The sequence below is a fragment of the Chelon labrosus genome, assembly GCF_963514085.1.
Source record: "Chelon labrosus genome assembly, chromosome: 22".
Classification (NCBI taxonomy): domain Eukaryota; kingdom Metazoa; phylum Chordata; class Actinopteri; order Mugiliformes; family Mugilidae; genus Chelon; species Chelon labrosus.
In genome coordinates this window covers 5299422-5419486 of record NC_140355.1, presented here as the reverse complement: position 1 = coordinate 5419486, position 120065 = coordinate 5299422, and the positions used below count along the sequence as shown (strand labels likewise).

At 41.6% G+C, this 120065-nt stretch overlaps 5 protein-coding genes across 5 annotated transcripts; 1 reads left to right on the top strand and 4 right to left on the bottom strand.

The window, feature by feature from the left end:
* Positions 1-5588: 5588 nt before the first annotated feature.
* LOC311507325 (transmembrane protein 230-like) lies at positions 5589-15765 on the bottom strand. The gene is made up of 4 exons (XM_084571627.1): positions 15530-15765; positions 12461-12575; positions 11546-11668; positions 5589-6652 (listed from the first exon to the last, which is right to left on the bottom strand). Exons 2-4 carry the CDS (start codon positions 12560-12562, stop codon positions 6512-6514), a joined length of 366 nt encoding a protein of 121 aa, XP_084427753.1. The 5' UTR covers positions 12563-12575; positions 15530-15765; the 3' UTR covers positions 5589-6511.
* A 21253-nt stretch (positions 15766-37018) lies between these two features.
* On the top strand, positions 37019-43972 carry adra1ab (adrenoceptor alpha 1Ab). The gene is made up of 2 exons (XM_084572290.1): positions 37019-37943; positions 42909-43972. The coding sequence occupies exons 1-2, from the start codon at positions 37043-37045 to the stop codon at positions 43382-43384; spliced, it is 1377 nt and encodes a 458-aa protein (XP_084428416.1). The 5' UTR covers positions 37019-37042; the 3' UTR covers positions 43385-43972.
* A 12399-nt stretch (positions 43973-56371) lies between these two features.
* dpysl2b (dihydropyrimidinase like 2b) lies at positions 56372-84081 on the bottom strand. Its single transcript, XM_084571849.1, has 14 exons — positions 83847-84081; positions 75089-75177; positions 72353-72537; positions 70354-70518; positions 69508-69569; positions 67024-67104; positions 66613-66681; positions 65493-65613; positions 65186-65342; positions 64921-65062; positions 64135-64305; positions 61670-61849; positions 61176-61344; positions 56372-60005 (listed from the first exon to the last, which is right to left on the bottom strand). The coding sequence occupies exons 1-14, from the start codon at positions 83886-83888 to the stop codon at positions 59914-59916; spliced, it is 1725 nt and encodes a 574-aa protein (XP_084427975.1). The 5' UTR covers positions 83889-84081; the 3' UTR covers positions 56372-59913.
* A 10365-nt stretch (positions 84082-94446) lies between these two features.
* Positions 94447-106940, bottom strand: bnip3lb (BCL2 interacting protein 3 like b). Its single transcript, XM_084572177.1, has 6 exons — positions 106632-106940; positions 102934-103165; positions 100377-100455; positions 99895-99998; positions 98991-99140; positions 94447-96949 (listed from the first exon to the last, which is right to left on the bottom strand). The coding sequence occupies exons 1-6, from the start codon at positions 106687-106689 to the stop codon at positions 96901-96903; spliced, it is 672 nt and encodes a 223-aa protein (XP_084428303.1). The 5' UTR covers positions 106690-106940; the 3' UTR covers positions 94447-96900.
* A 550-nt stretch (positions 106941-107490) lies between these two features.
* ppp2r2ab (protein phosphatase 2, regulatory subunit B, alpha b) lies at positions 107491-119786 on the bottom strand. The gene is made up of 10 exons (XM_084571848.1): positions 119488-119786; positions 117471-117539; positions 113667-113764; positions 113180-113345; positions 112708-112820; positions 112142-112319; positions 111511-111675; positions 111199-111368; positions 109513-109604; positions 107491-109167 (listed from the first exon to the last, which is right to left on the bottom strand). The coding sequence occupies exons 1-10, from the start codon at positions 119492-119494 to the stop codon at positions 108888-108890; spliced, it is 1338 nt and encodes a 445-aa protein (XP_084427974.1). The 5' UTR covers positions 119495-119786; the 3' UTR covers positions 107491-108887.
* Positions 119787-120065: the final 279 nt, after the last annotated feature.

The window sequence follows — 120065 nt, the reverse complement described above, 5'->3', positions numbered from 1 at the left end:
CATGTAACAGGTTATGTCAGGCGGGTGCCCTTTAGGGAGGTCTTGAAAACTTAACACGCTGCCACTGCTGGAGTTTAAAGTTTGTCAGCCCTTGTGGGGGCCCTTCTGGCCTGGGGCCCCAAGCAGTTGCCTGCCTTGCCTGTTGACAAGCTGCGCCCCTGAGTGCGTAGCTTGAAGCCTGGCAAGAAGAATCCAGCTCCGTTGCAAGGTAAGATTAAAGTCGCAGCTGTGACAGCAAACAGTTCAAAGCCATTGTAGACACATGCTTCTACAATAGGCATCAGTCACGTACAATTTGTTGTTCTGTTAGACAGTTTTTCATTGTGTGACATGCAGTCAACCTGAAAGGTCAATGTTACATCTAAATGCTGTCACGACATGGTTAAGAGTATGGAGCAGTGCTAGCAGCTGTTGGCTACTTGTGTACAGCGAGGCTTTCAGCTGATTGCTCATAGCACCAGGCTCACAATGACATGATCTGGAGCCGTTGGGAACTGATTACGCCCTGGCAATGATCTCACTGTGCCAATCAAACTGTTTGGGGGTGATGGACAGCAGCAGCGACATTGTCATACGTGTCATTTGAGCACTGTGGAGTTGAATTTGTTTCCGACAAAATGGCTCTGATTGGTTGTGGGACTGTTTAATTACTTGCAGAGGTATTTCTCTCTTTGAATCAGTTGAAACATGCCCCAAAATGAATTCCAATCAACGTGTTTCCGGACTCACATTCTGAAAAGAATTGAGTCTACAGCTATGTCAGGTTAAACATATATAGTACTTCACACAGTTGAGGCTGGTGGGAGTAGTTTTGAAAGGATCTCCAAACAATACAGTTCAATTCAGTTCAGCAGTTGTTGACATATCTCACTAAAAGCCCAATACGTCAACCAGAAAAGTTGGATAGAAAACAAACTGACAATGTCAAGCTTCTTGACTTGGATCAGGCCAGTGAAAGGCATGGACTTCCTACGCTGACAACCTGGCTTGTGACTTGAAACACTGAGTAAAAGGTCACAGGGTTTTATCTGTCTAAAATGTCATAGCCATAAGAAATACAACAATAAATAGTGACATGCAAGCCTCACAGTCTGATGTGTTTCAACATTACGCCTTCGCACTGAAACAGCTTGGTGTCAGCCAGACAAAATGCTATCCACACAGCTTCTTAAGGAAAATAAAATCTACATTTCAGTATCCTGAAAGACTTGGACTGGTCTGAATGTTACTTTTCAATAGTTGATTCACACATTTGAACTTGCTTCTTAACAACCTTGACCCTGAATCTATTAAAGGGCTGATATATGTTCACTTATGACATGTTCACTTCAAGAGCCAAGTTCTCTGTTGCCAGTGTCATCACGGAACACTTTGAGTCTTCTCTTGACATGAGCATTTTCTGTAGTTATTTTAGACCTGGCTTTTTGAGCTCTGTTACCTGACATACTTTGAAATGTCATATCAGAGTGCTGTTTGCCAGTCACCTCTCACAGCTGAAAAACGGGTCTCATTGGCATTCAACCTGCTCTTACTCACCTCCACGGCTGTAATTGTTATTTTGATTAAGTTACTTCCGACCTTGTGCTCTTCTCCACAAGGTGCTTTCATTATTTTGTCTGACCCCCCTGTAAGACGACAATTTCATTTTGTCATGGCTTCCACGTGAGTTAGACAATCCCATTTTTAAATTCAGACACGCACTTTCCATCGTAATGGGAAGCCTCTATATGGCTCGGTTTGATGTGCACTTGAACGCAAGCCTTTTTTAAAAGAGCAGGTTTTTGTAGTTGTCTGCGCTGAATGCTTCCCTTGCTGCCGTGTGTACTTAGTTGACGATGGCAGAGCCCTCACACCCGACTCAAATAACAAGATGTATCATCTGTTTCGTCTGCCTGCTGCTCCGCGCTGCCAAACGCACCTTTCCCCAAAGCTCGTGCAACGTGACTGGCTGCTGCTGAGCTGATTCAAAGCGTAGCCGTTGTGAGGAAAAGGGGAGATTTTGTGAGATAGCTTTTAATCTAAGGCCTTCGGGAGATTCACTGCGAGTCAAAAGACTAAACTCTGAATGATAACCAGAATCATGGGTGTTAAAGTCAAGTTAAGGTCTTTTTTTTTTTTTTTTTTTTTATTCTGTCAAGTCTAAAGATCAGACCGGATTCATGACTCTGAGGCTGATGCGTTAAGTCCGAGTCATTTGACTCCTGGCCCCAAACTCGGCTGAGCAGAAACAGCTGAAACTCAATATCAAGGTGGTGTATTCCATCTCAACTAGTGTCCATTGTATTCTGATATTAAAGGCCCCTAAAACTGGTTTTCTCAGAAAGTTTTTTTTTCATTTACAAATGAAGCCCTCCTACATGAGCACGCTGTCTTCTGCCAAAATCATAAAAATGTTTGTTTCACACTCAAAGTGGGCGGGGCTTAGGGAAAAGGTGACATGGCATACTTCCATGCACCAATCAGGATTTAAGCAACATTTGAATGAGAAAGAATGCGTACAGATGCCTTTTAACTGTCCATCAGCTTTACAAAGACATACTTTAATCCAAACCAAATTTCAGTGGCTTTAAAGGGGCAATAAAAGTTCTTCCTTTTGTGTAATTTAATCATGAAAATCATGACTTGTTTTTCGACTTAGATGATTCATCATAGTGATTACTGTGTTTCCTTTATTTATTTTTTGTCAAAGTTACATTATAGTCGTCATAAATCAACACCACCACAGGCTTTTAAAATAGATGAGCAGTGTTTCGCTGGTAGTAATTTGTATCAACACCAGTATGCTTAAGCTTAAAGATGTGAAAGTGTTTACGTCCTCTGTAGAATCCAGGTGGCACCTAAACACTCATTTAGTTTCCATTCAGTTCCCTCTGAGGGTGTGAACTATATGGAAAATATTATATTACGGGAAACTGCACCCATCTGCCGCCTCAGCAGACTCAATCAAACCAGTGATAGAATTTCAAATCATTAAATGAAGCTTATCTGGGAAAGTTAGGAGACAATTTCTCCTCTAATCGGCGCAGTGGAGATAGACAGTCTGTAAGAATTCTGAAAAGCACCAAAAAGGTGAGATTTTATATTGAGGCTCCGACTCTATACATATTTCACAGCTGGTTTGGGAAACTTACGTTTCCATATTTGAAATGTCTACTTTTAAATGCAGTGGGAAATGAAACAGCTCACAGCCTGTTCCTCTTTAAACCATCTGAATGGAAGATTGTTTTTCTTTTTTCAAACAATAATTTGATGGATTTCAATGAAATTTGTGAAGCTTTTATTTATTTATTTTAATATTCCATTATTTGGACATCTCCTCGTTTCCTTGTCGTTCTGAAGTGTCCAAAGTCCTAAATGATGTGTCATAAAGTCTGTCACACCCATTAAACCCATGGCCACTGTAGGAAAAGCAGCGCACACAGGCCGTAAATAATAAAAGCAGACCTAGTTTGCATTGCTTGAGCTTGTCCTGAGAAAAAGCCTGCTCCTGGGTTCAGTTTCACATTGCGCATTATGATGAAACCACCCCCCATAGAAACTTCATTACCGGCGTTTAAATGCATGACACAGTTCAGAGGATTCAGGCGTAATTTCGCACTCACACAGTTAAGAGTTCTGAGCGTTAATTTCTCATCCCTTTAAAGCTGCTGGAAGTCAGACACACTTCCAGAAGAATCATTAACATCTTTCTCTCTCTCTCTCGTATCTTACCTGTAGCTCGGTTGGTGACAGCCGCTGGTATTTCCTCCTAAAAACACATTTTCCTTCGCGTGTATCCTTTAGTCCAAAGTTGTGCGTCTGTTTGTGCGGGCTCTGACAAAGTCCTTGTTCCTTTGAGGAGCTGCAAACTACCTGAAATATGACCGCTATTTTTTTTTTTAAAAGCCCACCGGCAACAGGTGTTCATTTCACGTACAGGTGACGGTGAGGCATCGACGCACTCTGCTGCGCCCTGGATGAGTCCGTCCTCCCCCTCCTCCTCCCTCCATCCGCTCCTGCTTCCTTGTTGTGTTCAAAAGAGTCGGACCACTTCAAAATAAGCCTGCACACCGCAGCCCCCTGAGCTCTTTGGTGTTTAAGCAAATGACTGCGTTTGTTTGTGCAGGCAGAGGATGAAACGTGGATTTGATTTTTAGATTTTTAAGGTCTTAATCCCCCTGATGGTCTCCAGTTTAGCGGTAACCACAAGAGGGTGTCCTTTACCTGATGATGGCGGCAAACAGGGAGAGGACTTCCACCTGTTGTATCTATGTGTTTATTACGACGTTTCACTGTCATTATGTGTAAAAAATAATGTTTTGGAGCACATACATATATGTCACCCCTCCATTAAGTGGTAACAGAAACAAATAATAAAAAAAAAAGTCCCTGTTTTTTTCATTGCTTCGTGGTGCAGCCATCAAGCCCAGGCATTTTTCTCCAAACAGGCAAACCCTCACTCTGTTTGCGAGAATATTGCCATAATACTTATGATACAGAATGGATTTCTTCCTCTCAGAACAATAAATAAAAATTTATATGTGGTTTATTTAATTCATTCTCGAGAAGGGAGAAGAAGAACAAGAAAGTTCTGGATCTATTTATTGTCTGTTTTGTGTGTTTCTGTCATGTCACTGAGTTTTGGACATTTCTTCTGTTGAGGTTCTTATTGTCTTATTTTGAAAGTTTCATCTTCTGTTGTTGTGTGTACTGCTAAAAAAAAAAAAAATCAAAGGAACAATTTATAAAAAATAAAAAACATCATGCCGGATGTCTATAATGATGGATGTTACGAATGAAAGGATGCTGCCACGTTTGATGGAAATGAAAATGATCAACCTACACTGAACTGAAAGCGAAAAAACGATGCGGCGGGCTGGTTCATGTCGCTGAAATTTCATTGCAGCAGCTCAGAATGTTACTCAGTTGTTTGCATGGCCCCCACATGCTTGCATGCATGCCCGACATGCATGCAAGCAGATGGTGAGGCCGAGGCATTGTCGTGCACCAGGAGGAACCCAGGACCCCCCAGCTTATAGGGTCTGACAATGGCTCCAAGGATTTCATGCTGATACCCAATGGAAGTGAGGGTGCCTCTAGCCTGTAGAGGCCTACGCATCTTTCCATGGATGTGCCCCCCCCCCCCCCCCCCAGACCACCAATGACCCACCACTAAACCAGTCATGCTGAACGATGTTACAGGCAGCATACCACTCTCTACGGCTTCTCCAGACCCTTTTACATCTGCCTCTCTACATCAGCGCTCACGGTGCTGATATTTTGGGTGGTACACGCTTCTAGTGCATCTGTTAATATCATTAACACCAAAGCAGCTGGAACTGATTAACAACCCCCTCTGCTACTTAACTGACCAGATCAATACACCAGATGTTTAACTGACTGGATGCTGTACTTTTTTATTCTTATATATAATTCTTGTTTGTCCTCTGTCAGTTCACCTGTTTTTCCACTGAGGCTTAACTGGTGTTCCTTGTATTCTCTTGTGTTTTCCCTTCCCTTGTGCTTTTGATCGTTTTGGTTTGTGGATGTATTTGGATTACTTTGTTGGACTCTGTTTTGGGATTATCCTGACTCATCTGTGCAGCGCCTTTTGTTGTAAATTAGTCTCTCTAAACAGATTTTTAGTACTTCATCCAGCGTAGTCTCCCTGTGTGTGTCCTTGATTAGGTCCTTCCCCTTCCATTGTTACCACTACCTCCAAACTTTTCTTCTTTGAGTGTTTATGTGTCACAAATCAGATTTTATGGTTTGATTCACAATTTATTTCCATAACCATTACAAACACATCCCAGAGGACGTAATCCAACTGTAACCAACCATCACAGAGGAACTTCAAAGTCTACTTCAGATTTCTAGTTGTATTTATTTTTCCATCAAGCAAGTGCATGTAAAAATACATCCTTTTTAAATATTCGAAACCAAATGAATATATATAAAGATCAATACTTTAAACCAGAAAGAATACATTCCAAAATATACTGTACATCATTCTTGATAGTACTGCAAATACAATCCTTAAAGTGATATTTAACCTCCTGTTTTCTACCATATAGTCAACAGTTCCATGTTTATAATATAGATTTCTTTAAGATACACTAGAAAAGTGCTGTGCAGATAGCACAAAGATTCTCAGTCATGAACTCTACAAGTAAGGCAACTGTAACAACTGATCCATTGTCAGGTCATAAATGTGTGGAGAGGTGGATAACAGCAAACTGTTGCTGTACTGTTGCAGGCAAGTAGCTGCTTTCTTTATTCATTAAGTGTTGGTTCCTCTGTAAATAAAACTTCATGTAAAAAGTCTCTAAGGACTGTTAGGTTTCTGTTTGGAGGGTAATACAGCTCAGAGCTAACAAAAAGCAAGATACAGTTATAAAAACCCTCCTGCACGGTGCTCACCTAAACAAACCTCCGCGGCAGAACCCTACCTACATTCAGAAAGCAAACAGCAGGCGATATTCTCAGGATACACAGTGCGGCTAGAAGGGTCTGAGACAGAGTGCCATTTGTCTCAGTCGTCAAAATCTGGGATGTCATCGTAGGAATAACCCCGGTAACCCTTGGCGGCGTAGTAGGCGATTCTCAAATGGTAAAATCCAGGAAGGAACACGAGCACCCCTATGATGATGACAGGAATGGTGCGGTCTGGATGCTGGAAATGCAACAAAGAAGAAGAGAAGATGAGTGATGAGTGGTTACAAGAGTACATTTACTAGCCACGAGCTTGGTTAAGCACTGATCTGCTTTACGTGTATCACCCCACTGTGCTCACTATTATGCCCTTTAACTGTGTGATAAACATCATTTACTTGAATACAGTAGATTGAATAACGACATGCTCCAGGAAGTATCCCAGTGCTGTACATTATGCACTAATGTACTCATCATGCTTTAACATACTTATCTCCACACTGCCTGCCAGCGCAGTATAAACTCTCACTAAATGAGAAGGGTGTTCAGGAGGCGTGCAGATGTGATGACTTCATTCATCCGTCTGCGATCTGGTTTCATGTCCCTTGTGGGGCAGCAAAGCACCAGGAGGCATTGGCAGCTTCCAGACTGAGGTGTTTAACTTCACCACCAGATGGCAACAGAGTCACTGTAGAGCTCTCACCGTTTCTGCCACACAGTCCGTGGCTATCATCTTGTTGCAGGAATAAGGAGTTAATAATTGTATTTGTCTGTGTGTTGGAGGAGGAGTCTCCTCAGCTGTCAGTGAGATGGCTCTGTTGTCATGACAGCGGCCTTGCACTTATTAGGTCACAAGACGACAACTGAACTGTCACCATGAGAACTGAGCAAATTCCATGCACAAGAAGTTGAAAAAAATAAAATCCTCCAGAAGGAGTAATGCAAATAAAATGACCTAGTGTTAAGCTTTTTTTCCAAGATCAACAATGAAGTATGAATTAACATTCATTTCCAATGTCTTCCCATTCACCAGTTTGAGCAGACTGACCCTTTATTGTTCAGGCTAAAAGCTAAAACTGATTAATCTCAGAATTAGTTGCTACTTTTGAGGGGTTAAATTGTCTGCATTTCTTTTTATTTTTTTAACTGCAGTGATTGACTGTGTGAAAAATCATTAAAGTCCTTGGCATGGCTCCAGTTCACAAGATGTTGTCTACCACACAGAAACAAAAAGTAACAAACCAGATTTCTTTGACGCAAAACATGTCTGCTTTCAGTTCCTCCATTATCTGTTGCTTGAGCCTCATATAATCTCCTGGTATTAGATATGCTATTTTAACTTGTGTGGGCTAATTGGCACGTATAGCAGACGGCTCAAATACTGATGCTGCCTTCATGTCAGATCCGATTTTATGCAAGTATAATCATCAGACTGGGGGGGGGGGGGGGTGCATTCACATGAACCTCCTACTGATAATTAAAAATATATAATATGTGCAGGCTTGGTTATCACCCACATGGTGTCATGAAGAAAGCAGAATCGAAAACAAGGGTTCCTTATACCTGAGAAGTCCAAGCCACAGTACCGCTTAAAAGTATTTGCACTCCTCAGAATTCTACATTTGTACATAAAAATTACTCAAGTAGACAAAGAGAAACCAATCAAACAAATTAAACAGAAATGTTATGCTTTGGTATTTGTTTTTTCAGAAAAATTACCCAATGTTACATCTGTGAAGTGCGAAAGTATGTTTACCTCTAGGATTACAAGTTAATTTGTGGAAGTGGAAGTGTATCATGGGAAGAACAAAGGAGCTTTCTGAAGACCTCAGAAAAAGAGTTGTTGTTAATCACCGGGTTGGAAAAGGGTACAGTACCATCTCTAAGAGTTTGGAATCCACCAATCCACAGTCAGACAGACTGTAAACAAATGAAGGAGATTGAAGACCACTGTTGCCCTCCACAGGAGTGATTGACCAACAAAGAGCAAGATGAATAATAGTCCGAGAGGTCACAAAGGAACCTAGGGTAACTTCTAAGCAACTAAAGGTCTCTATCACATTGGTTAATGTTAATGAATTTACCATCAGGAGAACACTGAACAACCATGGTGTGATGGTAGAGTGCCAAGGACAAAGCCTCTGCTCTCCGGAAAGAACATTTCTGCCTGTCTGCGGTTTGTTAAACATCATGTGGACAAGCCAGAAGACAATTGGGAAAATGTGACAGAAGAGACCAAAGTACAATTGTTTGGTTTAAATGAGAAGCTCATGTTTGGAGATGAAACAACACATGTATTACAGCATCAGAAACTCATCCCGGCTATGAAACAAGAGGGTGGTAATGTTCTTGTTTGGTCCTGTTATGCTGCTTCTGGGCCAGGACGGCTTGCCATCATTGATGGACCAATGCATTTTTGGTAGTGAATTCTAAATGAAAATGTCAAGACATTTGTCCGTGAGCAGAATTTCAAGATAAACTGGGTCCTGCAGTAAGAACAATGCCAAGAACACAAGTCGTTCCACAAAAGAATGGATAAAGACGAACAAAATGAATGTTGTGGAATGACCAAGTCATAGACCTGACCTTAATCCAATAGAAATGTTGTGAAATGACCTGAAGCAAACAGTTCATGTGAGGAAACCCATCAACAACTCAGAACTGAAGTGGTTCTGTACAGAGGAATGGGCTAAAATTCCTTCAAGCTGCTGTAGACAATTTATCAGAAGTCACATTAAATGTTTAGTTGCTGTTCTTGCTGCACAAGTGGGTCACATCAGATATTGAAAACAAGGGTTCACTTACTTTCGCACATCAAAGATATGTACAAAAGATACATTTTCATGAAAAAACAAATACAAATGCATAATACTTCTGTTTCATTTGTTTAACTGGGTTCTCTTTGTCTAGTTTCAGGACTTTTGTTCAATTGAAGTTTTGAATCATTGTTATGCAGAAATGTAGAAAATTTTGTGGGGTGCAAATACTTTTAGGGCCCTGACTGTATATAATATCGAAATCATTAGTTATATTCAAACACACACCGACACACTGTGGCCAGGAAAAGCAAGAACTTAACAGAAAGCTGGCAGGACAATAAAATGTCTAGAGGGCTTTTCAATTACAGCTATTTAAAGACAACATTAATTATGGTGTGGGTGTTTTAATTGCTGCTTGAGTTGAAATTTTAGATTGTGTTGGCTCTTTAAATGAGACTCAAACGTAGGCTAGGTTTAAACAGCAAAACCTTATTAGCGCAGATGAACGTGTTGTCATAGCAACAAGCACCAAAAGGTGGCGCTGAAAGTCTGGAAAGATTCAAGTTTATGTATTCTCTGATCAGATCGTCATTCTCTGATCCTGATTTAATCAGATCAGAAAGTTGCAGATTTTAATCCAGGGTTAGGGCTATAGTTATGTACTGCATATGTTCAGGCAACATTTACCACTGATCATTCACTGGAACTCACATTATTTATAGAACAGGACTAAAATCCTGTAACTCAGGTATTATACTGGCACTAGTGTCAAAATAAATTACCATACAACTTAAGACCAAGTAGCATCTGTATACTGGAACAATAAAAACATTGTATATCTTTTACTGCATTTGTAAACACAATCCCCCATGATTAAAACATTAAGGAATTATTTAATAAAGTGTTCTTGTAAATGGTAAATGGTAATGGTAAATGGCCTTACTTTTATAAAGCGCTTTTCTGCCTATTGGTACTCAAAGCGCTTTACAGTCACAGACACATCTACCCATTCGCTCACACAAGCACTCACACCTTCACACACCAGTGCCATGCACTGTGAGCAACTGGGAGTTCAGTGTCTTGCTCAAGGACACTTCGGCATGTGGCACATTCCGGGAATCGGAATTGTAGATTATACATTTGATATTAATTTGGAGATATTCAATTATTCACCTTTTTGTGAAAAGTGCTCAAATCAATACCATTCTCATGTCTGTTAGCAACTATGAAGCTGTAGCATGCTAGCTTAGCTTAGTTTAGCCCAAAGGCTGGAAATGTGGGAAACAGTCTGGCTACTTAGCAGCTGTCTTGGTTACTCTCACATGCAGCTATCTTGGCTAACATCTCACCTAAGAAGAACAAGAAGCACACTTACTGTTTCCAAAACTGTTTGCACCTGCTCCTGAAACTGTCAAGATCCTCGACTGTTTGCTTTCGTCAGTGCAACATTACGATTGGCTTGATATGTTCCCCAGTTCAAGAACATAGTTAACTTAGCGGCAAAATATTTGTAATACACCTGTCACATGTACTGTTACTGTATTGTTTTGTATAGATTTCTAACGAGAATTCTTTAAGTGCTTTGTTTCTCCCTTATAACATCTCATGTCTTGCTCTCTCCAGATTTTAAAAAGTAGAATTAGTGTGGCACATGATGTGATCTTGTGTTTTTTCATTTTAATCCACTTTAGTTTTTGAGTTGACGAAGCTAAATAGATACAACATGTTTATAAGTGTGTTTCAGAGATGCAGACAGGCAGATTTTCTTACCACTGGACACAGCCAGGCTTGCTGCTCAGTACACCCTATTTGCAGGCTTTATGCTAAGGTGAACAAACCAGTGACTGGCTGCAACTTCACATTTTGAGTACAGATATGAGAATTGTATCGATCTTCTTCTGTAAGTATTGACAAGCAAGGAAACAAGCATGCTTCCAAAACTGGAGTAAACTGATGTAAAGTCCAGATACATTAGAGATTCTGGCCTTCGGGTGTTGGCATTGAAGTTCAAGACACAAAAAAACAAAACATCGATTTAAAGGTCTTGTAGTTCATAGACAGGAGCAATATAAACTGAAATATATCCTCCAAACGTGAATTAGACTCAGAACAGGTAGGAGGAAGGCAGCTTAGACAACCACTGTCAGAAATACATTTCAGGAGGCTTATATTCCTGAAACAAGCCCAGCAGGATATTTACTGCCTCACTAAAAAAAAAAAAACAGTACTGAGGAAAAAAACAGCATGCTTAACTGTGGGGACAGAACAAGACATACTATTCAAGTCTATAGTCTGCTGTCCAACTTCCATCTGATAAAATAAAAAATTTTGTTTTTATTTTAACAGATCTGATCACATTAGCTGACCAAACTCACCTCCACCTTTATCGTTCCTGACAGAAGAAGGGCCCCAAAGATTATGAGTAAGGACCCAGTGAGAAACAGGAATACTGCCAGTGCAATCGCCTTGTACGGGACCTTTGGTGGACTTTTCTTGAACTGTAAACAGATGTACATAGGATATTTAGTTATCTGGGACTATTAGTATGTCAAAAAAATTATAGTACCTTAACTTTAGTTCTCCTTTAGGATTGTGCTATCACAGTACACATAAATAATACTGTACATTACATACATACATTGATATTTAATTTCACTTGATGTAAAAAGAAATTTCAAAATGAGTTAAAGAAACACAGTCTGACTGGATCTCATGCCTGCTCTGGAACCGTGCAGTGCAAAACTTTTTCCTAAATTCATTTCTCATCTACCATCGGCGATAAGAGGGTGAAAGTATCCGCTAACAGATGGTGCGGTCCCCACAGAGTACTAATCTCAACATCATGGAGTGAGGCTGGGATTACATGAAAAGAGAGAAGACACCGAGGCAGCATAAATCCACAAAAGAACCGTGGCAACTTCTCCAAGACGCTTTGAACAAACCATCTGCCAAGTACCTTGAGAAACTGTGCTCAAGTGCAGCAAGGAGAACTGATGCCGTTTTAAAATGCAAAGGGTGGTCCCATTATCTCAGTCTGATTTAATTATATTCTGTTTACAGTCAGTGCTTGAAGTGGATTGACAAGTAAATACTATCCATGGCATTATTTTGTAAAGAAATCCTCATTTTGCTTTTAACTGCTAACACTTTTACTCAGCACTGTATGACTGCTGCAGCAGCTCCCGGGGAATAATTTCTCGCCATGCATGTCAGATTAATTGCCTGCGGTAGAAAAAGTTTTCCCAATCACCAGCTTGTGAACAATTCATAGAGGAGCACAAGTCTCTCACCTGCAAGTCTATGTAACCGTCATCATCAGCTGCCAGCCGTGAATATTTGACCTTGTTGCTGGATATTCCAGCAGCCAACATATTGCTTCTAGCTGCCTTCATTATGGCATAGGAGCTGTTAGGGAAGAGAGGTGCAGAGAGGTAATCAGCTTCATAGTTAGCCTTGAATTGTCAAATGCACTCTTTATCAATACACAGTATATGGTGCTTTGCACTCAACCCCTCAAGCCCAAGGCTATCTCTTGACATTTCTATGTTGGAAAACATTTCCAAATTTAGTAATAGCTGCAAAACTGTCAACCTCGGGCTCTATGGATAAAACAAACACACAAAAAAACAAACACTTTTTTTGAAGTACAAGTCTCCTTATAAATGTCATGATGTCACAGTGAAATATGAATGATTTGAATTTATATTCTGCCCAATGAAAACTGTGAATCAGACAGTCAACTGCAACCTTATGATACCATCTGAAAAAGTGGTTACATTTGCATGCACACTAGTACTCCACTAATTATCAGAATAATAGCCCATTCAGAAAAAAAAAAAAGCCTCATGTAACCACCTCAATCAGATTGCGAATGGTGGTGAAAACCTTTGCTGATATGTTCAGTAGAAAAATATTACATTTTTACGTAAAAAAAAAACAACACTTCGAACGTCAAAAAAGTTATATTCTTATTGACAGCTTGTTTTATTTAGTGTCCATGTAAACAGTTGGTTAGTTGGTTATTTATTCTTTTTAAACCCCGTTTTTTTTTTTTTTTTATAAGAGCCATTCTACTTTTAGCTTCTTTACTGGTATTTACTTTGCACAAAGCAGAAAGGTCTACGTCAAGCATATACTGTAGGCCTACACTAGATTATTGGACTGATTTGGAAGTTTATTGTACTTAATATAGCTACACAGTGTAGAACCAGAAAAGCCTAAAAAAAATATTCAGGACATCCCGAGTTGGAATCTCTCATCGGAGAATTTGGCATTGAATGAACCTGCTGCAAAACTTCTCAACTGCAACTATACCAAATTTGATACAATCGATATGAAGCACAAAATCCATTTTATCCATATTAGTCGTTGTAGCAGTTGTCGTGGCAACCTTCCAAACAATGGCACACACTGGTCCTGATACAGGGCTATCTGTTTTTGATTAATCCAATAAAACAGATAAAGGAACAAATGAAGGAATATGATGACACAATATGATGACACCTCGATGTAAAAGGCGCATAAAAATCACAGCAGGTTTTCTCATTGATTTCTCAAGTGTCCACAATGGCCCAATGCATACAGTGACATTAAAACATCTCTTGCTCTGCACAACTCTATTGTGACTGACAAATCACTTTCAAACAATACATGTTGCCATGCAACCTTGCTATGGAGAAAAGAGTTATTAAAAAGCAACAGCACATCTTTAAAAAGACGGCCCGAGTAATTAGACGAGAGGTTACTGAGCAAAACACACACATCCCCTCTTTTCATTTCCACTGCGTCACTTCTGCTTGAGCATATAAACAGGGAACAGACCATTTCAGACCACGTCTGACTCAACTTTCCAGTTAGCATTCATTTAGGGCAAGGTCACTGAATTGGTTCAGTTTGAAGTGTTCGTTAGTGAACAGAGATGTCTGCAAAAAGGTTTGGAGAACCTTTCATTTTTCCAATTTTCTACAAAACCTGCTCGATACAGAGACTGAGTGAATTATTTGATTAAATATATGCCTTTCTCTCTACTCCAGAGACCAATCATTTCAAATGATGTCTCTGTTGAGAGAGATTTATATCAACCTCCAGCTCCTACTGTGTCTTTTTCTAATTCAATTCAAGCAAGTTAGTGTCAATAACAGCTATTTACTCATAAATTGCTACTACTACTGCTTCACTGAATGCAGCATCCGCAGACAGGAGAAAGGAACAAGAAAAATTCCATAATACCAATCTTCCCTGGAGGGACTCAGAGGAGTGTGACTTCACGTGTGATCTGATCTTCCTCGAGGCCTGAGTTTTGTTTGTGGAGGAGATTTTGGATCGGTGCATCCCTGCACTCGAGTCCCCACCCCCACCTCATGGGGAGACTAAATCCATGAATAAAAATTGTTGTTCCTGCCTTCACAGAGTATGGAGGAGCTTTAGGAAACATGCTATTATTTGGATGACAGCTGTCGCATCCACAGACGCCTCTGTGATGAGCAAAGCTCTAGGTTTATTCTAGGTTGTGGATACTGTGGATTTAGATGAACTGTTAATAGGACCATTCAAGGCCGTTACTAAATTATCTGAAGACAACACGCAGCTTTGCATTACTGATAAACATACAAAGTGTTTATTACTATTTACCTAGATTGGTTTACAGAGAAGCTTTTGCATAAACACTTTTTAAGAACTCAGAAGGTTGTTTTAATGACTCACGGGCTGATTGATTGATACATTGTTACATTTAATATCTTGATAATAATTTGACAGTTTTAAATGATCAATACAGTGAGCTGGGAATACTACATAAATACAAAGTGATTAAGGGGTTTATTTGAAAATGCATCTTGAAGATAGAAGAATGAAGGGAGGAATCATTTCTAAAATATAACTTAATCATACATAAGAGAAATGAAGTATCTTTCTAAAGGGAGATGGGGTCCTGTTGGAGTAGTAAAATCAGTATTTCTATAATCTTGTCTTCCCTGTTTGCCTAAAAGCCCTTACTTGTCCATTATTCATTAAGATGAGGACTTGTGTATCATGCCCTGAAATTAAAGTTAAGACATAAATTCACAATCCTTTACTTATCTATACAATCTAAAATCACTGCAACATGTGGCCCTTGACTGACAGCAACATTACACTATTGAGAACGGCCCACTGATGCTAGCAAACAAGTAAAATGCAAAAGTTAGCTGCTAAGTGAGGAGCTAAGTTTGGTTGTTCAAGCCAACGCAGTAACTTACGCTACCTAATTAGCTGGAGCACTAGCATCCCGTAAGCTATGCTATCAAAAGCTAGCAACTGTAAACTGACACACGGGAATACATTTATGTAAAACTCGTGTCTTCTCCTCCTCCCTCTCTTACCTTTCGTGGATGTATAATGACAACCATAAATGTCGCTATGAGGCTCAGACTGCTCCCCAGCGGTGCCACATAGGATACTCGGGACAAAAAAATCAACAACAGTAAGAAATAACGATGCCACATCTGCTGCAACTGTTTTCATTAAAGACTACGTCAACTTCCTTGTTTTTCCGTCACAGCGCATGCGCACATATATCCCGTCCTGTTTCGGTCCCGTTAAGTTTTCCGCCCACGTGCAGTCTGATAATAGACGGCAGATAATAAAAAAGGATAGAGATATTTAACTTAGGTAAAAATAACAATTTCAGCAAAATTCATGTACACGACCAAAATGGCTTGTTTAGCTGTTATTTTAGCTTTTATTTTGTATTGCTCATATTATTCATATCGGATTGTTATTGTTCATATTCTATATCACACTCTATACACTGTAAGTTCATGTTTTACCCAGTCAAAGAGTGTTTTAATGAATTTATTTTGTTTAGTATCCTAATATTTAACTGAACTTTTCTGGAATACAATTACAATTTTGCACAAAACATCCAAAACTATCAGGGTAGCAGAGGAAATGGCTATATACTACAACTAATAATAATAATATTTATTTCTATAGTACTTATAGTACAAATTAGCATTACGAAGTGAACTAAAAAAATTAGTTTTAGAAACAGGCACATTAAACAAAGATAAGAAAAACAATAAAACTTAACAGAATACAATTAAAATCTCAATTAAAACCAGGAAAGGCTCGCAAATAAAAGTATGTTTTAAGGAGATAATTAAAGGCAATCAGATACTCAGCTAACCTGATTTCCTCAGGCAGGTCATTCCATAGCTGTGGGGCCCTAACTGCAAAGTTGAAACACCTTGTCTCCTTTTGTTTTCATCCGGGCCATGGGAACGACCTCTGCTCGAGGATCTCAAGGAATGACCTGACATGTATGGTGCTAAAAGGTCAGCTATACAGCCAGGGGCACAAAACCAATTGGGATACAGTGGAGAACTGCTAAAACCTGGTTCCTGGTTCTTATTGAAGTTGTGAAATTGATTTATTGTTAAAAGACTGTTGCAATAATCCAGATGCGATTAAAACTACTGACTTAAATCCTAGGTCCAACGGGACACCAAATGTTTTTCACAAAAGGAGTGATATTGCTGCAGAGGGAACCAGTTAAGGTTAAAACTTGCTTTGTCAACTGATGTCGTCCAGTCACAAGAATTTCAGTTTTATTTGAATTAATCTGCAGGAGGTTGTTCCTCATCCAGTTTTCACTATTTCTCAAAGCACAGGGTTCCCACATCTGACATGTTAACGGGCAGGTAGGGCTCAGTATCGTGGAATAAGACACCATGCCTTCAAATTATGTCTACAAGACGAAGCATATACAAAGAAAATAAGATCCTAGAACTGACCCTTGAGGCACCCTCATATTACATACAGATGATTTAAAATTATTCACAGAAACATAAAACCTCCTATCTGACAACTATGAGGAAAACCAGTCTCAGGGTTGATGTGATATTCTTGTCCCATATCTCAGCCTGTTTAATACAATACATAATCCTGTGTATTGAAGATCCAGGAGTACCAGGACTGAACGCACGCCATTGTCAGCAGCCATTAAAAGACCATTTGCAACCCTAAGCAGGGAAGGCTCCGTGCTGTGGACCTGTCTGAAACCAGATTGAAAGCCTTTAAATACAATATTAGCTTCCAGCACAGACAAGAGCTTTTTTGCAATCAAAGCCAACTTAGAAATTGATCTCTAATTTTGAGGTTGTGAGGGATCCAGTCCCGTTTTTTTTGTTGTTGTTTTTTTTAGCCATGGGTGCACACACAAGCAATTTTGAAAGGATCAGGGATGCAGCCACCAGACAGATAACAGTTAGAAATGGATACTAAGAAGGACCCAACAGAATTCAACTTTATATAAAGTCGGAGGTATCACATCAAGGATTGGTGGTCACTCTCATGTTTAACAGTAGTAATGGGGTAAACCTTATTATGAGTTTGTATGATTTTGAGATTTGAGATCTCTCCGTAAGCAGGGGTTGACAGACCTTTGTACTGATTTCACTTTATCAATAAAATACGATCTGCATCACTTTCAGCTGGGGCACCTGGAGCAGTAGGATTTACCAGCACATCGACTGTTTTAAATAAAACATGTGGGTTATGTTGGTGGGCTGAGATTAGAACGGAGAAATAATTCGATCTCCTGTCCAATAAAAAACATTTTATTGTATTGTGAAAGTGTGTCCTTCAAAAATAAAACAGACTGGATTTCTTCCATCTGCACTCTGCTTTCCTACTTTCCCTTTTGTCATTTTAAATGTAAATAGCATGGTTAAATCACCAGATTTAAATTGTCTGATATTTCTTTGAAATACATTTTATGCTCCCATAGATTACCTTGGCAACGTTTCTTCTCCTTGTTTTTTTTTTTTTTTTTGTTTGTTTTTTTTACTGCTATTCAGGATTGTGTTCATTCATGTCAAAATACTCACAGACCTCAACATTTTCAACAAAACACAAATTCCTCGCTATTCACAAGACACTATTCACAAGCCAATAATTGAGTATGAGTGTGTGCATTTTTGTTGTTAAGCTTTATGGACCCCCCAAGTATCAAAGGATAGACATCTCCATCTAGCACTTAAAATTTCAGCAATGCTGTCTTGAGAAAAACACATCATCCTAGGAGATTCTCCGTGCTTTATTTCTCACATTTCTTCTATTTGAAGTTCGTGCCACGGTAAACTCATTTCCCATACTCCTCTCTGTAATCATAACTTATTAGATGGCTCTGCAACTGTTTGGTTAACAGCAAAGTAAATGTCACTATACAGTCAGAGAACAGATTATTCAGTTTCAGCTGAATACAAACTTATTTTCCCATCATGACTATAATTAGTGTTATATATAGTGTAGATGTAGATGTAGAAATAGATATGAGGAAGTAACAACTTCTCTTCAAACCCACCAACTCTTGGTTAATTTTAAGCTTTGTAATGTAATGTTTAAAACTTTAAACTGCATGAAACCTCCATAAGCATCATTTATCTGTGTGTGAACACATTAATTGTAATGTAATTGTAATTGTATAATTGTCAGCGCAGAGTTCATCAATCAAAAGTTTTGTTTGGCACAGACATTTAGACACAAGAGACCGAAATAAACATTTATTGATCTGATCTATCTGATTCATTTATTCATATGTGAACGCATTAGGTAGTTCACTGTGTGAGCTCAGTGGGTGCATCATGAGGCCGTCTCCGGTGTAAAGGTTCCACTGTCAACAACACATTTCCATAAGGTGACAGTCAACAGTTATAATTGTCAGCGCAGAGTCCATTAGTCAGTTTTGTTTAGCACAGACATTTAGACATGAGAGGCAGAAATAAACATTTATTGATCTGATTTGGAAAAATAAAATAAAAAATGCAGTATGCCCCAGCCGAATGATATTGACTGATGATAAATATCACTAATGATTGCTTCGCTGCAAAACTAATCCCAAGAGCCCATGCAGACTATCAATAGCATCAGCTGCCTTGCTCCAGGCGGCATTTCTCCTATCAGTGGGAGTCCAAATCAGATAGCGCAGGATGGGAAGAGAGTTCACACTGTTTGGGATTTCCTGATACAATTACATATAATTTGTCTCTCAAAGACAAGCCATTAAGCTCCAGCACAGAACACAGAGAGTTGCAGGTACAGCGTCTTATCCCCAGTGATTTGGTGTGTAGCCTACTTATTTCATTATATGATAATATTTAGTTTAAATAACAAGAGTCTACAGACACGCTGCTCTGAGGCTTTATGCAAGCACAGAGATACCACAGAGATGCAGATAGCTAGCGTCCAAATATGAACCTATCAGTGGTGCAAACAGGTCTCTGCCAAGCTTTGTGCAAAAGTGAAAGCTGACCTGCTGATAGTGACGGCTGATGAAGTCAGTTGGATACATCCCATAGCGGCCATGGGTGTTTGCGCAGCATTTTATGGAAATACCTGTAATATTTGCTGCGATATTTCACTTTAAAAAAGTGAAATTGCACCTGCATGTTTTGCTAGAGAGAAAATGAGAGGATCAGCAAAAAGCTAGTGGATGTATTTCTTGTGGAATTAGTTTCGACATCCTACATTAGCCACTTCAGATAATCACTAAAACAATTAAGTGACTATCACAACCTAATACATAATAGTACGTTTACCAGTTCAGAGAAGAAATCAGAATACATTTGTTTTTTAGTCCGTCTGTACTTGAGCAAGTACTTTTTTTTATAACAAAAGGCAATATGCCAGGACCTTCGCTGGGATCTTACTGTGCTCAAATATGAACTTTATATCACCATAAATAAGAAAAGACTGACTACCCTACTTGAATCTAGAAGAACTACACACAGTACTTGGCGTGTCAAGTGAAAAACTGCTGGAAGAAGTTTTATATCATTACCCACATCGAAGGCATTGCTAAAAGAGTGAAACACTACACACTCCAAATATCAGCTACAACATTCCTTTCTTTCTTTATTAAATCAAAAGGTACACCCGACTCCAGCACAACCAGTGCTAGGAACAAACTAAAATCTGTAGGAATACTTTTACACTTTCATCCTCTGCTCACTTATGGTTAGTTACATCAGTGTTTTAAGTCACAGACTTTATTTAATAGGCAAACTGGTCCATTTAATAAAAGAGATATAATCTAGTGAATAAAAAGCTCTACTAAAGTATTCAGGGAACATGCACTGAACCATCTATCAAAGACCTTGTGGCACTTTAATAACACAAAAAGCTGTTTCAGTCTTCTGGACATCAGAAAGTGCTGAAAAGTTGCCGCTTGAAAAGGAATATCTGAATTGTTGCCAAGGTGAGTCTGCTACCATGGAAAATATTACAAGGCTTGCACTGTCCTATTCTTTATATTCACAGTTTGTTAGCTTCTGCTTCAATGTTCATGAAGAAAAACTCTTGAGATGCACGCAGTTGCTTACCCGCTGAGGCAGGCAGAGCTGGCAGGACATCCTGTTCACATCGGCAAGCCCATAATGTACCTGCTGCTCATACAATTATTTTCTCCATTTTGTACAAGGCCTTCAGTGAGTCATGCATGAATGCATCTTAGTAGACTATTAGAAACCCCTCTCAATAAAACATAATATATTTATAGCTTCCCAAGTTTAAATGTCTTTAAAACCGCTAGCTATCTGTAGAAAAATCAGAAACCGAGCCTGTATTGGGACTACAGGTGTAAACATTGTGAACAATAATTAAACATGGAATGAACCAAAGACTTTAAACTTTTCTGTCTTAAACTTTCTTAACATTTTTTTTTTTGTTCCTGTTAATCCAGTGACCTTAGTAGACTGTTTTAAATCTTGTAACTGATCATGAATTTACTGTTCTCAGTTTTTAACAATGTCATCATATCTGCCCTTCTCTTTTAACTTACCACACACATACACTACATTCCGGAAGTATTGCAGAAGTATTGGAACATGTGACTGACAGATGTGTTTTGTTGCCCACAATAGCGGGGAATGTCTATGCTCAGTTTAAAATGTAGGTTTTGCCTGTGCAAACTGCTTTTATGGTTAGAGATGTAACCAACATGAAAACCGGAGAGCTGTCTATGGGTGAAAAACAAGCAATTGTGAAGCTTTTGCACCAACATTGATCATAGCCAGTCCAGCCATTTGTCCTGAAGAAGACAGAAACTACTGGTGTACTGAGTAACCGACGTTGGATGGGTAGACCAAGGAAAACAGCAGCAGTTGATGACAGAAACATTGTGAGAGCTGTAAAGAAAGACCCTAAAACAACAGTTATTGATATCAAGCAACAGCCTCTAGAGGGCAGGAGTGAAGGTATCACAAGCTACTGTTCGCGGAGGCAAGTGTCAGAAATTCTGCAACAAAGTTTTATGGACTGATAAGACAAAGATTTACCTTTACCAATGTGATGGAAAGGTTCGAATTTGGAGAAAGAGAGGATCTGCTCACAATCCCAACTTACAAGCTCATCTGTGAAACACAGTGGATGTGGTCATGGCTCGGGCTTGCATGGCTTCATCAGGGACGAGCTCATTAATCTTCACTGATGAAGTAACACATGATGGCAGAAGCAAAATTAACTCAGAAGTCTACAGAAACGTTTTGTCCGCCAAACTGATTGGGAGCTCCTTCATCATGCAGCGAGATAATGACCCAAAACACACTGCCAAAACCACAACGGGGTTCATCAAAGGCAAGAAGCTGATCAAGTCAATCTGCAGACTTATCGAACCCTAAACCCTAGAGCATGCATTTTATCTATTATGCTGAAGAGGAGGCAGAAAACAAACCCAAAAATAACCCTCCCAAAACAAACAACATTTGAAAGAGGCTACGGCAACAGTCTGGAAAAGCATCACAAAAGAAGAATGCAAGAATATTTCCCTCTAAAGTAAAGTAAATTAAGCTTGGTAAATTGGTCTTCTTGGTAAATTAAGTCAAGTAAATTATGTTGACAATCTTGTGACTAGGGGTCACTTTTAAAGTAAACTAATATGTGGTAAAGGCGAGCTGACGTCGACTAGTCCATGACGTCGCACATAAAAACACACTAGAGAGTAATGCTTTGCAACAAAGAATATGAATACATATTGTAGCGTTTCATACAAAAGAAGCTACAGAGGATTTTCTGTAAGGTAAATGAAGCTTGAACACAGGCTACTGTCGGCCGTAGACCACCATAAACACCAACACCATAAACACCGTCAGTCTGACACTTCTAATATGCGGCTCTTGCTCGGCAAAGTCTCAGCTCTACCATAACTCTCATGTGGTGCATTAACTGACATCAAGGACAAAAAACACACTCTACAACAACAATGTCAACAAATTGAACACAACAGATGTGCTTATCAGTACTCTGTGCTGCAGATATGTTTAGCCTGTATAAATCGTCACCATCAATATTGTTTAACAGTACTTCACAGCGTGTTGTAAGATAGGATAATGTAGCCGGGATTAACAAAAATGTGGTATATCTCCGAAGCCTTTTCTGTGTATAGCAGCTAAAGGTCTAATAACTTTAGACATTGAAATTCACCAATAAATGATGTGCAGCCTCCTTCTTTCTGTTACCGCAGGACGTTTAGTTAAGTTGTTAATTGACTGCTGTCGAGAGGATTTGGACCGTTCCTCTGCTAGTATTAGTGGATGCCTTTTCAGATGAGTGTGTAATGCTGTAGTACATTTGTTGTATTTCAGGACTGACTTATTCTGCATGTCATGGAAGTATGAGCTTCATCTTTAGTGAAGTATTTCCACACAATTGATGAACCGCTGCTAGTTTGCTGCGATGACCCACTAGGCTCATCACTTGTCTTCTCAGTGGCGTCCATGTTGTTATTGTCACTTGCCAAGCGTGTGGATGTTACTTAGACCTGTACCACCCTCCTAGACCAGACCAGGCACCACCATCCCATAGCAATGACACAAGGTGTTGACCTGGCCTCCAAATTCTCTAGATCCCAAACTGATCAGGTATCTGTAGGATGATCCACAGAGGTCCCTCCTCTCAACCCATAGGACCCAAAGGCCCCCACTAACAACATTCTGTTGCCAGACACCACAGGACACCCTCAGAAGGCCCATGTCCGTTTTCTGATGAGTCGCAACTGTTTTGGAGGCACAAAGGAGACCTACACAATATTTGGAAGGTGGTCATAATGTTATGCCTGAACGGTGTATACTCCTTCCCCTAGTAGTGGAGCTAAAGTGGAATTTTTTGCCATCTGTTTCCCTTTAATATCTTATATATATAAAAAAAAAAAAAACTGTTTACATGAATCAAGGGAATATATATTCACTGAAAATGAATCGAGAAATAATCACAGATGTCGAACTCAAGAACTCAGGTCCTTAATCGTGATAAAAACCCAGAGCTACACTTCCAACAAATCAAGTCGCAAAATGAATATATTTTCCCCGGGGAAAGAGATTTACTTGATGGTGACACGCAGAAATTGAAAGAGACAGTAAACAGTTTTCTTATTCAAATATATGTAACAGTGTTTGCAGCAGTCCAGACCTCATTCTTCTGCTTGGTCAGGTCCTTGCCATTAATTGTACGCCTTGGGCAATCTTTGTGTTTCATTTCCATTATATTCCTCTTCCTTCAACTGTTGATGTAGCCATTGTAGTTTTTTCTTTTTTCTTTTTTTGCCAACCTCAAAGGCTTTAAAAGTTAATCAAACAAAAGTGCTCATTTCAAATTCCATTTGCCCATCTGGAAATGCATCCCAGGATTAATTGGGCTCACTATATCTTTACCTCCAACAGGTCCCCTGGCATTGTAGGCATCCACCAGCATCTCTGCAGAGCCTTACATAGCACAGGAAATCAAATTAGGATTGACATCACCTCTTTGAAACGCCTACCTTTCTGTGTCTACACACAGAGAAGGGAAACAGTGTGTCTCACATTTGATGGATGTAAGTGCACTGCCAGTTTTTTTTTTTTTTTTTTTGTTAAATGAACTGTTGTCTAAAAAGGCTTCCTTTCTCAGCTTTCAGAGCTCAGGCTTCTACTGCATGTGTGCCAGCGGTTCAGGGCACTAAGCATGCTGCTGCTGGGAAAATGAAATGAAATGAAAAAGCAGGGGATGTTTCAGGAATAGCATTTTCAAAACTGCATATAATAATTTTCAAAACTATATATATTAATTTAAAGCCTGATTCTGCTACCAATTACTGGAGATGTTAACTTTGGTCTCCACCAACTCCTCAGGAAAACATCTGGCTTTTTTTCAGATGCCAGCTGTTCTACTTTCACCTAACCTAATTTCTAACTTTGTGTCTTTATTGTTTGGATCTGGGAGGTTAGAGTACTATAAGTCTATCAGACCCTTTTTCAGGTTTTGACTAAGACAGACTCTTTGAAGGATAAGAAGTTTATAGAAAAAGCTCAACCGTCACGCAGAGAGTTTATAAGTAGACCAAATATCTACTAAATTCTATAGTCACTATATATTTTAAACAGTCATTTACGTCATTTGTTTAATCAGTAAGGGAGTAACGCAACAAAAAGGAGCAGCTACAGTGACTTGTTAGATGAAGAGCTGCGGGAGACAACAGGCTGCACACCTCTAAAACCAGCTGTTATCACTGTCGTTCTGCCAATCACAGACTCATCCTTTGTGCAGCGTGAAATCAGATCACACAGCGATGGTAAAATGCCAATTACTGTCTGTCTGACTTATTTATTTATTCAAACAACTACAGTCTGTTTTGCTTAGCCCAGAATTCTCTGTTATTTCAAACACATTTGCTACTGCCACCACTAACTACAGGTGCTTCCAAATCAATGAGCGCTGAAGCCTTTGAGACTGCCACTTGGAATATTACAGGTATTTCGAAACGTGACAATTTTAGAAAGCGGTATCCCAGCAGACTTTTAGATTTAAAAACTGTGTTCATCATAATAAAACCACTACATGCATTTTTGCTGCAAGCTACTGCTACAGTTCTCTCACAATGTTTGGTGACACAACTGGCAATATTATTTGAGTGAATAAAGCGCTATGTTTATCTTCCCCACCTATTAATTTCCACCCGACACCCGGCTTTGATGCCAGAAACTAGACTGAACTCTGTGTTTAGAATACAAAAGCATTTTGCTTACAGAAAGTCTGATTGGTGATTGAACATCGCATTGACTCACGGTGATAAAATGTTGTGAGGGTGAACATACTTTAGCTTCTGTGTTTCCAAAATGCTCTGAGAAGTAAACATCATCCAGTTTCTCACATCTTGATTTCCAATTTCCTTTAAATTTCCACAAACTGCCAGGTTGGGAGCAGCCATTATTGCTTAGCTAAGTATATTAAAAGTTTAAGGAGAGCTGTGAATAGTTGCCGAACGCCATGTCTCTTTTTCTCATTAGAGAAATCATCCAGGATGGTGGTGTTCAGCCGGGCTGCATTTAAGCGGTAAACTGGATGAACAATTAGGTTCACTAATCTCACGAGGGCAAGCCTTTACCTCCCTATGAATAATTTAGCATTTAACCAACTGACGCTGATAACAACGAGGCATATTTCTCTCTGCCAAAGCGCAAGCTGGAGCCGCTTGTGTTTGCACTCGCCTGGCAGTGAGAAGGGAGAGGAGTTTTTTTTTTTTTCTTTCCCCAAAATGCAATCAGTTTAATGTCTGAAGTCGGCGAATGGGAGAGAACATCAGTTATGAGAGGATGCCGTGAGCGCTGCGGCGCAGTAATGGCTCTCTGAGAGGCCCAAGGCGAGGAACACGACCTTTAAAGTTAACCACTTCATTTATTTATCCCAGAATTTCTATTTCGAAAGGTAGCACAAGTTAAGCAATAAACCCCAGATAGGAGCTGAATATCGCAAACAAGATCCTTCCTGTCCCTGGGATAGATGAGCTGAAAGTGAATTATTTGTTGTTTTTTTTTAGATGACAGGGCAGCAAAGTCATACCCTTACATAAGCACCAGTGTTCGTTACCTCTTCCAAGCAGAAAATCACAGGTTAGCAAGTCGACTCACCTTCAACGACTACACAGATCAAGAAGAGGGGGAGTAGGAAATAGGAAACCGGTTGAAGTCTAAAGTGCATTTTGAGTGCTTGAGTCATTCTCTAAACTTTGTGAAAGGCTGTCAAGCTGTCTTTTGATGGTGGCAACACAAGGTTTTTCGGCGCAACTCTTCATAGACAACACCTGACAGAACTCCATGACCGATGCAAAACAAGCAGCCGGGTTCAGAAGAGGAGTTAAAGACAAACTTTTCTTCCAAGGAAACAGCTTTAGGCTTGTCATTGTTTACACCTCCTAGACGTTCGCACGGGGCAACTTGACAAGTTGAAGAATTGTGTCCTGACACCAGGGGTGCATTTCGTTTTATATTTAGTGGCATACAGTTTTGTTGCTAGACAATATTTCTTAAATGGAGACTGCAGATGTCATTTTTTTTTTTGTCATTTTAGAATGCTTGTCAGGTTTTTGTGCTGTGACGCAGCACAGGTTGTGAAATTCAGTCACAACTCTTCCCCAGTGTGCCAGGATTTAGATTTTATATCCTGTCTTTAGCAGGGTGTTACATGAGATTGTTTCAGGTTTCTTTGTGCACTAAGGTTAAACAGTCAGTCGTCTTCACAAGAGAAAATAAAATGACACAAAACATGGACTATACGCTACAATTAAACCTTCCAGATTTGTCAGTCCAGATGTTACTTCAGTTTTGTTAAGAGGTGTTGATTTAATTTTGTGAAGATAGTTTCTTAGTGTTATTGAGTTGTACTGAGTTATACTGAGAGGTTATGGTGATATAATGTCTGCTGCTTTTTTAAGGGCGTACAGTAAGGATTTACAGTGATTTTTTTTATTTTCCTGCAGACGATCAATAAAAGTTCATCTTGTCTTCTCTTTTCACAGATGGCTGTTTCTGTATCTAATCAGTCGAAGCCGTATTTTCTGCTGCCAGTTAGCGGAGACGTTAAAGCTGCATTAACTGAGCTACGGCCATAAGGGGAGGCTCCTGAGAAATACATCCAGCTCTCTAGCTTCCAGCTGTTCTACTTTCAACACACTTAATTACTAACCTTGTCTCTTTATTGTTTGGATCTGGGAAGGTGCAATACCATGTGGGATCATATATTGTTTCCCCATCAGAAACAGCTTTCTGCTGTCGAACCAAGCTCTACATGTGCTGTGAGACTAAAACCATGTATTAAAGCTGAAGACCGTTCTAGCTTCATTCATTCATCTTCTGAAACCGCTTATTCCTGTTAAGGGTCGCGGGGTCTGCTGGAGCCTATCCCAGCTGTCATCGGGCGAGAGGCGGGGGTACACCCTGGACAGGTCGCCAGTCTATCGCAGGGCTAACACAGAGAGACAGACAACCATTCACACTCACATGCACACCTACACCTACAATTAACCTAACAAGCATGTCTTTGGACGGTGGGAGGAAGGAAAATGTTAATGACTGAGTGAAACCTCAGGACGCTTTACAGAAGCCAGAGCCTGAAATGATCAATAAAAGTTCATCTTATCTTTTCTTATCTTAGGGGCACTCAGATTGCTATTGCTGGGAAAAAAACAAGCCATGGACCTTTCAGTAAAACCATTTTCAAAATGACATATAATCATTTAAAGACTTATTTTTGGCTACCAGTTACCAGCGATGTTAAAGCTGAATTACCTGAGTCATGGCCACTAGGGTATTACTCTGTTGTAGTCTCCACCAACTCCTGTAGAATACATCTGGCTCTCCATGCTGTTCTACTTTACTTTTACCTAAGTGCTAACTGCGTCTCTCTGTTGTATGCAACAGGGAAGGCAGAGTGCACTGTGATATCTTTATTTTTTTTTTTAGCTTTCTGTTGTTAAACCAAACAGTACGTGTGCCATGTTTTTGACTAAGTGAAGTACAAGCAGAAATCTTCAAGACTGACTTGAATCTCAAGGACACTTCACAGAGCCAAGAGCCTGAAATCCCCCGAAGCAAGGCAGCAATGGAGGCAAGGAAAAACTCCCTTTAAACAGGAAGAAGCAGCAGAACCCAATTAATATGGGGGCACCCTCATCTGCTTAAGGCCAGCCGAGCAAAGACATATCAAAAACCAGACCCACCCTGTTCACCTCCAGTCTCCACAGGGTCTAGGTCAAGCTTATCAGCGTCCACTCCTCATCCCATGCAGAGCTCCAGCTTTTTTCTCTCACCAGGGGAGCTTCCTACACAGCCTTACATTCTACCGCTCAAAAAGCTATGACATCTCTATTGGGCCTAATCGCCAAAGACTTTCACATTTTTCTATTGTAGAAAGATAAAGACTCCAGCAGCTGTTGTAGTAAATGGAACAAGTTTATCAGACCGACACATTTCAGCTCGTATCCTCCATCGGGGTCATGGGCCTGACTACAAGCGCTGCTGGAGTCTTGACCTTTCTACAACTTCTTTTCCCCTTCATTCAGCTTGGTGGCAGGTGAAGTCACGCCAGATACACAGCTTTTTCTACATTTTCCTATTGTGCACATTATTAAATAAAAGCTTTATTGAGAAAAAAAGTCTCTCCTGATTGAAATTCATGTCAATACAATTCGTTTCACCTAGCAAAATACAATGTTATTTATTTGATGTTCTAAAGGATTATTAAAGGCTCTGCTTTGTTGAATCTAGTTTAGAACAATGTCTGGTGTGTAATCAATGACCCTCTTTCTTTAAAAAATACCTGCACGCTGGCAGACAAAGGAGATGAGGCGCTTTAGATGCAAAAAGGCAACCATGTGTGTATACACAGCGTTTGTCTTTGCATTCATTCTGGCACATTTTTTTGAACTTATTATAAATTTATTACAAAATACAAAAATAACTGCAAATGTAGTTGGCATCTTTTTTTGTAAAAGAAGTGGCAAATTCAGAATCTACCAACTTTTCCTTGCCATTCTCTGTGCCCGTGGGACCTGTCAAGCGGGATGGATCTCAATACGCGGCAGTTTCTGTCCACGCTGCTCAGAGTCTGGATTAAAGTTTACTGACTGCAGCCAACACACACATTTGTTCACTTTCAAAATAACATCACAGTGGAGATGAGCTCAACACTTTGCGCTGCAACTGCAACAACAAATTCTTCGTTGTTCATTTGAACTGAAAAATATTTTTAGGCTTCAACTAGTTTGGCTTTTAAAAATATCTTCTGTGAGAGTAAGTCACACCCAATCTAAATGACAAAACACTTTCAGCCCCTCGAAATCAGGAGAAGAATTTAAGAAGGCCAGTTAAGGACAATGTAATAATAGTCTCAAATTAGTGCTGAATGTTGCAACATACACCCACCGACCAGAAAGATCCATAGGCTGGATCAATAGACCCAGTGGCAGAAGACTTATAAGACATCTCTGTCAGCTGAAGATGAATGCATCCCAGCATTTGAGACAGAAGTGCGGAGGGTAAAAAATCTCAAAGTGAACACGGCTGACCATGCCCTCAGTGGCATCTGAGACACCTGTGGTCAAGTTTCTGAGCCACTGGAGAAGCCATAAATAACTCAACCTGAAACAATAACCAGAGAGAAGAAATAGCCTATTTGTCATCCTTGAGATATTATTGATCTACTGGACCCCTCCCTCCCCTGTTTTGGGTTCGCTCCAATACTTTTCATGTCCCTGTGCAAACAGAAAAAGAGGCAATCACCACCATGACAGAGGCGGCCTCTTCAATCCCTGGAGTGCCACATGTCCCTCATCACCTGACTGGTTCCAAAACACTGTTTCAGGTCGGTATCACCACATCATGTGGGCATCTCACGGATAGGGCAACAGGATAGAATAAAATGAAGAAGTGATGACATTATACTGTATATTCAAAAGGTAGAAGGTCAACTGCACCGAGTCATCACAATGACCAGACCAGGGACCCCCATCCCATAGCAATGACACTCCTTGATAGCAGCAGCCGTCCTCAGCAGGATGCAGCCTGACACAGGTACACACACAAAAACGCTTTAGGAACAACTCAAAGAAAACATGAAGAACAGCACAAGGTGTTGACCTGGCCTCCAAATTCACTAGATCCCAAACTGATCAAGGCACAAGGGAGACCTACACAATAATAGGAAGGTGGTCATAATGTTATGCCTGATTTGTGTATATCATACATTACAGTGTACAATGTTTGTCCCTGAGTAAGAACAGGTATTGTAAACTGCAACTTGATAAGTCATATTTCTTTTGAACTGTTTGGAGGCGTCCTTACTCTCATGCTTGAATCAATGCTTTGCTGCATAACCCAGCTGTAGTGGAGCCTCAACTCACAAACCAATGACCTGATGTTTTCCTTCAAGATTCGCTGTCAGAGAAAAGAATTCAAGTTTCCCTCAGTAACAGCAACAAAGCATCCCCACATCATTACACTGCTGCCACCATGCTTGACCTTAAGTATAAAGATTGTTAGTGTGTCTCTTCTGTGTGTCTTCTCTCTGAAGGTCATCCAGGTATGTTGTAGTAAAACTCCTCAGGCTTGGATGCCATTTTCACCCAGAGTCTCTTGGATACTGGAGTGTTACATACTAAAATATTGCAATGCAGGAAGCCCATAGATCCTTAGATATTTTCTTTGGATATTTTGAAACTTGGATGAGGAACTTAGGAAAGTCTGCCCCGTCACTGCTCTTCCAAGTCTTCTTCATTTGTAAATAATGTCTCTCGCTGCGCAACAGTCCTCCAGTCCCTTTTAAACTGACGTCCTCTGGAATGTGTTTTTATTTCTTCGTAGTCTGCTACCTGCAGAGAGGTTGTGGGCAGTCTAAAACCTCTCAAATTGTATATTTTTCTGGGATGATTTGATTTAAAGTGACTGAAACCAGTTGTCAGTGCAGTTTGGTTTCTTTTTTGGGGGGGTTAAGGGTTTGGGTTTTTCTCACTGTTCATTCGGTTTATTCGGTGTCTACAATAGTGCTTTAAAACTAGTAGTTTGTGTTTACCCAGGTTGCCTTTGTTTCCAGTTAAGTTTAGTATGAAAGGTGTAAAATGACAATAAATGCGTGACCTGGTGCATTAATACTTCCCTTAATAGTTTTTTGGACAATGGTTCTATGACACAAAGGAGTAATGCATATTAAACTGAGGCTACATGTGCATCACATATTAGTGGGATGAGTCAAGAAGACCAAGGACAAACAAAAATTGATAAATTAATTAAGCTCCTTTTCAGTGCTTTTAAAACTGGCTCCCTTCCATGTCATTTAAAAACATCTGGTAAATTTAATTAACGTGGACTGTTATGGTGCAGAAGAGCAGGAATGCCTCTCTGCACTCATGTGAACACCCCAGTGATTAAAGGTGTGGGCTGCCTGGGCAGGGGGGCGGGGCCTGGGAGGATCAGACGGGGTCCACTGTGACTTTTATTTTTCACCAGAGAGAGGAGGCTGGAGGACAGCAGGAGGAAGGGAAGCACTTGACTTTGCTCTCTGCGCCTGTCTGTGGCGAACGCAACAACGAGTGACTGCTTTCAGAGGAAAGTGCCTGAATTCTTCCCTTGAAAAATAAACAAACTGGCTGCAGTGAAGAAGGTAAGACTTCTTTTTTTTCCCTCTCCTCTTTCCATCCTACAGTTTATTTCAATGGCTGAGTGACTTAGATTTTTTTTTTATATAAAGGATCATCATGATTATTTCTGGTTACTTTTAATCAGGTGAAGGATGCCGTGTTTGCTGGTATTTAATAAGCCACTGATGAGCATATTCAGAAAATTGCTTTCTTTTCACCAGCAATTTATTTATGCTAATGTCTTCAAATTCAGTGTTTATCTCTTGCAAATTCAAACATGACAAGAGCAAAGAACCACACTTAACATTTATAATAAACAAAAATCAACAGGTCATTCCCCTTTTGCAGCTTCATTTAGATCTATATTCAGAACAGGTATTAATCCACAAAATGCAGATGCAGAAGTGAATATAAATACTTAATGAACAGAACAGGAAATGATGAATGGTTTCAGATATAGGAGGCTGCAAAGGCTTCTGGTTTGATCTTAGGAAAATGAAACATCCTCTGGCATACATCTACTACTAAAAATAATAAACCCTGACAACACCACCTCTTCAGGTGGATGAAAGCAGAGGGAAAATACTGTCCTCTCCGAAAGGCGCAGTGTGTCTAATGTTTAAGGTTGATGGAACAAAATGAATAATGTCGCACACGGGTTGAATCATGAACTTGGAGAAATTACTCTCCCCCCCCCCCCCCAAGAGAATAAGCAGCATTTCAGAAAATGGACTGCAAATGCACAGTAATTCATCACAGGAGTGCTCTCCTCCTGAGACCCGACACAAACTCTTATATTGCAGTGTTTGGAGAAACAAATGATGTATGAACTCCACAATCAGAGGGCTGCACTGGCAGCAGAGGAGAATTTCATCTGTTTGATGTGATATCCTGACCTGAAGGAAACATTTCAAATGCAATATTGGAGTAATATCTGGAATGTTTCAGTCAGAATAGTAGTTTTAGCAATTTGAAGATTTTCTGCTTTTCACGGCTGCTGGTCTGACGAGATGAGCAAATTGAAGATGTAATCATGGACCCTGGGAACTGAGGATGTCCATTTGTCATCCTACTGATCAATAGATTCAACAGATAATCAAGGTTGAGGGCAGCTTAAAGCATGCAAGAGACAGTAATAAATCAGTAAAAGGTAGCATGTGAAGGGGATTGTCCAACACAATGCATAGATGTGTCCACATGTTGCAGTGTGATTGCAAACACAGATGCTTTAATTTGTGCTGCATCGACAAAACAGACTCAGGATGGTCCTACAGTAGGTTAATACCGTCAGTGTCACCCTTGTGATAATGCTGCCCCGTGCCATGAGCTGCTGTTCTGATTGAATATGGCCACAGTCAGGCTACATTAAGCCAGTTAATACGATCGCTAATATTTCCTCTCCTAAAACAAAAGCCCTAATTATGATTCCAATCCTTGGTTTAATTGGCTGACTTTGTTTCTGCTCTGTAATGGCCACTCAGCCAGAGGAGGAAAGTTTCTTCAAGGGCAAAGCACCGTCTTTCCGTAAGATCCACTAATGCAATAACCCAAGCGGGCCACCCCTGGATTTCAGATGTAAATTGGAGTGTAATGATGTTCACTGATAGCTTTTAATCAAATCTTACCTGCAGAGAATGACAGATAAATGCAGTCTCAGTCTCCGTTGGGCTGGCTGATGGTCAACTGAAGGAAAATGTCCTCAAGGCTGCAGCTATTGACGCCTATCGTTATCTATTCATCTCTGCCTTTGCAGTTTATAAACTGTCAGAAAGTAGCCAAAGACATTCAGTTTGCCGTCATATAAATCAGAGACAATTGGCAAGTCCGCACATTTGAGAGGATTAGCTGAGCAAATATTTGGCATTTTGCTTAATTAATTACTCATTACTAAATTGATTCTGTGTCCTCCCTGATAGATTGATCCTCTCTTTCCTATAGCATACAGACAAAATCAATGATTTATGATGTTTTCTTTACTCTACATTCTGGACTTGGTCACATTATCTCGCTGGAATTTAGTAAAACAAAAGCAGTTCCACATCATTTGCATTCTGCTGATAATCGTCCTGTTCTGGAACGAGAAAAATATGAATAAAAGATGCCAAAATTCGCAGGATGGGGCTGGAAATGGTGGGATGGCAGTCAATGCTGGAACGGACTGAAAAGGTCAATTCACACATCTTACACCGCTTCATCATTTTGTCACCGCTCTGCTTTCACCTTGCCACCCAATTCATATTAATACATGCACGAATGAAATATGACGGGGAAAGACATGTAAAAGACTCCTGACTTCAGGAGATTAAGCTGTGTATCGAGCCTCTGGCAGATGTCAACAAGAAAATCTAAAGTGCGTTACATATGTGTCAGGCACGGCCACACAGCTTCAGGACAAAAATGTGTTACCTGTGCTCTGGTTTTTAACTCCAGTCTTTAAAACCAGATAGCAAGACTAAGCCCTGCTCCTCCCAGTGAACCATGAGACCAATCTATCTATGCATCCGTCTATCTACCAGATAGATAGATGTTTGATTGTGTAGCCTCTAATTATGTAAGTTAACATCTTGTTCTTCATCAGTTCTACACCAAACTGCAGTTTTTAGGATTTGCAAAATTATTGGTTACACTGACAACTATCAGGTGTACTTCATGGGACAAACGTTTTTATGTGTCCAACTACTGGCATGGTGTCCATTGCAAAAGGTGGGAATTTCCTTCTCTAGTGCATGGTGTTGAGACAAGCAGCACTGCAATGCAGAATATAGGGATATTTGTCTTTAAAACCCTGCAGAGCCCTCACCCTTCTGCAGGACTGCGTGACCTTAATTTAGATTAAACATGAACGGTAAACAGAAGAGATCCTGCCAATCCCTGTTGAAGTGTAAACAAATGACGCAAAAGAATTTAAAGAAAGACGCATTTTGTCATAAAGATAGTAAAGTGGCGTTTAGTTTTCGTTGCTTGCCTCAGCCAGACTCCATTTGCATCGGATTATAAATCTGGTAACGCGCCATTTGGATTTCATTAAGGGGCGTGATTCAGAACTGATTCAGAGAAAAAAATACCTCTGCACTCAGAGAAATCAATGGCGCCCGGATGATGTGTATGACTACGTCTCTCTCTATATATAAATATTGCGTAATACACGGCCAAACGATTTGATTAGCCTGGCAGATATCTGTTGGGCATGATGAATTCCAAATGGGGCAAATGGAGAGGAATTTGGGCTGGCTTCCAGGTTACACTTCAGCTCATTTGCCTGGAACAAAGGAAAAAGAATTCAAAGATTTATTTGTCAATGTAGATCCATCAAGCTCTGGGTAGAGATTAGTGATGGTATCACATATATGACTTTTGTCTTTTTAATTACGTATTTTCACAGTTTAAGTTTTACGACAAACTTTCCCGGCAATCATAAGTGCAATTCATGGCACGGCTCACCCTTTGTTGGCCTTCTGATTGGCCTGCAGACCACTAACTAGAGAGCACCCACTCCTTGTCAAGGCATCTAATAATAGAGTCTAGATTTAATGCTGAGATGACTCAGCAGACACTGGCAGTTATTTCCTCCACTGTATCCACACTTGACAGTACATTTCTCACAATTTTGAGGAATTTTTTTCACCAGTTCAAGAGTGGGAGCATTCTGTGGGTCAAAGGGTCAATTCAAACTGGATCAAAAAGTTATTTATCTCTAAGTGACTACTCTACATTTCAAATCCCATGTTGTCCACTGCCGTCTCTTGCATAGCCTTAAGACATACAGCAGCATCCTGAGTAACCTAGGGATGCTGTGAGGCATCGTGTATTTCAGTAATCTTGTTTTACCACGACTGCCTCAGGTCATTGTAGATACACTTCTGTTTGGCACTTGCTAGAATAGTCCTCAAACACTGGTGTAGGGAGAAAAAAAACCTGGGTAATCTCCTTTTGCAGGCACTCCACCACACTGAGAAAATCTTATTACAACTGAAAACATATTGCAAATAGCACTGCGTTTAGTTACTCTGCTGAAATAATCATATCCATTCAACGCCTGTCTCATTTCAATTCCCCCTCCGGAGTCTCACAAGGAAGTCCCAGCATCGAGTGTTTATTTGGGTGAATATCATTCATCCTCGCAGCGGGATGTACAGCAAGCGAAAGCCTTTGATCCTACATGAACATGTGAGTAGCAGGACTCTGCTCTGCTTTATCGTGGCAGCTTTTCCGTTCTTTTTATGCCTTGTCGTCTCTTATCTCACTCTGTGATATCACGGATCTCAAACACGTACGCTGAGAGTGGTACTGAGTGGGACTATCAGCATCTGAAGCCTTCAGCGGGGTAATATAGTACCCTCCTCAAGGTTCAATTCTTGGCCTGTCATGCGGGAGATGAGTTAAAGCCAGGTCTTCAGACACAAGACCTTAAAGGAAGCCATGCGAAGCTCCACCTGACCGTCTCCTGAATTTATCTCTGCCTATATTTATCTATGTCCTCTCTGCATGGATGGCTGGATTTCTCATAATCCCACGAATTATTTTCTGTTTGCCCCCGAGGATCATTATTTCCGCTGCGGTGTCCCTGTGTTTACCTCTGTTGTTTTTCATTATATCTTCTTCTCTATTATAGTCCTCACCTGACTTACCGCCCAAGAACTGTCTGCATGAAAACACATTCTTTCTTTAACCAATCTGCCTGGTTGAATTAAAGGTTAAACGAAAATCAGATACCAATAATGGCATATTTTTTGGTTGCCCGCACAGTCAAAAAGACAGACAGTATTTATTGTTTGGAGGAAAATGCAAATGCCCCTTAGTTCAGTCTAGCATAGCCTCTGTTTTGTAATGAAGGCGACTGTGTCCCCTGAGAATAGAGTGCTAAGTGATATTTTTACCCTTTAATCATAACAGGGTGATGTGTAATGGGCTGTTTTAGCAATTTACATTTAATGTGTTCTGTCTCATGTGTTCCATTTTGATTGGTTCCTAGTCTTCCAAAGAAAGAGCAGCACTTAAGGAGCATGAGCCTGTGTTTATTAAAGCCCAGGATTATGAATGTATCGTTAAAAATGTTTCATCTCTTTTCTTATTTTAACAGGTTTCACCGTGGCTCAACGTGACACCCCAAATCCGTCAGCGACTGCCACTCCAAACATATAACACGTGTGTCCTTTTTTGTGAGGCTTTTCCAGACTGAATATGAGAAACTCTGGCAGTGTAACTCTTTCAAAGTATGACAATCTGCCAAGGAGCCCCGGGCCACGTGATCACTGGAGTGTTGGCAAGAAACCCTGCATCTACAACAATCAACTGGAAGGGCAGTTCATGCTGCAGGAAAAGCTTTTATCTTGTGCAAGGGGAGGAGCAGAATAAGGCAGAGGGGCTGAGCAGCTGTTGTTACTGAGGAACAGATGTGACATGAGTGTCATCAATTTGCGAGACTCTTAACAACTTAATACACCAACAGATTACAATGGTTCCAGCTGAGAACATGAGTGCTTTTTCTGCAGCAGAGCGCTGTCCCAACTGCAGCTCCTCCGCCTACCCAGAGGTAAATGTACCCAAGGCGGTGGTTTTGGGGATAGTTCTGGTGGTGTTTGTGGTGTTTGGGGTCCTCGGCAACATTTTGGTCATCCTGTCGGTGCTGTTCCACCACCACTGGCGCTCTGTGACGCATTACTTTATAGCCAACTTGGCAGCAGCAGACCTGCTGCTCAGCTCTGCTGTCCTGCCCTTCTCTGCCACCTCGGAGGCTCTGGGCAGGTGGGTGTTTGGCCGGTCCTTCTGCAGTGTCTGGGCTGCCCTGGATGTACTCTGCTGCACTGCCTCCATCCTCAGCCTGTGTGTGATCTCTATTGACCGTTACTTGGCTGTCAGCTACCCTCTGCGATACCCCGCCATAGCTACCGGGAGGCGAGGCCTGACTGCGGTGGCTGCTCTCTGGGGACTCTCAGCAGCTATATCTGTGGGCCCCCTGTTCGGATGGAAGGAGCCCGACCCAGAAGACGAGACGGTGTGCCAAATTACAGAGGAGCCTGGCTACGCCTTGTTCTCAGCATTAGGATCATTTTATATTCCGCTGGCCATCATACTGGCCATGTACTGCCGTGTTTATACTGTGGCGAAGAGAGAGACCAAATCCCACAGGGAGGGTAGAAAGGGAGAAGGGGTAGAGATGAGGATACACAGAGGGAACGCTTCTCAGATTGGGAAACAAGAGGATGACGAGAGGACCGCAACGCACAAGCGCTCCTCTTTCCCCATGACGAGGCTGCTGAAGTTCTCAAGAGAAGAGAAGGCAGCCAAGACTCTCGGCATTGTTGTCGGGTGCTTCATCCTGTGCTGGCTCCCTTTCTTCCTGGTCTTACCCATCGGTAGGTACCTCCTAACTTATTCTGCACAGGAATGGACAAAGCCCAGTTTGTGTCTCTGGTGTCCTTTTTTTTTTTTTAGTTTCAAATCACAAAGCTAAGCGTGGGTTTTCTGAAAGATAAAGCCCATTTTTCAAGGTAGTTTGACAACACATAGAGGTAATCTGAATGTTTTTCCAAAGACTTTCATATCTATACAGTTCAAAAAAAAATATCCTGCCTGAAGCCTGATAAAAAAGGAGACTGCATTATGAATAACAGATGTTAGCCAATATGATGTATCAATAAAATGACATTGTATTATTTAGTACCTATCCATTTTCACAAACTAATGTCACTGGTTCCAGTGATTTGTGGCATTTCCTCTAGTTTTACCTCTAGTTGACGCATAAGTCTTTGCTTTTATGCTGCTCTTCAGTGTCAGCTTCCAGTCCTGATGGTCCTCTCAGGGTTGGAGCTTCTGTCTTGTTTTGGATCACGCAGACTAATCTCGCGTGAAGGAGGTCCAAACAAATCCCTGAAACCACTCTTGCGATATTTCTAACAAGAGGATTCAGGAAATGGCATGTGTTTAAAAAAATCAACCAGGGATTTTATGAATGGAATCCAAATTAAGATCAATTTGAATCAGAAAATCATTTTTTTAAACCCAGACCTACACAGTATGTAACATTTCTACATCAAAACCAATGCTGGATTGTGCGCTTCCATTATCCCACATTGACAGCAATGTTCAAACTGAGAGAAATCTGCAATTTTATTTAATCTAAGGTTTAATTTTAGTCACCTGTCACTGAAGTCATAACCCCTTAACCTCCTTTAGCTACTATCCTAGAGAAACTAGTTCACACGATAGCATAATGACTTAACTCTGATGCTACCAACTGAACACCAAGCACACTACCCATCTGGTAGCCACGGGCTCACAAATCCATTTGAAGGTAGCGTAAATAACCTCAGATAGATTTTCATCAGTAACATCGCAAAACAAGTAAATATATCAATATCATCTTTGGCTTATGAAGACTTTTAGGATATGATTTTACATTGTGCAGTGTCTATGTACTTTTTTGCACAAGCAGACTGAGTAAAATGATCAAAATGTGGTGAAAAATCCCTACAGTCATAAACTCAGACTTGCAATGATTCATCTGCTGTTGACATTTTCTAAAAACAATGATTGTTCCGAGTCTAAAAGGGGATTTAAATTATTCAGAAATGATGTGAAGCCATAATACATCAAACTCTCTAATAGTGGCCTACTCTGACAATCATAACATAAAATGTTAATTCAATTTTTAACAGAGGTGAAATTGAGAAAATATGAGGTAATTATTCTTCGGCTGGGTTGACATGAGCTGCAGCTGACACTATGAGGAGGCTGGGGGAAAAGACGAATGCCCAGGAAGCCAGATATTCTCAGCTACTTCTAATGAATTCCACCTACATTTTGTCAGACACTGTCATAGATGATGGTAACTGTGGCGTTATCGCAGATGTACAAGAGGACAGAAACCAACCATTGAGGCCTAATCTAAAATCTTAATTGCTTCTGAAATAACTCCCGTGGCTGGACTGAGGGAAGTGATTGTTGGAGTGGACCGGGGTGTCTTTAGGAGTAATAGACTGTCAGCAGTTACCTCTCAGGTCACAGATGGTGAGATTGATGCTGATACATGTGTTTGATCACACAAACAGGGAAAGGTGGAAACAGGGGATGAGTAATAATATGAGTCAGAAGACACACATCATCTGGACACATAATATACAGTACGTGTTATCTTTTTCTTTTTTTAGCGGCTCAGTAACAGGGTATAATCCAAATGCAAACAAAATCTCTGTTGTGTTAAGGATTGAGGCCACTGTCTCTCCTAAACTGAATAACAGGTCTGTTAACACATGGATTAACACAATACAATCACTACATCTAGGTCATTATAGCTTAACAAAACTATGTCAACTCAAGGTTCTTCCAGAGGTTTCATCGGTATCATTCAGTCTTCATCAGGAGGTGGAGCTTCTTCACTTGGAGTCTGATCTTTTGAAGAAGCTTAAGAGCAATTAAGATATATTACTGACATCAAGAGTAAACTTTATGGTTATGATACTGTCAGTGTTTATTCGCATTAAAACTGAAACATTTAGTCGACAGACCTTTTTGACTTTTTGATTAAATTAATGATGAGTTAATTCCATTTAGCTGCTTTAGTTTCAGGTCCTGGCGTTGTACCGTATATGTTGGCTCATTGTAATGAGACACTTGAGTAATAAGCAATTGAAAAATACTTGTGAGGGTACTGACAAGTCAAAATGTCGGGGAATAACATGAAGCGAAGGCATCTTAACTGTCACAATGTTCTGTTACACAGAGTCTAAACTATAAGTTGGAAAAAACGATGGTCCCTGCTGTTTAATAAATCATGATGGACATTCTTTTTAATTTTTTTTATACTATTTTCCGACATTATAGACTACGTAAGTAATTAAGGCCTTGATCAGTTTGAGAAGTGGGGTGGGTACCCTCACAGTCTGCTAGCTAACAACCTGAGCATTCCCCGCTCGCCACAACTCCACTGACCTGCCACCTCTTTGCCAATTTTTGAATTAGCTTTATACCCTTAGATTACTAAGAAACAATTCACAGCTTTTAAAAAAGGTACACGATGAAGCATTGTCGTATGGTCTAGAACAACTCTAGCAGCTCTGTGATGTTATTAGGTTTAGCTTGTTAGCATGCATAACATTCGCTAATGCTAAAGAGACAGTACGGCTGAGGCTTATGGGAACATCATCAGTTTGGCAGCTGTGACTCGGTCCCTGGTCCACGGACCACATGCCGAAGTGTCCTCTGAGTTAGTGGTGTGTGAATGTGTGTTCACCTGGGTGAATGAATGGATAACTGAGTCATTGTGACTGTAAAGCTCTTTGAGAACAACTAGTTAGAAAAGACATGGAAAAAGTTGAAGCAAATCTTCTTGAGGAGGTCCAAAGTTTGTAGCAAATCACTAAGCAACAGATAAATATATTTCACTCTCTTGGTGGCATGTTAGTGCAGAACGTTGTGCAAATCCAGTCAGTCAGATATTTTCCTGTAAACCTGAAGTGGTGAACTAACAAACAGACCGGTCGAGTGGCAGACAGGTATGCTGACCGACCAACCTCTCCCTCATGGAGCCATGCTGCAGTGACTAAAAATAATGAGGCCTTAATATGAAGGTATTGTCGCCCAAAAGCTGCCGAGGCTTGGGCCATTTGGATTGTGTAATGCTGCCTGATGGCATGTTTTGCTCCGTGAACACAACATCAAGCACGCCCTTCCCTGCCATGCTTCAACTCTACTGTCTGAGTTTCTCTGAAGAGATATCAAAAAATTCAATTATGAGCAACCAAATAGAACAAATAAAACGCCACACTGGGGCAGAATGGACTTCTGCTAGGAGATGAAATGGAATGAACCAGACTATTGCTCCCTCCAATGAAAGCTATTATAGATAACAAGCATGAGGCTTAATGGGCTGTGATGCCAGGGGGCAACTTCACTCACCCTGTAGCCTCACAAGGCAGCCAGTCATTGCAGAATACTTATGCATTTCAATTGAGACAGACCTTCGCAGCTCACAGAACTCATTCAAGCTTTGAGGCATTAATAGTTTTAAGATTTCCAGACTGAGGGTTTGAAAAACCACTGATGTTTTTGTATATATATTTTCAACTTTCCTGCTCTTCAGACTGTTTTGTGCTGAAACCATTTTCTGTCACCTGCCTTTCACTGGAGCTACAACCAGGCCGCAATAGCGACACATCTACACGTTAGAATAGCCCATGCAGAATGTTTCTGAGCTGATAAAATGATGTGACTGCAGCTCATCGGCACCACAAAAAGTTGATTTGAAGCATTATTATTTTTTAAATCGACTGAGAAGAAAATCAGATATCTGTTGTTTTTTAACAGCTTTTGTTTGGTAAGATAAGAAGGCAGCTGTTTTTGGTTGTGTACTGTTTGATTGCTTGCTCACCTCACCTACTCCACGGATTTCATTATCATTTTATATTGTCCTTTTTTATAGTTAATTGTAGCTAACAGCAACTGATTATTTCATCATCATTAGTAATTTTTCCCCGGCTTCTGTGTTTTGTTACAAAGCGGTTTGTGCAGCCAGCCATGCACACACAATATAATTAAGCAATATATTCGGATGGCAGCCAAAACGTTTTTAATTTCTTTTTAATCACAGACTTTTCCTAAATGGTCTCTAGGTTTTTCTCATCAACATATTGTGCATTAATAATCATGTTTAGAAGACAGGAACACATGAACTTAAACCAGTCCTGCAAAATATGAGTGTTTCTCACTAATAGCTGATTAAGACAACAATATTACAGTATACTGTTTACATGCAGGTTTGCAGGTTTCCTCTGTGCATTCGTTGTCACATCACTGCACTTCTTTGTGCAGCGTTTCTTCCAAGAGACTTTGCGAAATAGACTTAAACTGGAGGCAAGAAAATGTGCTACTCCTCCAACTTGGGACCCACTCGTAAATCATTGCTTCACGGTGCTCCTTCAACAGCATCGCTTATCTGGGAAGACGTCCAAAATAATCTGGAAACCTGGCTGCAGGGATTTGCTCCCATTTAGCCACAAGCCATCTCTAATGTTTATGCTGGGTGAATGAATACTATGACCTGGCAACCAGTGGACCAACATTTTTTTTTTTACATAAAATGTGGAATTAGGTTCTTAACAAACCTTTATTTAAGCATTGGAGCATCAATTCACAATATAGTGGCGTCAATGTTTCCCTAAAGTGGAAGTCAGGCCCATAAACCACGAAAAACAGCCATACACCAAAAGTATGTGCACAGGAGGGCTACTGCCTAATATAATGTGTAACAAATGTATTTAAAAAAGTGCTTTATTGGTGTAAGTTTCTATTCATGTTTTGATTTGTTTCTTTGTCTTTTCTAGGGTCCATCTTCCCATCCTGTAAGCCCTCTGAGACCATCTTTAAGATAACTTTCTGGCTGGGTTACCTCAACAGCTGCATTAACCCGATTATCTACCCGTGCTTCAGCAGGGAGTTCAAGAAAGCCTTCCACAACGTGCTGCGCGGTCGCTGCCTGAGAACTGGGGCGCCGACCGCCAAACCCCAAGGACACATCGCTGCCCGTTCCTCCAGTCAAGCCTCCACTTGCAATACACCTGTTCCGTCAGTCCAACACTGTGACGCGGTTTCTTCGTGGGCTTGCTGCAGGGTGCTGTCGACCTCGTCGTCGTCTGTCAGCGGTTCAAACCAGGCTGAGGTCGCGCAGGTTCAGAGTAAGAGTCTGCTGAAGGCGTGGTGCTTCTCGGCCAGTCGAACTCCGGTACCACAGAACCCCTCCAGTCAAGGATCAGCCAAGGTTTTACGTCTTTCTCTTGGAATAACAGGGGAGGCAGTCTGACTGACATTTTAATTCAGTTCCGGACATCCAATTTCTTACTTTAGTCCACATATGTTCAACTTTTACGTGTATATTTATATTCCTCAGAGGCATCAAAATGGCACGTCCAGTTAATAATGACTTATGTCCAGAGCAGGCAGAAGATATCTCTGTTGCCTCGAGGCTTTGTACCAGTCTGAATGCCTGGAGTGTCAAATGAAATGTGATTTGGAAAATAAATAAATAATTCTTGTTTATGCTCAACAGCAAATAGAGCTCCACTTGAACAGGGCGCTGAATGTCGAAAAGTTCAAGAGGCACTGCTCAGTGGCCAGCACACAAAAAAATGCAAACCTCTATGGTCAAAACCTGCAAGCCTTTTAGTATGGACTCTACAGCAGAAAGGAGAACCTTGAGAACGTGCCGGACAATGTCAGTCTTAAGGAAATGACATTGTTAAAGAACTCAGAAGACATGATTTCTTTATTCATTAGTGATATTTCTGCGGATTGCACAAACCCCCGTCAGGCTGAGATACTCAGAGGTCCTGGGAATAATTAGCATTCACCGGCTGCTCTGAGAAAAGTGAAAGCTGGTGTGGGAGTGTGTCTATTACATGTGTGACTTATGTTTTAAATGGACTGAACACTTGCAAACATCTGTCGCAGAGAGAAGAGGTCGGAAATGGAAGTGGTTCCCATTTGGGTATGGTGTTTAGAGCACTAAGAGGAAAAGATTACCGTTTACAAGTTTCAGATTGGCTGAACGAAGGATTTTTCTATTAAAGTCTAGCTTTCGGTTTTGTCAGTGTACTAAGTGTTGAAACATCTTTATTTGTTTTCCACCATAGCTTGTGATGTTGCTACTTAAATGGTGTCTGATTTTTTTCAGTCCTAATGTGACATGCCCATGCGAGCACTGAAAAAAATTTCAGGTTATTTAAATATGATGCATGAGTAGTCCAAGCAGCAACCGTCTGCTTTGTTTGTTCATCTGTGAGTGGATTTCTGGGCACAACAGGGGCAGAAGGAAATGAAGCAAACCTGCATACAGCCCTGACAAATGATCTGCTTATAATGCTTTTATGCCTGACATGAGCAAATGATTATCTGCATACACATCCAGTCAACATCATCCCATTTAGAGCTCTATATCTGGCCGCGTGAGTTGACCATGCAGCTCTGTTTTGGTCTCCACCAACTACAAAACAGTTCAGATTCTTATTTTCTTACACTTTAAAAGCAATTTGAAATCTAAGTGGCAGTTAATCTAACTGATCTTTATTAAGGTCACTGTTAGAACAAGAAAGTGTGTCAGCTGTCTGTTTTGTAATTTTGTATAATTTTACCGTCATGAATCTGGTAGCCTCCTACATTTTTCTGTCTGCACTGAAACATGGAACATTGTCTTAATGCGTCAAGCAGTTGGTGCCTAGGAAAGCCATTGCTATCTAAAATGAAGCTAAACTAATTGTTAAGTTACGAAGTTCCCGAAAACCCAAAAACATTGCATCTAACGGATTAACTACAAAGTAACTCTTAACACCTGACAAGTGCACTGCAGTCATGATTGAGTTCCACAACTCCGTAGAAGTGTAAGGTTATCTCTATTAGTATCTAACATTCATTGAGCGTGTAAAGATGAACAAACCATCTGTGACATCACCCATGAAGAGTTTCCTGAAGAGTGGTGTTGAAGCTCAGCGGGGCGGCTCCAGTTGTTGCCATATTGGCAGCGCATGACTCCGCCTATCTCCTAGCTGATTCTAAAAATGGGGAGCAAGATTGGAGTGGAGCTGGTAGTTGACGCTTAGGCAGACAGCTAGCAATCTGTAACGGCACCCACCTGTCACTCAAAGCAGCCATGCTGTTAGTTATGCTTAACTTTTTTGGTAAAGTTTATATCATGAGACTGTTTGCTGTAAAGTTAGGCATGTTAACAGGGAGGTTTATGGGGATTTACTCGCTTTTGTAGCCAGCCTCAGTGGGGTTATTTGGCGACACTGTGTGCTGGCTTCATTTTTCAGAAACAGAGGTTGATCTTGATAATATTATACTGTATTCAAATTTAAGACTGGGCATCAGTTTCCATTTGTCCGCCTTATGACTAAAGGGGGAGTAGACACAGTATGACTTTTTTAGTGATGCAAAGGAGGCAGAAAAAAAAATAAAAATGAAAGGTCTCGCCATGAAATGGATATTCACTTCGATCACTGCTGCAAGCTACAGAAATATATGACATGTGCCAACAGGATCCTCTCATCGATACTGCAGGGAGAATTAATTTCTCTGCAGTCACAACCACAACTAAAAGCTTTGCAAAGGGTAGTTTTCATTGCAGGCTGGTTGTATTTGATTCCATTATATTCTCTGGATAAACACAGTGTGCCCACACGCTCTGTGTCTTTACTGAAATTTAGTTTTATTTAGATAATTAGCAACACAAAGCCCACCCTATCCCTCATATTGAGGAACAAACACGGAGTCCAGTGTCAAGATAATGTAAGTGTATCATTAAAAAACGTGTCATGAACATTGATTTACAGCTTTAAAACACATGTTCCGGGCGTCTTATCTTTTCCAAAAAAGTCGTCACAGGATTCTTTTTGCCATTAATCCTTTGCTCCATCCGAGTTGTTTTCCTTTGCCGTGCTCGGATTAAAAGCATTTTTCTACCCTACAGACAGACGGAGAATGCTTATCTCCAAAAGCAGGATGTAGAAAGAATTTCTTGAAGACAAATGATTTGTCATTTTACAGTCACCTCAGGTTTCGGGCACAATAAGATGAGGATCCTTCATCTTGCATTGCTGCTCAGGATTTGTACTTTAATGTCTCTGTTTAAGCTCAAGTAAACTCTGTAAGCTCCCCACACTTTAAGTTATTACAGCCGTTAAAACTGTCTCAGATAACTAATAAAGATGCAGCTCTCAATTTTGGGAATTAAGCAGCCTTACGCAGCGTTACACTGTGTTAGGCAGCAAGTAGCAAAAAGAGATGTGCTGTCCTTTCATTAGAGACGCACCATTGAATGCAAATATGTATATACAATACATGCAATGCATTGGTAAATACAGTTTCATTCCACGTATCACATTTTCCTTATTGCTTTGAATCTCCATGACAGTGTTACTCTGCAGATGCTGCGTTATGTGAAAAAGAAGAACAGAAACCTTGACAGCTAATGATTTATAACAGCACATCAGTCCAAGTTCACCGCTTGCGGAGAGAAAGTCATCAAACCAATGCTTGCTTTCTGGGAGTGTGCTCATCTATGACCAAATGAATTTGTATCCATCCACCTGTGTGTGTGTATATATACCAGTATTTGTGTTCAGCGTGTGTTGTTGTTTTTTTGTTTGTTTTTTTAAGTGTACGTGAAGAGCAGTCAAGCGGTGTTCTACCATCAGTTTGAATTTTATTTATGGAAATAAATGCATCAGACTCCTGTTAAACATGCATCTCTCGTTTTCAAAAAGCAGCTCACGATTTGAAGAGTGTTGCAGCAGCTGTCATATTAAGGCAAACATTATTGTGATAAATAGAACCGGGCCCCATAACTGGAAAGACAGACTTTGACCTAATCAGTTGACTTGGCAAAGTGAAGTTTCATTACAAAGGGTGATCATGATTAATAATGTTGAGCAGTGAAGTAAAGCAGATGACTGTGTCGGGGAGTCAAAGAGGCCTCATTATTTGCTGTTTGTTTCATGTGTCAGGAAGACTTGCCTGAAACTTCTTCTGAAAGTCTTCTCTTGCTGAGGTGGGATGACTGAGCATTAATTAGAATCTGTAATGTCACCATCAGAAGCGTCCTCACTGAACTGATTGCTTGTGAGAGCTACTGTATAGAAGTATTTTTGCAAGTACGCTAGTTCCAACCACTTAAAGCTGAACCCCTCTCATATCCAAAATGTGTTCATGTGTAACGTCATAATGCAGCTGTCTGCCCCGACGCCATAAGGGTTGCTTTTATAGTTGCCAAATTTCCCCGCTGTGTTGTTCACTTGAATCATTTTCTGTCTCACTGAACGTGAAGATGATACGTTGCAACGCTGGAGGTGATGAATTGTGCCTGCAGGCAGAAATTCAATTGGACAAAGTTGTTTTATTTTATGGCTTCCCAAATTATCTGTCCCGTGTACCTGTTATGTTTGGGGCAAAAGATAAATGTTTTCGTCCCGTGGAGCAGATTTTAATATTTACTTTGGGCTGGATGGATTAGACAGCAGCTGCATGACAAAAACCAATGAGAATGACTGCAACTTCATTTGCTGTGCTATAAACACTGTGTTATCCTTCCATCTTATGGAGTTTAGGAAGGCATTTTCTGCCAGGAAAGTTAATGGAGAAAAAGAGAGAGAGAGAAAGTCTCTCTGAACTACAGCACTTCTCGTGCTTAATAAAAATGTGTTTTTATTAAGTGTACATACCCTAGCTGGACATTAATTTTCAGTTTCATTCTGGATTAGACAGTCAAGAAAAAAATCTTTGTGGGAGTAACAGGCTAAAGCTCTTCTTTCATCATTTTTGGACCCAGGGAATACCCAGCTCTCAAAGACTGTATTTACATGAACAGTATTTCTTAAACCCAAACCCCACATTATTCTGATCTGATATCATGCATGTGTTTACAAGCCACAATATAACATTTTGGGTATGCCTAAAGTGTTTCTGGAGGCTCGAATCTGATGATAATGTGACGGATGTAGAAGTTTTTTCCCAACATCAACCCACATCAATTTCAATTTTGTTCATCTTCTCAGACACTTGTTTGAACAACTTTTTTGTTTTGACGCCCAGAGAGGAACAATCGGATCAGGCGTTTACAACGTTATGAAGACACTCTCAAAGATTTACACCACCCCTCTCAATTAATTTGAAAAAATCTGCAGGTGGGGGAAGTTGGTCTGACTTCCAGACTATTAGCGTCCATATAAACGTAAAAAACAGATCATAAATGTTTTAAGCGATGTTGGTGTGGTTTATCACATCTATGTTTTTATGCTGTATGTGTGGAAATAAATGTGTATTGTTTGTCACCACCATATGGTTTTATATTCTATTTTTTTTATATAGTTTGATTGCGGTATGAGGAATCCCTTTATTGTTGTGAAGCTCTTGTGCTCTTGCTTGACTATTTAACTGAGCTTTGCGCTTAAAAAGAAAACAAGCTGCCGTGCGTGGACATTTTAAAAGTCCAGCCAGGACATGTCACCCAAATAAAGACAAATTAAGAGTTTCTTGATTTGGAGAGATTTGTTTTCTTTGTCTCTAGTTTTCTGGGACCAAAGAGCATTTAGAATTCAGATACAGAGCACGCAGCTATATTCTCTCTTGATGTTAATATTTGAAGCAGCATGAATCAATATTTTTAATGAATCCAAGTGAGAGACACTTTTAATGATGAGCCCACAGTAATAATCACCAGCTTACTTTCATCAGGTAGTCACAAACACGACTCCTCATGTGAATATTTATTTTGTCTCTGTGCGTCCATTTGTTGCAGTTTCTATGTGAAACACAACCTGATCATGTGGTGAAGTTGTGTCCTTCAAATGGGGGGCACCGCGTTCACAAGAAGAGTCCATATGAACAGACCTCTCTTGTGGTATTCACAACCTCAAAACTTGAAATTTTAGATAAGGTCAGGTTTACAAATTGTGATGTATTTGCTGACGATTTAAGACACAACAGACATGAATGGTAAGTTAATATATAGCAGTTAACTTTTTTATAAGTTGTATGAGTAAAATACTAATATTTCAAATTACCTCATGTTTTTGTTCCATTTTGTTCCCCTCCAACCCTTTTCATCCCATCCACTTTGACCCTTTTTATCCCATGCCCCCTGGCCCTTTTTTATCCCGTCCCTCGACTCTTTCCATCCCACGCCAATCGACCATTTCCATCCCATGCCCCTCGACCCTTTTCATCCCATGCCCCTCAACCCTTGTCATCCCATCCCCTTGACCCTTTTTTTATCCCATCCCTTGACTCCTTTCATCCCATGCCCCTTGACCCTTTTCATCCCATCCCCCTTGACCCTTCCCTTCACATCCCCTCCAACACTTTTCATCCCATCCACCTCAACCCTTTCCATCCCACCCCCTTCAACCCTTCTCATCCATCCCCCTCAACCCTTCCCACCATCCATTTCCCACACGTCCTGTCTACCAGTAAGCTATTTTGTTGTGAATTGGTAAATAAATTATGTCTTTTTAATGAATTGTCACACTGCAAAATCCACTGCTAATCAATACAATAGCTCAGACAGACTGCCGTGATACGACCTGATCTGAAGGATATTTCAGATGGATTAAGGGGGTAGTGTAAACCTTTGATAATCACCATAAGTGAGTTCGAATTATTGATACCTAACAACCACGTACAAGCAACATCAGGGGACTTTACAGGTTTTTGGGAGGGACAGAAAAATGGAGGTTGTAAAATAATGAGCTGTTCAAACAGCTGTTTGAAAAGTTGAACAAAGCCAAACTGATGGGTGTAACACTGTTGAACATGTGGGTCTGCCATCTTCTTCTACTGAATAAATTCCGCAATGTTGATACAGTTGGGGAAAAATGATGTTCCACGATGGGCAGAACCACTTTGTAAAGGTCAAAAATGGGACATGTAAACACATACACTGATCAGACATAACATTATGACCACCACTCTAGCAAAGGAATCTTGTTAGAGGGGGCCTTTGGGTCCTATGGGTTGAGGGGAGGGGCCTCTGTGGATCATCCCACAGATACTTGATCAGTTTGGGATCTAGTGAATTTAGAGTCCAGGTCAACACCTTGTGCTGTTCTTCATGTTTTTTGAGTTGTTCCTAAACCATTGCTGTGTGTGTGTCTGTGTCAGGCTGCATCCTGCTGGGGATGGCTGCTGCCATCAAGGAGTGTCATTGCTATGGGATGGGGGTGCGTGGGATGGTCTAGGTGGGTGGTACATGTCTAAATAACATCCACATGAATGCCAGGTCCAAAAGTTTCCCAGCAGAACAATGTACTGTCACAAGATGGTCAATGTTATTCACCTCACCTGTCAGTGGTCATAACGGTATGCCTGATCGTGTATATTTTAACAGATAATTTATGTAGTGTTCATGTAAACTGTTAAGTTGGAATTTAAACAAAATAATTTCATTAGGCCTGAAGATGTATTGTCTGTGTAAATGTTGTCATTGCTCCTGTCAGCAACAGTCATCAGGGATAGATGACTCTTGTCACAAATGTTCCCCAAAATACTTCTTTGGATTGTTTATCACTTCGCAGTCTCCAATGGTAGCCATATAATTACTAAAACCTATCACATAAGAGAATATATTTAGCAGAGACAGTATTTTAAGATAGAATCACTAGTACAGTACAATCGCATTATTTTACTAAACTGCAACAGGTTGCTATCAGTTTTGTGTTAAAAAAAAGTTAATGCTTGGTTTAGTAAGAAAAGTTGGTGTAGCACCAAAACAAAATGTAAATTAAATGGAAATGCGCTTTCCATTCAGCTGATTGTCTGTAAATCTGGTTCAAATTAGTGCTGCATTTGGATGAAAACCTGGCATGGTAGCATGTCCATAATTCACACAAGTTGCCACAGGGCCAGTAACAACTGCTGGCAAGGCTTATACATAATTTACTTAAGATACTCTGACATCACAGGCTCAGGTGAAAGCCCACAGTGCACCCACTTACAGAGTCTGACTTCAAGTGTTGCCATACATTTTCCTCAAGCAGACCTCCTTTTAGGCCTGTGCACACAGCCTGATTGACATCTTTGTCTTTCTTATTGGTGGCCTCGCATTATTCAAAGCACGGGTCTAGAAGCAGTAGTGACAAAGAACACCTGAGTGGGAGGCGGCAGTCCTTTAAAATCAGTGAAGAAAAACACATCCTGCGGCTATTCCACCAACAGTGACGCGTGCTCTGCCTCTGTAGGCATGGAGCCAGAGCCGAACGGTGACTGTGAAGGAATGCAAGTGTTTTCAGAGCAAAATAAAGCACACAATAAAAGCAATGTAATATAACTGAAATATCTGAATGACTCCACACATCCACTGCATGAATTATTCAGATAATTCCTATCACAGTTTCAGTGCTGGCATTTGGAACTAATGTGTTTGTGGACTTGAAATAGCTGATTTGAATGTTGGCTGACATGAATGAAAATTAATTAGAAAATACTTAAAGCCTCTAGATATACAAAGGAGCTTATTATGTGTAGGATGCACTGATGAACACTGTTTAATAGCAGGCTCTTCTTGCGGAACATTAAAGTCTTAAGTTTTCAGGCGCTCTCATTCGTGCCTTAAATGTTACATGATATTATTTCACAAGAGCTGAGCATTACATTTTGTTATGAAGCAAAGGGATCGTTCTGAAATAAAAGCTTGTCGGGGTAAAAATGACGCTGTGGCCGCAGTTTGCCTTCAGGCAGCAGGCAAGCGCAAGCCGTGTTATGTTTCTGAAAGCCACTGCGAGCTTGAAAAGGTCAGTGCACTCGTCCAAAGGTCAGTACACTTGTCCGGTCAGCGGTCCCATCCCGGGACAGCTCTTAATAAAACGGCAAGCTACAGTACTCAAGTGGGTTCGTGTGGAATGTTTGTGTCAACCTTAACACTGTGGGAGTAATTATCACTGAATGTGGACCTTTTTCATTTCTATGAAAAAAAGAAAAAGAAAGAAAACACATCACCAAAACTGATGTGGATGTTAATTAAAGTTTTTTGAGGGTCCATGTAAAAACAATTTTGGGAATTCAGCCACGGAGGTCAAATGTAGAAGAAAAGGTTGGCGACTCAAGTGAAGGAAACACATGAGGAGGTAGGTAGCATGTTGCAGTAATAAAGTTTGTTAGTCAGGAAGTCAGGAAGAAAAAGCACTGCAGTCTCAGGGTGGCAAATCTAAACAATACTCAGACAAAAGTAATGCAACATAGAAACAAAAGAATAAACCCAAAAAAACGGTATAAAACCCAAAACACAACGAATAAGAAGACACTGGGAGAATAACAGGAAGACCAGAGGCAAAAAACTTGAGGCGTTGAAACACATCTGGGAAACATGCTGGAACAAACTGACAAAGGACGAGGGCAGAGACGGAGCTATACATACCTGAAGAAGTGATTGGGAATCGAGACCCAGGTGAAGATGCTGACAGCGGAGCAAACGATCACAGAGGAGGGAACACACAAAGGGAAGCAAAAACTAACAGAAAGACACAGGCAGAGGGAACTTTACTAAATAATACAGGAAGCAAGCGAAACGCAAACAGAAGAAATCATCGCAGCAATACAGGAGGAACGTACAATGAAATGAAAACTGGAATGAAAACTGACTAAATGTCCAAAACTGTAACTCATAATATAATGTAATATGCCAGAAAAGTCCAAACTAGAAAAACAAAGAAAATCCAAAGCTGGGAACACTGACAGCAACCGCCATGTTTATTGATTCATTTGGTAGTTTTTTGTTTTGTTGGTTTTTTTTTTCTATTAAAATGTAACTTTAAGGAATGTTTTCAGTGTCACAATCTATTTAGGGAGAGATCATTTGGAAGTAAGGTGCAAACTTTTCTTCAGTAACCAGAGCTTGTGAGAATAAATGATTTATAACACAGAGCCGAGTCCCAGATGTGTAATAGAGTTACTGATGGAGTGGGCTGATGGAGACTTCTGCCGAGACACCCTAGACAACCAGGACGAGGTGGACGTGGGTAGAAGGGCTGCATGACGGACGGTCTAAAAGGGAGAGTGAATGCTGGGGACCGACTGGCTTTGAGAATGCAGTTGAACGGACCATTGCACAGGAACACCGACGGCGGTGAAATTGAGAACTGAAGTCATTTTGCAAAGGAAAGCGACCAAAAACAATTAGGGCAGTGAAGGAACGGAGGAGAAATAGAGACCAAAAGGAGAGAAAACATCTGACTTATTGAACCTCATTTATTTTCCTGACGAGATGGGTTTGGTACTTCAAAGGAGTTTGAAGTCAAATAAGTTAAAACTTTCTTTCCAGTGTTGCAGAAAAGGAAAAACATAGAGAAAAGTTCAAAGAAATAAACACACTTGAAATGTGTGTGGAAGAACTTGTTTTACTTGTATTTAAAATCCGAGGAATTTTCTCGTGATCCTTTGGAGGGACCTGACTCTCAGCCTGGGAGCCACTGGACTATTGACCTGTTTAAAAACTTGTCGCTAGCCGGATGATTAAGACACAATTTATCAGTGTCATAATCCAAAAACCTTCTACTTTTAATACTTCAGAGCATTTTGCTACTTCTGCACTTTTCAGCCTTTTTCTTTCTAACCGTCCTTTGAGCCATGTAAAGGATTTCCACCTCCACTGACTCTTTCATCCCACTGATAAAGCCTATGAGTCAAAGACTCTGTAGCGATGATCATTAATCTAGACTGACAATAGCGATATAAAGGAACAAAATATGCTTTTAAATTTTTTCATCCTTTATATGTGATAAAAAAAAAAAATCATACTTGAACCACAGAGTTTGGATTAAACATCACTTTAACCCTGGCTTTATTGCAGCTGACTGCTTTAACCTCATCTCCCACATGTATTAGCACTTCCTCATAATCCGCTATTTTTGCATATGAAATTAATTTAGCGGGGAAGTTCTAAGGGGAGCTCAAGCCGGAGCTAGCTGTCAGGGGTGTTTCTGTGTAAAGTTTGCATATTCTCCCCCTGATCTGTGTTGCTCCAACTATTACAATTCAAAGACAAGAGGCTTAGGCGAAGGGGAGGTTGTCCGCTGTGTGAGTGTTTGCTGTCTGTGTGTGTTTGCTCTGTGATATATCCAATGTGTTGGATGGATGGATGAGTGAAAACCCTCTGGGATGACTGTCAAATAATTTAGAAGCAGGTCCCAACTTTCCAAGCAGTGGTCACTAGAGGGCTCTGTATGATATCACTGTGCTGCAGGACACATTTATTATCTGCTGTGTGCCACAATCTTTTAGAGCTCAATGTGAAAATCTGTGTACGTGTGGCTGGTGCACACATGGGACACATCATCATCATCGTATCATTCCGGGGACTGGAAATGAAGTGGCTCTTTCCTCGTGAAAATTCAGGTTAACTAAGGCCTGTAAACACTTTTCAAATGAAAGCAAGGATTAGACCCGAGGTGGAAATCCTTGCAGAACATGTTCATTTAAATCTCAAACACTTCATTCAGTTTGTATATTTCTGGCATCTCTCCTCGTGCTTTTTCTTTTCATGTGCCTCTGAGGAGGGCACATGAAAGGGCTTCTGAAGTAAAAGAACGCTTTTATGCTCAAAATGTTTAATGTTAATGCATTACAGTGCAGGAAACGTTGGCTTTCCACTTTAAAGCGTTGGAGAACAGTTCCGGACACATTTTATTGTATTGCTGATTTCTACCGAATCCGGTGTGCATTTTATCATTAGGCAGCTGGTGCACTAAAAGTGAGTGATGTATAATAGGAGCAGTGGAAACAGTTTTCATTCAAGTGAAAAAAGGAAATCCCACAGTACTGTGAGACACAGGGAGCGAAGAGTGGTGGGTGAACGAGATGGCAGCACTGCCACCTAGTGCACAAATAGCTATCGCATTCCTTCTTAAGGAGACCTACTGCAGACACTGACAGATTTGTTCATGTGACTGTTGAAGAAGACATGCACTGGGCATAAAGTGGAGTGCTCCCTGGTGCTACCACAGGACTAATTCTCAGAATTCTCATTAACAAACTATTTAGACTTCCCAGATCACCTAACCTGACCACGGATCAGAAATGCACCATGAACACAGAAAAGCCTCAGATGGTCAGCCAAGTTAAAGACAGGACTTTCTCACTCAAAGACAGCAGAGGACAGAAATGACCTCCTCAACTGAAACTTTCAGTTCAGACCAAAGAATCGTTCAATCTGTGACACTGCAGCCCTGCTTCTGACCGTCTTCAGCAGCCTCTTGGAGGTTTGAACCGTGTTGCTGAACTGTCAGTTCAGCTGGCTATGTTCTAAACCTCCTCTCTGACTCAACCAGTGGCCAGATGTGCCTAGTCCTCATTCTTGACACGTCCGCTTTCCTCCAGAGAAGGGATTTACGGCTTTTAGGAGGGAGCCGTATCTTGTGGTAACTTATTTTATCTGGGAATTAATCACTGGGAGAAATGACTGGGTAAGATTAGGATCCGAATCATTTAAACTTATCTTCACAATATATTCTTGTGGTGGGCTATCTGACTTTTTAATCTGAAATATGGATAGATAGATAGAGACATTATCTAACAGCCTGTACTGTTTACTATGTTCACTATACTGTATAGTCCTACAAAGAGATACTACGGCGATGCAGGTTCTCTGCATTTTGTATTTACATAATCAGCAGCAGGTTGGGAATTGCTGCCTCCCTACACCATTCACCTTAACACAACGGTTCCATCTTAAATGCTTAGCAATAGCACAAATCAAATAAGGTAGTGATCACAAATCACAGCTGTAGTTTCTGTTTCTGCTCACGATTAAACAAGCCGCATGATAATAAAATGCAGCTAGCCAATCCTGGCTGTTTACGAGTTTGTTCAGACCTACCTGGCTCTGCAGCTAGAACACAAACACACTAACAGACACACGCTGCACAAGAAAGGACAGAGCCGCCTCTGTTTCCTGCGGGGGCTGGGGTCCCTCAACATCTGTTGGGAGCAGCTGGAGAGGTTCTACCAGACTGTCACAGCCAGCGTCTTCTTCTGTAATGTGATGTGCCGGGGACGCTGTGTAAAGAGGAGGGGCGCCTTGAGGCTGGACAAGCTGGTGACGAGGGCTGGCTCTGTAGTGGGGGCAGAGGTGGAGCCCGGGACGCCTGTGGCAGACGAGAGGACTCTGGACAAACTCATATCACTAGTGACTAAGGTGCAGAAGAGGCAGAGGAGTGTGTTTTTGTCTTTCTACTTGATTCTAGTGGATACTGAATTTCCCTCAATAAAGTATCTATCTATCTATCTATCTATCTATCTATCTATCTAGCTATGTAGCTATGTAGCTGTCTATCTCAGCTCAGAAGGACAAGGAGGTTTTCAGCCCCAAACTCAGTGAGGTTTCAGTGCAAGCATGTCTAGAGTTTGGTCTGTTTCAATGAGGATTCAGCTCACGCCGTCAAAGGTTCACTCACTCATTTGTGCTGTCAAACATCATTAAACTCTGCAAATTCCTTTCACCGAGGTGGTTCATTAAGAGTCGTCCTTTAAGCGTTGCTTCATTTCATGTCTGGAAAGCCTCTAACAACAGCCACGAAAGTCAAACACAAAGAGACAGATCTGATTCATTTCGTCTTATCTTTTTATTTCCTTGAAGTCCTTGTTGTTTCTGTTTTTTTTCTTCTGTTTTTTTTTACATCACCATCCGTGGATTTCGACACTTTTCCCATAGTGAGCAAGAATCCCAGACACCCCACAGCCACCAAGACAAATACCATCACACAGTTTCACTTTCACAAAGGGGGGAAAAGGCTTACAGAGAGGGGGCGGGGGTCGACGAAATGGGCTCAGGAGCGAGAAGGTGTTTAACAGCATCATCAACCTCAGAACGGAAGGAAGCTCCTCTCGGCCTGCAGCATGTTGCGTACATACATATCACCCATATATCATTAGCATAATATGGCATAGAAAAAGCATCCAAGCTGACAGAGCATTAAAGGAGTATACGTGTGTGTGTGTGTGTGTGTTTTAGTGGGTGTGCGTGTAAACCGAGGAGGCATGGGACACGGCGAGGATGCCAGCATTGACAGCTGGGTTTTAATATCCAAGTCAATTCTTCAGACGCTGCATCACAGCGACGACTACTTGCTGTTTAGTGTGTGTGTATGTTTCTACTAGTCTGCAGTGTGCTTTCAACCCTAATGGACTCTGGATTCCGCACGAGTCAGCACAGGATTATGTACCAATAATGCAGGACTGTAACGGAATAATTAAAAAAAGATGTATTTGTGTGTGCGTGTGTGTGTATGCGCAGAGCTGCACTAACAGCACCAGGTCAGGAAGGGGTTGCTAATGGCAACCACCAATCTGACACGCGTTGCCATGACAAACAAAAAAGCAGGACCCGGAGAGAGTGGAGGGGTCTGTCGCCACGGCAACAGCCAGAAACAACCAAAGAACTAAAAAGGGAGGGAGGGAGGAAGGGAGAGAAAGAAAGGAAGGGGAGAGTGAAAGAAATGCTTGCTGCCAAACTGTGTTAGTGTTTGTGGACTTCACCCTCACCTACCCTACCAAATGCAATAGTGCAGTAACACTGTGTCTGCTTACAAGAAGCAACAACAGGTTATCTTGGATGACGATTAAAAAAATAAATAAAAGGAAATGTGAAACGGTACACAACTTGCACACAAAATCCTTGTTGCGTGATGTGTAAAGCTGCCGTGGAGATCCATTTCGCAAACCTTTGAATGCTTCAAAGACACGCATCTGTCCCATCCCACTGCCTCGGATTCCTTAAATATATATATATATCATTCGTAACGCTGGCAGACTTCGCCTTCTACAGGCTTCCAGTTATCTTGGAGGAGGGAGGAAGCCTGACACAGTGAGGTTGAAAGCACACACAGAGAAGTAATGTACGTCTGCATTGTGTATGATTGTATATATGTATGGGTGAGTCAGGGGCCAGCTGCGTGAAGAGGGACTCGCTTTGATACTGAAATCAAAGGAGCAACTTTGGTGTCTCGGAATAGTGTCTAATCAGACAAGGTTGATGGTCTAGGCTTGGATCATTCTTCATCCGCAACTGACCCCTGTTTATGTGGTTTAGTCACGGGGAAGAGAAAGGCTGGAATCGGCTTGGCTTAATGAAAACCAGATCATGCACACAAAAAAAGAAAAGAAAAAAGGAACAACAACATTTGAATGCAACCGTAAGGAGTGCTGCAGGAGCGTGCTGCTGTGCGTGTCCCATCCCTCGCACATCAGACATTTGCACACTAGTCAGAAGTACATTAGCTCATGTCTACTTTCAAGCGTAAATCAATAGTGCTCAGCCCTTAGGCACCTAGTTACAGAATGACACTAAAAAGCATTTTGACAACAAGTTAGAAACTCTAAAACGTTAGAACATATCGAGCATTTTTTCGTCTTTACAGGGGCTCTATCGGTAGAATAGGCCCTACGAAAGCGCAAAATCTGGCACCTTTGAATCGGTTAATCCTGGCTATTTTACATCTTCTTTTTTTTTTTATCTTACATCCTTCGCTTACCTCAAAAAGAACATCAAAACAAGAAAAACAAAATCAGACTATCAGTACAACTTCTGTGGGTTTCAGGCACATAAAGAGTAAGAAAGGAAAGAAGGATCTTGATGAGTATAAAATGGTCACATTTGGAGGAGGACAAACATTCCGTAATGTAAATGCACTGACTGGTGGTGGACGGTTATCAGATGCTTCTACAGGTGTCATTCGAAATATTGGACCTCTGTGAATCACGGGAATGCGAACGAAACGGAAAATGTGTAGCTGCGTAGTGAATGGCACCTTCCTCGCACATCTGAAGCTTCTCTAAAAGGACGGCGTTAAGAGATAGTAAGGCAAGGAGAGGCTGACTTTTAAGAGACGGCGAGCACGACTTCCTCTTTCCTCCATCAATCTTTCCCCTCCTAACAATGACCTAGCACTATGCAGCGTAAAGCTCTATTTACTACCTGCCAAAGCTCCTTCTGTCCCACAGGACCCTCGGCTCAAATCACTAACTTACGTAACTCAGCAAATCCACAGGTGAGACAACATGGGATCCAAGCCAAAGCAGCGAGAGTCTGCAACCATAATTTAAAACCTTAAGGCCGTCCAAATAATCATGTAAATATCAACTGTAGCAGGGTGTGACTGATGGCAATGCACTGGAAAGTGAAGCGACTGAAATGCAACACAAATCACAGACAGTCAGGAGCTAGAAGGAAGTACTAGATTCTTGTCAGGTGAACAAACTGTAAGACTGTTGATTTTAAACAAAACAAGATAGCAGTTTTGTACCCATGCTCCATCTTTAACTATTCCCGAAATCTAAATGAAGAATGGAAATACAACAGACATCCTGCACTGATTTTATCCTCTTTTCTTAGCTGTAATAATTCCGTTGGGTCTCATTTGACCCCTCAGTGAAAATGACAGCAAAGCAAACATCAAAATTAAACATGGCAGGGAGGAAGTACAGTATAAAAAAGAAATCTAAACAATGCAGTCAAAAGTGCTCAAATAAAGAGTTTTATCATTTTTTTCTCCTTTTTTCATCATGTGAGGCAGATTTTCTTTTGTTTTTTTGTTTTTTTGTTTTTTTTTTTGTGTCTAACAGTGTCCGCTAAGATCAGGTTTCGGGGAAGAGGAGAGTGGGTACGTGAAAAAAGCTGCTGCTGCTGAGGAGGAGCAGGAGGTGAAAGATCGAGGCTGAGGGATGGCCCGGGCGGGTGCTGAGAAGGGGTCGGCGCTCGGCGTGGTGAGGCGGCTCCTCGACCCTTCCCTTCGGCCCCCGTTGGCCACCCTTCCACGGATCTTCGTTACCTCCTCGGCAGCCGAAGGCCGAGCTCTAACCCAGGCTGGTGATGTTGGCCCTGCCGCCCGGCGGTGCCACGATGCGCTGGGTGTTCCGGCGGGGAATGTTGTCATCGACCTGAGCGCCTGTGTGATTAAAAGGCAAAAGTTGGGCGTTCATTTTGTGAATCTGATGAGTGTCCCGTTGGTTAAACCAAAAATCTCATTGGTGGTCAACCTGCATTCAGTTTTCAGAGACATCTGAATACAATTACGACAAAAAAACTGTGTAAAATGGTTATCATGAATTAACATAAAAAGGTATAAGACTAAATTAAGACTAAATATATAGACTTTGCCTCCTTCATCTTTGCACAGGCCAGTGCAAATTTTACAGATACTGTTCTATTCACTCCACATCTGAGGATACAGCCTGCTACATAGACAGGTTACTAATAGTATTATTCTAAAGGTCATTGCCCCTCACATGAAACGCGGAAAAACACAAAGTGCTCCCGTGGAGGATGTGCCAAGCGCTATTAGTCTGCAGCTGGAGCTACTTGCCTTCCTGCCCCAAGCTCAGTGAGCAGACATAAAACAGGATCTCAGTAGGATAATAATGGTAAACCTCTTCACACAGCCTCTCCTTAAAACACGCTTTTTCGTGGCACATGAGCTGTCAGCGAGCACGCAGCGTATAAAGTCTCGTACGCCAAAATTGATCTAACCCGGGCTCGTGTGGAGACGTGCAGGTACCATCCCAGAATTTTCCCTAAATATCTTCTAACAACTGTTGTCAAGCTTCAGTTAGACTGCAGGAACAACAGCAGTAGCAAGGAGCTGCCAACTTCACTGGCTGAAGCATTCAAGCATTCTCTTTGTGGGTGATCTCACCACAATGAAAAAGTCTGCGACCAAACAGGCGGGTTGAGGAGAGAGACCCTAATTTACATGTGAGTGGCTGCAATATGGAGCAGACCAAAAAAAGTCAGAAAGGCTGGACACGTTATTGACGGTGAGTTGGAGACGTCTGTGTCACTGGGGGACAGGAGGACACTGGACAAAAACTGCTCTCCGTCAATGACAATCCTTCACACCCACTTCACCGGACTACAGAGGGGCAGCGGAGCTCATTCTCCAACAGGCCCATCCAGCTCCACTCCCACAGTGAACGCTACAGGACTTCATTCATACCATTCTCTATCCAGTTGTACAACAACTCACCTTTTTGTAACTTTATATGTATATAGTGTATATTCAGATCAGAGGTTTTAGATTCTAGACAATGATGACACTGATGACAGCTGAATGACTGACCAGATAGGCTGAAGCCAGACTGGTGCAGGTTACGGACGGGCTGCTGGCTGGCCTGCTTGGCAGGTGAGGTCTTGGCAGAGGAAGCAGGAGTCATGGTTTTAGGGGTGACTGACACCTCACAGACTGGACCATCGTACAGTCCCCTGGGTACACCCCTCAACTCAGCCAGCTGCATAGAGGGGAATAAGACACAGCAGTTAACACAGTGAACAAATGATAAGTAATGAAGCAAAGTATTTGATTCTTTAAAGGACGTGGGCACATTTTGGGATGATTCCCTTACGAGCTATGTTCTGCCTCTGGCTTTCTACAAAGCAAACATATATCATCGTAAAAACTGCTTCAACTTTAATGTCAAACTGGCTTGAGGGAGTTCCAGCCCTTTAGCACTATAAAGTCTGACCTTCCTCCGCAGTGCTTTGTGGTTGTTGGCTGATCAGCACCAGATAAAAAGACTAAACACAGGTCCTGGTGGAAAGAAAGGAGCATTATACCCTGCTGCGAGCTTTTATCCTCTTGTAGACGTAGTCAGGGAAAGGTTTGCGGGCCACGTATCGTCCCGAGCCCTCGGTGGCGTGGAGGGTCCCCTCCTCCAGGACGATCTTGCCCTGGCTGATCACCACCAGAGGCCCGCCGCGCACCTCCATGCCTTCAAAGATGTTGTACTCCACAGTCTGTGAGGAGGAGGGACAGCGGAATGAGACAGGGTGACGGGATGGAGCGACTGGAACCTGAGTAAACGCAACTGATTTTGACTGATTCACTGTTTTGCAATAAAACTCATTTTGAGACAAAGTCTGTATGAATATATCCATATTTCCATGAACCAGAGGGTTAGCGATTAAATCCCTGGACTGCATGCTGACGTGTTCTTGAGCAAAACACTGAACCCAGAGTTGCTCTAACTTCATGGCACTGGTGTGTGAATGCGTGTGTGCTTGTGTGAATGAGTGATTAAATGTTGCATTGTGACTGTAAAGCGGCAAGAACCAATAGGTAGAAAATCGCTATGCAACACAAGGCCATTTACCAAGGCAATTTACACAGGTAATATTTCACTATTACAAAGAAATACCAATCTGAAAATGTGAAAGATATTTATATTTAAAGCAAATAAGAGACGTGGTTTTAACCTGAAGGATGTGACTACGTTATTATTCAGTCATTTAGTAGTGCTGCGAAGTTTTTTTTCTACATCCTCCATGACATGCTACTGTAGATATGACATTGTTAAACATGCACTCGTCTGGTGATTTCAGCTTGGAACCAAGGTTACGTCTGACAGCCGACAGCTGTTCCTGGGATGTTTTACTGCAGCCGCTCGTACCTCCTTATGCACCAGTGCCGATATGTTGGAGCGTAACAGAAATAACTTCAAAGCAGGGATTCAGTGATTCATCTTCTCCAGCTGATATTCCCTTATCTATCGTTAGGATGATGTAACCTCCTGTAGCACATGCCTTTCACGGATTTATTAAAAACACGGTCTTTATCTGAAGAATTACCAGCGTGATGTTAATGTAACTCAACTTACGCCAGAATGGGTGAATTAAAGTGCACTTGCGAATGCTCAGCTGATTTATTTCACACTGCGTTCAAAGTCTTCCCTCAGGCCTAAAATTAAAAAGGAAAGCAAAGCTAATTGTTCCAGCAGTTTTCATGCTATGAGGAGAAGGTGGGTCGTGTGAGAGGCTCGAGTGTGTGGACAGGGAGGGTGTGGAGGCTTAAGGTTGCTCTCTCCTAAAAGCTACTGGAGCTAAGGCTGAGGTCATGGCAATCTGGCAGACTCTGAGAGCCTGAAATGAGATCACCAGTAGGCAGGACTGTCCTGTGACACACACACTCTCAGTCACACTCAAAATGAGCAATTTCTCCCATGAACACTGGTCCATCATTTTCTGACCAAGCGGAATAAAAAGAAACTGAAGAACACGGCGGGATAAAGCAAACAGTGATCGGCCTGCTAACAATCAGAAAGCTGTGTTCCAGTTCTCTGGCAGGTCTGAGGAATGACATCACTCCCTCTGCGCTGTGTGAGGCCCACACCCTGTTCAGCAGACGGCCGTAAAACTACCCGTACAACTAACAAACCAATGGCTCTGGCCGCCATCAGTTACACAAAATGAATTATTGATAATCAACCCAATCACATGTTAAAGCGGTTAACACTTTGTATGGATGTTAAGATGTATTTTCGAGAATCACTAGCTCACTTGGTGTTTTTAAAGAGAAAGTAAGAGCCATATTTCTTCTATGTTGCAACCTCCATGCCTTCCACATTTACACTTTATGTCTAAAAGTATGTTGTCTGGGTCTCAGTGTCCTTAACAGAATATTAAAACCACTACATAGCATGCTTTGATACACCGATCAGGCATAACATTATGACCACCTTCCTAATATTGCATAGGTCTCCCTTGTGTCTCCAAAACAGTTGTCTCATCAGAGAATGGACATGGGCCTTCTGAGGGTGTCTTGTGGTGTCTGGCAACAGAATTTAGTGGGGGCCTTTGGGTCCTATGGGTTGAGGGGCCTCTGTAGATAATCCCACAGATACTTGATCAATTTGGGATCTAGTGAATTTGGAGGCCAAGTCAACACCTTGTGCTGTTCTTCATGTTTTTTTTAGTTGTTCCTAGACCGTTTTTGTGTGTGTGTCTGTGTCAGGCTGCATCCTGCTGGGGATGCCTGCTGCCATCAAGGAGTGTCATTGCTATGGGGTGGGGGTGCCTGGTCTGGTCTAGGTGGGTGCTACATGTCTAAGTAACATCCACATGAATGCCAGGTCCAAAAATTTCCCAGCAGAACAATGTATTGTCACAAGATGGTCAATGTTATTTACTTCTCCTGTCAGTGGTTTTAATGTTGTGGCTGATCAGTGTATTTGCAGACAAGATGTATGCTGCTTGCACGAAGATGTTAATTCTATTAGTTCCGTATTTTTTAGTGGAGATCGTACCGAGTTGTGGGTCTTGGCGGTGATGATCTTTGTGACGTCTGGGTCCCAGAGCACCAGGTCAGCGTCGGAACCCACAGCAATGCGGCCCTTGCGAGGGTACAGGTTGAAGATCTTGGCGGCGTTGGTGCTGGTCACCGCCACAAACTGGTTTTCGTCCATCTTGCCCGTCACCTGAAATGCATCAGATCCGATAGTTAGGGTCCTCCTTCCACTTGGTCTTAATTCATTCTTCTTTGTGCCAGACATTTCTTGTGTGTTTATTAGTTGTCCCACAGCGTGACGTGACAAACTGCTACACACTAATTCCCGTGATCTGTGTCTACATGGACATGTAGCAGTTTTGTAACAGATGTCCTATATTTATTAACTTTTCCTTTTAGCATCTGGTTAAGAACAATAAATGATAATAAGCCTTTTACACTAAATCTCTGTTGATCACTTTTAGGGTGGGTAACATGAAAATATATACTGTGTAGTGATGCCACTGTTATGTCCACAGGCACCAGGGTTAATCCAAAGGTTGGGTAGACCTCGTCATTAGTTAGTAATGGGTGACAGGGTGACTGATGCGCTAGTTTACATCGTAAATGCGTAAAATATCAGTTAGTTACATTCTCTAAGATGTACATTTTTGTCAGTTGTCAATTAACAGACATCTGTAATTTTAGTTTGGAGGGATTAGAAGGTTTGCACACTTGCTGAATCAAAAGACGTTAGAGACGTCGCTAATACTGTGATGCTACATAAACATTCAACTATCAGAAAAAGACAGACAGATAGACGTACCACACACTTGTCCCAGATGACAGACATCCTCTCTTCAGTGCCATTGACGCCCTCAGGAATCAAGGTGAAATCATCTTTGCCCACCGCACGCTGGGCAGTGTTGAAGGGACAGTGTGCACTTCCTGTCACCTGCAGGTCACCACTACGCAGAAGTCAAGGAGTACAAATAAGACTTTGTGTTAACTGAATGGCTCAGATAAAGAGTACTGCGATTCCGTCACTTTTCATAGTGTCCCCTCTTCGATCGTAGGGGTGCTCCTCTTACCAGGAGAGCAGGGAGTTGAGATAGTCTGGTGTGGTGGGGTCAGGGCTCAGGGGAGGGGAGGTGACGTAGGCGGCCGCTTTGGCCCAGTTCTTGCTCCAGTAGTGTGACCCGTCTGTTCCCAGGCTTGCACTGATGGGCTCACCGTAGACCACAGTGCCTGCAAGTCGAGTTCCATTATAACATCACGTACTATGCTCCTAAAATGCTTTTAAGTCACTGTTACATGGCAACGACTCATGAAATGCCTCTAGTGGCGTCTGTTTTCTGTCAAATCTATTGAAGCAAAAAGGGGCGGTAGGATTCTCACCCTTCTTCCTGGCCTGAGCGATGACATCAGCGGCGCTCTTGCTCATCACCTTGGTAACGTACAGAGGGCAGTTTGTCTGATTGGCCACAGTCACCGAGCGGTTGACAGCCTCCGCCTCCACCTGGTGAGGAATAAAAACGTCAGTGAGAGAAGGGTTAAGGCACTGGATATAGTTTGGTGCATTTAATCACTATACATGACATTCACATTCAGTTGCATTTAGGAGTTAAATCAAGTATCAATTGAAACACGCTCCATAATGAAATCTTAATGGTGTCTTACCAGACTAAAATTGTGATAAGAATTGAGTCTGACCACAACTGGGCTATTCTTGATTTATTTATTCCATCAAAATCTGTTTTCCCTCAACAGCAACTAAAGTATGGAAAAACACCTAAAAAAGACAAATGATCAACAAAATGCTCCGGGAAGAGAGACCGCTGTGAATTATTTAACTTGTCTGTGACTCATTTCAGATCATTTGTCTTTTTCGCCATTTTTTTTTGCCTTTCTCCGTCTCTTTAGCCGCAGGGTTTTCATAACCCTTGCATGAAATCATTAAAAATAACACCATGGATTACAATCAGGAATAGATTAGCCTGAGCGGGAGAAGAATTGTCATAGAAACCTTTCTGCTTTCCTTCCCCTAGGCTGTAAGGAGTGTGTATTTTACCTTGCCTCGGGAATAAGATAATAATTACAAGGAGAAGTTTAAAAAGATAAATTTTAATTTGCAGTGACTTTTAAAGCAGCAGTCCTGACATAAAATATAATTCTCTAATTGGTTTCAGCATTTTGTGTCCTCAAGTACCAACAGTGATTTATGTAGAAAGGATGTGCTCTTATCAATAGAGGTTCTAGGGGAGGATTGTTCACATTAATCATGTAAAAGGCAAGCACAGAGGATGTTAAAGTCTTTGCCAGGCCGGTGAAACACCCAGAGCTTCAATGTAAAACTGTCAAGCGAACAGCTGTGAAGCCTGGAAAGGTCACATCCTCCTGTAACAGAGTAACGACTTCTGCAAATACAACGTGTAGGTGAAGTGATCCCTCGGAGCAACATTTCACCCAATATTCAGACACGTCAGTCAGCGCCCAGGGCTGTGAAGCTCTGACTCACCTCCTCGGGACGGCTCAACACGTGTCCTTCAGGCCCAGTGATTCCCTGCTCCAGGATCCTGCGCTGCTCCTAAACACACACATGCATATAAAAAAATTTTAAAAAAAGAGCGTGGGAAATGAGAGATGTTGAGTCATTTGCAGGTGCACACATGTTACTCATGATGAGCTTTGGCAGTGAGAGCTAAGCATGCTCTTGACCTCCGTGAACATTCATCCTCATCTGGAGGCCGTTAAGACATCAGCATTGAACATTCCGGCGTGACTGGAGAAAACGATGCGTCACAGCCTTTGTGCTCAACGTGCTGCCGACAAGCGGCGCCTCGAGGCACTCAGAGCTTATACTCCCTTCAATGCCAATTTTGAGAGCGAAAACCAGCAAAAAGACCGCTCATCTCCAGAAGTGCCATACCTCAGCTACGATGTCGCCATTCTCAGCGTGAACCTGGGCGATGGCTCCCAGATCGCGGATCACACTGAACACCTCGTACACCTGCAGCAGAGAGGAAGACACGGTCATGATTTCTATTTCAGCACAGATTCAAGGCGCAGTCTACATCTGTGAATACTTATGACATTATGATCTCACAGTGAAGTTTAGTTTTGACCTTTTGGAAATAAAATATAATTCATTCATTCATCTTCTGTAACCGCTTGTTCCTGTTAAGGGTCGCGGGGTCTGCTGGAGCCTATCCCAGCTGTCATCGAGTGAGAGGCGAGGTACACCCTGAACAGGTTGCCAGTCTATCACAGGGCTAACACAGAGAGACAGACAACCATTCAGACTCACACCTACGGCCAATTTAGAATCACCAATTAACCTAATGAGCATGTCTTTGGATGGTGGGAGGAAGCTGGAGTACCCGGAGAGAACCCACGCAGACACAGGGAGAACATGCAAACTCCACACAGAAAGGCCCAGTCGGCCCATGGATTCCAACCCGGAACCTTCTTGCTGTGAGGCATCAGTGATAACCACCACACCACTGTGCCGCATAAAATATAATTTCATCCTGTTAAATATTTGTGAGAAATATTGTTACAAATACAGTATAATTTGTTGGGTTATGTCCAAATGTTTTTTATGTGCCTTTCTAGTGACCTTTGACACCAAACTCTATATCTAATCCAAGTGAAGGTTCGTTCCTGAGATCCGTGTGAATGTGACATACACAGTGTTTGTATTCTTTTTCTGATTAACCACTTTCACTTAGAAATGCTATCATCACATGGTTTGTCCAACAGAGTGTGCTCCAACTCTCAGTACTCTCATTTGGTTGGTATATGGTAAGAAAATAAGAAGTTCATGCTTATCGCATCTGTGTGCTATGTTAGCGAAGTAGCTGGCCAGCTTCAGGCTGTCAGCATGTAGTGTACAGTGTATACAACATATCTGCCGACAAGTTGATATGTGATTATTTTCCCGATCGTTTTTATCAGCGTCTGCCCCAGATCTCCAGTGTTGGCCTAGCTACCTTGATTTCTGGCCTGGCATGTATTGGAAACTATATACTAGACAAAAAGCAATAGTGGTTATAAACAGCAACAAGTTTAATGTTACGTTGTACACTGATCAGGCATAACATTATGACCACCTTCCTAATATTTTGTATGTCTCTGTGTCTGCTGCATGTAGGGATGCTACATGATGTCACTTGTCTACATAACATCCACATGAATGCCAGGTCCAAAAGTTTCCCAGCAGAACATTGTATTGTCACAAGATGGTCGATGTTATTTACTTCTCCTGTCAGTGGCCGCCAGCAGCCAATTATCTCAAATGAAAAATTGGCCTCAGAAGGTTTGACATTTTCCTTGGAATTTTACTTGACAGTCGGTGAGGCAATAAGCCCTTGTGTCAATACTGGATAATAGATTCCCCAATATTGTCTAAAATACCGTTAAGAGCCAAAAATCATTTATAATCTGACAGTCAATAATGATCAACAATAACACACTTACAGATGGTTTGTGTTTGGTGAAAAAAAAAAAACGGACTCTGATTTTCTCACAGTTTTTCTCCGTCAGTCTGATAGTTTAGTTTACAGACAGGAGAAAAGAGCGTTGCAATGAATGAGTCACCGTCTCTTGGCTGCCAAACACGCAGCAATAAAGAGCCATCAGAGTTTGACACGGGAGAGAAAACGATCAAGTCTGGCTGCGCCGCCAGGATTCCTCTCATGCAGGTGCAGAGACCATCACGGATCTGTTTGAAAACTCCTTTCAGGCGAGATTAATTCATTCGAACCGTGAGTCAGAGAGTCGAGCCACGCTCTCGGAGATGTGGCTTTCATTATCCTTTCACTCTCCCGGGAGAAAAACACTGACACTCGCAACGAGAGCCGCGACGCCTCGCCAAGACAAACAGACTCGCGCTGTAACTCACGCTTTTAGGATGAGAGCCAGAGCCAAAATTACGATGGGGATATTATAATTTCAGACTTATTTTAGGCTTCTAATATCTGCTTCTTCTTCTCCAAGGTGTTACTTAATGTCACAGCGTTGCCAGGAACAATACATCAGGCATCATTAAACAACACATCAGAGTATTTTTTGTGTCATCACAGTAACTTGAGGCATAGTTCATGTAGCACTCATGAAGGACTTCAGACAAAAAGCAATAGTGGTTGTTATATACAGCAACAGTATTCATCTACACACTCCAATCAGGCATATCATTATGACCTAATATTTTGTATGTCTCCCTTGTTATGTCTGCTGCTATTATTATCATTCAATAGTATGTGACCTCTTACAATACCATGAAAAAAAATCTTAAAAAAGTCTACACTGGTACTGATTCTGAGATATACACACAATGAGAGAATGAAATTAGCATGAGGCAGAGAAGAAGGAAGAGGAGGAGGAGGAAGATGAAGAAAAGTAGAAGTCCCACCTGGGCATCAGTAAGCTGGAAAAGATCCTTATAAGCCAGGTAGACAAGGAAAGAGTTGACACCTGAGGAAAACAACACACAAAGCAACGGAAGGTTTAAAGCAGGAAAACTAGAAACCATTAAAACAACTTCACCGTGAAGCTCCAGTAAGTGTGGCTTTATGTAATAATAATAGTAATGAGCAAACAGAGCTGTAATAATACATTTTTTCCAGAAGTGTGTGGGCATCCGACGACCCCACAGTGTTTTAAAGCTGCAGCTCAGTTCTTATCCTGAAGTTGGACTGCAGCAAAGAAACTCCCAAATCTGATGGGCCGTAAATTTGGCCAATTTGAATAAAAACAGGAAACTGTATTGTGCAATATGACTGATTGCTCAGAGGTGCAGTGAGCGTTACAGCCTCTAGAGGCCGCCAGTTAGCTCTTTGTCATGTTTCTTTTTTGCTCCGCAGCCTTTTTCTGATAAAAAAGTACATTTAAACTTAAAATTCTACAAAAACTGTAAAATGATATTTTTTTTCACAAACTGAGCAGGCCCAATGACAAACACAGGGTAAATAACAATGAAGAGCAGCTTTAGATGATAGTACAGAATGATAAGAGAACTGGATTAAGTGAGTTTTGAAATGTTAATACATATTTTGTAAAAATTCAATTAAGTATTTGATTGTGATGCTTTGATATTAAAAGAGTTTGTTAATGATGAATGTGCCATGTATAATATGCTGCAGGAAGGTTATAGTACATACGTTAATTGAAATCTGTTTCTGCCGCAGTTTGAGTCAAGACAAAGCTGCTGAAACATATTCACTTGAGAAAAGCCAAAATGGCTTTTCACTGGTCGTACCGTGATCCTTCACCAGCGCCTCCATCTCTTCCTGGAGCCCCCTGTGCCACTCGGTGATGTCGATGTGCAGCGAGTAGTCGCAGCAGGACTTGCTGTCGGCCCACTCGCGCCACTGCTCGAAGGCCGAGATGAGGCTGACGCCCGGCTCGGGTACCACGTGATCAACTGGGAACACAAACACAACAACACACGGTCAAACAAATTCCCAAGAAGTGGCTCTAACTGGTATTGCTGTTTACCCAAATGTGCTGATGTTGTGTCTAGAGATAGCTGAGCTAAACTGATCCTTGAACATGACTAAATACATGACTGCTGTGTCTACACATCATCTGCTCACAGTTTCCACAACAACATTACAGTATTCATGATGTTTTCATTAAACGGTCGTCTATAAAACTGTGTGTACACATCACGACTGCAAACATTTCCAAACTTACATTCTGCAGTTACAAACAACTAATTGGCTGTTTGTTCGTAACACTATATCCAACTGCCTCTAGGTCAAACTTAAGTGGCCCTGACTTCAAGTTCAGATGGATTCAGATCCGTTTTATTAAGCATGGCTAACATGGAGTGTCAAATCTAATTCGTTCTCTTCCGATGTCTGTCAAATGGCGCCAGTCATCAGGCTACAGCACATTACGTCCCACTCCAGACCACTTTGACCCTGGGTGGATCTGCAGCAGTCAGCTTTAAGCCTGAGGTGACAACAACACGCAGGGAGAGTTTGTTTCGCTGCCAGGGAGGGAATGGTGTTGCAGCTGAGTCAGCGGAGGGAGGGCCACTGTAACATTTGGAGACATAGTTTCCATTAAGCTATGTTTTCTTTTTACATTACATCAACTTTTTTAAATCTTCAGTCAATTTAATAACTACATTAAACCACTGCCGGGGCTAGGAGTTGGTAGCACGGACAGGCTAGTATATTTATTATACATTAACAGAGTAGTAACTTTATTTAAGCAGGCAAAGGTCAAATACTGATGCTGACACTCTTTTGAGGACAATGGTGTCCACATTTTAGCCAGATAAGGCTGATGGCATGAAAGAGGAGTAAAGGAGGCCATCTACTTAATATTGAAAACCCCTCTCTGAACAGAGGACTGAGACATCTGTCAGCAAAGAGTGTCACTCCCAGGTTTCTGGCTGTTAACGGGTCATTAGAGAACCACTAATTGTGAAAAACGAGGCCACCACCGGTTTAAACTAAACAACATTCTTTAAATGCATTTGAGTACCTGCTCTTACGCAAACCCAGTTTTAGGGTTTAGAGTTTTAGGTGGGCACTGCCCACAAATAAAAATCTAAATCCCCACCAGTCATTTAGAACTGTGGTGAAATGTCTTCAAGAAAACTCACACGTGTCGAGCTGTCTTTGTTTTATTGTTGCTTTGGATAAACCCACTTGAAACTATTTCCAAAGTGGCCCTGATGTTCAGAACTTTGTGCAGACATGGCAAAAGTATATACACAATATAAAGTAAAAGTAGCATATAAGAGGAATTAAACAGGTCTCAAATAATGTTACAATACTCATGTAAAAATGTAGAATTTCTAAGTGACTTAAACCTCATGCCTTTGCTAAGAAACAAAACCAGGAAGAACCTGTTGATTACAAAAAACGTGGTTGAGATTTGTATGAAACATTATGAAAAAACACGAGACTAAGAATCTTAACATGTGCTTTATGAAATACCAGCGACCAAACTGCTGTGTTTGTGTGTCCACAGGGACAGTTACTTCACTTCCTGACTCTGAGTGCAGCTCTGAGCCCTCAGAGCAGATGGACGGTTTCATATTTTGGCTCAGCCATGGAGACGCCTGGCACCCTTACTGTTCTCATTAAGACATTTTCAATTAGAGCCAATTAGCAAATGGAGAATAACTGCGGGGGGAAGACGTACCGCCGACACCAGCTTTCATTTGATTCCACAGGCAGGACAATCGCCGGTGAACCTTGAGTCCCAGACAGTAGGAGAACTGCTGGTGCACGACTTACTGATCATGGTGGTGCCTCCGGCCAGCGCGGCCTTGGTGCCCTGGTAGAAGTCGTCGGCGGACGTCATGCCTCGATCAGGCATCTGGAAACGCGTGTGCACGTCGATGCCACCCGGCATCAACATGCGGCCGTGGGCATCGATGGTTTTCACCCCACCAGGCACGATGAGGTTTTCCCCAATTTGCCTGAGAAAATTGGTCATTGTCATTAGCAATGTTATCAATACAGCTATTATTACTTGTATTTTAGACCAACCATTTTAATAATAATTTGTTTTTCTTTTTCTTCTTCCTTTCTTTTCTTACTTTTCCCTAACTTATTAGTGCTTTTTTTATCTGGACTCATAACTGTTCAGCTGTCTTGCTTTTTTGTTCTGTTCTGTTCTCATCAGCAACAACAAATTTTTTATTTTTTTAAATTTTTTTTACAATTAATTTAATTCTCAGTGGTCTCCAGATAAGTACACTATATTACCAAAAGTATTCGCTCACCTGCCTTTACTCATTCTATGAACTGAAGTGCCATCCCATTCCTAACTCATAGAATTCAATATGATGTCGGTCCACCTTTTGCAGCTATTACAGCTTCAACTCTTCTGGGAAGACTGTCCACAAGGTTGAGGAGAGTGTTTATAGGAATTTTTGACCATTCTTCCAAAAGCGCATTGGTGAGGTCACACACTGATGTTGGTCGAGAAGGCCTGGCTCTCAGTCTCCGCTCTAATTCATCCCAAAGGTGTTCTATCGGGTTCAGGTCAGGACTCTGTGCAGGCCAGTCAAGTTCATCCACACCAGACTCTGTCATCCACGTCTTTATGGACCTTGCTTTGTGCACTGGTGCACAGTCATGTTGGAAGAGGAAGGGGCCCGCTCCAAACTGTTCCCACAAGGTTGGGAGCATGGAATTGTCCAAAATGTTTTGGTATCCTGAAGCATTCAATGTTCCTTTCACTGGAACTAAGGGGCCAAGCCCAGCTCCTGAAAAACAACCCCATACCATAATTCCTCCTCCACCAAATTTCACAGTTGGCACAATGCAATCTGAAATGTACCGTTCTCCTGGCAACCTCCAAACCCAGACTCGTCCATCAGATTGCCAGATGGAAAAGCGTGATTCATCACTCCAGAGAACGCGTCTCCACTGCTCTAGAGGCCAGTGGCGGCGTGCTTTACACCATTGCATCCGACGCCTTGCATTGCACTTGGTGATGTGTGGCTTGGCTGCAGCTGCTCGGCCATGGAAACCCATTCCATGAAGCTCTCTGCGTACTGTACTTGGGCTAATCTGAAGGTCACATGAAGTTTGTAGCTCTGTAGCAATTGACTGTGCAGAAAGTCGGCGACCTCTTTGCACTATGCGCTTCAGCATCCGCTGACCCCTCTCCGTCACTTTACGTGGCCTACCACTTCGTGGCTGAGTTGCTGTTTTTCCCAAACGCTTCCATTTTGTTATAATAGAGCTGACAGTTGACTGTGGAATATTTAGGAGCGAGGAAATTTCACGACTGGATTTGTTGCACAAGTGGCATCCTATGACAGTTCCACGCTGGAATTCACTGAGCTCCTGAGAGCGGCCCATTCTTTCACAAATGTCTTGTTTCACAGTCTGCATGCCTGAGTGCTTGAATTTATACACCTGGGGCCAGGCCAAGTGATTAGAACACCTGATTCTGATCATTTGAATGGGTGAGCGAATACTTTTGGTAATATAGTGTATATTGGCAGGAATACAGATGAAGAAAGGTCAGTGTTTTCATCTGCGGCCACCTGTTATCCTTTCTGTCTAAGTATTGAATTTCTGACGGTTTTTTTCTTGTCTTTTTATGAGAATTTATTGTTTTCATTCCCTTCCCAGGTTCAATTAACAAATTCAGAATTCATTTTCAAAAATGGCTAAACTAAAAACCATCTGAAACACTTTGCATGTGCTATTTATCCCAAAACACTCATCATCCAGAAGTTAACATATATTCACATTCATTAACATTAAATAATATTCCTGAATTTAAATTCAGTTGAATACAAGTGGAAAGGAAGAAGCTATAAAGTGTTCATAAAAACAAATAAATAAATTTTTAATCACAAAACGCTGAGCTATACATTTGCATTTAGGGTCCATTAACCATATCCACGTCTTTGATTAGAATTTATTACTAAGTCAAAAGCAAATTGTCCCATGAAAGTATCCAAATAATGTGACTTTTGATTACAATTATCACGGAATGATCTGGTTTTCTGTTTTATTTCTGGTATTTAAGTTTGTTAAAGTTATTTACTTTTGTTAAAGAGTTTATAAGATCCAATTTCCCATAACATTCTGTTATCGGGTTGCAATGTTTTCTTCAGTGCTGCTTTGTTGGAAGTACTGTATACTAAGTTAAGTTCATTATTTGATTTCAAACCGCAGTTAACAAAACAAAAATCTGTCAATGTCCACTTAGTAGACAGCCTGAACAAAACGTCTTTCAGTAAAAAGATCCAGAACAGCTATTAAATGGACCTTGAAGTGAGATTCTACAGCTTCATATTTTGCTGTTGTTCTGCTTTAACTGTTTTCCTTAACATATTCTACAACCAAAATCTATTATTTCTCATATACTGACTATATATGGACTCCACAGCGGCTAATATATAACATTTTTTGTTCGCATGTAATACAGTTTCCACTACTGTAATTTATTTCTTATGTTTGTGTTGCGGTAATGACAGAGAAGGAGCACAGACGTATTCAACTCACTTGATGACTCCATCCTCCATATAGATGTCAGCGCAGAAGGACTGGTCATCGTTCACTATCTTGGCTCCTTTGATCAGGAGACGGTCGCTCTGGAAAGCAATAAAGATAATTAGTGGCTCGCACGTTTAAAAACATTAACTCTGTCATCAGGAAGAGCTCCACTAAAGCTGGGGACTCCCTTTTTAGGGGGATTTTATGGACGCCTATAAAGATACGCTTATGTGGGTGAGCATCCGATTTGGCTTGGCTGGACGTGGGATTAAAGGAATTTGATGGAGGGTATTTTGGGAAATGTCACACATATGAGTGGACTGGCTCTCACAACAAAGCATAAATAGTCTAAACCTGCATAATTTACTCTGCAGCCTCTGCTTTTCCTTTGTGTGCCTCGCACAGAGAAACACCCATAAGTATGCTGTAAATACTCTTTATACTTTTTATACTATGATATATGTGAGAACCGCGACATTTGGAGACGAACCAGCTTTCTGTGTGGATGTTTTAACTGCGACATTGTTTGAATATTAGGGAAATAAATAAAGAAAAGAGACTCGAGACCCGAGACCCATTGCTCTTCTTGCTGGTGGATCATTTCAGCTCTTTTAGAACAACAAAATTAGGGAAAGCATTCACCGCTGGGACAATACAGAGACGCACCCATCTGTCCTCTTCATGAGAGTTCAGTGACAGACATGAGAAAGGGCCAATCAGAGCCCAGACCGTGTAATCAATCATCCATGCCCACTGCTGTGCCCCTTGTCTCTGTGCAGGAGAGAGGAGGAGGAGAAGGGGGTGGGGGGTCTATAACCTCCCCCTGTCCCCCCCTTGGAGTCACCCAGGGGGCCCTGGCCCTCTCACCAAAAAGGGAGTGGCAGCCCTGGTCACAAGGACTCCAGCATCCCCGGATAACAAAGGCTGCTCTGTTTAAGCTGCTGCTACTAGCTGCGACCCAGCCAGCAACTCTGGCCCCGAGCACAACTGCTGCGCTGCAGGCTCCACCCCGCACCTCCACCAGCACGCACACTTCTCAGCTCTTTCAAATATTCAAATGTTACTTAATGTTTGAGATGTGTTTCAGTAACCAGAGTGCCCTGACATATAGCCCCATCCTTATATCAGGTTGTCTGTACATGATGGAAACTCCCAATCAAGCAAATACAGTTCAAACATATACAAATTACTTGTTAGGAGTTCACTCTGGTTTTGATTTGCTTTACTTAAATGCACTTTCTGGTTTGGTCTTAGTAATATAGATAATTAATTAATTTCCATTTTTAACATTTGGGTATGAGCTTTTCAAATTTTACGTTTTATTACTTATGTGTGATATCGGATTCTGAGCATTTTTTTTTCAGTTCATTGTTTACATTCCCATTTGCACATCGGTATTTGCACTAGTCATTTTGTATTTTGTATTATATGTATCTTTTATATTCTATTTCTAAGATTTTTTATATTGTTAGGCATTTGGGTGGACGACAAAAGAAGAATTTCATTGTACAGGGAAACATGTTTCTACACTGTGCACATGACAGTAAACTCTTTGAATCCTTTGAATCCTTGAATCCTTGATGGCTACGTTTCCTTTGTGACAATTAGTCCACAGAATAATGGTGAATGCATCTAGTGAATGCAGCAGAAAAAGATGTCTCTTTCTACCCACAATCCAACTCAACCTCCAGCAGAGATTTATGTGCGTTGTAGTGGCAGCAGCTTATGATTTGAGCTATTAGCCTCGAGCAGAGATGAAGCTATCGAGGTTCTTAAACCTCAACCAACAGTGGATCAAGTGGCATCCTCTTGAGGACACTGATCAGGTTGACAGCTTCCTCTGGAACACCAAAAGCTTTTACACAACTTTTGTGCATGTGCAGTAGTACTCCATAACACTAACTCTGATGTGTAACACCAGTGGAGTTCCTTCTTTTGAAGCTTCAAACTGTTGATTTGTTCAGGTGATGTGGAAGCCTGGAAGCCAGACCAACTGGTGTGGAGTCTCTCCATTGCAAACTGATTATGCTCTGGCAAAGATCTGTCAGGACAATCAAATCATTTAGGTGGGCTTTGTGGTGTAATAGAAGAGTAGCGGGAACATAGTCATACACATCATCGGAGCACCATGGAGTTGAATTCATTTAAAACTAAATGGTTGCCATTGGACAAGCAAGCTATTGCATCTGTAAAAGACACTAAGAGTAAAATAACTTTAAACAACGAGCAGTTAACCTCAATTAAGGCATTTATCAAGAATGCCTTAATCACTTAATGTCACATACTTTGTTTCTCTGATTGGGGACTCCAATTACAAGCAGATGTACTTTTTTTCTGTGTAATGGTTGAAACGCATCCCATGATGAAATCCAGATGGAGCGCTACCAGACTCATATTCTGATAAGAATCGAGTCTGACTACGCCCGGCTAATGATGTGGAAAATTAGTAAACTGTTCCATGCATCCAAAGTCACTAACGTCTTATTTTACATTTACAGATACAGAGAAGTATACAGATGACATGCAGGGTGTGTACAAGTGTCATGTAGCTATGTCATCATTGCTTTTGGAAAGAAACTGTTCTTCTATGGAGCCGTACACCAACAACAAACATTCTCAATGAACACTTCAGCTGACAACGGCAGTTCCGGAAAATGCTTTGCAGTTGTCATCTGAAAGGTGTGGCCACACTCCGACGGCAGCGATGAACCAGTGCAAACAGACGGTGTGGTAATCTTCGATCTGTGCGGAGCAGCTTTGCCCTGGTTGACATGCTGGCCTCCCCCCAGCCCGCTGCTGGCCTGATCTCATCCCTACGAGAGCTTTGAAATATGCCGATGCATCATGTGCCTCATCATGACTGTCATTATCACATTACTCCTTGGAGTTTGCCAAGACACCACAGCTCGCCTTGGGTCAAGACTCATATTATTATGTCTTTTCAGAAACTACTTTTTTTTCCCTTTCTGATCTGAAAAACAGGGCTGGTTTTTAGCGTAGAGGATGACTCTAAAAGACTTCCTGATGAAAATGGGTTTTTAGCATCAGCTTCATTTGCAGAACAGTTACTTGCTCTTAATCCAGACTTGTTACACCATAAAATAATCCAACTGTTTTATAACTCACAGGGGTTTGAGAGAGTGTCTGATTGTGCTGGATCTCTGCCAAACATGACAGTGACCTTTCGTTCATGGGAACCTCTAACAGAGCTCGCAAACAGGATGCGGAAAAAAGCTCAATGGGTTCATTGTTACTCAACTGCTGTGTTTTCATTCCTGACTACAACACATAGTCTCATTATCTCATTGATATGTCATGCCAAGCAACTGCTGTTTTACTATAGAATGAATTCAAAGCCACTGTTGTACTTGTTGGGGGGAATAATGTTCCTTCACCTCCAACCTTGTCCTCTTAACCTTTTCTCCCAAAGTAAAATATTTTGGTACTTCTAGAGCTAGCTTTAGACCCCCATAGTAGTAGACTCATTGCAGGGGTTGTTGTACATATACATAAGGAAGTATGCTGATTGAATATGAAGCTGAGTTGTACATCGATCAGGCATACCATTATGACCACGGACAGGAGAAGTAAATAACATTGACCATCTTTTGGACCTGGCATTCATCTGGATGTTACTTAGACATGTACCACCCACCTAGACCAGACCAGACACCCCCACCCCATAGCAATGACACTCCTTGATGGCAGCAGCCATCCCCAGCAGGATGCAGCCTGACACAGACACACACAAAAAAATGCTTTAGGAACAAGTCAAAAAAACGTGGTGGTGTTGACCTGGCCTCCAAATTCACTAGATCCCAAACTAATCAAGTATCTGTGGGATGACCCACAGAGGCTCCTCCCCTCAACCCATAGGACCCATAGGACCCAAAGGAACCGACTAACAACCTTCTGTTGCCAGACACCACAGGACACTCTCAGAAGGCCCATGTCCATTCTCTGATGAGTCACAACTGTTTTGGAAGCACAAGGGAGACCTACACAATATTAGGAAGGTGGTCATAATGTTATGCCCGATCATTGCATGAAGGAACAATTAAAAAAGAAAAAAAACGGTGTGCTCTAATGCTAGCAGGGCTAGCAAAATTTAGCTTAGCATGATTTTTAAACCGTATATAAACACTTTTCTCATTATTCATCAGCAGCAGTTTGTTGTGTCTCAAATCTCAGCATCTTAAGGGTAATAACAGTGTTGCTGCTAATATGCTTGCTTTGCTTTAGGTTTTCTGTGTTTCATGAGGGAAGCATATGGCTGTTAAGCTGCTAAATGCTCTGCTTTGTTCACCATGCTAATCGCTAACCATGTTTGTCGGTGCTTGTGTGTCGGGCAGGCCGAGTACAGCGGGTTAGGGTTATGGTTGGTTAGGGTTTAGGGCTTCTTTGCAGGAAAGAGCTGTCTGCTTGAGATGAACACAACGCTGACGATAATAGTGAGAGCGAACTGAAACATTTGAGGTCTGTAAAACCCTAAGCTAACGTGCTAAAACGCTCCACAAAGCCCAGGAAACCAGCAGATTCAATCAATATATCTCTGCAGGTTCATCATTATTATACACAGTCATGTGACACATCAAGAAATATGGATTGTTGTAGTTTTACTATAGGAGAAACACTAACGCTAGCAAGTGCTGTGTTTGAAAGAAACAGACAAATGATTACGGCATGTGGTGGTATTGATTATTCCGCTATTACACACAGACGCATCGATCACAACTATGATTATTAAAATAGTTTTATATTTACAACAAAGCCACGGCAGCACACAGGTGAAAACTAACAGACTCCACCAGAGGAAACAGAAGCCTGACTGAGACGACTGACTTTCATAAAGTCAGCTCGGGCGCGCAGTAAAAAGGTTAGCTCCCTAGCAGTACTACGCGTAACCCGGCAACATTGTGTGTTGTTGTCCAAATGGAAAATATCCTGGGAACAGTTGTGAAGTCAGGTGGAGAACGCTGCCAGGTCAGACATTTAGCAATATGATTTATGTGTGTCCTGGATTAGTTAAAAAGCAGCCTGCTACCAAAACCGTCTCCATACATGTTCAGACCACTGCTGTAAAAACACTCAGAGCACTCGCACTTTCAAAATAACTGGCAAAACAGGAAATAAAGTCATTCCCCGAACGGTAATCTGCACCATGGAGACAGAAATACACCACAAACTGGATACTGAAATATATCAGAGCTGTGTTTTTGTTTTTATTTATAAGGCAGACACTGGGAGCTCTGGATTTTTATATTATTAAATTCAAACTAGCAAGGAGTAGACTCTGTAAATTTCATTTAAAATTTACTGAAAAAGTATTCTGTCTTTGTCCGTAAAAACACTTGATTCGCCATTAAAAGTTCCTCAATTTCTCCCATGGTATCTCGTCTCACACAAAATAATTCGCTGACTATGAAACTTTTCTTAAATTCTACCATTAATTTCTCACTTTACCTGCAAAAACACTGCTGAAATTCTCTCTTTGCCTCCGAAACATCATTTAACTTCCCATCTGCCCTCTAAAACATACGCTCAATGACCTCTAACTGCAAAGACCTAGTGCAGCCGAAGCCATGGTGATCCTGTTATTGAACAGCATTCGGATTCTGATAAATCCTGGAGTTGGAGTACACACACAAGTGCACAACAAACACGCCCAGGGCATACTTTCTTTCTGGCTTCATGAATGGGGGAATTCAGGATGATGCTGAGTGTTGTGGATACGACACTGAGCCCTTGGGTGGCTGATTGGGACGCCGACTGTGTCTATGTGTGATGTTTGAAGAGACAGCGCTGCAGGCGCTGAGATAACAGCATGAACGGGCTGAAGCCACCAGCAATACTAATAACACACTAACACACACCGGGCTGCCACTGGGGACAACTACTGTACTACAGGTATACTATCAGACCGCCTAATGATCCCTCATCCCCTGAGAGACTCAGACTTTAATCCTGGACAGTTTTATAATAGCCTCAGTCTATTTATACCTTCCTTCAGTTTGTGCAGTAGAGATGCCTCTACTTTCCTAAAACACAGTTTGTTCTCATTTTAACTGTCTTTTCATCTGTATTTATAACCTGCACCATGCTGCAAAGCTTGTGGAGCCAAACTGAACTTATCTGGCGCATAAATGACTTGAAATGATCTGCCAACCAATTGATTAGTTGATCAAAAAAAAACAAAAAAAACACAAATGAATTAAACTATGTCCCAATCTTCTAATCAGAAAGGCTTTTGTTGAGCAAAATAAATAAATAAAAATGTGTTGATTCTCAATTTGTTGATTATTTTTCTGACAGGCTGTGATAGACTGACGACAGCGAACCTCTAGAGGACAAACAGTAACACGTAATGAATTAATCTTTTTTTCGTGAACTCAAATAAGGCATTCGAGGACACCACTTCTAGAAAATCGACAGCATTTGACATTTTTAAAGACTAAACAATGAACTGATCCATGGGTAAAGACATCAGTAATAACAAAGCTGCAGGACTCCTCGACTCAGCTGTATGCATCTGAATGTGGACTCACAGAGAAGGTCCAGTTCCAGGTGGTGAACTTGCGGCGGTTGATTCATATTTGATGAGCACTGCCTTAAGTACATCCGTCCATCTGGCTGAGAGCCGGCTACACCGCTACGCATTCACCGGTACTCCACCCATTATGACTGCTAAGTGGCTGGGACCGATGTATTTAGATTCAGCCTAATGTGTAATGTAGACTGATTGGTGCAAGCAGAAACGCACGAAACACACAGAGTTCATTTATCTCTCTTATTGAATAAAACCTTCTTAGTTTTTATTCAATTTGACCTCATTCGTTTCCTCCGTTGGGTCCAATAACCTCGTCCAGCACTCACACTGTGATGCACGTCCAGTAAAGGGGACCAGCAGCTACAGAAGTGGGTCTGCAACCTGAAACTCAAAGGACGTTCTCGTGCACCTCCACTGCAGCCCCCTGCTACACATTCACCATGCTCCTCCCTGATAGTGAGTGCATGACTGAAATACTGAAAGCATCTCTCTCTCTCTGACCCACTTTTTCTTCCTTGTATTCAGGAATAGGCAGTCTATCCATTTAAGTCTGACTTAATCGCTGTTGGCACTACAACGTCTACTAATCCTCTGATCTCTCCGCTAACCGGCTGCTGCGCCTCAAGAACTCAAGAGAGAGACAGCACTGAGGAAATTGATTGAGATGTCACCTGCTTTCACCGTGATGTCGACACAATCCAAAATCTTTTGTTATCAGGAACCCGTGCGACACTTGTATATTTTCAGTAGCGAGTAGCTCTCTTCCTGATTAGCTTCTCTCCATCTGCAATAAGACACTTGGCATTGTTTCGGCATACAACTTGAATACATCTCTGCGTGTGCTTTGATATCTCTTTTACAAGTAGTAGGACTGAAACAACTGAGTATTCTGAGTGTTAATGTGCAGAGATGATGTAAAACTGTGGTTCCACCATAGTACATCCACATGCCAAACTGTGCCACGCCTGATCAGAGATACAGAACTGCTAGTCACTTCAGTTATGATCTGCTTTTGCATCTGCTACCGTGGTTGGCTCAGAAGAGTGTATGAGAAAGAATGGGTGGATTCTGAGGAGGGATAAGAGCCACCGCCTGACCCAAATCATGTCAGGGTCGTGATACATGATGTTTTCCTGAAGGGCTTTTCAAATGTCAACACAAGTTGCCACAACAGACCCCTTATCCCTCTGGGCGCGCTCCCAGGAGATGCCTCTGGGTAATGATGTTTCATATGAGGCTGAGTGATTCATTAGTGAAAGCCCAGAATAAGATAGCACATCTCCATCTGTACGGCTTTTAATCGGCATCTTAAGAGACATTTTAACCTAATTATTTCACTTCGCCCACATCGGGATGAGAAGACTCCCTGGTCAGCTCTGCCTCCTTGCATCTTCCCTTCATTACACAGCTGAGAGAGAAACATGGAAGGAAATAGGACCCACTCACTGTCCCCTCCCTTCCCTCGCTCCCCTCCCTTCCCCTCCCTATTCTCTACTTTCCATTGAGCCACCACCATCCCTGCAGCTCCGCTATGAATTCAGGAAAATGATCTGCCCTATAGTAACACAGTTGATGTGTTTCAATTGCCACTGTGCGTCTAAGAATAAAATAAATTCATCGAACCCTTTCCCCCCAAATGTGAACGGAGAGTTTATGGAGAAAATCCAGCCGGGAGCCGAGCGTTAAAGCGGATGCGGGGACGCATTTGCTCCACCAGTTGGTGTGCAGTGATACCCGGCCACCAGACACACCGCCTAACAAAGACCACCGGCGTGAAATCTCAACTGTCACGCATACCATGCACAAAGCCTGGGAGACCGAGTGTGAATCTGCACCAGTAACACATATTCTAACGATAAACTGTGGCTATGTTTTATCCGGACATGAGCACTTGTCGCAAAGATGCTGCAAAAATCTAAAGATTTGAGCCTCGCTGCACAAACGGGGCCTCACTGATTCATCGATCCGGGAGTGCACTGAGTCCCCGTAAATCAGATTCCGCTATAAAAACGTAATGTGAGAGCAAAATGTGAAGAGGGAGCCACTCCTGAGGCCGTGCGCTGCGGCTCTCGGCTAAGATTTATCGAGGAGCGCAGCGGCGCAGAGACCATGCCGCCCCGGTGACATCCTGCACCCACACCCGCAGGCCCACACGACCCGACACCGGACACCAGCCTAGATTCATTCTCAGAGACTCCAACATTGCACCAGAGCACTCACTGTGATGCGAGGGATGTTCTTCTTGCCCTGATAGCCAGACATCTTCACCAGTGGTTTGCCTTGTGCTGCGCCGTGGACCGCTATCGATGCAACGGGATGTGCGGATTACTGCCGGCCGCCGGGATTGCAGTGAGGATGATGGTGATGATGAGGAAGAAGAAAGTCACAGCTGATCCTTGGGAGGCCACAAATGGAACGAATCGAACTATCTGTCAACTCCGGATCGCGTCCTGGCAGCCTCCCGGTCACCGCCGATGCACCAAGCCTTTCCTTCCCAGACGGAGTCAGACAAGAGGGGAGGGAGGGACCGCTGGAGAGCCTCTTCCCATAAAAGAACCCCACAGAGCATGCGCAGAGCCTCGCCCTGCTCCATTGACAGGAGAGAGCCACTAATGCCATCAATTGCTCTCCCTGGATTAGGAGAGGCAGGGAGTGCAGCCTGCAAATACCCACCGACTGAACAAATGAAGGAACCGAGCAGCCATCTTAACTCAACTCACTTTATCTCTCCTGTCTTTATTTTATCGGTGCAAGGAGAAGCTAGGCCAGTGCAGGGAGATTATTTCACCTGTTTCTACCTGCAGTGAACTGAGAAATTTAGACTTTCCCAAAGCAGATTCTGGATGAGACCAGTAACAATAAATTCAACCTGTTGGCATAAATGAGATTTTAACAAATATAAACTCAAGCAAAACTGACTCACTGAAGAGGCCGCAGTAGAAGCCTAAGCGTTTAGTTTGTGTTTAATAACAAGATGGATGACTTCTCTCAGAATTTTAGAGAAAGGCAGTATCATAATGCTCAGTGGAGCTGACCTCAGCAGATTATTGTCTCCAGTGATTTTTATTTATTTTTTTTCATTTAAAAAAAAAACAAACTCTGTGACAGTCACAAATAGAGAACAGCCACAGAGTAAAACCAGTACAGTAGTAGTATATATAGTAGTAATATACCCGCATTAAAAAGCATTACTTTTTGTATTGCAAGCTTTCTGACTTTTATGTGTGAATAGTATGGTTAAGTATGCACAGATTTTCATACGTTTTTCAGAACGGAAATTTTAAGTCTCCTTTCTGCAGAGGAGACTCTGGATATCACTCTTTAAAATGTCCAAAATTTGAAAATATTGTCAACAGACAATCTGTTTTGCCATTTTTTTTAATATTATGATGTTAAGTAAATCAAATTATGAACGTAATATAGAGGATACACAGTGGATGTGAACATAACTGAAATATTTGTTGTATGTAAGTGCTGCGTGGGTTTCCTGGTGCTCCAGCTCCTTCCACAGCCCATGCTTGTTAGGTTAAATGGTGATACGTGTGGAAGATAATGATTGTTTGTCTGTCTGTGTTAGCCCTGTGTTAGACTGGTGACCTGTCCGGGGTGTGTCCTGCCCCTCGACCAGTGCCAGCTGGGATTGGCTTCAACCCCCTCACTACCCTCTAAGAATAAGCGGTAAGAGATTATTCTAAATTATTAGTGTAAATATGCAAAATGTAAATGTCCTGTCGTGTCACACTTTCGCACGTTTGATCCGAAAACATGAGCTCCAAACATCCCATCAGAGGCATGAAGTGTATCTCTTCTATTACTGACATGATTGTATGCAGGATCAGATGAATGAATTCCATGTGTATCAAAGAGGAGAGGAGGAAGCTGCTGTGCATGTACGACTTAAATATAAGAGAGTAAAGAGTGCATTGTGTGGCTAAAGATTCCAGTCAATTTGTAACACGACACCAAGGGCCCAACACCACCGCCCCAAAGCTTTTAACAGCATCCTGAGTGTTTCATTATTGAGTAAAGGAGTACTTATACTGTTAGTGCCAAGGTGGGTCACCCAACACCAAAACCTGCATAACTGCTTGAACCAGCCAGAGAAAAGTTGACCGATTTTCCTGCAAGTCATTCAGAGCTGCCACCTCTGTCCATCAGCTCCAGTTAAAGACAGAGGCCCCCGCAATGGTGCAACCGTTCATGACATCATGTGAGCATCTAATGTTAGTCTCATTTCTAAGCATGCATGGTGAATTGATGCACATTTATACTTTCTTTTTCTCATCCAGGTCTTTTAGCAAGTGTTAGCTTCACCACCAGAGCGGCACCGTGCAGCGGAAAGAGGAAAAAAATCAACAATGTAAGCTCTGACAAACAGAGCCACTCCCTCTGGCAGCTCTGCATGGTGGGCCCTCTAGCCCTCTCTGTTACATCAGGATGCATTCTGGGAATTGTAGTCAGGGCAAGTTGTCTGGCATACACAGGCTGGATGAGCTTAAACAAACTCAGCTGAGTGGGAGAAGCTCTAATTGAGAGACGTTTATGTGAAAATGGCGCAGAAAAGAGGAGTGCTGTGTGAGAACATTTTAAGTGAAAGAAAGACAAGAGGCAGATTGAGAAGGAGAGACGCTGAAGGTACACAACAAGCAGGCTAAATACAAAAAAAAATTTAAAAAAATTACCCGTTTGTCATCCAGATTCTGCAGAGCTTCTTTCCCCGTGCTCTCCCGTATCTCCACCTTCTTAGGCTGGGAGATGTCGGTCTGCCGGTCAATGACTCGCCCGTCGCTCTTGCCTCTGCACATAGAGAGAGCGTCAAAGTCCAGCGTCTTGCTGTCCGAGGAGCCTTCCACCGGGCAGAACATGCCACAGAATTTCTGCCTCGGCCTGGCGGGGCTGTCAGAGCCCATGCTCTTGAAGAACGCTGGCACTTCCCCGGCGGTAGACATGCCTTGTCAGGTTTCTTCGCTGTGTAGCTGCTCAGATGCTCACGGTCTCAGCTTCTTTCTCGCTCTTCTTTTTTTTTTTTTTTTTTCCTCCCCTGCTCCGCGCTCCTGAACAGACACCGCCTTTGCTGGTTCTCAAGCGCAGGTGGTCGCACTGTGACAAAAGCGCAAGAAATGATCTATCAGGCTAATTCTGCGCGGACGCACTGCCACTGTTAGAGAGACATCTGATAGAAGAGAAAGATGTGCAATGGAACCCTAGTGGTCTATGATCCCCCTACAGATCAGCAACAATTTTCAACTGCTTACTCATGAGTCTAAATTAGCTCCTCGCCTACAGCCAGTCTCCCTGTGCGAGTTATAACCCTTACCACATGAGGGAGAGACCTACAGTCTCGCTTTGTCAAAAATAAAGATCCAATAAGCTGTACGAGGAGGAGGAGATTACCTGGAGCCTGTGTCAACCCGTCCAAAGACCTGCGGTGCCAAGGAGCGCATCAGACCTGAGTGTCCGGGAATGATGGGTCCCTTCTTGTCCAAACGAAACACTTGCTCTCCAGTGAAATCTAATTCATCCGGCTACAGCGTCATGCCTGTCAGAGAGTCTAAAAGCTGTGGAATGGAAGAACTACACGTCCCAGCGGGGCGTTTCTGTCAGAAGTTGGAGGTCAAGAGGCGATCAGCACCGAGGAGAGTTCCCCGAGAGTCACACCCACTCCTAAAATACAGGGCGCTGTCCCTTCAGCACCACACCCTGCGCTCCGACACACACCTTACAGAGTTCCTTACAGTTTTAGCAAGAGTTTTTACCTGACATGTGTCCAGATCAAAAAAAGCTAAGTCTTTTACACAGAAAGGAACGTGCTTCTGTTCCCCAATCTGAAATGTTTGTGAACTATCTCCTGGAAATTTCTATTTTTATGACATGCGTGTTTATTTTGTTCCTGCATTTTTCCAGTAACATTGGCTGAAGAAACAAATCCAATTTTTACTGGGGGCGTGGGGTGGGAGGAGGAGGCGAGGGGGTGTCTTTTGTGATTATTTATTAAGTCTTGGAGACTTGAAGACTCTGCGGTTGTCGCTGCCAGCTGATAAATCCTAATGCAGGGGATGACATCACGTTTGTTCCCAAAGGAGCCCCACCCATTAAGAAAAATGAGAGGTGTGTGGGGGGGGGGGGATGAAAATTGAAAATAAAATCACATAAACCAGACTAACATTGGCAGAAAACTAAACCTAAGGCCATTGCAAAAGTCAGGATAGATTTCTGTCATATCACCATCAGGTTCAGCAGTTACAAATGTAAATAAACTGGTGATAAAGGTACTGCTGAACTGTTAGTAAACTGATAACAGGATGTTATATGTTACAGAAAAACATCAGCCAGAGACATTTTTCTCAACCTGGCAACCAATATTGTCTCATACCTGCAGAAGGAAGACTGACACTGTGTCTTCAAGAAACCCTACAAGCCCAGTTGTCCTTGTTTCAGTGTGCTTTTCTGATTCTACCGAGACCTGGATGACCAAGGACCTTCACAGACAACCATGGCTTATAGCTGAACTACACACAGAGGTGCATCAATTACAACTTTCTACCTTGCTGCAAAGACCCCAGTCTAAAACAGGTCTGCCGTATACTCATGAGTGCACACAGTAAGATAGAATCATGCTGTTTGATATGCTAAAGCTGTCCTGATGGTCTCTGTTGGGAAATCAGCTCTATAGTGCACAAAGGACAGACAGAGAAAATGCTGAGTCATAAATGTAGAGTTTCTTGTAGTGTGGTGGACACAAACAGGGAAAAAATGACAATTTGACAATTTGACAATCATCATCCCTCTTTATGCTCTGACAGTAAAAACATATGCCCTGTGTGGCAAACTGGAGGCATAGTGTTTAAAAGACATGTACATTTATTTGACAGGGAGTGTCAGGTGCATCATGGGGAATGTAGGATGCACTGGCATTTGACACATGGTAGAAAAGTCTGCTTCTGCTGGAAGGATTTGACTCTTGCATTTCATAGTCTGGTTTCCATCCTACTGAGACCGTTTTACAACTAAAAGCACCACCATTAAAGATGTCTACTTCCTCCTTGCATCCAGGAAAACCCACTGCACCCTCTGTTACCCACCTATTGATTATCACCCCTGCACAATGCTGCACTGCAAACTATTGCTTATACCAGTGTTTTCAGACTTTGCACACTTGACACTTTCTAGCCTCGGATTGTCTTCTTCCACAAGGCTGTAATTCATCTGATGCATTTGACCCTGCTGTAGTAAAGCAGAGTAATGCACAGCCTGTGTCACTCACTGCACCTTGACACAGTTCCTCTTGCACTTACAGCAAGCTAAACGCCGAATCTTCAGAATGCAGAGATATTTGCTGTATTTCATCGTACTGCGCGCATCATCAGTGTATAATAGGCAGATCAGAAAACATGCTTTTAGAAAACCACAAAGTAACTTCATGTGGGCATTAGAAAAAATGTCATTTTAATTTTAATTTTTAAGATGATATAATGCACATTTTATTAGATTATACCTTTCAGTAGTCTCCTATCCAGGTAGCAACAAAAAGTACAAAAAACATGCATGAATGCATTTTGGACACAAGAGCATGGTTCAGGTGTGTTGAGGTGTTTGTATTAACACTTTGCACATGATCCCGGGAGTTTCAGCAATAATAAGCTCATCATGACAACTAGAAATTTAAATTAACTTTCAAACCTTTGGACCTTTGGACCTGGCATTCATGTGGATGTTACTGAGACATGTACCTACCACCCACCTAGACCAGACCAGACACCCCCACCCCATAGCAATGACACTCTTTGATGGCAGCAGCCATCCCCAGCAGGATGCAGCCTGACACAGACACCCACAGAAACAGTTTAGGAACAACTAAAAACATGAAAAACAGCACAAGGTGTTGACCTGGCCTCCAACTTTACTAGATCCCAAACTGATCAAGTATCTGTGGGATGATAGATACAGAGGCCCCTCCCCTCAACCCATAGGACCCAAAGGCCCCCACTAACAACATTCTGTTGCTAGACACTACAGGACACCCTCAGAAGGCCCATGTCCATTCTCTGATGTGTTACACCTGTTTTGGAGGCAGAAGAGAGACCTACACAATATTAGGGAGGTGTTGTCGCAATGTTATGCATGATCGGTGTATATTCATTGCAAGTGCAATAGGCATCCACATTAACTGTGATTTATAATGAACATTGACTAGATGGCCGAGCGGTATAAATAAATCAGTGCTGCATGGTGATCAATAACAACATGCGGTGAGTACTTACTCTAACACACACACAGTTGATTCCTGACTTGCATTATAACGGACAAAAGATCTCTACCACAAGAGGCCATGGAAAACATTTTAGCGCCGGGTTTGTGTCGGCCCAGTTTCCATAACAACATGGTTCGCAGCAAATGGCTTTGTTGCTACTATTTCCTCTCCCAGAGGACTGTGCAGGCCGCTGTGTGGGTGGGTGGGTGGGTGGTCGTCTCTGCAAGAGAGGACAGCAAGGTTCTGCTTTCTGAATGTCAGAGGAGGATCCTGAAAAGTGAAAAATGTCGGGGTTGCAGCCACGCCCACGGACAAAGACAGTGGCCTGACACCTCCCCTTGCTGAGCTGTTGTTGCACAAAACAAAACAAACGTCCCCCGGCCGAGAGCAGAGACGGAGGGGGGGGATGTGTTAGATAATTAGAGGGGAAAGTTGGCAGGGTGCCCTATAACAGTTGGAAGAGGCAGAGGGAGAGTGTGTGTCTCTGGACAGGAAGGGCATGGCCCTGGCATCCATGAACAGATGTAGGACAAGCAGTGAGATCAGCAGTATGAGTGGATTCTCTAATCGGTGGCTCCCAGTGAAAACGGTGGACTCTGATTAGATCAGATCATTAGCCCTGTGCACTTCAGCTCGAAACAACAGTTTGTTGGTCTGAAGGCCGCCACTTTGACACTGACTGATATCAGAAACTGAATCAGTCATCGTGCATCATAAGCTGGTGCTGGTGGTTTCCAACCTGTGTGAGATGCCGTAGCTTAAATGAAACTTATCCAAAAATTATGTCATGTGTATTTTTGTGTTTTAGTTTGGCCCAAGTCCCATCCATTAACAAGGAGGAGGTGGAGCTTAAGACGTATACTGCAGCCAGCCACCAGGGGGAGCTCTACTTGCTTTGACTTCACTTTTGAGGATCAGTTCTGCTGTCCGTCTTTATACTGTCTATGGTCTGTGCAGAGGATGATCAAGAAGTTCCAAGTAGAGATATGAAGTCGCTCCCTCTGCTGCGACACACAGGTCTGCTCTGTAGCTTACATATATATACCATTCCAATGGGACGACACTATGTCAAACCGATGTCAGCCAGTCAGCCCAGCACTCCTGCAGAGTCGTTCATTCTCCCCAGAGGATGAATCCTAATGATTTCTGCGACCTCCAGTTTTTTCTTACAAGTCTTACCCAGGACAATCCCAATTCCCAGGACAATTTGAGGTCCGGTGTCTTGCACGAGGACGCTTCCAGATGTGGAGTGGGGGAGATAATGGTTCATGGATGACCGAGTCTACCTTGAGAACCACAAGAGCTTAATTATTGGAGGAACTGACATGAAATGAAGAGTATATACGTTCCTCTGATGATCTCCTTTATCCAAATTGCACAACCAAACACAATAAACTGCAGACAGTACATTTTTTTCTGGATTTGCAAGCAGTTCCAAGTTGTGTTTTATCACTTTGGATCATATTTTTGTGATGTTTTCTTTATCTACGACGTGAGCATGTTAGCGTTTAGTGTTTAGCGTTTAGTGCAGCTTCAGAACCACCAGCGTGAAGGTAGGATGTTATTCTTTATTTAAAGGCAGCGACCCCTGTTCACCATTTCTCCTTGTAGAAAGATACTCATTCACAGCATTAACTTCGCTGACATTTTGATATTTGGATGGAACAAGTGTTCAATTTACCAGTCCTGCCACTAACAGCAGCGTTCATTAAGTGAACATATTTTCTTCAAAATAAAATAAAAAATTGAGTTCTTTATTTAAATAACTAACAATAAATTAAAGGTTTCTACTGCTCAAAAGCAAAAACAAAAAGTAATTTCAGTTGGATATCTTTCTTGTGGAGATAAATGACTGATGGACACAAGCAGGACAGGACAAGGAGAACAAACCGCTCCATATGTAGGAAGCCATGCTGACTGGCTTTGTGTCACAGATAAATGTGCATCACAAACACACTTGCCTTTGTTATTTAGTGTGTCTTTATCTGGCACTCACAGCTACTGCGGTACATTCTGCTCAATGCTGAGGAGATGAAGAGGAAAGTCTCTTCACCAGAGGGATGGAGACGGAGCTGGCCACCACCCTGTAACCCATGGTAACGCCGTCAGCTGCAGTGGGAGGGGCTGCGTGTCTCACTGTGTCGGGATTGGCTGGGAACAGGTGTTCTGAGGTTCCATATAGGGGAGATGGAGGAGGAAGTGATGTAGGAGGAGCAGTGGTGGAGACAAGGGGTACATTCAGATTAGTTATTTTTTGAACTGATCAAAATTGTACTAATTGTCAACACATTATTCAAAGATTCTGGTGATAACCTGGATTGTGTACACTGAAATGTTGAGCACTGGGAATTGTTTGATAAAATTTACAACATGCAAGATGTGACTACCTGCAAGATATTCTCTCGTGCCAGGTTTTGGTAATTCCTTGAGGACTGCAAAATCCCTTATGAAACAAGATACTATTTGCAATCTTTCTTGCAGATTTACTGTCTAATCTGCACATTTGTATCCATTTCTAGAAGAAAAACTAAAAGCCTGACCTACTTTAACTAAGTCTGGAGATAACTTACATTTGCATTTATAATTAAAAAGCAATAAGGAATAATGTGATATTTTTGAAAATGCCTGTCTTCACTCTCTTCGCAAGAATTAGAGAAGAAGGATGACTTTACTTTTATAGCTGTTCATTATGTCTGAAGCTACATGCACCAAGCATAGCTTAATTTACTGTAAAGACTCGAAGCAGAGAGGCTAATTAATGTTCTAATCTACCTCTTGACAGAAAGCAGAGCAGCACTTTTCCTAAAATGTCAAACCAGTGAACCAGGCAAAGTGCATCTGTGCAATTATGTGTACTGTATTTTAGGGTAAAGGCTACTTTGCTTCAATCAGTGTAGTTTAATGAGTAACTGCTCTGCACTACCGAGTGCTTAAAAGGCCAGCTTCATCTTCATCCTGGAGACTGGTATCTTGGCATTAGGAGAATAAATAACTAAACTATCTCTAATACCATAAATGTATAGCAGAAACAATGAAGTGCCTTGACCTTAACTAAAAACATGTCAAGGAGACACAAAAACACTTACCACATGAGATCTGTGTCTTCTGTAACTAATTATTATAATGAATCTGGGCTGAATGACAGAGTTAGGACCTACTGGGATAACTGAAATGTCTGGGTCTCTACCCCTAGACTGAGCTGCTTCCATCAATTTTAATAGCAGAGAGAACACAATTATACACACACTCATCAGACTGATATGCATGGTGATTTGTTGGGTTTTGTAAAGGATTAAAGGAACTGGTTTAAATTCTGATGTATGGAATTACTTTCTTTTGCAAACAAACTCGGTAAAGACCACATAAAACATTTCAAAGGATACGAAAGAAGTCAGCACTGCAGAGTATCTGCCACTGGAGTGCAGTGCTTCCCCTCTGAACAGCAGAGCCACTGTTGTCTTGTCTGTTTCTCAGAGGCAGCCATTGAGCAGTTTCAAATAGCCAAAAGCAGCACTGAGTTGGTGTCTTCCTGCTCTGGTTTCAAGCAGCTAAAACATCCATGATGGATTAGGGTGCTGTCAGGAACAACTTGACGCTTCTAAAAATGTTTCATTTGAACTTTTAGCAAGCAGGTGATATGGTACAGAGCAACTGAGGGTACATATACCTAAAGCAACACGCGTTGCAGAGCCACTTCATGTACAATTTGCTAACACTTCTACTGAAATATGACAGCTTCTTGTATCACAGCTTCTTTTCACCATAGCTAAATTCTTATCTAAACTGATCTAAACATCCTTATACAGCTCCTGTATACAGCTCCCGGGAAGTTCATAGGAATTTCCAGCAAGTTATAACACACAGAAGCTTGATGCCTCAGGTCTCAGATAGTGTACGTGAGTAACTCACCAGGCATGCACAAAGCTTCTGCTGGGGATTTGAACCACGTCCAAAAGTAATAATGGCTGTGGACTGTGACAGCTGCTGGGGGCAACGAGGCGTGGAACTGAGTGGATGATCTTTTTTTTTTTAACACTAAATGAGAAGTATTAGTACAGGAAAACAATGAGAAACCTTCTCAAAATAAAGACAAATAGACAGTTTAGAATCACCAATTAACCTAACTCCCACAGGCACAGGGAGAACATGCAAACCCCACACAGAAAGGCCCCATCAGTGCCAACCACTGTGCCACTGTGCCACCCCAAAAGTGGATCAGTGTGTCATCATTTATTAATGAATTCGTTTCTTGGTTTAATGGCATATCAACAGCTTCTGTCTGCTTCACATCCATGTCAGATAATGTAACTATGAACCTTGACTGGATAAGCTTTAGATTAGCTTGCTTCTGTCAGTATTGTAAAGGGAATAGTGTTTTATGCCTTGCTCATCAAACACAGATCTCTTTATGTTATGAATGTGTGAGAGTTAGTTATTTTATAAAAGGGCTTATTTTAAAGGTGTGATTGAAAAACTCAACACATTACAACAAAAGCTGCAGTTAGTTCCAGTTATGAAGGTCATTAAATTGAGGTTAGAGCAAAATTAAAAGTTCTCTCAACAAATAGCTTCATTCAGGTAATCTTTAATGACAAAAATGTTTAATCAACTTCTCCAATGTCATGGGGAAAAAGAAAATTAAAGCAAATGCATCATTACAATAACTAATGTTAGACCATGACAGTCTGAGGGAAATCTCTTCCCGCATCTTCCATTTCTATTCACAACATCAGGCCCTGCCATCATCAATACGGGTTCAGGTTCCACACTTATAACATGATCCACGTTCACAATCTTTCTCCAACACCAGGGGAAAACGTCAAACGAGTCAAAACAAACTACATGGGAGAGAACGATCCCAAATACCACTTTAAAAGCTGCATGTGCAAACACTGGCTGAAAACACAAGTTTAGTATCCCGGTGGCTGAAATGACACAATGGATCAACTAGTGTGGTTGCTGTTAGTCGTCAATGAGCATGTTATGTCAGCATATCAAAGTAGAATGTGCTGCAGATTACTTTTACCACTGCCTCAAGTTATTTATTTTTTGAGAATGGTCAGTTCTTATATTGCATCGTGACATTAGACATTAAAAAACGGCAAGTTGTGTAGTTGTATTAGATCCAAAGGAAAAGAAAAACTCTTCCAAATCCTATGTAAAAGTAGCATACTGTATGTTCCAATGATGGACCTCAAATAACAATGCTATGAGTTCATTTTCTGCTGGTGGATGCAGGACAACCCCCTGTTGTATAACTGCAGATCTCACAGCACACATCTCCTAGTAATTATTTAGTTGTGCATGGAATGAGTTTTCGTCAAATAAACATTTGTATGTCACACAGACCCACAGAATAACCTCAAGAGATGTGTTCAATTAGATCTCAGCTTTGAAACTGCAACCCTTACTGACCCAGGCCTTGCTCAGACAACAACTCACCGCAGTCTAGCCTCTGACATACCACAGGTCTGATATTAAGTTTTTCAACCATGCTGTGTGAATACATGACCACACTGAACTTTCTAGTCAACCACTGGTTTACACAAACCGCCCTCCAGTCAGTTAGAAGCTGATGCATTTTGGCAGATCCACTGGAGGAAAAGAGACAAATATAGAACAGAGGATCACCAGGTACCTTCTGCCTGTCCAAACTCACACACACTAGACTCAGATCCCTTCATCTGCAGCTTCATGGAATATTCCTACTTGTTTTCAAGGCGTTTTGGCAAACATACCGGAGTGTCAGGAAGCAGGGCTGGAGGTTTCTTCCTCAATAATAATAATGGCTCCAACGGCAAGTTAATATCTCAGAAGAAATTGTATAAAAGTAAGTTATATCAAGCTTAATGGTATTTTTTTAATGAAATACCCTTTAGTTTTTAAAATCAAATTAAAATATATTCAAAACAAATGTTCCTAACTATAGATCTCAAACCAAAAAGCTTTTTGGTACCAGTTTTTTTCTGATTACTTCAAATACACTCTAATAATAAGTCAATGCAGTGTTTAGCAATTTCCAGCCCGATATGGAGTAAAAGTAAGCAGGAACTAAGCAGACAAGCAGCAGACAAACCAGGAGGCTTGCTGGACAGACGACTGAATTATTTTGGACCGTACAGCAGCATTACCCAAGACCCAACCATAAAATACTGTTAGTGTAGATGCTGAACATACACACGGTCTTCCGGCACAACAACTCGCATCCTAACCCTGCCTTCCCATTATTGTCAATTAGCAAACTACGCATTCAGATGCACAACCAAATAGTTTCTGTCTAATTTCTGTCACAGAAACAGTGGAACACTGGTCACATAAATCTATCTTCTGGCAAACAGAGACTTTCCCATGAGTGGCTATGGTTTGGGTTAGCCACTAACGTAACTCCTATCATCATTAAATCCTATTTAAATAAACCACCACTGTTGTAAATAAATAAAAAGATGATATTACCAAAAGAAAATGAACAAAATGGCCACTTTCAAAAAGGCATGATCACATTTTCAGTCTGCGTAGCCGACTCTGGATTCAGTCAAACCTTTCGAGTGTTGGGCTACTCATGCAGGTGGCACAATCTGTGGTCAGTTCAACAACAGTCCTCCCTTTTAGTCAGATATTCAAAGGGCACTGAATCAGCATGTATACAAGAGTTTGGTTCAATGCTGCAACCCTCCCTGAAAACCCACCCGTTATAAACATTTAAACCCAATTGCTGGGAAAGGGGAAATATGACCTTATTCATTCTTGAAAAGCGTATACAAATGAGTGAAGGGGGGCAGGAAGGGGATGTCTACAGACAGTCAGAACAGCCCATTAAGAAAAAACGGGGGGGGGGGGGGGGGGGGGGGAACAAAGGAAAAGGCAGATGCATTTCTCCTGAGAACATGTCATATCTCAGGGTCGAGGAGGGGAGGCGGGGGCAGGCGGGACAGAGGGAGGAGAGACGAGCATTCTTCTCACGACAGCAAAACTTTCTCAAACATCTCATGGCCACTTCTCAGGCACTTTTCTTCAATTTCAGGTTTAGAAGGAGCTGGCGGGGGGCGTGGTCAACCTCTTTCCGATGTAGACTCTGAGAAGAAAGGAGACAGACAAAAAGAAAACGTTGCAATTGGCATGAGTTTGATTACACTCTTTGTTGTGCTGGTTTCTCAGTAAGATTTGCATAGTATGCCCTCATCCACAGCTCAAAACGCTTCCAGAAGTCTTCAGTCAAACCCTGATCTGACGTTAGGAGTCATCTTTCTGTCGATAAAGCTACCTTCATTGTTCTGTCTTTGTTTTTCAATAGAATCCTTGGAAATAACTGGAGGTAAAGCCAGAGGTTCCTATTCTGGGGAGACGTGGCGTCACAACAAAGATCTGCACATGACTAAGGAATAAAACTGTCAAGTAAAAGTAATGCTGCCTTCAAATTGAGTAATTTTTAACGTGACATAACGATATTCACCATGTTGTAAAATCAGTGAGACATGTTTGTGTTAGTATATTATTATTATGACATACATTTTCAATATGACTGAGGAGAATGTTGACATTACCAATGTCTTTATCCTTTCATTATCCTTTTTCCTATTCCTGAGTTAGCTTGTTAAGCCGTTAGCCTCGGTGGCTTCTAAACAGCAACAGTTGCCTAGCAGCTGTGTTCTCACAACTTAGAGCCGACGTTACCACTTGAACACAGAGCATTTTGTGTCCTTGATTTCCCATGATGCAACCACGGGTGCATGAGTATCATTTGAATGTATCTTTGTATATAAAAGGCACTGCAACAAATTCAGGAGCAGTTAAAGTTATAACACCATCAAGACAAAAAGCCAGTCAAGCCAGTTCTCAAACTGGGTGCAATTAAGTGCTTGTGGGAGAAGACGCATTAAGAATCAAAAGAGTGCCAGTCAAACCTAAAACAGACTAAAATAATGTCAAACGTGATGGTATATGACATTTCTTCACTGCACTGGTCTAGACTATACGTGACAAACTTCTTAACTGCTGCCATTCCTTATGGACTTTTAAGTTGCACACTATGTACAGCATGATTTATTCACCATGTTTGTTTCATGTGCTTTGTCACATTAAGCTTTTTTGGACATGTATACTGCAGTGAATAGGCCCTCTCCACAGAACATGTTAAAGACTCCTAACATTAGAGATGGCTCTGTTTCATATAGTGTCCCAGGAAGCTTCTCTAGTGGGCCAGCATGCTTCAAATCATGAACCTGGTCACCTCGCCTGAAATCATCCATTATGGTTACTAATAAATTAAATCAGGAATTCTTATTTGATTTCCCAGTATACTTATGAGACAAATGAAAAACATTTGTTAGTAATTTTCCTTGTACTTGCTAACAGATTTAAAACCCATAATGACAGTCATAAAGACAGTTTCATACATGCGGCATGTATGACTTATTACACAATGTACAAGTCCCTGAATGGCCAGCAGGGACGCTGTTATTATGACAGGATGTTAATGACACTCGCATCATGTTCAGCAGACTGCCATCTGAGGTATTATTGCTGCGTATGATCTGACCGAGAATCTGAGATTAGTGTACCATGTGCTATAAGCGTACTCCTGGGAGTGTCAGAGCTCAGTATGAGACAGCAGGTGTGCAGCCCTCCAGTCAGCAGCTGCCCTACCAGTTTGCAGACAGACATAAAGGAAGGCACACAGCTGGCTTGTGTCTGTGGCCGTACAGCTCCCCCTGCTGTAGTTCACGCACAACTGCCTTGAAATGTTTAAAACTATAATTAATTAATAAAAAAAATTATTGATTTTAGTAGAATTGTTAAGAAATATAGAAAATGTGTAAAGAACTCAAACTCAAAGTGCTTTCACGCACTTAACACTAAATACTAGGATTCCAGTCCTGTTTAATTGGGCATTCAATAGCCAGTTGTACTATTCTGGGAGCAACTTCAAATATCCATGATATTTAAACATGAAAACAGACATTACGTCAAAAGCATTTATTAGTGTAAGACTTGGTATATAAGTGATCAAAATCATGGAAATCAGCTCCGTATGCCTTGTTAAAATACTGCCTGTCTTGCTGTATACACAGAAACATTGTGACTTGGATGTGTGAGCTATGACGTTTGATTCTTACCCCAGCCCCAGAGCAAGGATGTGTGATAGTAGCAGCGACGGGATGAAGACTTTAAGGAACTCGGCGGAGAAGATGCCTCCTTTCTTCATAGCCCCAGTCTTCCTCATGCTGAGTGTTACTGAGCGCCGAGGGTGGCGGAAATGAAATTCCCTGCATGAATAACAATACTTTAGGTACACCACTGACAACTTGATACGTATCAATAAAGGTATCTAAACATGTCATTGTTTTATCAATTATAAAGCAAAGTGCCAAACATTCTGTATTTAGTTATTCTAACATAAGAAACTGATTCTATGTTATAAATGTGTTTTAGATTATATTTTGACAAAACAACCAATTTTGAGAAATCATCTCTGGAAATAGTAAAATATGAAAATAATCACTACAAAACTAGTGCACTGAGGAAGTCCACTGAGCAGTTTTCAAAATGACATCCATTACAAGGACTGAAGTAAGCCTGATAACTTGTCTAACATATGTGAAGAAATAACTACTGACCTACTGGTTTGTAGAGAGACATTTGGGCTTTTCTCACCTAAAACCTTTTAAATCTGATCAGAATTTTGCATCGATAAGAAAGACAGATTTGCCAGCTGCTGCTCAGGGTTCATTACTGTAGACGAGCTGAAATGGTTGCACTGACACATTACGGAAACATTTGATGTCAACAAGAGTTAAAATTAAATATGTGATCATCAAATCAAGGCAAATGAGGCACCTGTCAACTCTTCCAAAGTTGTGTCATCATCAGTGTTTCCGTTCTGGCCACTGGCTTTATATTTGTGTTTTAGACCATCTTTATTGCCATAATGATTAGTCACTTTCAGTGCACAAAAAGGCAGCTAAGTGTGCTCAGCTGCCATGGAGACAGTAGGCTGATGTTTACTGAACTGAGGCTTACTTGGGGGGAATGTTTTCCGGTCGACTAGACCAGTCAGCAACCCAATCTGCGTCCTTCATCAGGATGTCCATGTCCCTCTCTTTGTCCAAGACGTCCTCTTCAGACTAAATACACAAATGCAGGTGTTAATTTAGCAACCTTAGCCAGCAGGATTTGGATCCATTCTGTCAGGACAGAATGCAATAATTGTACATGTGTATGCATACAGACTCTGGCAACTGAAAGACAGACAAGTAGGATGTATCTCCCACGCTGCAATTACAGAGATTAAAAAGAAAAATTAAGAAAAACAAAACTGACTGTGACAATGCATGCTGTGCAAAAGAAACAGAAAGCCACGTTGGGTGTGGCAGTCGTCTCCATGGAAACTAAAGGCAGGCAGCAGTTGTCTTTTTTAGGTACACACACCACTCCAGGGCCAGTGGTTGAGGCTGCCATGGCAACAGACTGATGGAGAACCTGAGAGGCCCACAAGGTCTTACTTGGCTGTCTCTTCTGCTGGTCACGTCCACATCAAAGATGATCTGTCCCTCATCCTGGGGAGTGTGGGGCCGCGGGGGACTGTGGATTAAAAAGGATGAATCAGAGACCTCGTTGTGGGCAAAGTCATGAATCAAAGGCTTTCTGGAAACTCCTCTTGTGTGTTTCTTTTTCGTATGATATGTTTGTTTCCGAGAGGTGTTCAATCACATAACACCTAATAGTTAAGATCAACAGCCAAAGGCACCAAAGATACTGGACTACAGGTAACCATGGCAACAGCGCTTTGGGTGCATGCTCTATTACTGGTAAATGAACAACCACAAAAAACAGACTGAACACAGATTTTCTTTTTCCCCCTGGCTAAAAGTGAAGTGTCCTGATATAATTCAATATAAAACAAAATATTTTTACTTATTAATCCAAATAAATTTTTTATTACCAAGTTAAGACACTTTATATGAACAATCACTGAGATTGAAATAGTATATAATAGAATTAACATAAAACTTTGCTGGGGTTTTGTCCTGTCATAGAGCATTGAAGAAGAAATTTCTGTTTTGTTCTCCAGTTATTAAAAAAAAAACTAAGCAAGTGGCTTTGGGAGATCAGTAATTAATTTTGTTGATTAGTAATTAATTGCTTAACATGCCTAAAATAAATAATAAAAATAATGCGGAATCTAGTTTTAATATTAGAGCTCCATGTCATGCATTAACGCTTATAAATCTCATCTTGAACTGAATGTTTGGTTGGTAAAATACTGCTGCTCCTCTACTCCGAGATCTCTGGTGAATGTGTACAGAAGTCTTATAGTATAAAGAAAACACTGTCTCAGTTAACTCAATATGAGCAATATGACACCTGACCCTTTCTAAAGTGTTAAGACAGTGCCGTGTTGATATTTGCGCCCCTGCGTAAGCCAGAGCAACTTGTTGATACAATGTTCTTGGCTCAACTACTTGAAAACATCCTCAGGTGACACACTGACAGCTGACTGCTCAGCTTGCTGATAAGGTCTGTTTTATCGCAGCCTCTGGGATTACATACAAGCACATGATGTGGCTAAAGGGTCAAGATTCTTCGAACATGCTCAATACCATGTAAGGAAATCAGTGAAATGTTACTTCACTGTCAGATGTCAACTGTTGAACAGCTGTCAACTCTGAGTCAAACCTGACTCAACATGACAGATAAGACCTGATTTAGGGCTGACTTTACTTTTCCGCAAGGATATTAAGAAAGTTGAGAGCCAGTTGACTAATATTACATACCTTGTATGAAAAGGTTGCTTAACTCTCCTGTGGGTTCATAATTTGTGTTTAACAGGTGGGCAGCCATCTATTCAGGTGAGCTGAAACCAATTTTCTGAAATATTTCTCTGCATTTGAATAAGGGACTTATGTTCTTAGAAAGAAATATCTATGTATCTAAGAAAATACAGCAACCAGGCATAACATTATGATCACCTTCCTAATATTGTGTAGATCTCCCTTGTGCCTCATCAGATAATGGACATGGGCCTTCTGAAGGTGTCCTGTGGTGTCTGACAACAGAATGTTATTGCAGGCCTTTGTGTCTTATGGGCCTCTGTGGATCATCCCACAGATACTTGATCAGTTTCGGGTCTAGGGAATTTGGAGGCCAGGTCAACACCTTGTGCTGTTTTTAAAGTTGTTCCTAACCCGTTTGTGTGTGTGTGTCTGTGTCAGGCTGCATCCTGCTGGGGATGGCTGCTGCCATCAAGGAGTGTCATTGCTATGGGGTGGGGGTGTCTGGTCTGGTCTAGGTGGGTGCTACATGTCTAAGTAACATCCACATGAATGCCAGGTCCAAATGTTTCCCAGCAGAACATTGTACCGTCACAAGATGGTCAATGTTATTTACGTCACCTGGTCAGTGGTCATAATGTTATGTCTGATCGGTGTAAGCTGCTGATTAAATTTAAATTTCAGCTGAGTTTCGGTGCAACATCTGGAAATAACAAAAGCTCCACTGAGTTCCATTTTTTTTCTATTACACCTGCCAAACAAAAGGAAGACTTAATAATAAAGGGGTAGAATAACAAGATACAACAGTTTTTTTTAATATCCTTGAAATGTTCATAGACTCCAGAGTCATATGTAAGTGATTCTGTTTAGACTTTAGTATTATAATGAGCTCAGAGTTCTGTATTCTTCTGTATTCTTCAAAGTTAAGAGAAACGTTGAAACCAACTTAACCATGTGATTAGTGGAAATCTCCCTCAACTATAAATACCAGCTTTTATGAACCTCGTGACTTTCTTGAACTTTTCAGTCGTGGAATGCCTGTGTCCTCGTCTGCAAGTTAATCCGATTTGGACCTTTTGACATGAGCTTGTTTTATTTTGTGAGTTTTTAATTGTTAAAAGAAATATGATTTTGTTATCTACATACAAACTGCTTTGTTGCATTTTAATATATATAATCTCTGGCATTTTCTGAAAGCATCCCTGCAGCTAATAGAGTCAGTCAGTTCAGTACCAGGGATGTTTTGAATGACTGCATCAAACTAATTTCAACATATCCTTAACACTACCTGTCACATGATGAGTTGCTGCGGCTCGACTCATGCTGGGCGTCGAGCAGGATCTTCTCCATGTCTCCGTTGTGGATTGAGGATGAGGACGGGACGTGCTCCAGGCCCCCCACCATGGCCTCCTCTTCCTCCACCTGAGGGAGGGGTAGCAGGCCCGGAGCCGGACCACCTGTGGAGGATGACTGGGTCAAACCAGCTGCGACTCTGTTCATCTCCAACTCCACCCAGGACCCTGTGGGGGGAAACAAACAGTTCAATCCCTCATTTTTTTCAGTGGGGGGAAAATATTAAGTTTTTTCTTGTTTAAAAAAAAAATAACAGAAAGAAAAGTTTGTTGGAGTCACAAAGAAATTTTAAAAAGGTGTTTTTAAAATGGTCGGTTTAAATCATTTTCACTCCGACTTAATGTTCCACCCAGACATCTAAAATCATTACATTCTGCAAGAGACACAGATAGTTTATTAAGGTTTCATTGCAACCGAAAATACAATGAACTTAATAATAATGTGCCAGAATTTCCGGTTTTCTACTCATGTTTTTTCCATCCTAGTTCCACCTCTGTGTTATATATATATATATATATTTTGTACTTTTATACTGCCAGCGATAATCGGAGCAAATAAGTCTTGTATGACGTCTCTATCTTATGATTAAAACTAAATTAACTAAATACTGTGATAAAGAACTGCTAAAAGATTATATTGATAACAACTCCTAAATACATGGCAGCAAAATTTATGTAAAACAGGTGAAGTAAATGTTTCATCATAAAGACTAGATTACATAAAATTTTGCATGCCTTTTAAAAAGAATTTCTAAGTTTAACCATGTCCGGACACAAGCGTCAGTATGTCCTGATAAGATCCGGCCAGTGCAAAGTTGTGTCAATAAACCATCAAGCCAATTTCCTGCTCAGAGCAAAATCCAAAATGCACCAAGGAACAGGATTTTGCTCACATTTGCTATTAAACTTCCATCAGTGTGCAAATGTAATATTACTAAAAATAAAAGCCTTTTTGTCTATCTACAGCAGGGGAAACTCGATGGCTATCTGTTTGGCCATTTTTGCAGTTTGGATTATATAAGTACATCACAAGTGTGTACGAAGAGTTACACTTTGTGATGGCGCTGCCTACCATTGGGCCAAGAAATGCACACATGGTACCACATGACATTCTTGGTGCCCTGGTAAACTAGCATGCACTCTTCAGAGGCCTGTGAACTGACAAACCTAGCTGGAATTTCAGTCCACATCTGTTTTAACTGAGTCTGCACACAGGACAATATATCTACTTCTTGCTGGTGACTAGTGCACGGCTTCATGGAACCACAAGATCTGACAAAGTCTAACAAAACATGTTTTTACTAAAAAGGCGAAAGAAAACCAGGAAGATGAGCTCCACAGAAGATGTCAAAAAAGGTCTCCTCTTCCTAAACTGGGAAGGGCCAATAAGACAAGCAGTCTGAGACAGCATGTGAAAGATAAATGGCAATAAAAACTCGTCTGTGTATGTGCTCTGGTTTCTTGTAGACCTTGACTGTGATATATGACGCCCTCTCGGTTTGTACGTGAGCTCTGGCATGGACTGGCAACTGATCAGCCACTGCATATCAGTGCTGGGTACAAATGTAGAGGAGGAGCAAGTTAGGCAGGGCAATTTAGAGAAAGTGTGAAACCATATTTTAAATCCTTGCTCATGCAGTTTTAAAACACATTCTCCTGTCCATACTAAAATAAATGGAGAAAGGCCTTCTGAGCAGGTCACATAACCTCATAACAGTAAGTAAACACCATGTTCACATGAACTTCCAGGGGACTAAATTTCACAGGCAACAGGCCAGTTACACCCACTACCCAAACGGTACACCCCTCCCCCCCAAACAGGCCTCGACTCAGCACTCACACTCATCCTGCGGATTACACAGACTGCAAGCCAAGCTGCTGAGAGCCCATTGTCTCCACTCCGTGGACTAAAACCATGTTGCCATGGCATTGATGCTTCCGAACATTCTGGCCAGAGAGTCGTTATCAGCTGTTGGGTGGGTTTAGAGAAGGGAGATATGAGATGACCTCTGTGATTTACTGAGGCTGAAGCTCAGACTGGACCTGGGCTGACTCTTGCCTTGGGGCCCCAGGTATTAGACCAAAAATGTCACCAGTCCCAGGAAATACCAAAAATAAAAAGATGCTGCAGGCCTCTTCATCTGATAAATGCAAGGTCTTACTGCCCCTAAATCTGTGCCTCAGCAGCATGTAGTGTTTCTGTGTATATACAGTATATGTCCTTTTGTACTAAAATCTGCAGTGAAAGCTAAGTTAGTCTGGCTCAGTAGGAATGATGAGGATCAACTTGAGTAGAAAGTGGCCCATTTCAAAATAAATATTTTCAAGCCACCTCCAGACAGAAATCTTCAGGATAAGATACGACAGGACTTCAGGGTGTTACGTCAGCAGGGAACAGCAGTGCAGGATACAAAAAAGACACAAAAAATAGAATAAGGTAGACAAGACAAGGTTTTCAGTAGCAAACCAACCAGAAGTTGAAATAACCAACTAATGTAAACTGAGGGTTGAGGTGTCCGAACATTATACAATGTTGAGACTGTTCTAAAACAACCTGATTGTAGCTATGGCACTACTTCCTCTAATTTCATCCACAATCGTTGCTTTCTATCCTATTACAGGAATAGAAAAGAAAAACAAACTTTACATGACGTTAACATTTTTTTGTTGCTGTTGTTTTAACTGTCTGGCTGTGGCCATGTATCTAAAAAGCTAAGAGGCTAAAAACGTTTGGTTTTGAGTTAACCAACCACCATGTCCCTGCTCTGTTGTATGCTGTAACACTTCCCCCAGTTTCCTCGTGTCCAAAACGTCTGTCCTCTGGTCGGTATGGCCATAAATAGCATGCCAATTCATGGGCCCCCATAGTGTTATAAAACTTGCACCACAAGCAGCTCTCTGGGCAGGCCCCGAAGTGCGGCAGCGTCATAAACACGCCTTTGTTTACGTCTCTAGTGGCCAAAGCAAGCCGATGTCTTACATGGTATGTGGCCTCAACAATTGTATGTTGAGATAACGTACTCCCACGTTTGGAAATAGCACGGTCAACGTACCCAGTGAAATTACGGTTTGTGAAATGCTAAGCTAGTTGCTCTATCATTATTTGCCCATGAGTGCTGGTATTCTTAAAGATTGAAATCTGAAAATACACAAAAGCTGCGATTTAGGTATTGTCCTAGTATATGCTAATATACTACAGTAATACTCCTTACTACAGTTTATCAATATTGGATGAAGTGTAACGCACGCAAATAACGTAAATATAAGAATTTCCTTTGGCCCCATAATTTTTTGCCAGTTCTGACTTTAGACAGCCTTGTTGACAACGCTTAAACCCACCTCCACCCTCTGTGTGACTCGTTGATTGGCTTATCTGCCTGTCAGTCAAGCCTTACAGGAACGCCATTGGTCCAGATACTGTCAATAAACACACGAAACATGGCGTTCTAACTCCTCCCCCCTCAATGAAGCTTCGCGGTGAAAAAAAAAAAGATAAAACGAGCGAATAAAAATACCTTTTAATGATTAAAACCCCCGAATAAATTTATTTCGATGTCAATGCTGCGTACCCGGTCACGTTTTCAGAGCGAAAATACACTGTCAAGCTGTTTCCGTGTTGTAGCATTTAGCTTACCGTTTAGCCCAGAGTCTCCGTTGTTGTCTGTGGAAGGGGTGCTAGCAGCGTCGGACATGGTCGTGCCTTGTGAGCAGGGTGGGTTGCATAAAAGACTCAAGTCAGTGCAAAACGCGCACTACCTTATCTGCACACATTCAGACGTGCGATAGCACAACTGACCCGAGTCGCCTTCTGTCCCGTTTTTTTCCCCAGAGAGCGGCTAGCTAGCTAAGCTAAAGCACAGCTACGGTTTGTTTTCGTGCGTTAGCTGGTCTGGAGGCAGCAGCAGTCGCGAGCCGCTCACACCTCCTCGGAGCTGGGTGATGACGTCACACAGCCCCGCCGATAACAGAAGGGGAGTTGGATTACATAACGAGCCTAAAAAACAAACAAACACAGGATCTCACATTGATGATCTGTTAGCACCGATTGCAGATCGAGCGCAGAGACGCATCGGTATCTTGAGATTGGCGCTGGCTCAATCTGCCCATGAAGGAGGAGGCGTGCGTTCCCCCACGTACACAGCTTGTCAAGGGAATCAGATGTGACCCCATGTCCAGTTTTCAGAAACCAGACACCACATCAGCTGATTTCAATAAGACATTCAAAAGTCCAAGCAACAGGGAGCAGCTGGTTTTCATCATGTCCAGATGCACACACATTTTAAAGGTTGAAAACCTGCAGGGAATCGAATGTAGAAGGATTGCACTGCAGGCTCCCTAAAGCTGGTTCTGTTTTGTTGAGTAAACAATCATCTTCTATGATATCGCATAATTTAGCAACTGACCTCGACTATCATGCATTGCCAGAGACGCACATATTGCATAAAATAAGTGTAGCATTGGTGAGATCCCATCAACAATCATGCAGTCACAGGTGTGCAAAAAGTAGTTCCTTTATTGTTTTCACCATCATAGACTAAAATTGTAGTTATACATTACTAGAGGCATCAATTTAATCTGAACTGTCCACATTTTAAATAGGTTGTGGAGACATCAGTGCTGCAGGTCTCTGTGCAGCTTATTCTACCATCACATACAGTAGCCGTAAAGTCTGCAGCAATTTAGACACTTTAAGTGACTTAATGCCTCAAATAATGTTTTCTTTTAAATTGCAGTCTTACAACACAGACATCCAAGTACTTAAGTTGGTGCGGCAAGAGTCCAGTGTCAAATCAAAGGTTTTCCCTGTTGTGAAGTGCTGCTTCAGAGCTGTGGTACACCATGGGAAGACAATACTTAAGATCACTCAAAAAGGTAAATTATGTTTAAAGGTCCAGCTTCATTTCGCAAAATAGGACGGAACAAATCTGGTGACATTTTAACTTTTTTTTTTTCCCCCTTTTTTTTTTTTTTTATATATAAATATGACAATCATAATAATTATCTTTGAATAGGGTATTTCTTGATACCTGACTATTGAACACAAAAGGAGTAACAGGAACCAGCGCATGAAGATGTGAAGACACAAAGCCAATCTTAAAATGGAAAAAAAAAGAAACTTTTTGGGAATCTGGGCTTGTTTGTCCACCCAGAGCCTGAGGCACAGCAACAGCGAGCAGGACAACACCTCACTGGAATAGATCTGAGAAAACACACTGTACTTCTCAAAATCCTAGAGGCAACCGCTGATGTGTTGCTGTCCAGTATGAGCAGCAAGCGTGTGAAGAAAACTGTGAGCATACTTGTGTGACTGTGAAGTATGCGTGGTTTAATGAAACACAGGAGATGTGAAGAGACTCAAAGAACAGACAGTATAACGGATGAATTAATAAAAAGGTGTATACACACTCAAAAATGGTCAATGTTTTCTTAGAAAAATAAACACTACAATGGCACAGAACAATAAGGGGACATACTAAATATGTTCTTCATTTTCTACCACAGAGCCATTTGAGGGGGATACTTATAAAAATAAGTGTCTGTATTGAGAAGTTTAAGGAAATTAAACGTTTTTTTTTTTTTTACTCACATAAGAAAAGAAAAGGGCAGGTTGGCTGGCAAAAAGAACATGACAAAGGAAATCAAATTGGCACAACATTACTTAAACAACAAGGCAGGTGTCACTCTGCCAGACAGACCGATGATGGGCAAGAGCGAGTTTTCCTCTGTCCACATCTAGAACAAAGTGGCAAAGTCTGGTCACCCAGTTTCGGCGGACAAGGATGCTGGTTGTCGGCATTACCACAGATCACCCTCGATGAGGCTGCGAGGCTGCTGGGTGGTACAAGTGACTTCACCCACACAAGATCACACACACATGCTCATCGCGTAGCTAGTTTACTTTATCCTGGAATATGTAGAGGTTGTTGGTCGTCGCCACTGCGATGATGTTGTCCTGGGGATGCCAGGCCGTGTGAAGGATCTTCTTGTTGAAGTCCAAACTATCCACGCTGATTTCATCCTTCTTGCGTTTGCCACCAGCACACACCTTGCGGGGCTTTAAGACCTGCATGGGCTTGCTGTTTTCGCGGGATGCCTCTAGAGTGACATCCCGCCTGTGGCCACGGTCGAACATCCGGAAGAAGTTGTTGTATGAGCCAGTCATCACCACACTGACAGGGTGACATGGAGAAGTGTGTGAGCCAAGTAATATTTAAACAATGCCCATAAACCAGAACAGAAAGCTTAAAATGTAGGTGGTGGACATAGTTAATCTACTTAAGACTTTTCATGAAACGTAACTCAAAATTGCAAAACTTAAAATGGAAAATCATATTTGTCAGAATAAAGACAATTCTAAGTATCTAACTTTATGGGACTAGCAGAGCTACAGAAGTCAAAATATATGTCCATACTTGCAGCACATTTCATCTCATTAGGAGAGTCTTAAATAGTAAATACAGTTCTACTTGAAGGGTTAAGTATGAACCATAAACTAGTCTACCCCCTGCATGTACCTGTCATTGCCATTCCAGCAGCATTCAAACTTGTCAAAGATGCAGTCGTTCTCGTAGAGCGAGCACAGCTTGCTCCTCAGATACTCGTGGACCTGAAATGATTGAATGCATGTAAAGAGAGGGAGGCGTGAAGACAGTTACAAAATGACTGGCATCCACTCAGAAACAACTTGATTACTGCTGTAGAAAGGAGCAAACACTTTCCATTCGAATGTCACTGCACAGAAAACCAGCATGTTTAGGGTGCCCCCTAGTGGGCACTATGTGACATTACCAGACTGAAAAAAGGTGTGGCCACTGTTACGAAACATCAGTCTTTGCATTCTGTTTATTTTGCCTCAAATCTATACCAGAATTAAACTACAATTCACACACGCTGCATATTATGTGGCGAAATGAGAATAGAAACGTGTGACACATAATTACACAGACAAAACAACAGCCATATTGTTGTGTGGAGCACAACACTGAAAGAAAAGGATTGGTGAGTAATTCTGATATAGAACTCTAGAAAACAAGAGATCATTATACCACAGAGAAAACGAATAAACACGTGCTGCTATTCAAAAGTACTGAGCTGTAACTGCAACCTTTCACTTGGAGGCTCTGCGACAGGGTGTCCATTAACTGCTGATTTTGAACACCTATTAAGTAGCTCCAATAAACGTGTCTGTTCAACATTCTGAATTAATGCGCCAACTAAGCCCGTTTCTTCGATGAGCAACCACAGCAACAAGGACACATTCAGACCAGTACAGGCATGGACTACACTAGACCCCTGAAGGCGTGTAGTAGGATCGGGAACAAAGAAGTTGGCAGCAGATGCGTTTAGTCCTGCAAGTTGCGAGGTGGGGCATCCATTGATAGACTCGTTTGTCCAGCCCATCACACAGATGCTTTGGTGAATTTAGATTTAGGGAATTTGGAGATTTAGGAAACACCTTGAACAACACCTAAAAACCACTCCTGAACTATTGTTGTTTTATGGAAGGTCACGTCCTGACTGGTCTGTAACTAAGCAGCCCTATATGGCACACCTTTCTATCAGAACCAGTCTAACATTTTCCAGCAATTTGAGCTACAGTACATTTGAGGGCACTGGCATTATTTGTTTGTGTATATCCCTACAAAATAAATCGGAATATATAATTTTCAGTGTAGAGTATTGTCCTTCAGCACTTCATTCTCTGAACATGAGCAGATGAGGAGGATGCTCCACAAAGTAGGCTACAGTGTCCCTTACTGATAGTTTGTATCACATAAATTTGCTTGTAAAAATCTTAAGCTAGCTAGTGTTGTTGTTAAACTTACTGTCAAATTATATTTACTCCTTGTTAACCATAATGCCAGCATTCAGACACACAGCTGAGCCAAAGGCTTATATGAACTGAGCACACAAGAAAAATCTTCCTGTGCCAATGTAAGGCTCGTCCTATTTACTGGAGTAGTGAACAATGCTTCCACTGCATTAGAAAACTATGGGATGGTAATGATTGTTCCAGGCATTAGTCAGACCCTCAGGGTAATGAGGGAAATCCAGCAAAAGGTTGTGCAGATGCTAAATGCATTAGAATATAAAATCTTTTTATATCAGACACACAATCTGTTTACAATTTTGTGACAAAACTGTAACAAGACACAAGTATCCGAGTACTCTAGTACTGAGCATGTATTTGTCATTCTCACCTGATAGGTCTCCACTGGCCTGTTTTCCATGTTCAGATCCCAAATCTTCACAGACAAGTAGTCTCTGGTCATCATGTAGCGTCCATTGTGGCTAAACTTAACATCCGAGATGGAGGATATGATCTCAGAGAAGAAGGAGCGATTACTAGGATCTTCTGGCTCCTCAAACACTGGACCAAAGAAAGAAAAGAAATAATGTCAGATTCCAGTATTCTCCACAGAGATCAAGTGCAAAACTTAGTGACTATCGGGGTACTCAGGATAACAGATCCAGTAGCAATGGTTATTAACTGACCAAAAGTAGGTACTCACACTTGGAGTGCTTGTCACACAATGCTGAAACCCTCATGTCACACAGACGGATGGTGCCTTTGCTGCTGCTGTACACGAAGGTGTTACACTGATGAGGGTGGAACTCCGCTGCCGTGATCACCTCTGTCAGCTCCTCCATGTTGGCCGGTTTAATGTCAACAACATCTGAGGTTCACAGAGTTAAGGAAGGATACAACTTTTATGCTCAGACAATCATAACAAGGCCCTTTGGTTAGTGGTCAATTGGGTGTTGCCGTCTGCTGAACAGAGTATTCAGACAGGAAACACAATAGCATCAGACTAGCAATGGACAAGTGTCTATAGATCCTTATGACAATCCAGTCTTATTCCATTTAAGGGATGGACACGAGAGAAACAAATGACAACTAGAACAACCCATAGAGTCAAGCCCATCACATGTTTATGCATTACTTGTGTGAGAGTCCTCCACATTGTTAATTTGTCTTAATCTGTCACCCTGTCCTTTTCCCAGCAGCAGGTTTGACACCGAGTATCACTGTGTGTGAATTTAAGACCCCTGGTTCTAATCATTAGATAATTTCATATTCAAATGAAGTTTCATGTATTGGTGAGGTGCACAGACCACTATCCCATAAGCGTTAAAGGATACTAAAGCTGCGGTCAGTGATCTCGAGGTGCCAGAGGTTGATGCGGAGGTCGTCTGCAGACAGATAGGTCTCATTGTCACTGTTGACTGAGATAGAGTTGATATGGTAGGTGTGAGCGTTGGCGAACACCCTCCGTGGACTGGCTTCCACCATGAGGTCCATAGGTATTAAAACTGGTACCTGAGATGAGAAACAAAAGACATAATCTGAAAATCATTATGACACCGACAATGAATTATGAAGCTCTGAAAGCTCCAACTGGTGCATTACTTTTCTATCCCAAAGCCCTATAGACATTTTAGACAGTATGTAGTATGTGATTTAACATTCTACGCGGTTGATTAGCTCCATAACATCGTTTTACAGAATACCTTTCGCTTTTTTAGTCACCAATCCAAGCGAAATCATTCTGACAGGAAACCACCACATAGTTTCGGTTATCTTTGCCATCAGCAAAAGAAAATAAAGCCAAATCAGCATTTTGCACCGAGGTCACCATAAAGAGCATCACAAAGAGCTCTTGGTTGGCTGAGTAACCCCAGCCCTCAGGGTGCGTTACAAGACTGACCCGCAGTGAAGTGATAGTGTTGGGGTCTTTGTAGCGTCCATCCTCCTCCTTGAGATTGTAGCCCTCTGGTCTCTTGTCTCGTTCGCTGATTTTCCACAATTTAATTGTCTTATCTGTGTGGAGAAGAAAGAAAATAACACAATTCTTAGAAAGGTGGCATTTGATAGCATTTAAAAGTATTGACTCCTTAGCTGATTAAAATTTTGCAAATGTAAACCTCAAGGCATAATAACTGGAACAAAACAATGGTTATCACTATTCTCGGCAACGGGGGAATTTTTCCACCTTGCTGAGGAAATTGCCTCATTACGTGTTCTCAAATATTAATTCATGTTCACATTTGATGCGTTAAAGGAGCTTTGATTAATATCTCTGTAAAAATGCATTATGGCTCCTATTTAAAAGGAAATTCATCCCAGACAGTCATTTACAAATATATGGAGAATGCACTCGATTAAAATGACTAGTTTACCATTAGTTGACAACAGGAACTGAGCAGCATTCTTTTGCGGAAGCCAGCGAATCTTGTTGATCTTCTCTTCTATCTCCAAACTCTTCAAGTAGTCAAACTCGGGCTCATGGCTCTGGAAAGTGCTGTAAACATTGTACTCGCTCCGGAACTGAGGCTGATTCTTGTTCTGTCAGAAACCAAGGGAAATTTTACACAAAGATCAGGGGCTCAGTTGTTCGTTATTTGACAAGTTAAATTCCAAAAAGACATGCATCTATTAGATGAAAACTGATTAGAAGCTTTCTCTTACTAAGAAGGACAACTGGCACGGAAATAACCTACAAGTTAAAATTAGAGCTCTAGAGCTCTTGCTTGTGAAGTTTATTTACAGAATACTCTCCAAAAATAAAATCATCTGCTTTTTAAACTTTGTACGACAAAGTTCATAATGTGACCTTTTCTAAAATGATACTGTGTGGGAATACAGAAGTCAAACATGCAGCTGTACCTCTATTTCCTGCTGGAAAATGACTACACGCCCCCCCTTGTCTCCTGTGGCCAGCAGCTCCCCTGTGTGGTTAAACTCAACTGTGGATATAATGTCCGCTGAAAGAAAAAGAAAACATGACGTATAAATTATATTTTCTGTCATTTTAAAATTGGTGCACCAAGAAAGAACATTTTCTTTCAAATACAGAGTCCAACAAGGAAGCGCTCAGTTAATCCCAACTAACCCTGGATTTCTCTCTGGGAATCAGAGAGCAGTAGATGGTCAGACATGTAGGCGGGAGATGCAGAAGATGTCACAGTATGTAGAGCAGACGGTAAATGATGAGTAACCTACTTTTTCCCTTTTCGCTCCCATTTACTCTGGCAGCATTACACATTTTCCTCCCAGCAGCAGTACGTTGCTTTATAACCTGAAGCTTACTCACACATAGATACACACTTGCTTAACCCTTTGTTGACCATTGGAGCAGAAAGACAATGCACCAATAGTTGTAGCGAGGGGCCTTTATGAACGTTGTTCTCCCTGAAGCACTAAGCGGGAGGTAATACTACTTGAGGATATACAGTTGTATGCAGTAATTTTGGGGAAATTACATATGTTGCCGATTTTTCAACCCATGCAAACTAAAATATACTAATGCAGTGTTACTTTTATTTTATGTCTTTACAAATGTCTTTAAGAACATTAAAGTAATTGTGCCTTTTTACAAAACAGTGGGCATCCTGTGACTTGTAAATCTAAAAACTTCTGAGTCTGGTCACAAATTGTTATTACAAGTTATCAGCTGGAGGCAGTTCCCAACCTTGTGGTAACATTCAACAACCACAGAGTCCTCCAAGAAACCGAAACAGGATCTGAATATAAAGAAAAACACTTCCAGATTTCAATTTCTAGCATCAATTGAAAAAACGATTTGGGGCAAAGAGAAAGAAAGCTTCCAGCTAAAACTGCAGTCAGCTGGGCAGGGTTTAAAAGATGCAAATTTCACTGCAAACAAGCTGCAGGAAGGTGTAACCAACACAGGATTGTGAGGATGTCTCATTGTGTGGCACAAACACGGTTTCCATGGAACAGTCCCCAGAAGGAAACCATACATGCAAAATTATTACAAAAGTCAACAGCTGAAGTTTTACTGACATATGGATATTGCCAGATGAAACTTGAATGGTTTTAGAAACAATTCAGTGCTACAATTGTTTACTAAAGATATGTTTGAGAACAACAACTTGTCAAATGCTAACCATGTGGATGAAAATATTGCTCAACTTAACCAGACGAAGAAAGGATTCCTCTGACTAGCAGCTAATTGTGGATGCAAAGGTTTTTATGGATATGTAAAAGAGAAATCAGCCTTCACAGACGCATTAGTTAATGGCTAATGGAGGTTACCATCTATTTACATGTGGATGCTGCATAAACCAGATACAATAAAAAGAACCGTAGGCTGAACATAATGTGCCATTTTGTTGTCACTCCACTGATGGAATGTGTTACAGGGCTGAATGATGCCAGACTTCTGTAGAACATTGTGAACTGCACAACACTGACGCGTTATAGTAAAGCACGTCGCCATTCTTTTGATTCCAAATACATGGCCTTGTTAAGTGTGTTTTACAACACATAAAGAGTGTTGTGGTTCAGTTGAAGCTTTTATCGCTTTATCTGCGAGTACACGTCACAGAACAATAAAACGCCTGAAGATTCGGGTAGGAGGACCTATGAAACATCCAATATACCTCAATAAATACAAAATGTATATTCTTAATTGCAAATCCTCTCAGAGATGCATTCAGTGTTGTTCACCCAGAAAAATTATTCTTGGACTTTTGTGCCATTACATTTGATTAGTAGTTGTGGAGAGAAACTGGAAGCAAGCAAGTTAGAGAGCAGACGACACGCTGCCCAGGATGCAGGTTGGACTAGAATCTGCGTTACTGTAGTGAGGACTATAAAGCCCTTTTCTGTGAGTAAACAGGATGACTTTTTTTGTGGACCAGGCTATGCTGGAGGAAAAACAACTCACAGGAATATGTTGTCTCACTCTGACTAGCAGTTTGCGTAGGCCTGTTTTTGACAATGACGGAAGAAAATTATTTTTTGTTATCTGAATATGTACGGTCACTCACTCTCCAGGACCACGAGTGTAACTTAGAAGGGTTAACGTTAACCAGCGGCACCAGATTGGCCGACCCGTACGCAATAACATAATGGATGGACGAGCGCACAGGATTACCTACTCAGTTTATTAACCCAGGTGAGCTATCAGAGCGCCCCCCACTAACGCGATGGACAAAAAATAAAATACAACATTACACAATACAACAGCACCAGAAAAACACTGATTGGACTAACGGCCAGCTTTATTGCAGCACTGTTGTTTTAGACTGTATTTATTATCTGGGTGCACCTAATAAACTGTGAGACTGCCACATTGTGATTCAGTGCAAGATTTTCAACACATTGCAAAGTTAAAATACCTTACACTATAGCACTGTACTAACGCTGCTGTTTAAACTGCAGTTGCTTGCTTGCTGCATTTACATGGGCATGAGTATTCCACCAATAAGAACAATCGCAGCCCGATGAGAATAAAAAAAAAAAAAGAAAAGCCTCATGTAACCACCTTAATCAAAACAGACTGACCTAATGTTTCCTAAGGAAATTTCCAACCGTCTCAGAGTGTGTGTGCGTGTACATGTGTGTATTAGCACCTAACAACAATGTGAACACTTAATCAGATTGCTTCTCACTGGCTGGAATAAATCTATTTTTTGTTCACATCTAACATCATGCGACAGGATGAGTTTCAGGGAGGTGCTGAAAAATGCCGTTGGCAAAACCAGTTGTTCAAACAAGTGTTTAAAAAAGATTAAAGAAATCTGATTCGCTGTGGGCAGCCATACTGAAAATAGGTGTCCCTCTTGAGTGAATTCAATGTTTTCAATAAAACTTTTCATTGTGGGGAAAACCAATTAGCTTTATATTTCCAAGTGATTCGACACACCAAAACCAGCAGAACCACTTTGTGCACGGCATATGAACACATACATATTTACTGGACCATTTTATTTAGCATCCACGTAAACTGTCCTAATCAGAATGATTAAACGTAGTAATAGAGACAGAGACAACTGAAAGATATGTTGTCAGATTTCTGTGTAGTATGACATCTACTCCACAACCAAGATCAGAGTACAGGACACAGCGCAAGCAGTGCTGCACTAAGCGGCAAGTCATCATTTAACAGCTGACTTTTCTTCTACCATTCCTCTTTGAAATACTAAATCCTGATATGTGAAAAAGTGCTAAAAACTGTCCATATTTTGCAACTTGACTGATCTACACGTGGACAATTTTTCAAGTGACAGCAACAGTAGCATGGAGTGTTTGGGTTGCATTAGCACTACCTTGACGGAAAGTGAAACGGCAGAGTTTCACGTTATAGGGGCTGCAAAAATGTTTGGAATTTCAACATGGCCAACATTTTAAAAGATTCCGCTTTCTCTCTAGTCATCTGCAAATGATCAGCCATTAAACCAAATCAAACAACACAGCTTAGTTAAGAGAACCACTGTTAAAGTAGAGCTCTGCTATATTATTGTGCAGTTTAAATGGGCAGCGTGGCTCCTCATACCACTGCATGGCTAAACTGCGCTATATCTAGGAAGTGGAAATGGAACAAATGAGAAGGAAGTTCGGCTACTGTCTGCCTACTCATAGCAACTTGTATTAACCAACGTACCAACATATTTTACACTTTCCCTCTCATTATAAACACAGAGCAATTAGCAGAGAGCATACCTTCAGCTACGTCATCATCAATAGCTCCTTTCACCTGAGAGAAGCACCACTGCATGTCACCTCCAGGTCCTGAAAAACATAAAAACACAACACATTCAAGTACAGGCTATCTACAGGCTTATTGCAGACTTTGATTCTAAGATTTTAACTGACTTGAGATAAACTAAGATAACCAAGTTTCACAATCTTGGGTCAACAACAATTAACAGCATGATGACATAATCACAACAGAAAGAAAACTATTCAAATGTTTTAGTTACAGCGAGTTGACACTTCCAGGCAGCGAAGAATAAGTGACACGATGTTAGAGCTAAAGACAGACAACCAACCTGTTTCAAAAATGTGTGCGGTCATACATGTGCACATATCCTCTCACAACTTCTGCAAGTCTAGCATCAAAGAAAAGAAGCTGACATTTCAGTCTCTTTCCACACTAACATTAAGATCTACTGCTTACTATTACACGTTTAATTCCTGCAAGACCAGGTATATTACGGGGACATTAGGCAGCCAACGGACGTTTGCAACTGTTTTTAACACGAATGATTGTCGAAATAAATCTTCGAAGTACTGTGGTTTTCTGTCTTCGAGGGATAGATTCAGATGAAAATCGCGTTCAGGAATACAGACTCAATTTCAGTTCACAGTAACAGTGGGTGAATTCAGTCCAGTAACATCCTTTATTTAAGGCCTGATCACGTGTTGTCAACAGGAGTTGTTCCAATGGCACGCTCCTATACGTATAGAACAAGAAAAAACATGCTGCCTTTTTTGATAGCCTCAATCACTCGCTTCAACAGGTTCTCTGTCAAAACAGCTTATTGCGCAACAGAGCTAGTTGCATTCCGCATATTTTTACAGATGATTATATGTCTCATTACACAATGAAGACTGGTTTGATTTGTAGATAGCAGTGTCCACCCATATTGTAACAGCTCTGCAAAGTAAGCAAGGACGTTTATGAGTCACCATGGCTTCACCACACACGTATTCTCAAGTGAATCATGATTTAAAACAGGACAAGCTTGATACTGCACCTTTCTGGTTTTTTTGTTTTTTGTTTTAAAAAAAAAAAAACCTTAAACGCAAACAGGTGTTTTAATGTGAAAATCTTCGCACCAATCAATTTCAACATGAGGATAATGTGCAATGTCTAAGGCTACAGAGCAGTGTCCCTTCCCCGCCCAAATGCACCAAATGCATGAACTAAATATATTAATAGTGACCCATATTTTGCTAAACAATAATGTAGCGGTCAACCCCAATCGGCTGCAAGACGATAAAGGCACACAGGATTTTTTGATAACTGTAATAATTTTACGTTCACTGCAAGTATCAGCAAATGAATGAAATGAAATGATACGCTAGGCTAAATAAATACATGGCTACGCGGGTCCTATTCGAGGTGATAGTTTTGTATTTTAGTATATGTACTTTCTAAACACTGGCTCCATGACTCTTCAGTTCTTTTTTCGGCAAAAATTACACAGTCTGCTCAGTCTGCAGCAGGCCTGGAGTGCTAGCCTGCATGTGGGCAATGTCAAAGTTTGCGCTAGCTAGCCTTGCTTGTAAAGCCAACCCTATGTTTCGGTGTGGACACCAACAGATTTATCACCAACTTTAGTTATATTTGCAGCTCAAGTTAAACATTCACGAGTCAGTCGTCACAGATACAACAACTTAGCGTTATAGTGTCACGGATAGCTATGTTTGGCTAACGCGGTGTGCAGAGTTAGCCTGCGAAATGGTCCCGGGCCGGTGAAACGGTAAACAGCTAGCGTATGCTAGCAGCTAGCCAGCTAGCGTTAGCCGGCGAAGGCAGGCCAAAGAGGCGATGACACTGGAGTATGCTAACGTTAGCATTAGCTAGGTTTGGTTAGCTCGCTACAGTTAGCTAAACAGTAACTCGGCTGTGTTAGCGAGATCTTGCAACTGCCGCGGCAAAATAGCACGTCGGAACACAGTGTCGGTGTAAAACACCGGCCCGGTCACGGTGTTTATGGTTAATCAGTATTACCTGCCATGACGAGACAGACAGTGGCGCTTGCCTCAGTCAGTCACGATCCTGCTTCCCACTCCCACGCGCTGATTCGTGGGATCTGAACTTTTTCTTCCGCACAGTATCCGCTGTCTGTGTGCGCAAAGCTGAACGTCAGGCTCTAAATTAACCGGAACACTGGATATTTTACCACTCTCCCCTTTTTATTTCCCGCTCCTCTCTCTGTTGTTTCTCTCTATGTGTCAGTCACTCTCCCCCCTACGTCTCTCTTGCCGCCGGCCGCTTCGCATCCCACAAGTCACTTCTTCCACACCCGATCAAGTCTCTTCCGCACGTGAACCAAAGGCTTTTTATAATGCGCGCACACACAGCAAAGCGGATGCACAGGCACGCGCGTGCACGTCTCCATATAGACAGGGATAAAGATAGTATCAGACTGTTCTACATAGAGGATTAATGATGATTTATACAAACTTTATCAGTTAGGGATCCAAGCACTGAAATGATTGGTTGGATTATTATTATTAAAATGTATTATGTTTAAAGGCACACAAGAAAAGTGAAAAAGTAATTAAATGGTCAGTTAAATTATCTTC

Coding starts and splice junctions, on each gene's coding strand:
- ppp2r2ab (XM_084571848.1), bottom strand. Junction 109,605..111,198: donor GGCCAGTGGAGACCTATCAG/GTGAGAATGACA, acceptor CAATCATTTCAG/GTCCACGAGTATCTGAGGAG. Junction 109,168..109,512: donor TGCTGGAATGGCAATGACAG/GTACATGCAGGG, acceptor TCACCCTGTCAG/TGTGGTGATGACTGGCTCAT.
- LOC311507325 (XM_084571627.1), bottom strand. CDS start 12,562: ATGAAGGCAGCTAGAAGCAATATGTTGGCTGCTGGAATATCCAGCAAC. Junction 11,669..12,460: donor ACGGTTACATAGACTTGCAG/GTGAGAGACTTG, acceptor ATCTGTTTACAG/TTCAAGAAAAGTCCACCAAA. Junction 6,653..11,545: donor CAGGAACGATAAAGGTGGAG/GTGAGTTTGGTC, acceptor TTGCATTTCCAG/CATCCAGACCGCACCATTCC.
- adra1ab (XM_084572290.1), top strand. CDS start 37,043: ATGGTTCCAGCTGAGAACATGAGTGCTTTTTCTGCAGCAGAGCGCTGT. Junction 37,944..42,908: donor CTTCCTGGTCTTACCCATCG/GTAGGTACCTCC, acceptor TGTCTTTTCTAG/GGTCCATCTTCCCATCCTGT.
- dpysl2b (XM_084571849.1), bottom strand. CDS start 83,888: ATGTCTGGCTATCAGGGCAAGAAGAACATCCCTCGCATCACA. Junction 66,682..67,023: donor ATGGCGACATCGTAGCTGAG/GTATGGCACTTC, acceptor GTGTGTGTTTAG/GAGCAGCGCAGGATCCTGGA. Junction 65,614..66,612: donor TGTTGAGCCGTCCCGAGGAG/GTGAGTCAGAGC, acceptor ATTCCTCACCAG/GTGGAGGCGGAGGCTGTCAA.
- bnip3lb (XM_084572177.1), bottom strand. CDS start 106,689: ATGTCCGACGCTGCTAGCACCCCTTCCACAGACAACAACGGAGACTCT. Junction 103,166..106,631: donor CGGAGACTCTGGGCTAAACG/GTAAGCTAAATG, acceptor TTCCCCCCACAG/GGTCCTGGGTGGAGTTGGAG. Junction 100,456..102,933: donor AGCAACTCATCATGTGACAG/GTAGTGTTAAGG, acceptor TTTAATCCACAG/TCCCCCGCGGCCCCACACTC.